Raw genomic sequence first — 144179 nt, forward strand, 5'->3', positions numbered from 1 at the left:
GTGTCATCCCGGGTCCTCTTCTCTCTCATCTGTATCTGGCTGAGGCATTCTGTGGGTGTGGATAGGGAACCCTTCAAGGCTGCAATGGCAGCAGCTGCAGATAAAACACACAGAGGCAGAGGTACCATTGTCAGTATAGTCACAATGGAAAGTGACAGTTAAGGTTCAGAACTCCCTTCCCTTGCTCCCCTGAACTTTTAAATAAGACATACCCATTGACATGTCTACTTTGGAGTCCTTGTGCCTGGCACCACTCAGCACCAGCCGTTACCTCTTCTAGTACCAGTAAATCAATGAAAAGTCAATAGCTGTGTCCTGTTAAATTGAAAGGCACCAGCAGTACATCACTGAAATGGGAAATACATTCACACATAGGTGGCGACTCACTGGGTACTCTGGGGCTGGAGCACCAACAGAAAAAATTAGCAGGTGCTTAGCACCCACTGGTAGCCCAGTTCTCCCCCCACCCAGAGCCTCTCACTTGATTGGCTGTTTGCCTCCCTGGCTTTTGGATAGGCCTGCTGCAGTTCCTTCACTTCCACGCACCGCTGCTGCTGGTTCCTGTCATAGCCCTTCTCCTGCAGCCCTCATGCAATCTGCTCATAGCAGTTAATGTTTCTGTGGCTGGTCTCTAGCACAGCATCTTCTCCTCAGAGGTCCAGGAGATCCAACATCTACTGTCTATTCCAGGACAGAGCATGTCTGGAGCGTGTAGCCAGCATGGTAATCTGGGTGGCTGCATAAAACATAGGAGAGCTGCTAGGTGTGCTTGCCACGCTGGACAATCAGGAAAAAGCATTAAAAAAATTCATGAGGTTTTAAAGTGTATGGGAGGAGCGGGCTTCTAATCTACATGAGCCCTGGGCAGTGGAGTTCACAGTTGTGACCAGAGTGGTCAGGGCCGGGCATTGTGAGAGAGCTGCTGGAGAACTGTTAGTGTCAACATAAGTAACACAATGTCTACACTCCTACTGCATCAACCTCAGAACATCGACCATGGGTCAATCCCACTCAGGGAATGGTGTTATTGTGTCTCTGTAAAGGGGCACTTACATTGGTGGGAGACACATGTAAGTGTAGACACATGCACAAGTAAGTTGGTGCACGGTAGCTTATGTTGATTTAACTTTGTAGTGTAGCCTGCTCTACCAAGTTAAGTGTAGAAACCAAAGGTGGTGGGTAGCATAGGCTGGGGAAGGCTGTGCCTCCCCAAGCAGCCTGGTGTGGCCCCGCCCACACTCTGCTTCTAGGCCACCTCCTGCCTGCTTCCAGTTTCCTTCCTGCTCTTCCATGGCGGAGAACCTGGGGCAGGCTAGGTTCGGGGCTGGGGCCATAGTGCTAGCCTGGCAGTGGGATTGAAGGTGCTGGGACTGTGCCTCCTGCCCAATGCTGGGGTTGGGGGGCACTCCAGCCACACTGCCCGCCCTGCACGCTGGGGCTGGGGGCACTCCAGGCCTGGGGTTGCAGATGCACGGTGGGGCCGGTGCTCACAGGGTGCGTGCTTGTGCTCTGGGCTCTGGCGTGGAGGGACGGGGTCTCTGGTGAGCCTCCTCCAATAGCTCATTCACTCACCACCCATAGTAGCAACATAAAAGTGCCAAGCACTTAAAACAAAGACATGATGGTTGTATTGCTGCATGTACAATGCTACTCTTTAAGCCCTAATATTTTCCCTCTTTCTTCCTTTTACAAGGAGATAATCTGACTCCCAAGTGGATACATGCTTATTTTCTGAAGAATTTGCACTTTTTACTGCTGGTAAAGGTAACCTCAGAGAAACGTGGGCAGGGGGCTTCCTGGTAAAGTGCCTTTAATCATCTCAACAGTCTATCAGCTTTGTCAGAAAATGTTTTATGGCCAGCACAGAACTGCTTAGCATGTTGGAACAGCATGAGCGGTACAGACGTACACTGTGAGAGTTCCTTTAAGTAAGTAAGTAAGTAAGTAAGAGAGTGTGTGTGTGCGCGCGCGCGTTGGGTACTGAAAATACTAGGCCCAATATTTATACCAACTTTGTTGTTCTGTAACTATTTAGGGGGTAGCCATAACTAGTTTGCTGCTGCTTTGGAGTGCTGTCAGTAATGTGATTTTTTTGTATGAGATTTTTTTAAAAAAAGATATTCTGACTAATATGATTATTGGTTGCAGCTCAGTAACTTGGCTGCCTAATTGTGTGTGTTTCTGTGGAAATAACTGGGTGGAGGCCTATGACATTTTGGATTCAAAGCTTAAAACAAAACCTCGGAGCAGGTGGCAATGTGGTGTTCGAATTCATTCTCTGGCCACTGTTCAGCCATCCACAGATAGGGCGCTCTGCCGGTAGCACTCGGCTTTTCTTTTTTTCCTCCATTGGCGACCCCCTCCCCCCTGCCATTTGTCCCAATATTTTCTTCCTCTCATTTGGTCACCCTACCCACAGAGAAGGATATTACTGGAGTACAAACTGGAGCTATGTCACATCTTTTGTTACTGCAGGTAACAATCTGGGAAAAAAACTCTGCTTTGCAACTGACCAGGGCTTTGGGACAACAGGAAAAGATCCTTCCCCATAGAATCCATCCTTGGTTTTCCTCACTGGGGCAGGACTAGTCTCTGGGAGTTCAGTGGGTGCCCATGCAGTGCAGACAGGAGCAATAAAGCTCCCCCATGATGGAGTCTGTCAGGGCCTGACAGTGGCTGTGTGTCCAACGGCCTGAATGGAATCTCACAGCAAAGGGAGCTCAGCGTGAACCAAGCCCGCCAGAGGCGGCTCTATGTTTTTTGCCACCCCAAGCTTGGCGGTTCTGCGGTTGATCTGCTGATCCCGCACCTTCAGCGTACCAGCCGCCGAATTGCCGCTGAAGCCGCGGGACCGGCAAACCTCCTGCAGGCGTGCCGCCAAAGGCTGCCTGACTGCCGCCCTCACACCGACCGGCAAACTGCCCCCCGTGGCTTGCTGCCCCAGGCACGTGCTTGCTGCACTGGTGCCTGGAGCTGCCCCTGAAGCCCACTAAGTGCCTTGCTGTAGGGAGCTCTCAGTGAGCTGGGACACTGCCCTGCACTGTGTTGGTCCCCCATAGCAAAAGGAGAGCTGAGTCCTGTTTGCCCTGGATGCTCCCCTAAGGAGGGGGAAGCTCTATTCTCTGCAGGTTGGCTCCTTGGGAGCCGCCATCTCCTCTCCCTGCTTTCAGCTGGGACTGAGTAATGAGTCCCAGACCCGCTTACAGCAGTGGTCCCCAAACTTTTGAGGGTCATGCCTCCCCTTACCTCTGTCCCCATCCTCCCAGAGCCACGGCTGGGAGCGGGGCCGCAGCTCCAGGGGTAGGGGAGGACTCAGACAGGGGTAAGGGGTCTGAGGCTGGGACTGCAGCTGGGGGTATGTCTGGGCAGGAGCGGTGATGAAGCTGTAGTCAGGGGCCAACGCTGGGGGCAGGAGCGGAGCCAGAGCTGGGGCCCTGGTCAGGTGTAGAGCTGTGCCAAGGCTGGGGACGGGGCCAGGATCAAGGCTGGGAGCTGGGGCCATGGCTGGGGATGGGGCCGGAGCTGGGTGTAACTCCCTCCACCTCCCCATGGGGGCTGGCCCAGGCCTGATGCATCCCCCCCCGAACGTTCCTTCATGCCCCAGCACACCTGATAGTTTGGGGACCTCTGATTTAGATGCAGTTCCCTGGCTCGAAGCGGATGGGGAGGAGGCAGCAGCAGCTCTGTGGGTGCTTCCCGAACCGGTGGGTTTGTGAGCAGCAGTGTGGTCACCTGGAGATGAGATGAGGTAGTGGGGACAGTTTCCAGCCCTGTTCTTAAATGGACGTTGACAGCAGATATTGGAGGGCCGGAGGAAAGGAAGAGGGAGGTGCAAGAGAAAATGGGCATAGGGAGAACTCAGGAGAGAAAGCAAGGGATGGAGATAGATGGAGAGAGAGAGAGGAAAAAGAAGAGGAAAGAGGCAAGAGAGAGCCTGATTTCCCTCTCACACTGGTTTTCCCCTGGTGTAAGTAAGTCCATCGACTTCCTCTTCACTTACACTGGTGTGAGTGAGAGAAGAGTGAGGCCCAGAGAGAGAAGAAAGCATGGAGGTAGGCTACAGGAGGGAAGCTGAAACACTAGGGAAGGCTCTCTGCTTTCATCACATGAGACACTTATAATCTGGCTCCAGACCCAGGTCTCTGAGCAGCAGGGAAGCTCTGGAGCTCTTTATAAAGTTTGTCTTCACCTCTTCAGCCTTGTATTGAACATCTCCCGGGGACTAGCGGAGCAAAGTGAGCCTGATTCTCCCCCATCTCGCGCCTTGTAGCCTCATTTCAATCTGTGCAAAATGGGTGGAAGGAACCCTGAGTCACTTACACCATGTGGTAGAGTTTTACATCCACTCCGCAGAGATGCCAGTGGTGACAGGTGGCAGGCAGGCCCAGCACCAGCAGTGGAACACTAGTTGCTTGTAGTATTAAGAGTAGCAAAGCTCTGTGCCAAGCTCTGTGTGCACAGAGAGCAATCTGCTCTCGCACCACATGCTACCTGTTGGCCCAGTTCTCCAACTTCTACAGCCTCAAGAAGCCAAGCTCCTGTGTGAGGATGGCTGTAGAGCTAGCATCCAGTAATAGCCAAAGCTAGCAGGAGACGGAAATAATTGTAGCGATTCTGGCCTAATTTCAGAGGGCTGTGGGAGTGGGCGGCAGGATCAGATACATTTCAGTCCAAGTGATTATTTCCAGAAATAAGTTCAGGCTTAATAACAAACCACGGAATCATTTCTTAGGTATGGTGTGTGCGGACAGTCAGCAAAGCACCCTGTACCCTGATTATGCATGACTGGCTGAGCAGCACAGCTCTGGTGAGCAAATCCTCAAGGGTGTCTTGAGTACTTTATCCAGACCTAAAGAAGGGACAGTTAAATCTCATGGCCGTCATCCCCAGAGACATCCCCCTGCACATCCAGATGGTTACTGAGTCTTAAATTACTAGATAAACCATATGTTCCAATGTGCTTCTCTCCCTTTCGTTTTGGAGCTGTCACTTAAATGGTTTGAGATCGCCCAGCATTTGGCTCGCTCAACCATTTCGATCCCTTCTCTTACATCCGTCCAAGATGAACTGCCAAAGCAAGAGCAGCGGGCTTGTGCCCTTTTTGCTTCTTTCTGATGGATAAAGAGGGCCTGACCAGCATGTTGGTGTTTCAAGATATTTTTTGCTTGTTTGCTACAGTGACAGTTCGATCTTGCCTAGCCCAGAAGTATCTATGGGAGAACCAGTGAAATGATGATGACAGAGTAAAAGTTGAATACCTGAGGAGGGATAGTTCTCTGAAAACATCTGCTCAATGTGCAGCAGCAGTCAAAAAAAGCCAACCGAAAGTTAGGAACCATTAGGAAAGGGATAGATAATAAGACCCTAAATATCCTAATGCCACTATGTAAATCCATGGTACGCCTACATCTTGAATACTGCATGTAGGTCTGGTTGCCTCACCTCAAAAAAGATATATTAGAACTGGAAAAGATACAGAAAGGGGCAACAAAATGTACTAAGGGCATGGAACAGTTTCCCTATGAGAAGAGAGTGATAAGCCTGGGACTGTTCAACTTGGAAAAGAGAAGATTAAGGGGGGATATGATAGAGGTCTATAAAATCGTGACTGGTGTGGAGAAAGTAAATAAGGAAGTGTTATTTATTCCGTCTCATAACACAAGAACCAAGGATCACCCAATGAAATTAATAGGTAGCAGGTTTAAAACAAACAAAAGAAATAACTTCTTCACACAACACACAGTCAGCCTGTGGAACTCCGTGCCAGGGATGCAGTGAAGACCAAGACTGTAACAGGGTTCAAAAAAGAACTAGATAAGTTCCTTAGCCAGGATGGACAGGGATGCAACCCCATGCTCTGGATGTCCCTAAGCCTCTGTTTGCCAGAAGCTGGGACTCTGGGAGTGGGCAGCAGGGGATGGATCACTTGATGATTTCCTGTTCTGTTCATTCCCTCCGGAGCACCTGGCACTGACCACTGTCAGAGGACAGGATACTGGGCTAGATGGATCATTGGTCTGACCCAGTATGGCCATTCTTATGCTCTTAAGTGACTATTAGTCAGAGGGTTTAAAACAATATAGGGAATTTCCTTGGGAATGGCTCTTCTGCACCAGTTACAGCTTGAGGTGTGGAGGGGGAGGGGCACATGACAGTGGCTTTAAAGCACTTTTATGTCTCCTCTATCTTGTGACTATCAGGCTGGTCCTTAGGTGCAATTTAGAGTAATTTCCGGGCTTCTCTAAGCCACACATGCTGGTAATGGCTCTTAAGAGACTGCTGCAGCAGCCAGGGCTTGGCAAGATGTGGTGGCCTTGTGGACACGTCCTTTCACCCTATATCTGGGGACAGAGAATGGGGTGGCATAGGAACAGTCATGCTGGCCCGATGCCACCTGGGAAGTCCCCCACTATCTTTGAATAGCAAGAAGGTAGTTTTGTAACTGCTTTGCACTGGTTGATGAACACAAAGTACCCATGGGGGTGGGGAAGTGTCAGGGGCTGGCCCTTCATTTCTATTTATTTTTATTACCATCTGTTTAATGTAAATGCCGAATCAACATTTTGGAGAAAGGGAAACTCTGCTAAGATGTGAGTGCTAACAAGTTGCATCCTGTGAGATAGCCAGCATTCAGAAAGACCAACATTAAAAAACATTGTTTTGCAGATCCCCTTTATAACTCATTGACTTTTTATTTTTAATTGACTCAGTGGCCCAAGAAAGAAGCTAGATTGACAGTCCTCAGGACTGAATTTGCTTCTTTCTTTCCTAGTGAGTATGGGCCAGATAGCAATGGATTAAATGCCAACACCCTCCCCCATCGTGCTGCTGTCACAATGGTGCCTCCGGACTAACAGAGAGGAACCAACTCGGGCGGTGGGAAGTTCAATCTCCAGGACTCATTCAGTCTCTGCTGAGACTGACAACAAAGAGGCCAACTAGGGCCAACTGTGGTGGCTTTTGGGAAGTGAGTCTCTGTGCTCTGGGAATGGGAGCAACACCAGGAATCTCATTTCCTGTAAGCCAAGAAGCCTTCGGTTTGTAATGACTGAGTGGGGTTGCATTCAAATCAGCGAACTAGAAGTAAAAGGCACCATCTCCCACCAATCACTGAGCACCCTTCCATGGTTATTGCTATTCATTAGCAAAGTTGAGTGGTAGCTGTTTAACACTTGACAAGTGGCTGTAAGATGTAGTAGTCATAGGACCCAAGAGACTATGGGCCACCTGTTGTAGCACAGAATGCCTCAATATCCCACCTCTTCAGGGGCAGCTCTAGATATTTTGCTGCCCCAAGCACGGCGGCATGTCATGGGGGGGGCGCTCTGCTGGTCTCCGGTCCCGCCGCTCCGGTGGACCTCCCGTAGGCATGCCTGCGGAGGGTCCGCTGGTCCCGCGGCTTCAGTGGAGCTGCAGGACCAGCGGACCCTCCGCAGGCATGCCTGTGGGAGGTCCACTGGAGCCACGGTACCAGCGGACTCTCCACAGGCATGCCGCCAAAGGCGGCCTGTCTGCCGCCCTCCCAGCGACTGGCAGAGCACTCCCCGGGGCATGCCGCCCCAAGCATGCGCTTGGCATGCTAAGGACTGGAGCCGCCCCTGCACCACTTGTAGCATAGAACATCCTATCATCCCAGCAATCACAGCATGGAGTACACCAACATCCCACCAGTCACAGCACAGAACCCCCAACATCCCACCAGTCACAGCACAGAACCCTCAACATCCCACCAATCACATCAGGGAGCATGTTAACATTCTCCAAAAGAGAGATTGCCTCATTCTGTAAAATCATAGCAGAAAGGGTACTGAAAAGAGACAGAAAACTACTGAGCATTTGGAACATTCCAAACGAATGAAAAAACATATTTGAATATGCTTTCCCCAGGAGTGGTGCCAGGATTTTTGGCGCCCTAGGTGCGGGGCCTGCTCGATGCTCCACCAGAGCCGCAGGACCAGCGGACCCTCCACAGGCACGCCTGTGGGAGGTCCACCGGAGCAATCTGCCGCCCTCCCAAATCCTGGTGCCCTAGGCGACCGCTAGATCGCCTAAGTGGAAGTGCTGGCCCTGGCTTTCCCTCCTGCTTTCTTCATTGCCAGAACTGCCTCCTTCTCCCTTCCCTTAAAATTTTACTTATTTTTTAAAAAGGCAAAAAACTGAAAAGAATTAAACATCGGTAGCTTTTTAATTAAGAGGTAAATTTAAAAAGATCCCAGATGATCTATGGATGAAGAGAAGCAGAGAAAGCCATGTTTGAAGAATGAGGATGGAGAAAGGATAGTACCAAAAGCAACTTCACAGGCCACAGGGATGACAGTTGCATATTTAACTTTTTATTTTATAATACAAAGAGAAGCTTTCTAGTCCAATTTATGAAGCACTGAAACCCCACAGCACAGGATACAACATCACCCACCAATTTCTGCATGGAACACATCCATGTTCTAAGTACCTCTTTTCCCAGTATAAATATTGCCTGACGCTTTAAAATGCCTTTTTGTATCAGTGTAGCCTTACCAATAGCGCTGCACCAGTGCAAGACACATGGTAGGTGGGGCTTGCACAAATGCAACTCACCCCATTTTACACTGGCACAGTGCATCTTTGGGAGAGATTTGCACCAGTGTAGCTAGTGATGCAAATATACCTAATCTAGCCAAGTCCTTAGAGCAGAAAAGGCACTGAAAAGAGGCATGCAGAAAGCTAGTGAGCATTTGGGATGTCCCATTAGTGATAATGACCAGGAAAGGATAAAATAACTAATTTGTTTTTCTTCATGTTCACATAAATTAATTATACTTTCAGATTACAAATCTGTGTCTGTTTCAGTGTCTACTCATGTTGGAATTATCCTTCCAGGAGCCAGTTCAGGCCAATTGAAGAACTGCTAAGCATATCTGATGTCATCCAAACAGCTCCTGAGAACGGGTCATAATTTCAAAGAGAGAGAAGCAGATCAGGAAATCATATAAATAACTAAAATGTGTTTTATAACATGGATTATAATGGGGGGTTGCAGCTCGTGTTTGGAATGGTGAGGACAAAAATGCACGGGGTCTTTATTCCCTTGTAATCTGCAAACCCTTCTGATTAGCCAGGAAGGGTGAAACCCTGCTTGCCTTACTCATGTGTGTAGCCCCAAGGTGAAGGCAAAGCCGGTAGTTTTCCCACATGAGGATACAAGCAGGATCTGTCCCCCTTAGTGGTGAACTGAGAAGAGAGACTGAAAAATGTTGGCTTTACCCTTTCCTGCACTTTACAATGCATAAAGATGGCCTCACACTTAAATAAAAATTCTGCTTGCTATTTTCATGAGGCATCCTGGGTCCTCACATCCCTCTCTGTGCTGGAGGATCTTAGGGTGACCAGACAGCAAATGTGAAAAATTGGGACAGGGGATGAGGGGGTAATAGGAGCCTATATAAGAAAAATACCCCAAAATCAGGACTGTCCGTATAAAGTTGGGACATCTGGTCACCCTAGAGAATCTTGGGCAGAACTCTGGAGAGCCTGAACTATAAGACCATTACTGGTGGTTGTAGACAGAGCTGTGACTCCCCCTCACCTCAATCAGTGGGAGAAGGGTTAAGAGCTAGCACCCCCTTTCCAGCAAGCAGTAAGAAAGCAGGAGACAGCTCACAGTACAGCCTAGAGTGACATCATCTTTCAAATCCTCCAAAGATCTCACCAAGTCTTCTAGAACAGAAAGGGAAGTGAGCGCTTGATTTCCAAATGTAAATACATAGAAAATCCCCCCCTCCCCCGGCACATATTTTAAACCAGGAAAGGGCAGGTTTCTAGCTATATGTAGATATAGATAGCACTATAAAATTTTACTTTGCCTCTGTCTAAGTGAACTGCAGTTTCTGGAGTGTAAACCTTAGCTCTTGTTGGGTTAGTTCACATTAATACAGTGACCTAATGAGTCCTGATTCTCATCTCATCTCTACCAGCTTTCCATCAGGGTTAAGTCAATTGACTTCAATAGTTACTTCTGACTTGCTCCAGTGTAAACAAGATCAAAGGCTGTGTATCTCTAGTAAGAGAGAAGAAACAGACCCTAACTAAGCTAATGAGGCAAGACAATTTGAAGATTAATTCCTACTGGTAAGAATGTCCTCAGATTGTCCTTCTGTTGCACTAAAACCTAATAAAGCAGGACAATTGAAATCTGCAGGTGAGGGAAATCCATGAGCCCTAAAAATGTCAAGTTGGTTTATGTATGGATTTCTCATGGGCGGCCCTGCATTCTGCAAGATCAAATTTCTGACCCCTATGGTGAGTGGCCCTATGACTGCAGATGAATGCTGTGATGTCCTTTAGAGTCTGCTGCCAAAAGAGGCTGCACCCTTAGTACTAAGGGATGTGTGAACATTTATGTAGAATATAACTTTCAAACCCAGTCCCACAACTACTTAAAAGCCAGACAATTTGATCCTTTCACTGATGGTTACTACACCAAAATTATTCATCCGACGAGCTTGTCTAGTGAAGCTAAACAGACCTGTCCCGACCTGGCAGTTTGTTCACTGGAAAAGAGGCGATGCAGGAACAAGGTTCAGGGGACTCTAGGGTTGTTCAGTCATGTGGAATGGGAGGGCTTTTGGGTGGATTACTATGAACGTTTCTTTTGATTTCCACATGTGGCGGGGTGTGCCCCGTATGTAATTTCAAGTTGTGTATTTCACATGTTGTCAATGCACAACGATAAATCAGCTAAGGATCCCTTAAAAGAAGAGATAGACCTAAGCCAGAGAGTTCAAATCCAGATTCAGATGTGGATGCAAACTTTCCCAAAATTCAGGTAGTTCGTATATGGTGCTCTGGTTCCGCCCATCAGACAGATGGATCAGAGTGGCAGAGTTCAGATCTGGATTATCTCAAAGCTCTGGGGTCAGGAATCAGTGTTTTTAATTTCAGTCCATTGGTTCTGAACCTCAGAGTTTGGATTCAGACCTTGATCTGAACTCCTCAAGATCTTTCAGACCTGATGTTCTGACCCATCCATATTTCTACGCTTTCACCAACCTTGCCTGAGTTTGGAGCCTGCAGTGACACACCAATCTAGGCAGGTTTCATGGGTTTGGGTGCAATTGTTTTGCAGAACTCTGCACCAAGGGAATATTCTTTCATTATATGGATAATTGAGATTTTAACTACCATCCATTTAAAAAGAAAAACAGATGGCATTTATGATGTCATCAGTGGAGAAGTAACAGACACCCAAAGCAGAGTTTGTGGGATATTGTGGTCTTTGCTGTGCTGTTTAGCTGAGCAGCTGTGAAGGATGTTTTGTTTAATGAGATGGGCAGTATTTTTCAGTGACCTTCCTGGTGTCTTACAATGAGATTAGGTCTTAAAATATAAGAGGCCGATTAGCATGGAAATAGAAATTAGCTCCCCACACCTTTTGGTAGCGTGGAGAAAGGCCCCCTATCATTTAACCACTACCAAGGAGTAACTCACAGAAACGTCAGGGGAAATTCCCTGCAGATTTCTGTTGTCTGTACTGGTGAGGCCTGATTTTCAGCGATGCTGAGCATCTGCAGCTGTTGTTGATTTCACTGAGAGCTGTGGGTGTTCAGAACCTCTGGAAACCAGGCCAAGGAGGTTTTTTGGTGTTGGGAGCAGGAGGGGTGGGAAAGGAGGAGGAGACGGGTATTCTGTGACCACTGGAAACAGTCTTCATAAGGCCAAGTAGGCAGGACAGCCATTTAGGAGGCACAGCAACCTGCCCCAAGTGAAAACGGCTCACTGTTCAGAAGACAAATTGTACAGAGTCAAATCTAATCATCGTCATCGTCGTCATTGTCATCATCATCATCGTCGTCGTCATCATCATTGTCATCATCATCATCTTCCGTGTTTATCTTCCCAGAAAGCACATCCTCTATCCAGTCTTCCAACTCCTCAGCTGTGGGCAGGTCATCATCATCCCTGATTTCCATCCAAATACTGTCTGCCTGAAGGAACAGATAACACAGCAAGAAATCAGAGCACTTCCCTACCAGGGGCTGGCTTAGGGTGACCAGACAGTCCCAATTTTTGGGTCTTTTTCTTATATAGGCACCTATTACCTCTCATCTCTATTTTTCACACTGGTTGTCTGGTCACCCTAGCTGGCTGGTGGTAGGATTACTTCACCTTTCCAAGGACGGAGTAGGATTAGCTTGTTTCTCTAACTAGGTGTGCTGGGATTAGCTCATATGTCAAGCAGGGGCTGGCAGGATTAGCCCCCCCTTTCTAACATGGGGACTCAGTGCTGTTTACTAAGGCCTGGGCAGCATTTAAAATTTAGGTCAGCATAGCTACATCACTCAAGGCTGTGACATATCCACCCGCCGTAACCTGGCCCCGGTGTAGATCCAGCGAGGGTGACAGAAGACCTAGCTACCATTGCTTAGATGGTACAAGCAATGGTACATTACAGAAAGACCCCCTACACGAACAGAAAGAGCCCTTCCATTGTTGTAGGATGCACCTATACTACTGGGTTATGATGGAAGAGTCCCTGTAGTGGAGACATGGCCAAAGATTGTAATAGATGTACTGCACGGAACTGATCATGTTCTTAAACTGACTGTTAGGAACTGGGCAGGTAATAGCATGCATTTTGATCACATTTTTCTCATTATTGGACCAGTTAGCTAATTATATTAGCCAATAATCCATAGAGACATAGCTCCACTGGTTTTAGCCCATTTCACGATGCAGTTTCATATTCCCCTCCTTGTCTCCAACTATCTCCATGGATTTGTTCCACTGGATTTTCCAGATCTCGTCATCTCTACTCATCTCCCTGATCCTTCCACTCTCCTCCTGCCAGCACTCTCTCCGGTCTATCACAGTCTGGAAGGACACTCTTGGGGTGACACCAGCTCTTGCCATCTGGAAGAGCCTTTTCCTAGAACACCTCTTGGCCTCACTGACTCCACAGTTCATTCCAAATCTGCAGAAAATACTGCCCATCCCCCTGGCCTGTATATCTTAAACTCGTCTCTCTCTCTCTGTTCATATCATTTAAAGCTGAAAACCGCTGTGGATTTCTGTCAGTATGAAAGACATTGTACAACATAAAGTTGTGAAGTAGTAAGAGGAGGCCTGGTCTAATGGAAGGGAACTCAGGTGACCTGGGCTCTAGTCCCTGTATGACCATGGAGTTTCTCTAGCTATAAAGCTGGGATAATGACACTGTTCGTTCATGCTTTGAAAGGCACTGGAGCAATGAAATCTCCAAAGCAAAGTCTTTCCTTGCCTGAGGGACCTAATTTGCGTGGGGTCCTGATGTACGTTTTCATAAAATGTCTGGTCACATTTCCGCCTCTAGGGAGGGCTTAGATCCCCAAGTATTTCCTTTATCAAACAGGAAGCTATCAAAAGAGACATAGAGCTTGATCCTGATGCCCTGCAAGTTGTCCCATTGAATTCAGTGGCACTATTTGGGTGAATGAGGGCTACTCCTGTGAGTAAAGACGGCTGAATCAGACTCATCCCTTGTGTGGAAAATATAGCTGCAGTATACTGCAGTGCACAGTGGCAGGACTTCTATACCGCCACAGTGAGAATAGGCAGTGGGAACCTGGAACAGAATGGTATTTTTATTGGTGGATTTCTAGAGAAGTGATGGGAAGAGAGGGGATACTCCCTCTGAAGCAGACGTGAAAGTAAGCTGGTCCGATCTGGTATGGTGTACCAGCAAGAGCCAGTACGCCGTACTGGACTGCATCGATTTCCACGGTGGGGATTTAAAGGGCTCTGCGGGGAGCCCTGATTCCTTTAAATCCCGGCCCGCAGCTCCGGCAGCCGGGCTGGGGCTGGCATTTAAAGAGCCCGGAGCTTCACAGTGGCTGGAGCCTCAGGCCCTTTATTTTGCCCCGGGGGCTACTAGCCACCTCTGCACCTGGGAGCCCCCTGGGTGATTTAAAGGCCCTGGCACTCCCAGCCGCAGCTGGTGCCCCAGGGCCTTTAAATCTTGAGGCCATGCCTCTTCTGGTTGAGGCCACGCCTCTTCGTGATGAGCCTCCCCCCCCCCCACCCCGCTGGACTCTGGTCATACTGGTAAGTCCCGTGAGTTACTTTCACCCCTGCTCTGAAGTCAATGGAAATGTTTCTTTGTATTCACTGAGACTGATTCACCACTGTGTTACTCTATTTCATATCAGTGCATCTGAGGAGATTTCAGTGGATTTACATCACTGTCAAACTGGAGCATTGCAGTGCTGAATGAAGCCCAATATTTTTCTTTTCTTATACCACACCAAAATGCACCTTCCTTAAAACTTCTAGATAAATGGAAAACATACTTAGGAGAATGAACTAAAATGCTTATAAACCCTATGGTCAACAATCTAGCCTGTTTACAAAGAAAACTGTAGCAAAGCTATGGTCAAATTATGGGATTCACCTCTTCTGCAAGATCTCTAGATACATAGGCATCGACGTCCTGCTTTTCCCTGGGTGCTTGACCCCCTTCTTCTGCTCCCGGCTCTGCCCCCACTCCACCCCTTCTATGAGGCTCCGCTCTTGCCCTGCCCCTTCCCACCCCTTCCCTGCCCCCATTCCAAACCCTCCCCAAAGTCCCTGCCTCAACTCTACCCCCTCCCTGCCCCTATTCCAACTCCTTCCCCAAAACCCTGCCCTGGCCCCGCCTCTTCTCAGGGCCGCCCAGAGGTGGGGCAAAAGGGGCAATTTGCCCTGGGCCCCACAAGGGCCTTGCGAGTCCTGGCTGAGAATCCCTTCCCTGGCTAGAGGTGGCGGCGGTCCGGGTCTTTGGCGGCACTTCGGTGGCAGGCCCTTCACTCACTTTGGGGTCTTTGGCAATACTTCGGCAGCAAGTCCTTCAGCGCTGCCGAAGATGCAGAGCGAGTGAAGGACCCGTCGCCATTGCAACCGCAGACTCGGAGCGCTGCCCCGTGAATACAGGTGCCGCAGCAGGTGGCGCCTTTTTTTATGTCCACTCCCCCGCTTTGCCTCAGGCCCCCTGAATCCTCTGGGTGGCCCTGCCTCTTCTCCTGAGCATGCCACATTCCTGCTCCTCCCCCCACAGCACGCCGCCAAACAGCTGTTTGATGGCAGCCAGGCAGGAAGTTCTGGGAAGTAGGCAGAGGAGCGGGGACATGGCGCACTCAGGAAGGGAGGAGGTGGGGCGGGGGGGAGGGGAGCTTGGCTGCCAGTGCGTTCAGAGCACCCACTAATTTTTCCCTGTGGGTGCTCCAGCCCTGGAGTGCCCATGGAGTCAGTGCCTATGTCTCCATAACCTCTGGATAGTAAATATGTTCCAATGGGTAACCGGCATTCATGACCAATATCTCATTACATGTCATGTTCTTGCTACCAACGGGTCTACTCCCATAAATTTCCATTGATGTCTATTTAATATAACTTTAAAATTACTTAAAAGGCAAACAACCGCAGCAAATTCATTAACAGGACACATCTGGGTCTAGTATCCAGGGCGCTGGATCCAGGGCACTGGGTTCTATTCCTGCGTGACCTAGTGGGCAATCTTATGTAAGACATTTCATCTCTCCATGCTTCTGGTTTCCTTCCTTCTCCTGTCTTGTTTATTTAGGCCTGGTCCACAGTAGAAAATTAGGTTGATTTAACTCCATCAGTCAGGGGTGTCTACCCACGCTTGTCTATGCTGAAGCACTACAGCGGCAAAGCTACAGCAGCACAGCGGGGCCACTGTGGTGCTTTAAGAATAGACAAGCCCTTAGTCTGTAAGCTCTTCAGGGCAGGGTCTGTCCCTTAATATGTGTACATACAGGGCCTAGCAAAACACAGCCCCAGTTTCTGATCAGGGCCTCTACCCACTGCTTTAATATTGTTAAATGGCTTGGATTAAACCTCATCTAAACTGTTGTGACCTCCACTCCTCATTTAAGGTAGCTCAGAGACAGATAAATAGCCCCATCTAAGACAAAGGGTACGCGAGCCCAGTCAGCGATTTGGATTTTGTGAGTGGAGAGCTCCATAAGGGATTGTTTGTGCATGTGTGTGAGGAGTCTACACTTAAAATGCTTCAGCAGCGCTGCTGCAGCGTTTCAGTGTAGACACAACATATGCTGACAGGAGGGATTCCCCTGTCCACGTAGGTAACCCACCTCCCTGTCAGAAAAAGTGTTCTGTTGACCTAGCACTGTCTACACTGGGGGTTAGGTCAGTATAGCTGGATCTTTTGGGGATGTGGATTTTTCACAACCCCAAGAAATGTAGATATAGCAATATAAATCCCTAGTGTAGGCCAGGCCTCTGTGAGGGTGGGTGGGTAGGTACAAAATGAACACAAGCCGAGAGACAACAACAGAAGATAGAGACAGAAGCAAGACAGAAGTGAGAAAGTCAAGCAGACACTGCCTGAAAGCACAGTAATGTGGCCCTGAAACAAATCTAAGGCCTGGTCCACACTACACAGTTAAATCGATTTAAACAGCGTTAAATCGATTTAACTCTGTACCCGTCCACACTACAAGGCACTTTAAATCGATTTTAAGGGCTCTTAAAATCGATTTCTGTACTCCTCCCCAACGAGAAGAGTAACCCTAAAATCGATATTACTATATCGATTTAGGGTTAGTGTGGACGGAAATCGAAGTTATTGGTCTCATTCCTTTAATGTAGCTACCCAGAGTGCACCGCTCCGGAAATCGATGGTAGCCTAGGACCATGGACGCACACCACCGAATTAATGTGCCCTAGTGTGGACGCATAAAATCGATTTTATAATATCGGTTTTATAAAACCGGTTTTAGTAATTTTGATTTTATGCTGTAGTGTAGACGTAGCCTAAGAGAAAAGCTTTTTGTACACAAGAGTTCTGGCTGGAAAGGCAGGCTTGGAACAGCGAACAAAGAAACTGTCTACTGCTATGTGATTCCTCCTGTGTTCTGAGAAACAGGACTTTGTCCATTCTTTGTAAATAAACAAGGCTGTGCCAAAGAAAACATCAGCCCCCATCACCAATTTCTACTTCTATGTGGAACATACACAGGCCTTCAAACTTTGTTTAGCCACTTGGGTCTGAAGGGGTAACAATATAAATAATCATAATAGTAATCAGCCACATCTGGTAAACTGTGTAGCTGCTTAATAACTTCTGACCCAAACTTTGCTGTTTTTCTACATTTCCAACTTTTCCACTGATTCCAGTAGGAGGAGGAGCAGGAGCAGGCCTGCAGTTACTTAATAATACTACTTGTTTGCCCTTCTATAGCGTCATCCATCCACAGATATCACAGCCCTTGTAAAATAGGAGCAAAGGAAATCTTGTAATATCGCTCCAGTACACATGGGTTTCATTATCCCTGTTGTAGAGAAGAGGAAACTGAAGAGTGAACAGATTTGCTCAAGGTCACAGAGGAAGTAGGTGTCAGAGCCAGGAACAGACCCCAAGGGTTGGACCCTTAGCTGGTATAAATGGTCATAGCCCATTGAAGTCTCTCTCGACTCTCCTCTGAGCTCATATTAACATTCTGATTTTTTATTAACAAAATTTCAAACACAAAAAGGGTCATTAAACCCAGACTCCATGTTATGAGTATTTACACAGGTGAGGGACTTCTGATTCCCAAGCTGCTGTTTCCAGCCAGCTCCTTTTTATGGTTATAAAAGGTTACATTTCACAGAATCCAGCCATGAAAAGAAGCCTGTAAATCTGGAGTATGTCTCAGACGTTCTCGGATAATCTGGACATTTCTGTCAGAATGAGGAAAAACCTTTTTTTCTCCATTGTCTTGCCATTTGGCACGTTATGTGCATTTTATTTTCCTGACAATTCCTCATGGTTAGTTGTTGCTTGGAAGCAGGACTGGGTCCCTCACCTGACTGTCAGTACATACACAGGGAGTTTGCAACCCGACATTAGTCCCACACAGGCCTGGTACAACACAATGGAAATAATAGCTTTTTAATGGCAAGATTTACTGCTCATAAAACCTAGGCAGGTAGCACAATGGCAAAGTCTGAGTCACCCAGGGCCTGATCCTGGGATGTGCTGAACACCCTGGACTCCAATGCGAGTTAGGACTCAGCACCTCTCAGCAACTGCACTGGTTACATGAGTATGTTTTGAGTTGATTTGCACTCTCCATGGTAACACAATAGCACGACTTAGAAACAGTTGCCAACCTGGGAGGAAAATTCCATGTGTTTGTGAAGCGCAATAGGACGGGGCTACTTAGCTTTTGTTTTGCTGTGCATGCACGTGAAACAGAGTAAGAGCTGAATTATACTCTCCAGATCGTGTGCCTGGGTGGGGAGGGACTCAGGGAGCCTCCCTCACTCCTCTGGTCTAGTGCACTCTCCCCAGGGCTAGGCTCGCTGTAGCTCTCCTCACTAGGGACCATGGAGCGGGGATGGCTGGTCAGTGCTGCGGCCAGCACTAGAGGCCCAGGCTGTGTTTCTGGGCAGGGTGAAGCCAGGGCTGTGTCTCTTCTGTGCTGGGATGGCTGCATGGTGGAAAGTATTGGATATACCTGTTGAACAGGTATGACACGGGCTTCCCTACCCTAGGCAGTGAGAAGAATTATGCCTTTCTTCCTCCCCTGCCCCACTGCAGCTTGAGCCATGCAGGAGCCCTCAGTGGTTTTGTGATCGAGCAGTGTTGTGGCTAGAAAACGGCCTTTGGTTTTAGACTACAGGGGGTGTGCAGTTGGGAAGGAACGTCTACACTCACAGTTTGCATAAGGCCTGTGGGAAAGTGAGGCTTAATTAAATTCCATTAAAAGAAATCAGAGAGACTATGATAGTGTGGTTATTGTCAGACAGGTGCCTATGTAAGAACGGCACCTGCTTATGGACCAGTTCTGCTCCTTCTGCATTAAACCCAGTGCTGTGGTCTAAGTACATGAGTTCACTCTCATCTGCTTCACGGTTATGGAGACTGATAAACATCCACTGACACTATGCTATGCCTGTGATCAAATTCTCCCTAGTGCCACTGAACACAACGTCCTCACAGTGGGCTGGAAGCCTAGAGGAAGCCCTGATATTCAATATTCTTTCCCACCATTGCCAATTTATATTGCATCCTTCTGGTTTCTTACTGTATTTTTAATCTGTGCAGCTGCTCACCGTTGTCTGTTAGTGACTGTCTTTCCTCACACAGTCAAACTGTGCCCTTCTGGTTTTACCATGCAACTACCCTCTTCCTTCTTTCAGTCCCTAGCCTATCTTTTGCTGCTCTGTTTCTCTGCTGAGACCTCCATGCAAATAAGACCCCACTGTGTGTGACTGACTAGGGAAGACCCCAGGGGAAGTGATGAAAACCTCATTGTATGAGTCATTTAAAATTAAACTGGATAAAACACTGGGGAGCAGTCTGTGGGGAGCAACTGTGCATTGGCCAGAGGTAGCCTACAAGTGACTCAGTAGTAGAACTGGGCCCAAACTGAAACTGGATCTGAACTTTCCTGCACTTTGAAGTGTAGAAAATCCAGATCTAAAGGGAAATGTAGAAGCTTAACATTTGCTCTGCTCACCAGGGGCGAAATTCTAGTCCCACTAATGGCAACAGCAAAACTTCTATTGACTTCATCGGGGCCAGGATTTTGCCCTAAGTCTTGTCCTTTTTAGCATCTCAGATTCTTACTGGATTTGCTGTGCTTGTCATACTCACATCTGTGACATTTACCACCCCGATCTGTGGCTTGAATAGGTCTATCTTGAAGATCTTCTCCCAATAGGTGATGAGCTGCAGCAATAGGGGGGGGAAAAAAGGAAGCTAAGACAAAGGTGTTTAAACAACCACTTCATATGAACACAGCCAGCTGGCTATTGAAGAGCAAGCCATCCAGTGATCAGTCTGGTCCTGGAAGTCAGAGATGGGCTGTCTTGTGTGGCAGTGTAAAGTGCTAACCAGTGGGCTGTCCCAAAAGGATCCATCTAATGGTGGAAACACCAGATCCGTTTCTTCTCAAGCACTGTCATGCAGATTTGATTGGGAGGTGTTTCCTGGCTGGTTAGTTCTCAGTTTGCCATGTTATGTCTCAGCTTCTCTCACATCTTCTGTTCTCTTCCTATACAGTGTGTGTGCGCTCTGGTGGGATGAGTGCACGCGCACGCGCACACACACACACACACACATGCACACACCAGCCAAGGAGGGAAATGATCCTCCACCACTCACCAGAGGAAAATCATCAGGATCGATCCACACAATGCTTAGGTCAGGATTGTCAGTGTTCTCCTTGGCGACTTCCTTCAGAATCTCCAGGAACTCAAAGCCATCTGAAATGATATATGTGAACCTCCTAGTCTCTCAGATAAGCACACTGATACACGCTCCTTGTTTTGTTGCAATGTCCAGGCTAAAGAGGGCGTACAAGGCTTCTTTTTTTTTAAAGTTTCTAACTAACCTCTGTTCCTTATGATGATGGCTGCTACATGACAATGCTTTGCACTTCTCTAGTAGCCTTCCTACGAGCATATCAAAATGAATGAAATATCAACTAAGCCTCGTAATTGCTCTGTGATGTGGGGGCATTTGCATTATCCCCATTTTACAGATGGGGAAACTGAGGCACAGAGCAAGTGAAGGGTGGGATTTTCACTAATGCCTGAGTGATTTAGGACCACAAATTCCATTGACTTGTGCTCTTAGATCACTAAGGCACTTTTGAAAATCTCATCCTAAGTGCTTCACCCAAGATCTCACAACAAGTCAGTGGCAGAATTGGGACAAAAATCTAACAGTCCTGAATCTTGTTCTCTGCTCATTCATCTTGTGCACTAGGACTCTAGGAACTACCATCTGAAACTAACTAATAGTTCATGCAGAATATTATTTTATCTCCAACAGCTGCCAGAGTCAAAAGCTTCTGAGGAAGATGCAAGCCCCTCATGAATCACTTGTCTGTGCCACATTGACCAGAGAGAGGGGTAAATTTCTTCCTGACCCCAGCTGGTGACCAATTTAAGCCCTGGAGCATGAGGATTGATAATCCTTGCAATTTAATCCTAACTGGTGTAGTTGCTGAAGCTATTCTTATTCACCGGCTAAAAGTTCACACAAGCATCCTGACTCCAGGTCCCTGTCTCTCTTTTCTTAGTTTGTGTATGGGGTTCTTGCTGCTCGATGGAGGTAGGCCCTGCTGAACTGGTCTGACAGGCTTGCCAATTGCCAGACTGCATTTGCTTTGGAAACTTTCTCATGTCAGGTAAGGTATGGTAGCTAAACTGCAAAGCAACAGACACACCTTCCTTCTGGGTGACGCTTCCTTGTGGCTGCACTTGTGAAGGGGAGAGAGACTTCCCTTTAGAATCAGCACAGATCCTCGGGTGCTCAGTGCAGGGATGGGGATTGGGAGGGGACTGGAAGAGGGAGAAGATGGCTCCAAGATGTGGAGTCAGTTTAACAGAGTGTAAGCTGGTGTAACTCACACACTATGGGGCTGGGAGGGAGGAGTCTTGCAGGAAAAGCAACTAGCAAGAAGGGGTGAGAAGGTGTAACTCCTTGGGGCTGAGAAGAAGGCCTATGTGTGAGGGTAATACCAGGCGACCATAATTCAAGTCAAAGCTGATCCTAGGTACAATAGAGTTGCAGCTAGGTGTGGGGAGAGACAGGAGTTATTGGGAGTGGGGAAGGGCCTCCTACCCGGGTCGTCTTCTTCAGCGAAGGCCACAATGTGGATTCCATCCAGGTCATCCTCCTGTGAACAAGAAAGCTGTTACTGACTGGTCAGGAGAAAGGAGGAAAGAGCATTGAGAGATGGAGGGGCAGCTCGAGAGTGGGTTGCTGTTGGAGATGAGGAAAAATGGGGTGCCATGAGGAGAAGTATCTGGATGAGGAAAAGAGGGGCACTGTTAAGAGCGGCTGAGACTGAGTCATGATGTGACATTAGAGGATGGGGCTTAGGTCGGGTGGAGATGTGGAGGTGATAGGTACCACAAAGAACAGTTTGGCTGGGGTTGCTGTGGAGTAAGGCACAGCAATGGATGGGATCTGCTGTGAAAGATGAGGAGGAGGCCACCACGCCAAGCGGTAGAAATGGAAGCGAGGAGAGAAGGAGGAGGAAGAGAAACTTTGCAAGGCTTGGACGCAGTTGCTAAGAGGGATAAGGATGCTCCTGCGGGCCTGGCAGTGGTGGAGAGGCATTGTTCCTGTAGAAGGCCTAGTGCCCCATGGGGTGTTGTAGAGAGCCAGCTGAGTACAGGGTCTTTCTACACCAGCTGGAGCCTGAACAATCCAAAATGCTTCCCTCCTGCTAGTGCTCTGTGAGCAGGGCCATGGCCATGCCCCACCCCCCACAGACATGCCCCTTCTGGGCTGGTGAGTGATGCCAATAGCATCAGCTGGTGTCCCTGCTCCTCCAATAATGGGAGCAATAAAGAGGTTCAAATGAGTCTCTGTAAGGGGTAAAGAGCACGAGGTTTTGGAGGGGCATCACTGTGAGTAGTGAGAGGATCAAATGGGGCGGGTGAGAGGTGACGGGGATCAGACGGGTGGGTGAGAGGGGAGGAGTTCAGATGGGATGAGTGAGAGGGGAGGGGGCTCAGACAGAGCGAGTGAGAGGTGACGGGGATCAGTTGGGGTGGGTGAGAGGAGAGGGGGATCAGACAGGATGGATGAGAGGGGAGGGGGCTCAGACTGGGCAGGTGAGAGAGGATGGGGTCAGACGGGGAGGGTGAGAGGTGAGGGGATCAGACGGGGTAGGTGAGAGGGGAGGGGACTCAGATGGGGTGGGTGTGAGGGCAGGGGATCAGATGGGGCAAGTGAGCGGGGAGGGGGCTCAGATGGGGTGGGTGAGCAGTGAGGGGATCAGATGGGGGGTGATAGGTGGGGGAATCAGATGGAGCAGGTGAGAGGGGAGGGGATCAGACGGGGTGGGGAGCAGTGAGGGGATCAGATGGGGCGGGTCAGAGGTGAGGGGCTCAGACAGGGTAGGTCAGAGGTGAGGGGCTCAGACGAGGTGGGTGAGAGGGGAGGGGGTCAGATGGGGCGGGTGAGAGGGGAGAGAGCTCAGATGGGGCAGTTGAGGGGGCTCAGATGGGTATCTTTGTGAGATCTGACAGACTTAGATGAGGCTGATGTGAGGGGCTTGTGTGATTTGCTCCATGAAAAGTTGTAGGGGTGCGGGTAGGGCTTGGCTAATGACATTGGCAAAAGTCAGTGTATCAGCCAGGCTGTTTTTTGTGCACCTGCTATGAAAGTCATCTTGGAATTATACCACGATAAAGCCTCAGTTTCTTCATCCTCTGTTGATCCCAGTTTCCATTTCAATTGATTTTAATGCAAGAAAAAATTCCCATCTAAATGCTAATTTCTTTTCCTCTTTGAGCCCAGAGGTGACAAAACCACTAACAAAAACTAAACACAACATCAACAAAATAAAACAAGCTAAAAGATTAAGTGGAAAACATTATCTTTAAAAACAAGAGTGGGTGTCGGGCCTGTCCTAGCTTCTTTATGGAATCCCGTTTTCACAGGGACACTTAGGGCAGATTTAATACAGAAATTAGACCACAAACAGATTGTGTAGCCTGCAGTTTTGTTTTTCCTTTACATTTGCCAGCAAGATCATTGCACAACAGACTAAAAAAAAAAGCTACATCTCCTTCGACAAATGGAGCCAGATTCTGATCTCAGCTGCACTTGTGTAAACCTGGAGTAATTCCAGTGATGTCACTGCGAATATTCTGAATTTACACCTGAGTAACTGAGATCAGAATCTAGCCCCTGATCTCTTGTGTGTAAAAATCTTCTTACCTTAATGGATCAAAACCCTGGGTTATTAGCAAACTTTCAAGCACTGATAATCCATGCTTTTTTCAAGACTATATTATGACGTATTTAATATTAAATCAAAATCACTATGAGTGAAATCCTGGTCCCATTAAAGTCAATGGTAAAACAAAATGACCATTAACATCACTGGAGCCAGGATTTAACCCAATATATCAAAACCATATTTAAAAAATAAATGAAAACCCTGAGTCCAACAAGACATAAAGACTAAACGACTCAGTCTTCAAGGCTTTGTTGCATCATTTCTTTCCTTATTGTCCCAAGGACTAATCCTGCAATCAATTCTTTTGAAAATCAGGCCCAAGGTGTCTCAAATTGGGCAGCCAAGCAGATGCTGTTGAAAATGTTGGCCCTGAGCTCTTTGGAGAAATAATTGTATCTTCTTCAATGTCTGTAAAGCACCATGGGTGGCAACACGATGAATGAATAATATTGAAGTGAATTTGTCAGAATGCTGGACCCAATTGGAGCTCCTGACTGGCTTTTAATGTCACACCCATGTCAATTAGAGCTGAGTCATTTGCAGCAAATAACTCATTCTATGAATGTCACCACTTTCCTCCTGTTCACAGAACACGGAATTCTTGCCTATGTTCTTACAGTTCAAATTTCTGGTGAATTTCTTCAGAATCTTTTAACTGCAGTTAATTCAAACTGTGGCTCTTACAATCAATGTACAATTTGTTCTGTAACTCATGTGACTGACCTAACAATCCCAGCCTAAATTTCGAATTGGATATCTATTGTAACATTCACAATTCAAGCTGTGTAAGTTCCATAAGTCATCCAGAAACAATACTACATGGCTGATCTATCTGATTAACCCTGTGAACACTACAGGTGAATGGATGATTCCTTACCCAAGGATGATGAATATGAGTATACTGTAGTCACTATTATAGACTCAATAAGAGTTACATCTTGAACCAGCTAGAGTGGTTACTTAACACTAAACTGAAAATATCTTCTCCTCTTCTGTACTCTAGACCCAGCTGTTCCAAGAAGCAATTATTTAAGGTGCTGGGACATTGCTTCTTTAAATCTTGACGCAGAGTGCCATTTGACCAGTTTATGTGAGGAGATGAATTGTTATAGTTATTATGTTTTGATTTTCCTCAGCACTGTGCATTCAACACCATTATCCCTGATTCTGGCCTTGATCCAGCAGTCTACCTCCAAACAGCAAACACTTAAGCATGTGATTTAACTGTACACTGGAAGCTATGGATGAAGCTTTCCCTGCTGCATAATCATTGGATGTGCTCGTAAAGCTACAGAGGCTTTGGGGGATAATGCTGCTGTCTAATCATCACATCTTGGAGCTATTTTGTAGCAATTCACAAGCCAGAGCAGATTTGTTTCTCATTCAAAGATTTCAGGGGACTAAAGGCTTCTCTCCCTTGCATGCTTACCCAGGTCTCAAACATGTCTTCTGGACGCAACTTCCTTAAGGTGGCTCTGAAAAGAAGAAAAGTACCTTCTCTTATGCCATTGTTTAAATCACTGATGAAGACATTGAACAGACCTGGACCCAGAACTGATCCCTGCGCGACCCCATTTGTTATGCCCTTCCATCATGATTGTGAAACACTGATGATTACTCTCTGGGAATGGTTTTCCAACCACTTATGCACCCGCCTTGTAGTATCTCCATCTAGGTTGTGTTTCCCTAATTTGTTTATGAGAAGGGCATGCAAGACAGACTCAAAATCCTTACTTAAATCAAGCTATACCACATCTACAGCTTCCCCCTATCCATAAGGCTTGTTACCCTGTTGAAGAAAGCTTTTACTCATAGACTCATAGACTTTAAGGTCAGAAGGGACCATTATGATCATCTAGTCTGACCTCCTCCACAATGCAGGCCACAGAATCTCACCCACCCACTCCTGTAACAAACCCCTAACTTATGTCTGAGTTATTGAAATCCTCAAATTGTCATTTGACATGATTTGTTCTTGACAAATCCATGCTGACAGTTATTTATCACCTTATTATCTTCTAGGTGTTTGCAAATTGATTGCTGAATTATTTGCTCCACTATCTTTCCAGGATGGTACTGACTGGTCTGTAACTCCCCAGATTGTCCTTATTTCCCTTTTTATAGATGGGTACTATATTTGCCATTTTTCAATCCTTTGGAATCTCTCTTGTCTTCCATGACTTTTCGAAGATAATTGCTAATGGCTCAGATATCTCCTCAGTCAGCTCTTTGAGTATTCTAGGATGCATTTCATCAGGCCCTGGAGACTTGAAGACATCTAACTATGCCTGTTGCCTGCAGCACGTGGATTCACTACAGACTCTCTCTGCTACTCCTTTCCCGCTCTTCTTTTGGATTTGAACCTCCACATCCCTGTTTCCGAGCCCACTTTCTCCTTTCTCTCACTGCTCGGGTGGAATCACAGCAGCATGCTCTGGGGTGATTCACCAACTCTTCACCACAGGGTGGAGTGTGTACCTAGTGAAAATGTGCTGCGAGGTGGAGGAAAGCCCTTGAAGAGTCATTATAGCACATGAGAGAGAGTGGTTGCTTCTGTACATTTGACAGCTTTCTACAATGCCATGGCACCAATACAAAACAGTGATTCCAGGACCTGGCTAGTTCCCGAGTGGAGAACTCCAGACAACAAAATGTCTGAGGGACTTGTAGATGTCAGGTAGGAGGCAACAGTGTAACATGTTCTTTCTGCATAAATATGCTGTCCTCACATATGACCCCTCTATCCATTGCCACATTCCCTTTCTGAGCTCTGTGCAACCTGCCTCTCTGTTGCTTGTTGCTGACTTGACCATTGAGAAATGAGTGAATGGCAGGTGGGTTGGATAGAAGGAGACATGCATAGGAGTTGAGCAGGGAAATGGCAGGAACATACACGAGGCAGTAGCTGGGAGAAGTAGGGAACCAGCAAAGAGGAGAAGAGGCCAGGTTGGGGTATGTCTGAGGGGTTGAGAGATGGCAAGCTGGAAGGAGTTAGAAATGAATCTTCAGCTGGGTGGGGTTGTATTCCATCTGTTGGCGAGGAAGTGGTATACTCCTCATCAGTTGTCTAAAGAGCTCAACTGGTGACTTAACCTCATGTTCCATACAGACCTGGTCATTTCCATTTCCAGCTAAATGCACCTCCCAGTTTTGGCTTATGTAACTGTATGGCCCAGGTCCAGAAGCAGGACAGGAAGAGCTTGTCTGTTGTGAGGGGCTCAAAATGAGCTGCCAGGAACATGTCCATAGGACCTGAAGGTTTTCCTCATGACACAATAAGCTCTTGATGGGCTGGATTTTCACAGATATATGATTTCATTAAACCCTTTTTACTCCCCCACCCCTCCCACCAAACCTCTGTATCATCTTGCAATCTGTGAGGCTCAGAGATTTTCCTTTGCCTTTTCATTGCTGATGGTTAACAGCAGATGGAGAACCTCAGGAGAACCTCAGGGCCTGGTGTTTGGCTGAGTGTTTAATCAGCCTCCTGTTCCTGCTGTTTGATGGAAAGAATGTGTTGAAAAAGACAGGAAGAGCTGAGGTCAAAGCTTCCCACATCAATCCAAGAAAAGCAGGACACTGATGATGGGGATGAGCCTAGTTAATGGACAGGAGCTCTCCTCAACATTCCAGAAGAAAGTGAAATCATTCCTGAGTTCTTTGTCCAAAGATCCAGGGGAAATTCCCTCCTGACTCTAAACCTCACAATGAGTTTAACCACATGTGCATGAGCAAAAATCACCAATCTAATCCCATTTACCACCCATGAGACGTTGGTGACCATGTTTTCCTTGAATCCTTTCTTGATCCTTGATATCCTATTGGATTAATTTGGATATGTATAACTACTGGGAAAAGCAATTTATATGTGCAGGGTGATGCCCTGTCTGAACTCCATTGTACTTTATTTTTAAAGGTGCATATTCACCTTGCCCCACAGGCAGGTGAATACATAGATTTAACCCCCGAGATGTGAATAACCTCATTAGTCATGTCCAGAATCTTAGGCTACCAGTTTTTTTTTAATTATTCCTAGTCAAATATAAAGCTGGTTTGGAGCATCCACAATTTGCATTGACGTGAGTGGAAACTTCTCCCGACCAGGCCTAGTATAACCACATATGAAGTAGCTTCCTTCATCAGCCCACATGCACAGTACAGTATTGTTCCTCTTATGCCACCTCAAATAATGCACTGTGTGGTCTTAGCTCAGTACACGTGCTGATGAGTGATTTCTATCATCAGGAGCAGAAGATAGTCAGAGGCGGGGGGGGGGGGGGTTGGACTGCATTTAGTTCTGCCTTGACAGCTTGGAGGAGGCCTTCTATTTCTCCACAAAGGAAGGAACTGCATGAGCAGTGCATGCTTTCCACACTCTGCTATCAGTGTGTCTCAGTCTGGACCTAGAGCAGTGGTTCTCAGCCTATTTCCCATTGTGGGCTGCATAGGCAGGTCTAAGTGTTATGTGGGCCACATCCACACAATATATATATATTACCTGTACATCTACATGGGTCGCAGCTGCATGGGTCACGGGTTGAGAACCACTGACCTAGAGGGACCACCTCTGTGAAGATGAGGAGAGTTCAATCTCCATTCAATCCTTAGTTCAGAGTGCCTGGTTGTGGGGCAATGTAACCTGCACACTAGGAATTAGGCACAGTTTCACAAAATTAATGTCACATAGGCCACTGGACAGCTAACAGAGATTAGTAACCTTCACTTACTATTGAAATGGTTTGGACTGGCACCAGCAACCCTGACATGATAGGCTTCCTAGGCAAGTCCCAACTGCCTGAGCCACCCAGTTCCTGAACAGCAGGCTATGTACCTTTTGTGCTCCTTCACAAACTCAACCAGCTCCTCTTCCGTGTAAGGCTTGTCGGGGATATGAACGGGCTCATCCATGAATGGCTCGTAGAAATCCACCTCATTGAGCTTCAGAGCTAGTTTCTTTGCAACCTGTGGCAATCACCAAAGTTACAAGTGAATATGTCTGACATACCCACCGGGGTTAGCAAATGTTTTCCCTATAGCAGAGGAATGGTGAGTGTGGTATCCTCTGAGCACACATTGTAAAGGGCATCTGTTGCACACATAGCCCAATCCTTCCCTTATCAATAATGCTTTCTACAGTAATGGCCTCAAACACTGTGTCAGAACTGGGCCCACGCATCTCACCCTTTGGTTTTCAAATCCAAACCAAGATCTGCATCTGAATTGCAGAAATGGCCTTTATCCTTATAATAGGGACAAATTAAAACCTGGAGTGATCAAAATCCTGATCTGGAACAAAATTTTAGATATGGGACCATCTCTAGATCTTAGAAGCACTATCGCAAGCTGTTGCGTTTGCAGTGATGAGTACTGAACAGGTTTTTGATAAGCAGAATGTTCATTTGTGGTTTATAACCCTTTCCCCATCCACACTTCTCTAAGTGTTGTTCAACCACCAATTTCTCCAAACACCCACTGGGAGGCAGATAACTTAATTATTACTATCTTCATTTTTCAGATGGAGACCTGCTGCACACAGAGATGAAGACACTTGCCTAAAATTTCATAGTGACTCATATGCTGTACTGCAGACAGAACATAGTAATCCTGATTCCCAGGTCTGTCTCTAGAGACTGCACTTCTCATTGCCAGCAGGTGCATGATCTGCCTATCCATGAGGACGCAAAATTTCCACGTGCTTCTCATCCTCTAGCTGATAAATGTTCCCCTTCTTGGGGTGGGCCTCTCCACAGCTGAGTCTGTTTTACCTGCCAACTTACTGTGTAACACTTTGCCCCGACACAAAGTGGCGGGACCTCCTGCCACCTCTCAAGTGTGAAGAGCCCCAGTTGGCCAGCCTATACTCTACCCTGGTCCCGAGGCCCACTGGGGATATCAGTTGGTGGCTCCTTCATGGGGCCGTGAGAAAGAGTGTGTATTTGGTGCAGTTTACCCCTGCCCCAGACACCTACCCCTTCTGCAGCGTGAGAGAGACCCTGGTGCACGTTTACTTAGAGTGAGCCAGATTGCAGCCCCTATACCGGCTCCTCTCCAATATACTGTTGCGTTTCTGGCTGCACTTTTCCCCTCACCTCCTTCTCTATGCGCTCCCTATCCCTGGCCCCACAAAGTCGCGGGACCTCCTGGTTAACCTCCTCCTCGCCCTGGCTAAAATGGCCATCTACACAACCAGGGAGAGGAGGTTGGCCAATGGAGACTCCTGTGACTGTGGGGCTTGTTTCGGCGTCCATTGGCTCCCTTGACGCCTTCAAGGAGCAGTGGGCGCTGTCTGGGGTTCTCTGCTCGGTGTCCCCATCAGGCTCCCTTCTTATGACCCTCTGACCACGCTCCCATTCCTGTTCTTTTATTAGTTGTCCCCAGAACTCAGTTAGGTTTTTTGAAATCCTGTAGATCCTCCCCTTAGGCTGGGGGAGATCCTTTAGCAGTGGGTGGGCTTCCACGCGTGCACTTCCCGGGAACCCAATAGGTACTGTGTAACACTTACTGCACCTTCTTGTCTCATATTGCTCCCCATGTGTGAGGCTATTCACAGTTGCTCCAGAGTCCTGTATTATCCCTCATCTGCCCCAGCCCATTAACTTGCTTCCCCTTTCAGCTTTTGTCCCTTTCCAAGCCTATTGTCTTCTGTCCCCGTCCCTCCTTCAGTTCTCACTCTACCCCCATCTCCCTTCATCCCTTGTTATGCTAGCCTGCCCCTGTACCACAACCTGTTCCTGCTAGAGAGGCACCGGGGTACGAGTGATCCCACTCACCCCCCTTCTGCTCCCTGTTACCAATGGATCCTCACTGGCTGGGAAAGGAGGAGGAGAGACAATCACCCTGTCCTCAGTGACAGCCTCAGGCTGACCCGGGGAAATGCCACTTGGTCCCTGCAGCTCTGTTGAATGGGGAAGATCATTTCAGCCAGGCTAAGGAAATGTATGACAGAGTGAGAGGGCCAGAGACATGTGTCATGTCCAATGTAAGGCACTTGACGGTGCTGAACAGAGGGAAATGGGGGTGTGGGTGCAAAGCCTCCACGTTTGCTGCCCCAATCACCCCAGGATACTGCTGCATGCAAGTCTGGAGTAGAAATTACTGAAGAATCAGGATGGTCTACTTTTTTCACATACACTAGAATTAACCCCCGAATTATAGCTAAAGTGTTCACTTTACACACACAACCCAGAATCAAGCTCCTCTCCTACCCCATGAGCAGGTTACACTTGTTTTATACACTCATTGAATGCCAAATTGGTTCCAGCTACATGACGTCACAGCTCTTTTCTGACTAATTGACATCTGATGTATAATGAATTTAGATCAGAGACTTCTAGCAGAATTGTCTCTTTGGAACAAATTCATCTCTGGTCTAACTCCACTGAAGCCAACAGTCTCTGGAACCTGGTGCTTTGTGTTTAGACAATGACCTAAATCAGAGCGGTCACTGCTTTGTTTGTCTGGGGATAGAAACCCCTCTTGTTTTCCAGTAAGAAGAGAATTTTCTTTGCCAACGCTGAGTAATGCATCAGGGCTCAGGACGGAATTTAGAGTCAGGTTGTCAAAACCCTGACTGAAAACTCCCGAACTGCTGAGCTTTGGGAAAGTCCTGATCTTAACTTCACTGATTTCAGTCATTGTTGATGACACTAAGTTGAATGCACTCTGGCTGTGCAGAAAGGAGACTGTGAACTCTCAGGAGGGTGTTTCCGGATGCTTACCCCTTTGTCAAAGGTGGCAAAGAATTTGATGGATGGTTGGAAGTGTTCCGCTGCCTCTTCAAATGCCTTGTAATCTGAAAGGAAAAAAGACAGAAAAGGGCATTAAAGAAAAGATTCCAAAGGTATCTGACCAAACTGTGCTCTACACAATCCCAGTGGAACTTGTCAGTCAGGACCCTGAGGGCTCAAGTTAATATGCAGCAGGGAAGAGAGGACTTTCTTATAGCTAAGGAATAGGCCTTGAGGTCAGGCTGCTGTGTGGCCTTACCCAAGTCAATTGACCTCTCTGTGCCTCAGTTTCTCCATCAATAAAATGGGGATAATAGTGCTTACCCACCCCTCAGGCAGGTTGTGAGGCTAATGCCATTGCTGTTTGTGAGGCATTTTGAGATCCTTGGGCAGAAGGAGCTAGGGCAATGCAAAGTTTTGCTATTATAACATGTTGAAGATAATAACAGTACTGAGCCTTTTAAATCTTTATTGGACTTACAAACAAGAACTATTTGGTGCTGATTTATAGTTTGTATAAAGGTTTGCAGGTTCCCAAGGTATCTTTGTAGAAAGGTAGCCCATGGAAACTACAGATCCCAGCAGGCAATGCTTTTGCTGTACAGTTTTTTGCGGTTTTATTTAACATGTGAATAAGCTCCAACAAAGAGAGCAGATTGAAATTTCCAGGTGCCCTCAGCCCACCTCCACCTGTTGGCAGAGATTTTGACCCTCTTTGGCACATCTTCCCCTCTTCAGATCCCTGATCAGGAATCCCCCACCTTGTCCCTAGAGCCCAACCAGACTAGAGCAAGGAACAGGTCAATCTCACGTTCAGAGTCTTCTCCTTTGAAGTAGCCAATGAGTTTGATCTCATCCTCAATGTGGTCGAAGGCCTGTAGCTCCAGCTTGCTGTTGATGATTTCCACTGGGTCCTCCAGCAACTGCCAGGACAAATGTATTTGATAAGCAATGCTACTTTTGCAGCACCAGCCTTCTACAGGCTGCTTTTACAGAGGGCCTAAAAGGGAGGTCTTAGCTTGCTTCCCTGCTGCCAGAAGCCTTACCCAATCCCCATGGCAGGTTCCCAACCCAGCCCTGAGGCAAGGAACCCGCAGAATCGAGTTGGCTGAGAGCACTCTCAGAGGGAGCTGTCAGTAAGGAAGGCTGGACCAGGGAAGTGAATGGTTGACAGAGAGGAGGTGGACAGGGAGAATTTGGGACCTGGCTACAGGATGGGGTATCTCCAGGGGGTTTGTATGAGGGTCAGATAGCTGGGTGAGGAACAGATCTGCTGCGGGAAGGCAGAAAAAGCAATCAGCAGCCAAAGGATCACAGAGAACCTGGTGGGGTGGGGGAATGAGTGTTAGGAGGCAGGATGGTGGGTGTCTTGTGTTGGGGGGGTTGGGGGGAATGAGTGATCAGCAGCTGAGAGAGGCTGGAGGGGTGGTTGGGAGAGTAGCTGCTGATGAGGTTGAGTGTTGACACTTAAGATAGGCCAAGAAAGATTTTAAGGTTTGCCTGGGAGCAAGACTCCCATAGTGCTTTGTAGTTAAGATAACGATATCTAACAAAGACTGGAATTTTACTGTGCAGTAACCCTTCGCTTATTTTGAATGCTATTTTTAAGATCTATTCTTACAGTGTGCTGGCCGCAAGATGTGTAACGGATGAAATTATCCAAAAAAGGGCATATTCACTGACTAGCCACCAGATGATGATACAGTTGAAAAGTTGCAATGGAACAGGGAACCTGGGAAATAAGGTGAGGAGATGTATGTTCCAGAAAGAGGAATTAGATAAAGACTAGAATGACACACAATAAGGGTAACAATGGTGTGATTGCTCCTAAATCAGAGGGGAAGTAAGATCATTGGCAGACTGGATTCAGCTGTTAGAAAGTACAGGGAAGGTCTTCCGCAGCTACTGGTAATTGTATGCCTCTCTGTGTATATACTGTTTTTCTTAACTGTTTGATTAATAAATACAATCAAAGCTGACTTATCAGAGGTCTGTTATTATTAAACTAATCTGATTGAAGAGAACACGTCTCACTAAATATATAATCACAGTTAAAATTCCTACCAATTATTGGTCATTGATTAGTGACAAACTATTGATTATTGATTATCAATATGAGGTTATTTAAATTTCTTTAGTGCAAATGGTTGAGGCTAAAGGGAGAAGACATTGTAAACAAATAAATGATGCTGGATGACAATGTAGTTTCAAAGGCATGTCAAAGACACTACCAGAGACTTCTGGAAAGTTTGAATCTGGATCTGAATTCTATGGCCGACCCTATCTGTGCAGTGGGTTATATCAAATCAAGTTCTGAGGGAAGGAGGGGTTCCAGACCTGTCTGCAGCTCAAACCCAAGTCTAGTGCAGACCTCAGCCTTTGCTTTCTTAAACTGCCACAGCAGGGCTGGCACAACTCATTAGGTGACCTAGGCGGTCACCGAGGGCGCTAACATTTGGGGAGCGGCAATCGCAGTGGCCGGATCTTATGCCGCCCCAGTCATCGGCAGTATTTCAGGGGTGGGACCTTCTGCCACCTCTGTTAGAGGCGGCATTTTGGGGATGGGACCTTCCGCCGCCTCTGATGGGGCAGCATTTCAGGGGCGGGACCTTCTGCTGCCTAGGGCGTTGAAAAAGCTGGAGGCACTCCTGTGCCACAGACACAGGAAAGGATTGGTCTGATTGCCCTCTCAGTGACACTGGTGTAAATCAGAAGTGACTGCACTGGAACCAGTGGACATAGACCAGTATAAAAGCAGTATGAGGGAGAATTGGGCCCATTTTCTTTAGAGACAGTTCTGTCATTCTTGTCCCTTGTTTGTTTGGGATTTTCTTTATTACAAAGCACCTCTTGAGAGAAAAGAAGATCTTTGTTCTCTTTCTTTTGTCACTGCATATGTTTTATATGCACATGTCAAAATACAGCAACATCACACCAAGCGACTTGTGCTGCATAATAAATGACGCTTGGGTGTACATCATCATGTGTGTTTGCTACCTCCTACTAGAAAGTAGATGGAAAACCAGAACAGCTCCAGTGTTTGTTACTATAGTGCCCTCTAGTGGTTGTCTGAGAGAGGCTATGAACCCTATAACAGCTATTGATGATAGCAAAGTGCTGGGGGTCCACAAAGTCGTTGCCATAGAATCATTATCACACCAAGGCAGAGATCCTATCCCTACCCTGAGCCCAGCCCCGGAGCAATATCAGAAGTAGCATCCTTCTGGTGGGAAGCCAATATGCAGCATTGTTCCCTGCACGTTTGTACTGATTAGGGTGACCGGACAGCAAATGTGAAAAATCGGGACGGGGGTGGGAAGTAATAGGAGCCTATAAAGAAAAAGACCCAAATATCAGGACTGTCCCTATAAAATCGGGACATCTTGTCACTCTAGTACTGACCCAGTAACCCAGCATAGTGCTGATGGATGTGCCATCCTCCAGATGAGAAGCTGAGGAAAAGTGGGATACAAACATTGTGAGCCTGATTCTTGTTTAATTTACTTAGTGTAAATTAAAAGGAGCTTCACTACCATCCATGCAGTAAACCAGGCCCTGCACCATATCTCTTGCCACCAACTTCTGGTCTCTTGTAACTTACCCTGGTTTTAGGCAGAGGTGGAGTTTTTCCTGCTATCCCAGAAAATTAGCTGCCAGCCCCCATTACAGTTTTATCTTTAAACAGGGCCTGCAGTTCAACCATTTCCCCAGCTGAGGTCAGGTCCCTCTTGTCTGTGACATACAAAAGGGTGTGGGGTAGTGAAGTCATGCAGAAAAGGAGTCTCACTTGAGGTGGGGATAAGCAGCAGGATTTGACAGCACCTCATGAGAAAACGAGTGGCCTAGTGGTTACAGCAATACACTGGGGGCTAGAGGTTTGGGCTACTGATGAGCTCAAGGCTGCTATGTCATCTTTCTTTGCCTTAGTTTCCCCATCTGCAAAATGTAGATAGTAATAATCACAAGCCTTGATAAAGGCCTTTGAGCTCTTCAGATTGAAGGGGCTATATAGAGCAGGACAACATTTTTCCTCTAGAGCAAATATCTTGTTTCCAAGCTGATGTCCTTCCTTGTAATAAAGAATAAGAGTAGAGAAATAGAGAACATCTGTCAGACCAGTAGCATTATTTCTGTGTTTTCAGCAGGCATGAGTACCTCTTTGTGCACTGGCAGAAACAGACGACATAACCTATAGGTCCAAGTTCTACCGATCAAATTCTCCTCTGACTTACACTGATGCAATTTCATTGTTTTCATATGTCTGATCATGTCTAGTGACGGGCACACTGGTCAGCAAATAATTTAACCACTGAACGGAGCTGGTTTTAGTACATTACCTATGAACACACTTGGATTATAACTAATTTGTTCTTTCTTCCAAATCAATGATCACTTTATTCAAAGCTAGTCCCATTTGCAAGTTATTCAGTATTTGTGGTGTCTGACTGGTCACCTAAATCACATGACATGTTTCTTGCTCCCTGATTGGATGACTGAACATCTTGTAAGCAGGAGGAGGGAAATCAAAGAGATTCCAGGATGGCCATGTGAACACTTTTGGTTTCAGCCTTGGTGGGGAGTATTTATGAAGTTTTCAAACAGAAAATCATATGCAAACATGTTCGCAGAAAACAGACAAGAAGGGGTTGCAAATAGGGCTGAAGCTCATTTGTGGCGAATATTTGCAAAAAACATTTTGGAAGTATTTGCCCAGTTCTGATCTTATCTGTGCTTACGTCCAGGAGGAATTCAACCAAGACATCTGCAGCCAGTTCCCCGTCAAATTCAATCATACGCTCCTCCTTGAAGATATAGAGGCTTCCTTCTTCGTCCAAGCCTGGAAGAAGGGGATGAAGAGACACAACATGGTCAGTATGCTACAGAAAGGGTTAACGGTGCATTCTGGGAAAATATGGTTAGCAGCCCAGCTGCCTGTGCCGACTTGCCAGTGAAAGTTCCCTGTGGGAAACAAATCTGATCTATCCGCTGAGAAACGTCACAACTAGGGACAGGCCCGATCTGGAACCCCGGATCAGTTTTCTCTCAAACTTTGAGAAAGTTCAGTTTCTGATTTGGATGTGAGCTTCATGACTTGGGCCTCTTTCGCTTTAAAGTGCAAGAATTTTGCTAAGCAAATAATACTAATAAATAATCTTGGGCTGTAACTGGTGTTCCAAAACCAAACACCCCAGAACTTTCAGAAAATTGGTTTGGATTCAGATCTGGGCTCTAGACTTCATGGTTGTGGCTGAATCCCTAGAGATGGTTGTGCCAAGTCTGTATAAAATAAGAACGGACCAGTAAGCCAAAGTGAGTCTCAAACTCTCTAAGACGCACCTAGGCCTAGCATATGTTTGTGTGGCACCATGTATATAGATGGATTCCAAAGTACTTCACAGACTAGATATAAAGATATCACCCATCCCTGAAATGCAGCCACTTCTGGGGTGGAACGGAGCTAACTTACACCTCTTATAGTAGGCCATCAGTTGGAATCCATTTTAGGGAGGGCAAGCCCCTGCTGTAGGGGTGATCACAAGTAGTCTACGGGGCAGGGGACAGAGGAGAACAATGGGGGTGGAGAAAGTAGCATGACTCCAGATCTACCATTCCCAATATAAATATGCTCCCACAACTATGAAGTAAAGCAATGACTGGCTTCTTGAGAGCCCGTCCTGTTCCCTCGCCTCCCATAGTAGCCCCTAATGTAGAGAACCACAGGAGTGCTCACTTGTATAGAGCTGCAGGCTCAAGAAGCAGTCTACAGAACCTAGCTATTCTCCTCTGCTCTTGTGGCATTCAACTGAGCTGCAACCTGCCACCAGTGAATGCTCCTATCCGAAGCAGTTTGTAGCCTTCTGCTAAATGGGGTGCAGGAAGGAGAGCCACAAAATGCCTCCTCAAAACACCACCATGCTCAGAGAAAGAGAAAAAGGAGTTTGAACAGAAAGAACAAGAGAGAGAAAATGGACAGAATGAAAAGGTCTAGTAACAGTGCCTGAGCATAGTCATAAGGGGATGCGTCAGGGAACTGGATGATTTCCTGAGGACTGGTGATATGCTATGGAAAGTTTCAGCTCTACATCACTGCTCCAAATCTGACTCAATGCAGGACAGACTGCACCACTGTGACATACCAGGGTATAGTCCGGATCAGTGGGGGGCTGTCACCCCTGCCCTGCAACCTTGGGTGCCTGACAATGCCTTGCTGAAGTAGCTCCCATCTGGGCTGCTCACAAACAGCCTTCCACATGTAAGCCACACCCTGGGTCTCACCAGCCTGGGTTATACTGCAGGGTGACCCCAACATACCCCAGTCCTGCATTTCCCCCCAGAAATGGATGTTCTGTACTGCCCAGTCCTCTCCTGGACAATACAAATATATTAAGTCCATTAGTTCTTTAAGGGAATTGGAGGGTTGTTACCCTCTGACAATGCTCTGATGGCCTCTGTTAAATGAATTGTGAGTCTCCATCCAGCCATCACAAATAGCAAGGACTGGCTTCTTTGTTGGAGTCTCAGCAAGGAAGCTAAAAGGGGGAAAGGGCCATGGATCCTGAACTCCCCTCTGGCCCTTAGACAGTGAATGATTCCCTTAGAGCTGGATGGGGCAGCATGCATGTGGAAAGCTGTCACTACCGTTCTGTCCTGTGGATAATGAGTTGGTTGCCCTCTCCAGGGCTGTCAGTGTGGTACCTTTCCCATGTGCTCTCTGTATGTTTTCAGAGATTTTAGAGATGAAACGTACCCAGCTTTTTGGCAAGTTTTGCATCTTTCTTGGAATCCACAAACCCGAAGCCGAAACCTTTAGTTTCCAGGACCTGGGCAGCCAGCTGTAGGAGAACCCAGACAGGAACATAAATGCCATGAACATAGGCCACCCAAATACCCCAAGAGAACCTACTTTAATACCAAAATAAACCCCCATCTGACCGCATAGCCCTAGCTGACACCTACCACACCACACTGGAACCCATAAGGGGTATCATCAAACAATTACAACCCATACTCGATGGGGACCCCATCCTGAAAGAAATCTTTCCTGAACCCCCTCTTCTGGCCTTCAAACTACCCCCCAACCTCGCCAAGCTCATCATCAGAAGCAAGCTCCCCACAGACCAGGACACATCAATTCAAAGCAGCACCAGACCCTGCCAGAAAACGGATACAAAACCTGCAGACATATCTCTGCTGTGTCTGCTACAATGATCAACACCCCCCACAACTCATCTTTCAAGCTCCAAGAGTCCTAGACATGTGGTTTACTTTATCCAGTGCACTAAATGTATGGTGACGAGATATCTCAATTTTATATGGACAGTCCTGATATTCAGAGCTTTGTCTTATATAGGCGCCTATTACCCCCCGCATCCTGTCCCAATTTTTCATCCTGGCCATCTGGTCACTCTAGCTAAATATCCAATAACAATTATGTGGGTGAAATGAGACAATACGCTCTTGATGAATTCACACAGGAAAATGCTAAAAGACAAAAATACCCTATCACCTGTGGGTGACCACTCTGTGTCTGACCTCTCAGGCCTAATCCTCAAAGGAAACCTGCACAGCACCTTCAAAAGATGAGCCTGTGAGCTTAAATTCATAACTCTGCTATATACTACAAATCATTGACTGAATAGAAATACTGGATTTATGGTTCATTACAACAATCTGTAGCCCACTAACTCCCCCTTTTTGTCCTATGACTATAGGGTTACTTCACCTTGAATGGTCCCTTAGAATATGTGCTAATTACTTATGCCAAGTAATTGGGGGGAGGGATAGCTCAGTGGTTTGAGCATTGGCCTACTAAACCTAGAGTTGTGAGCTCAATCCTTGAGGGGGCCACTTAGGAAACTGGGGTAAAAATCTGCCTGGCAATTGGTCCTGCTTTGAGCAGCAGTCTAGACTAGATGACCTCCTGAGGTCCCTTCCAACCTTGATATTCTATGATTCAAGCAGTCTTTTAAATTTTGTATTTAGCTGTGACAATCTAAGCACCTTTTCCAGGTGAGAGGAAGAGCTCTGTGTGGCTCAAAAGTTTGTCTGTCTCACCAACAGCAGCTGGTGTAATAAAAGATATTACCTCACTAATCTCATCTCTCAAATGAACACCACAAGACAATTAAAAGTCATCAGGACCAACCAGGGTGGCACCATAGTGACAGGTGATCCACATTCTGCTTTCTGGGCAGAATTGATGTTTGGATCATATCACATGCCATTTCTTGGCTGAGGTATGCTACCCATAGGTCACAGTGACTGGATCTCATCCCACTTGCTCACAGATCTGGGTTGGCTTAAGATAGTATCTGCTGCTAACTACTCTCAGATATTCAGGTGCTGGGAGAAGGCTCACAGCCCAAATCAGGGAGGCACTGTTGAAAAAGGTGTGGCAGGCACCAGTGAAAAAAGATCCATTTGCATTGATATAAAACACATAGTCCCTAGCCTATGGCACCATGCAGAAGGGAACCCACTTATTTTAACCCAGAGATTTCTACCCATGGTAAGCAGCAGATAACATCTGGAAACTCGGGGGCCAAGCTCACTGCAAAGACAAACTGTGCCCAAGTCATTGCTTTGCTCAGGAGACATGTAGAGAAAACAGAAATGCAGAGAGATGAAATGACTTGCCTAAGGTCACATAGTAGTCAGTGGCAGAGCTGGGGCATGGCTGAGTAGAACTCTGAAAGACAGACCAGTGCCTTATCTACTAGAGTAGCTTGTACATCTGTCTGCATCTGCCTTTCTTGCTGCTCCTCTTGGTCACTAGGGGGTTTTCTTTTTGTCTCCACTCTCTGCCCCCTTTGCCACTGTTGCTCCTGAATGAACCAGAAGCCCAGGAGTGTTCAATGCAAACATGCTCCAGCCATTTGGGAGAGAGATGGTGCTGTGGGAAGCAGAGAGCTATGACATCACTGGATCCAAATTAGCCAGTCAGACTGTTTCAATTAACTTCAGAGGCCAGCTGGATTCTGGCAACAAGACAAACAAAATCCCAATACAAATTGGCTGAGATAGCACAGGAAATGGCTTCTAATGCCTAATCACGGCCCGCTCCACTGCATGGCCACCTCCAGTCCCAACTCCCAAGTGACAAGCCTTTTTGACTGCCATACAGAATGCCCCAGATCCTACCGGTGCCGTAATGACACAAAGAAGCTGCAAAACGGCTGGAAAGCTCTGCCCCTAGAGACTACTTCTGGTGCACGGGCGTCTTTGCCTTCACAAGAGCTGCTGCTTCAGGGTGCTGCTGAGGGCAGATTGGGAGGTAGCAGAGGGCATGCCAGAGGAAGATAGGGTGGCCAGACAGCAAATGTGAAAAATCGGGACAGGGAGTGGGGGGGTAATAGGAGCCTATATAAGAAAAAGACCTAAAAATCGGGACTGTCGGACTGTCCCTATAAAATCGGGACATCTGGTCACCCTAGGGGAAGGAGGAGGCATGCCTGGGCATTCCTACAACTTGGCTGTCACAGGACAGCTCACCACTACAGACCCCCACGGCTCTTTTTTCTGCATACTGGTATCTGAGGAACATTCTGACCCAAGGAATGGAGCTTCATGGCTTGTGGGAAAGGGATGCCCCTATTAGGACCTGGCTGCTTTTGGATGCCACCATAAGACTAGACGGAGAAAGAAAACCTTCAGGCAGATTGTGGCATGATTTATGAGTGACGTAGGGCCCATTTCAGGGCCTAGCACTGTGGGCATCCTGTGTTCCACACACCCCGCCTCCCGGCTAGTTTGAATGTCACACAATAGCTCTGAGCTGCTGCCGCCCTTAGAAGTGCAGCATGCTAACCTCCCTTCTATAAATAGCCTGTGTCTGAACCCAAGGGTGACAGGAGATTAAGAAAGATAAATGCTGGCTACAGAACCCGAGTCTCTCATTAGGGATGAGTGGTTAAGTCATCACCATTCATTGGCTGCAGTTAAACCCTTTGCCAAAGTTTTAGGGCAAAATGAGGCACTTTAATGGCTAAGATGTTAGATGCTTTGCTTGGACAATGGGAAATAAAATTATTTGTGAAATGTTACTTCTCTTCTCCCCTTCCACAAAGTACCTGCTCCCATGCCTGCACCCCACTTCCTTATTCTTATGCTTTCCTTTCCCCCACAAAATATGCCCTCAACTACCACCCCACCCTTACAATCAGACTCCCCCTTGCTTCAAAGAACATCCCCTCCCCACACCCTGCCTTCTCACTCCCTTCACCCTAACAATGTGCCCCCAAGTCCATCTCCCCACCCCTCACAACTATGCTTCCCATTCCCTCAAAGGACATGTTCCCAGGCCTGCTCCAGTTTCTTCACCTAAGCCCCTAGTCCTCCCCTTTATAGTGTAGCTAGCCATATAACTATTTTGATTTTGTTTCCTCTCTACAACTTCCTGGGGTTTGCTGTTGGTGAAGGAAGCTGCCATTTTGTGAGGCAGAGTTGATGCAGCGTGATACAAAGAAAACACTCATGGGGCTCTCTTTCATGGAGACTTTATTTTTGTTCTTTCTTGTTTTGTTGTTTTCCTTATTTAAAACAGATGGCAGACTGAAAGTTTATGGTTACCATTTGTATACAGAAAAACATCAAGAATTTTGCCATAGTGGAGTATACCCTTAGGGCATTTCTTTCTTATTTCCCTTATTCTACCTCCCACTATACAGGCTCAGAACATTGGCCTCACTAGCCAGTTGCCCCACCTCCTACCCAACTGGTTCAGACCGTTTGTCCATGTAAACCAGCATTAGGCATCTGGTAGTAGCAACTGATGATTCAGAGGAAGATTAAATCCTCTTTTAGGGTACTTAGCCAGCTAAGCAGAGGTCTGTGGGGGGTGAAATTCCTTCCTGTTCCATGTTATGAGGGGCTGCCTATCCAGAGAACCTCTTTGCTGAACACAGGAATGGTGAGCACTGGAGTGTATGAGGTTCCTGAGCAATGCTCAGTATTGTAAGCAGATTGCCACAGTGAGGACGTTTGATAGACCAACAACAGTTTCCTCAGGCCCTGCATCCAGCACTCGAGCCCCTGCCTGCCCTGTGACCAGAGGAGAGCACTGAGGTAAAATATGTTCAGCCCAAGAAACTAAGACTATGGCTACTAGCAGCCAATCACTCCTTGGCCCCAAACCCTGGGATCTGGGCTGGTGTGTCTGAAGGCCTTTCACTGGGCGCTGAAATGTGTCTCCATCTTTTGAGCAGGAGCGGCTCCAGGCCCCAGCATGCCAAGCGCGTGCTTGGGGCGGCAAGCTGCGGGGAGCGCTCTGCCGGCACCACGAGGGCGGCAGGCAGGCTGCCTTCCGCAGCTTGCCTGTGGAGGGTCTGCTGGTCCCGCGGCTTCGGTGGACCTCCCACAGGCGTGCCTGCGGGAGGTCCGCCGAAGCCGCGGGACCAGCGGACCCTCCGTAGGCAAGCCGCGGAAGGCAGCCTGCCTGCCCTGCTTGGGGCGGCGAAGTTCCTAGATCCGCCCCTGCTTTTGAGGTTTAAACTCCAGCTATGTGCACATGGCCGGAGACGTGTGAGGAGGTGTAGGTGTTTGCATGATGGGATTGTGAATAGGCACGTGTGTCCATGAGCGTTTGGGTTTAAGAGTGGATGGGTGGATGGGGATGAGTTTTTGTGGGGGCATGGCGCGGGCAACGGGGTGAGTGTGTGACTGTGAGCATGGGTGGTTGGGGTAAGTGTGTGTAGAAGAGTGTGGGGGATGGGTTTAGAGCCTCTGTGGTAGGACAGTGTGTGTGTATGTGTGTGTGAGAGAGAAATAGTGTGTGCATATGACTTTGTGAGGGGGAAAGTATGGCTGGAGGTGTGTATGTGTGATAGGAATTCTGTGTGTGCATGTGCGTTTGGAGCTGGGTCTGTTAGGGTATGTGTTGTGTGGCGGGGAGTAGTTCTGGAAATGTCTCTCTCTGTGGGTATGTGTGTTTGGCAGTGTTTCTGTGAGGGTATGTATTAATATGCCAGTGTGCGAGCACTGAGCAGGGAGTTATGCAGGCAAGCAGACTGTTCTGCTGGAACAGTCACACTGAGATAACGTCAGGTATGCCGTACACCATGTGCCCATGTGCGGCACTCCAGAGTCCTGCACTGGGGAATCTCTCCATAATGCCAGCTACACAGGAACTGACCAGCCTGACTGCCCTTGCCCGAAACCCAGCTGGTTGGGGAAGTCTGATGCATTGCCTAGGTATGGCCTTCTCCGTGCCATGCATTTGATCCACCATCAAATATCAGAGCACAGAGAATGCCAGAGACACAGCACCTTGGCTGGCTGCCCCTGCTGTATACAGTATCTGGCATTTATGTATCCACTTACAGTATTTTCTGATTCCAATGGGATTTGAATACAGATAATGTTTCTAACCTCAACAATCCTTTTGCCTCAGGACCGTGGGAGGGAGGGGGCCGTAATGCATGAATACAGCCATCTCTGCCCTGCCTTTTAAAAGCAGATCCCTTAAAGGTTTGGCCCACCCAAGCCCTTGTCATGGTGTCTGCTTCAACAGCGAGAAATTTGACCAAAACAGCTGCATGGTGAGGGGGAGGAAAAAGGCTGTCTTGGAAGAACTGGACCTAACTGGTCATGCTAGATGGTCCTGAGGTGCAGCAGGAGTTCAAGGCAGGTGGGGTGGATTTGAGCATGAGCAAAGCGATTGGACTCTCAAGCCTCCACATTCCATGCACATTTGGCAATGCACAGCCCATCTCTCTCTCCTATCTGTACTGTGCCTTCATAATGTGTCCCTCCCCATAGGATCTAGGTGCTATATACAGCGTTCAGAATAGCAGCTTTGTGTCTGAGAGGACTCCTCTCTCCCTAGTATTACATTCCTCCCTTAAATGGGATGATCCTGTTATTTGTTTCCATGTCATTCTGCTCCCACTGTTGCTGTGGGAGAACCTTATGCAAAGAGATGAGTCCTACATTTTCCCCTGATGGTTGCAAAATTCAGGCTCATCCTGATTTACAGTGGTGGGGAGTTCCACAGCCAAGGGAGTTCCGCCATTAACTCCTTGCTCTGCCAATTAAGAGTCTCCGTCTTCTCTCAGTCAGGCAGAACAACCTGATGGATCCCAGCATCTGTAGTAGGCTGTGGGCGAAGAGATGGTCTCTGAGTTAGTCAGGGCACAGCCCATGCAGGCTGTCCAGGTAAGGGATGACTGAGGGTCAAAGGGTCAGGGGCAGCCCTGGATTAAGGGAAGATGATAGAAGGTGTTTTTAAGGCTACAGCTGCTATCTGAGTGTCTTGGACCACCCAGGAGTCCAGTACAACCCTGGCACACTGTCTTAACCCTGGGGGCTGATGTCTTCTGTGGAGCATAGAGTCATAGCTTCTTCCACTTCAATGCATTTTGTGTTCCTATCAGCATCACCTCCATCTTCCCTGGGGCTAGTCTGAACCAACTCCAACTTCCTGCACACTTTGGGACAACTAGAAGTCAGCATTGTTTGCATGGATGCAGAAGAGATGTGGAGCAGGGTTTCCTGGCACACTGATGGAAATGGAGCTCATGGTGCCTCACGAACTACTCTAGAGACCTTACACAGATAGTGAGTAAAGGGGCTGACAAGACAAAGACCTATGGAGCTGCACTGCTGAGAGCTCAGGGAGGAGGGACATTGCTCATCATGGGCCTTTGGCATCTGTTGGAGAGGAACTAGTGGAGTCAGCCCAAAGCAATTCCTTCTACACACCCTAGCTCTTATAGGCAAGTCAGCACGACCTCATGGCTGATGATGTCAGAGGTCACAGAATTCTTTTCCAGGTCTGCTGTGTCTGACGAAGTGGGTATTCCTCTGCAGCCTGGGGCATGAGTCATTCGATGGTTTAACTAGAGTAAATGGTGGATTCTCTGTAACTTGAAGTCTTTAAATAATGATTTGAGGATGTCAGTAACTCAGTCAGAAGTTAGGGATCTATTACAGGATTGAGAGGCATAGGCGCTGACTCCGTGGGTGCTCCGGAGCTGCACCCGTTGGCAGCTCCCAACCACCCCCACTTCCCCAGCTCACCTCAGCCTTTATTCCGCCTCCTCCCCTGAGTGCACTGCGTCTCTGCTTTTCCCCCTGGCTCCCAGCACTTGCGCCACGAAACAGCTGTTTCGCGTGGGAAACCCTGGGAGGTAGGGGGGAGGAGTGGGAAACACGGTGCGCTCGGGGAAGAGGCAGGGCCGGGGCAGGGATTTGGGGAAGGAGTCCAATAGGGGCAGGGAGGGTGCCGAGTTGGGGCAGGGACTTTGGGGAAGAGGTTGGAATGGGGGTGGGAGGGAGCAGGGCAGAGGTGGAGTCGGGGCAGGGCCAGGGGCGAGGGGGGCTTGAGCACTCACCGGTGCCGGGAAAAGTTGGCGCCTATATTGGGAGAGTGAAGTTCTGAGACCTGTGATGTGCAGGAGGCCAGACTGAGATGATCATGATGGTCCTTTCTGACTTTAAAGTCTATGACTCTGAGTCATTGACAGCTGGAATAACAGCAACATGAATCTCTGTCTCAAGCAGGGAGAGGAAATATCTCCTTTCCAGAGCTGTTGGGGCCTAAGGGACTGCTCTCTGTACCTACTTGGGCTTAGGCTTTGGAGCTCAAAGCTTTTGAGTGATTAATAAGGCCCTCAAGGCTATTTCCAAAATCTCAGGATGTATAACAGCAAAAGTGAGGTTGGATAGACTAGAGGAGGGACAGAGAGGCATCCTGTCTGGGCAGACTGTGAGGAAGGCAGTTCTTGAAATCTGCAGCCGACCAGTCTCCCTTCACTTCACAGAGAGGGATGATTATAATTCTGATGGAAATATTAAGGCTCATGCTGAGGCTTGTATTTTATGTCAGTTTTTTTCTCAAATGGCAGAGAAGCCAAGGGGATGTGGGGGAAGCCCTGGGGAAATCTCAGCTTTGTCTGCTTCCCATTGTAGGGTGGTAGCTTGTTTTGTGGCCTGAACTTCCCTTGGCCTCACCCGGCAGGGCCCCACTAACTGTAATGCTAGTGTTTTTCAGCTTCCCCGACCAGCAGGGACGGACAGGGGTGATGAAGTTGGATCTCCGGGGAAGTGTGATGGGCAGGGGCGGCTCTAGGTATTTTGCGGCCCCAAGCACAGCAGCCAGGCTGCCTTCGGCGGCTTGCCTGCGGGAGATCCCCGGTCCCACGGATTCGGTGGTGCATCTGCGGGAGATCCGCCGAAACCGTGGGACCAGCAGACCCTCCGCAGGCATGCCACTGAAGGCAACCTGCCTGCCGCCCTCGCGGCGACCGGCAGAGTGCCCCCCATGGCTTGCCGCCCCAGGCACGGGCTTGGCGTGCTGGTGCCTGGAACTGCCCCTGGTGATGGGGTGTTCACCCTACACTTATCCTGGAGGGGCTAATGGAGGCCAGATGGGCCAGTCAGCCTATTAGGCTGCAAGCTGGGAGATTGAAGGCTGAGAGGAAAGCCCTAATTAGGGGAAGCTCACCTGTGTGGGAATAGGCCTTGCTTTTATAAAGCCAGGGAACTGATAGCTGAGAAGCTGCAGGGAAGTGTCTGTAGTCACTCCCTGGGAGGAGGGAGGTATGTTTGATGCTGTAGAGGTAGTTAGCCTATGGTTACTCCCTGGGAGCAGGGAGTTGTGATGAGGCTGGTGAGCATAGGGAAGGGTGGAGAGGCAGAAGGTAAGGAAAGGCTCAGGGAAAAGGAAACAGACCTTGGCTGCCGACTCCAGGCTCCCTGAGCTGGAACCTGGAGTAGAGGGCCTGGGTTCCCCTGCCAGCCACGGGGGAAGTGGCAGTGTAGGGCAGTGAATGGGAAGACTGCTGGTAATAAAGATTTGGTACCCCAGAAGGTCAAGTCATGAAGGAGGAGCACCTGGAGTTGCAGAGAGAGTGGCAACAGAGAGCAGAAGGGGACCCCTGACCTGAAACAAGCGGACTCCCCAGAGTGGCCAGGAGGAGGTGCCGCATGTGCAGGGGCGGCTCCAGGCACCCGCACGCCAAGTGCATGCTTGGGGTGGCAAGCCACGGGGGGTGCTCTGCCAGTCGCCGCGAGGGCGGCAAAATGCCTAGAGCCGCCCCTGCACATGTGGTGAGTGGACCCTGTGAGAAGGAGTTGGCATTATTAGCTTCCTGCTAGGCAAGCAGTTTCTTTTCCAGTCTGTATAGCTGGAAGAATAAGAGACTGGAAAGGAAGGAGAGAGAATGAAGGGAAACCTCCCCAAGGTGCTGCATTCTCCCTTTTTCATTTCCCTGTTATTCCTGCCCTTCCGGTGGCTCCTCTATGCTAAGGTGACTTATCTAAGAGAATACAAATTTAAGGCAATGCTACTCAACTACCTCAGGTCCAATAACCTGAATCCTCTTCTCCCCCACTCCCACCCCCCATTTCTTTTCAAGACCTCTGTGCAGCTACAAGTGCATGCAGCCTCTGGGAGCAAAATCTACATCTCAGCCATGGGAGTCCACTGGAAGGCCCAGATGTGCTTCTAGCAGTGCACATTTGATAATAATGAGCTTTGGGATTGAGGCTGGTAGGATGTTTCCCATTTTTAGCCTTCAGCCCATTTTAGAGTGCAGGATTATTAAACAAAGTGATGCTTTGTCCTAAATGAATGGCTAGTGAGGAAATTCCATATTTTATTTTATTTTTTAGGCTAGAAGGGACCATTATGATCATCTAGTCCAGTGGTCACCTACAGGTTGATTGTGATTGACAGGCCGATCCTGGAGATCCTCCCAGTCGATCATGATCTCTAGCAGCGCAGCGGGGCTAAGGCAGGCTCCCTGCATGCCCTGGCCCCACGCCACTCCCAGAAGTAGCCAGCATGCCCCAGGGGAGGCAGGGGCCAGGGGTCTCAGCACATGCAAGCCTGCTTCTCCTGCCTGCAGGCAGTGCCCCTGTAACTCCCATTGGCTGAGAATGGGGAACTGTGGACAATGGGAGCTGTAGGGGCAGTGCCTGAAAAGAGGGGCAATGTACAGAGCCATGTGCCCCCCCAGGGGCTGCAGGGACATGTTGGCCCCCTTCCTGGAATGGGCCTTAGTCCCACTGTGTCGCTGACTGGGAGCTGCTTGAAGAAAGTGTTGCCTGGTGGGAGCCCACACCCCTCACCCCAACATCCAGCCCTGAGTTCCCCAACCCCCTGCCCCAGCCCTGAGTCCCTCCCACATCCAAAGTCCTTCCCAGACCCTTCACCCCCTCTTGCCCCCTGCACCCCAACATTGCCCCAGACAAGAGCCCTCTCCTGCACCCCTACCCCAAGCTCAGCCTGGAGCCCCCTCCCACACTGTGAACCCCTTAGCCCCAACCCAGAGCCTGCACCCCCTCCCAAACCCCGACTCCCTGCCCCAGCCTGGTGAAAGTGAGGGGAGATGGAGTGGGCAGGACTTTGGGGAAGGGGTGGGGCCTCAGGTAAGGGGGGGGTAGATCCTGGGTTGCCCTTAAATTCAAAAAGTGATCTTGAGTATAAAAAGGTTGGAGACCACTGCTCTATGTGAAAGCATATGTTGATTGTCAGGAGCTGGCTGTCAATGAGTGTTGAAAACGCTGGGAAACTGTTTGGAGCAGTGGCCAAAGACCTGGGTGTTTAGTCAAATGTTTTGAGTCCACGTGCAGCCTTGCAGGATAATAGACTGTCTCCCTACCTACGCCTCCACCCAGTGATTGGCTTCCCCTGCCTTCAGCACTAGAGGTGACCTGTTGGGCAGAAGGAGACCCTCTTTCCCCTTCCAGCTGCAGCAATAGCTGGTGGGGTGGTGCCCAGTTGCCTATCTATTGCATCTGTCACCATTGCTCTGGTAGTGGCGCTCTGGGGCTGTTGAGAAGTTGTGCAGAAGATAGCCCCACAGGCTTCTGAAATCTGAGTCTTGGAGTGTTGGTAGGGGTAAGCAGAGGTGGTGGGGCTCAGCTGAGTGGCTAATGGGGATCATACCCTCTGGCACTGGGACCAGAGGGGAGCCAAATTATCACCCAGTTGCCCCCTTTCTCCATTAGAACCAGATGGGGAGGCCACTCAGCACTGAGGCTCCCCTCCAGAAGGCTGCAGCTCCTCAAATCAGAAAGCAGGCCTTGAAAGACAAAACGCCCACACCGAAAAGTCACTGTCTGGCTGAGCCCCTTCTTTGGCTGCCCCCCTCCTCCCCCGGAAGGTGGATTTCTCAGCTAGCAGTCCTGGCATGCAGTTTTGTGGGCATTAATTACACGCCGTGGAGTATCTCTGCACAGTGGGAACTTAATATGCTCTTTGGGTGCCTCACAAAGGTTGAACATTGTTAGGTTTGTATTTTTATCTGAGCCAAGGCACAAGTCTCCAGCCATGAGCTAAAGGGACACTGATTGGGGTCCAGTCCTGTCTCAGCATGATTCCCCCACTGCTCCCTGGCACTTCATTTAACTACTGCTCAGTAGCATCACCAGGAAGGTTATTTTGCTGACTGAGCTGGGCCGCCAACACACTGAACATCCATGGGGAGCTGGGCATGTCATTTATCTATGCTGGCCTGCCGCTCTGTTTGCAGTATTTGAAACCACAATCGCCCTAACAACGTGCAACTGGCCCACAAAACTAAACTCCGCTCTGAAGAGAACTGAGGCAAGAAGGCACAGATGGGGGAGGGGGTTGAATTCAGTGGCAATGAGGCCATTTCTAAGCCCCGTTTTCTCTGCCCTGCTTTGTCTAAGTATGAGAGAGTCTCCTTTTCACTTCGGGCCCGATTCCATCATTAATGCACAGGTCCATGCTGAGGGCAGTGCAGTCGCCCTGGTTCAGTGGGAGCTCATGGAGTGCAATCCCTCCTCCAGCACTTCAGTGTCTAGGGGGCTGGTGCATAAAGCACCATCCCTTCTGTCAGTGCAGCTTATCCCCACTGTTGTCCATGCTTGCTGGTGCTGAGCAGGGCTCAGGGCTGTGACCCCATGTTGTTCCTGCCAGGTACAATTTGGGTTTTTATGTTGATACCTGAAATGGTTCTGAGGCAGACTCCTGGATCTGAAACTCCTGTAGACTTAGGAGAATTCACATCTGGATCTGAACTCTCCAGCTGCATCTGGCATTTCTTGCCCTATTTGGGGAGGCTTAGCCTCCCCAAACCTCTAATACCCACAGCCCATGCATGGCACAGATACAGGTTTGTCTTTAACCTGTACACCTCACCAGTGAAATTCATAAAATCAGAAAGGCTGAGCACTTAAAAACTGGATAGTAACTGACTGCAAATCCCAGTGATGATTGAACCTGGTGATCTTCTGAACAAAAGGAGCTCTCCACCATTATTATAGCTGTTTCCATTAGTTCACACTGACTCAACAGATGTTCTAGGCTTCATTGACACAATAACAATCCTCAAATCTTCTTGTATGGATGCTATAAGGGAGGACAGTAAAAAGATTAAGCAATCCATATGGCTTAATAGGCTTGCATGTCAGCCCCAGAGCATGCTTGCTATCCAGTTGGGCAAACCGCACAGCTGCCTACCCAGTGTTAGGATCACTTGGGGCTCCATAGCAGCCCTGGCTTTGCATAGTGTCTGGATACTAGCCCAAGCCCTTCTCCCTTAGGGCTCTGTAGTGTCTCCATGTAGCAGCTGCATAGTGTTGGTTATATCCTGCTGAATGTTGAACTTTCTTGGAGAGAAGAGCTCTAGAGGGCCTGGAGTTAGTAGTTCCCTGCTCCCAGAACAAACGGCTGTCATTGCTACTTTCATAATGCTTTAGCCAACAAGGAACTTTCACTGATGGCTTCTTGACATCTGGCCATGAACAGATGGAGTACCAGAGGGTGATCTTAGCACACATTCTCTCCCTTTCAAACACAGGAATGGGGGCAAAGCATGGAGTTTTGTATTACTAACCCCCCACACCTAGTCAAAACTCCCTGCTGAGACTTGGTAAGGGTGCTTTGCCTTTTAAAGAAGGAAAATAGTCAAGTAGGTAGGGCACAGACCAAGATGTGGTCAGACTTGCGTTCTATTCCTGACTCTGCCACTGACTTGCTGTGTGACCTTGGACAAGTCACTTGGCTGCTCTGGGCTTCATTTCACACAACTGCAAAATGGGGAGAATGATGCTTATCTGCCTTTTTTTTAAATAAAGTGCTTTGAGCTGTACAGACACACAGCTCTAGGTGTTATTACTGCGCATCAGTGCTCCTTCTCTGCTATGCAGTAGTTGGTGGATAGAGAGCAGCACATTTGGCCCACAGGGCCAGGATATTGGAGCCTGATCTCCCCTCTCCCCCCCCTTTTTTCATGAATTTAGTGCTGATGAAAGTTGCTGGACTGGCTGTCAGCCATGGACTCTGAAAGCTTCTCTTTATCCTCAGAACAGAGATGGCAAATGGAGCACTGCAAGCTTCTTCCATGCACCCTGCCCTATACATGTGCCTTATCTGTGCCATGGAGGAACTGTCCTTAGGAGTTAGAAGCATGTTCAATCTCTGTAGCCCATTAAGTCTTTGGCCTCTCTTGCTCATGCTGCAAGCAAGAGGGCCAATCAGTGCTAATTAACCTGGCTTGTGTACTGTGGATACTTGTCCACTGGGTACTGGACTGAGGTCCCCATCTCATGAGCATATTCATTGTCAGTGAAGAAGGATGATATCCTTTTCAGTCAATGAAGGAGACAGGACCAAATGTACAACATGGGTGCCTAGAGAGATTGGTTAATGTTATGTGCACTAATACTGGGCTACAGTTGTGCAAATCTAGATCCCCAAGCTCTAGTGCCTTTGAATATCCGGGGTGAATCAGATTCAAAGCTGAAGTCTCCCCTATAATTTCCATGTCAAAGCCAGAAGGCTTTTTTGGTGATCTGGGGAGTGTATGTACAACTTATGAATTCTGGTTAATTTTAGGAAATTGCTGTATTACTGAATGCCTCAATGTGTAGTGACTCAAATATGGGCCGACAGGGTCCCTGACACATCAGCATCATGACCGCTCCCTCATTTGGACAAAGCTACAGAACAACAAAAGAGGTTGTTAGGCTGAACAGTGGGTATACTGAGGAGGATATCAGACCACCTCCCAGCTCAGACCAGAGGTAGGTTTGGAGAGCGGAAAATCCCCAAACAGGCAAACAAAGAAACCAGGTGGCAGTGCTAGTTTTGAAAAACTCAGACTTCACAGAAAAGCTTAGGTGGGGGAGAGGAACAGAGGGTCCTTTCCAACTGCAGGACCAGCTGAGGAAGAAGGAAGCTGGCTGCAGAGGTTAGAGAGACTCCTTGATTTGGAGAAGCCATGTGCAGTCACAGGAGGGGAGGGCAGATTCTGGACTCCTCAGAGGACTTTGACCTGAGCCCAAAGAATGCTCAAGAATGGTTAGGAAATTGAAGCAGGGAAATGCTTCCAGGAGTTTATTAACTTGTCTAGATCTGTATATCTCTTGTGCTAGCTAATGTGGAGAATAATTGGTTTTGGAACCCTTTGCAAAGCCTCTATTATGTGCTTCCACGGTCACATGTCCCTGAAGAGCTGAACTGTAAAACCAGAGATGCCCATAAGGCTGGAGAGCAAACTCTGGGAATGCTTGGAGAGGATCAACACTAGTCCTGGGCGCCTATGGCAGCAGGGCTGCAGAACCGGTTTCCATGAAGGAGTAGCAGACAATCTGTGTCCAGGAAGTGTGCCAGAGGCCCAGGAAAGAAACAGAGCTGGAGCCTACCAAGACTCAGACGTGCTGAAAAGCTGACAAGTCCAGTGTATGAAGCCTGGTGAGCGTCTAGCAGTGGGAGCACAGCCAGGGCTATGACAGGCCCATTTTCTATTTCAGATACATCTGAGTTCTCGCACAAATCATCTGTTCTCAAGGGATTTCAGTCCAAGCTGGTGGTTCTATCCTGAGAATAGCTGATCTCACAAAATTTCCACTATCCTGGCCCCAAAACTCATGAGAACTGCTGGTGAGATTTCAGTGCCATCTAACCCAAACACAAAAACTCTTGTCCCATTTGGGCCTTAAACCTGACCCCTGGGACTCCCATGTTAATCCTAACCAGTGCTAGATGCAAAAACTGCCTTTTCATCTCTAAGAACATGGGTTCTTATGTGCTAGGAGACAGAGAATTAGATCTCAGGAGCTGACCTCCCCAGGTATGAAGGAGGAACAGCCCATTATCTGAAGTATTTCAGAACTGGCCAAGTATGTTGTGAGCACAGGCGTTCTAAAGCAGCGAGTGTTGGCTGTTGCGAGAGGCAGAATGCCAGTGTGTTGCTTGACCTGTTCTGGAATGGGAAGCACCAGCATGGTCCTCTTCTATTAACTTCAATAAGACTATTTGTGCTAGGGCAACGCTTCATGAAACTTCAGCCTGCGGATGCTGCTGCTGTGATAGTTAAAATGGTCAGGCTAGATCAGCCTCTTTTTATTAAGGATCTTGCACATGCCCACATGGCTAGGAACAAAGGAGGGGAGCAGGGGTGTAGGTCATGCCTGATTGCACGTTGCCTGGTTGGTATTTGAGAACCTGAATTCCTTTGCTAAAGCCCCCCATTTTAGAAGCAAAGCCCCTAATCCTACGGATGATTATTGTCCCTAGGGATGGATGCTGTCCCACTGGAAGAAGGAATGATTCAATTTACAATGTTTGCTGCAGAGATGGGTCCAGAGGCAGGTGTCTCACATGGGAGGGAGACTTTGAAAACACATAAGAGGAGGCAATGGGGAAGGAGAAACAGGAGGAAGTGAGGTTGGGATGCCAAGGAGAAGGAGTGGGAAGGAAGAGTGCTGAAGGAAAGGGAAGGACAGGGGATGTTTCTCCCCTCAGCTTCATTGTCTTGCACTTTGCCTGAGATCATCAGGGAACTTTTCTGCTGACTTATCTGTAAAACACCTAGTGTAACCCAGTGATCAATGTGTGTTGTGGCCCCAGGCCACAGAGGACAGGGGTCTGCTCTAGCCTTGCTCTTTCGCTTAGGCTGTAGACACTAATATTTTTAGCTCTGAAGGTCTCTGCTTCAATCCCCAGGATCAGCCATAATGGCAGCTCTTATAGGAGCACACTGTGGGTGCTGTACAATAACAATAATAATTAATATGGTGGCAGGGGGAAGGGGAGAGCAAGAGAGAAGAGCCCTTTAGCCAGGGCTTAGAAACAGCTGGCACACACCCCTACCCTCACCACTCTGTTGCCATTTTGCAACACCCCCTTGCAGCCCCTAGTGGCACCATTGACCCATCAGAGAGAGTGGCACAAATCGAAAGTGCAGCTGCCTGAGGCTGGCAGAAGATCCCCAGCTGCTGCTCCCCCACCAGGTGCCATACCAGCAGCCACTGCCATGGGGAAGCTGTGGGAGTCATAGTTCCTTCCCTGCCAGGCAGCAAATGCAAGAGCAGATCCAAAGAGCTACAGCTGCTGAGAAGTACCTCCTCCCTGCCTGCATCTGGAAGGAGTAGCAGTTGCCAGAGAACAGGAGTCCCCCCTTTGCAAGCCAGAGTAGGACTCCAGTCTCCAGTGCAGGATCCCAGACCCAGTGAGGAAGCCCAGCACATTCCAGACTCCAATGCGGGACCCCAGTGCACACCAGGGACCCCAAAGAGGGACCTGAAGCTACTATGAGCAATCCCCATGCACCATCACTGTCGGTTATGGCATTACTCTTCTTTGCTGTCTGACTGGTCATGGGCACAACTTAAACATGGTATCTGAGCTCAGGGGTTTTGAGTGGGCAGGGTTTTGGTGCTCTCAGCTCCACCCACTGCCGGTTTGACCCCTCCACTTCTAATAAAACAAAGGCAAACTGTGGAGGCTCCAATATACACTTATTGTCCTACTACAGGCTCTGTCAGCCTCTCGGTCACTTGGACCAGCGACAGTTACCTCCACACGGTCTACTCCAACAAGTCAATGGCTTGTTCACAAGGCACTTTTTCTCACCCCCCCCCACCCCCCCGAAAATGAATGTGTCAGAGCGGACATATGTGATCAGACTGTGCTGATGTCTTTGCAGGTACACATGAGGCTGCACTGGGGCTAGGGTGACCAGATGTCCTGATTTTATAGGGACAGTCCTCTTATTACCCCCCACCTCCTGTCCCAATTTTTCCATACTTGCTATCTGGTCACACTAGCTGTGGCTTTCTTGAAAATGTATTACTCTCCAGTCTGCTTAGTGTGGCCACATTTCAGCAAAGCACTTAAACCTGTACTTAACTTTAATCAGGTGCTTACTTCATTTTCTGAAGCAGAGTCTGTCTCTGCTCACCCCAGCCCTGTGACACTGTCTCATCGCCTTCCCTGTACACTTCTCCTCCACCACAATGTCGTACTAGAAGTTGCTCTCATTCCTCAGAGTGCCCCACAGCAGGGGCCGTTAGAGAACCATGTTTCCCCACTTCCCCCAACAAAGACCTGAGAACTAGCACAGGTTGAAACATGGATTTTCCATTTTACAAAAAAATTCGGCAATTTTTTTTTTAATCTTCAAGATGGACAAAAAGCCAACTTTTTTTGCACATTGAAATTCAGAGAGTGAGGGGGAATTATTTAGCCAAACTCAGAATGTTTCATTTGACTTCAACTCTTTATTTAAATCTATTATATAAAATGTTGAAACAAAAAGCCATTTAGAAATGGAAAAATTGAAACTTTCCATCCTGAAAAGGTCACAAGGGGAAGTGTTGACCTTTTCAAAACATTTTTTCCAATCTGTTTCCAAATGAAATTTTCCTGAAATTGAGCCAATTTCATGAAGAATTTCAGGTTAGTCAAATGGCATTTTCTGATGGAAAAATGTTGGAACAAAAACTTTCCCACCATCTCCACAGAGAAAGTCATGTCAGTGTGCTCCAAGCCCCCATCAACCTGTGGACACCAAAACATTCTATGAACAGACAAACTCCACCAACACACTTCTTTCAGGCCAACAGGCAGATTCTTAAGAGTACATTTTAAATGTTTTATTTTGGTAGCACTTTGAATAATAGTTCTATCCATCTTTGGTACTTCTATGGCCCCATCACAGTAGTGTCTGAGCACCTCACATGCGTTAATGTATTTATCGTCACAAAATCCCTGTGAAGTGCTATTATCTGTATATTACAGCTGGGGAACTGAGGCACAGAGACATTAAGTGACCAGCCCAAGGTCACACAGGAAGTCTGTGGCAGAGCTGGGAATTGAACCCAGGTCTCCAGAGTCCACAGCTAATCATATCCTAACCATTGGACTGTCCCTTGCCCCCCCCCCCCAAAATAAAAGTTCTCACATACACATTTAATAAGATAGCTAGTGACAGACTTTCATGGACAGATTTTTGGCAGGCAATAACACCTGGAATATATAATAGATACCTTCTGTCAAGCCTCCATAAATATGTATTTAGTAATCAATTGCCATTTATGTAGCACATAACTACCCTATTAAATAACAATGCAATTATAGCATCAGTACAAACATCTCAGCTAGAGATCTGCAGTTAAGTTACCCAGCTGATCACTCAGCTTTGCAGAGAACTCTACTTCCTCTTTCACCTAGGGCAAGTAATAGTTTTGATAGGTGAATAAAATCTCCTCAATTTTTCTGTCACCTTCATTGTTAAGTTGTATGGGTACATTCTGAAGCTGGATGAACATGCTGTCAGGATAGTGAACCCTCAGTGGGTTTCTATATTTTTCTAGCTTTCAAATGCCATGCTATTAGGATGCAACATATTTAAACCCCAGATGCGGAAAGCAAAGTGTAACTGTCCCTTCTTCACTCCTTACTTTTTCCGAGCTGAGATTGGGGGAGCCTCCTCAAGCAAGGTGGAAAATGAATATCTAAAGACACTTCCCCCCCCCTCCTTAAATTCAGGTGCCCCCCACCCCAATATGATCCAGTAGTTTACTGGCACCTTTATGAGCAGGAGCCAGTGCTACAAATCTACCATGTAATTTTTACCGCATTTCCCTTTACAAAGGATCAGTTAATTAGAACCTTTCCTTGCTGGGAAATTAATCACATATTCTTCAGCTCAGAAGTGGACAGTTATACTGAAGAAACTAACAAGAAGCTACAGAAAGACTCCAGGCAGACAACTGAATGTCAGGGGAGCACAAAGGATTAAGCATTGGCAAGGACTGAGAGCTTTTTTAAAAAGTCAGCCAAGTATTGTCTTTGCAGCACTGTCTAGTAAGGGCTGCTCTGCTGAGCCCTCCTAGTGGGCTAGAAAATGGGGTTCAAGTCCAAAATATGGCCAGGCAAAACAGCTTGGATAAAATATGAAGTGACCTGAAAATTTGCCCAGTATTCAAACTGGAGCCTCAACTCTTTCCAGAGAGTTGAGAAAGCTCAATCATCTTGTTTTCTGTTGTTTCTGTAGAAAAATGTTTCTTGCTTTTGGATGGATGCAGAAATTCTAACAGCAGCACTGGAAAACCTATTCTCATGAGATTTCCAGACCCAAGGATTTCAGCTGAATTCAAAACCCAATACTTTGGGGATCTGTCCCACCTGAACCTTTTGAGTCCTTTCCCCTGGCTAGTCCAGATTGCCCCAAACTGCACTGCAGTAGTAAACCCTGGCTGAAATACCTATGCAGCCAGACATGCACCAGCACTTACCTCCAGTACCATCTCTGTCATCTGGAACTGCTTCTGAGAGACTTTATCTGAGCCCACAGGCTCATGGAAGAGCAGGCAGAGCACATCGTACTTCTTCAGGGCCTGCTTGTAGTTCTTCTCGTTCAGGTCAAACACCCGATCCTTCCCATCGTAGGTGGGGAAGTCCAGGCCCTCTTCAGCCCTGCAGCAGAAGAACAGGTAAAAACCTGCCAGTAGCCAGCAAGCTATCTTCATTGGGAGACAGTGTGGGGTGTCTTTTCTTATGTCTCTGTGAAGGGAAGGGAAAGGAGCCAGCAGAAACTAACGTCTCAGGGTGAAGTTTGAACTGAGAGTAAGTTTCCTCTGCCTTCCTAATGATCGATCCACTCCAGTGGGAAGCAGCAAACTTTGCAGTCCTGGGCTGAAGACAAAGAGACAGACAGGAGAAGCTGCGAGGCCAAGCCCTGGATACCTTACATAGCTCTGCCCAGCTCCTGTGTCATTAGGAACTCCATTTTTAGGAAGCAGTTGTTTCAGGCTAAAAATAAACCCTGCAATGAATAAAAAGGACAGATATGACACCATTGAGGGACTTGCTGGCACTCCGCATCATCTGAGCAAGGGAGAGGGAGTGGAGGAGATTGAGATTAGGAACAGGAAGGCTTTATCAGGGGAAAGGGTACAGTTATATGGGGCATCAAGGCACAATCCACCTTATTAGGACTTTAAAAATAGACAGTTGATGGGACACTAAGGGGTTTCTTTCCTTCTCAGTACTGTGGGGTTCATGCCTAGATATCACAGTAGTTAGGGATTGATCAATCAGTCTTGGAATATAAATGTGATTAAATGTTTCGTGATAGTGATTCTCATTCAGGCTGCAAGGGAGAATTCCGTCTCCTCAGTCTCCAGGGAGTAGAGACAAGCAAGGACCTTGGGAGTTTTCTCCTCCTTCTGGGGATTAAGCAAGGATCATCACTGAGATTCAGATAGGCCACACACCGGACTTGTTTAGTTTCCTCCAATCTCCACAGAGATCCATGGTCATTGGTAGAGCTTGGTCCTTCCTGTCTCTATGCACCTGTGATCCTGGAACAAATGGAAACTGACCTTGCCATTTCTGACACCCAGAGTAGTTAACATGCATCCAGACCAGGCATTAGTGAGATGTGGCTAAAGCATTCCAATGTCGAACGATATAAGCGGCAGGTCTTATTGCCCCCCTTTATGTCCAGCAGTTGGGAGCTTTGGGCAGAGGTCAGTGAACTCGTCAGGACATTGGACAGAGGCCGGATGTCTTTGCTGATCCTCCTCAACTTCTGGGAGGCTGTTGATCACCAGGTGTTGCTCACACAGCTACACAATCCATCAAGGGTGGGTGGAATCACTGTAGAGTGGTTCCCCTCTTCCCTTTCTCTTCCTTGCCAGCAGGTGAAGCTGGCTGTCTGCTCCTTCTCCCCAGAGACTCTCAGTTGTGGGGTCCCTCAGGGCTTAGTCCTGGTACCTCTTTTCTCTTCCAGCTACATGAAGCTACTGAGAGAGACAGAGTGAGAGGCTGTGGGTTGCTAATGCCCCCCTCTTTGTGTCTTCCTCTCCTCTGAACCAGACAGCACTGCTGACACACTCCCCCCCAGTGCCTGGCAGTAATTAGAAGCTGGAATAAAGCCAGCTGGCTGCAGCTCAACCCTGACAAGATGGTAGTGATGCTGATCTGCAGGGAGAAGTGTTTTAAGGGCCTGGCAAAATACAGTTCAACTGGGCATCAGAGGGGGGTTTACAACCCTTGTTCTTACTAGACTCACCACTGCTCCTAGGCTCTTAGACTAACAGATTGATTCAGTCACCCACACAGCACTCCTTCCCCTAGAGTGGTAGAGACTGTGTCCCTTCCTATTAGATACAGATCTTACCTCAACCATCCATGCCTTCCTAGCGTCTTGGCTACTTTACAGCAAAAGGGTCCACATGAGGGTCAGCGTGGAATTCACCTAGAAGCTTCATCTGGTGAGCTTCCTCTCTTCTGAGTGACCCAGGATACTCTCCCTGCATTGGCTCCGTAATGCCTGTCAGGAGAAATTCAAGGTGCTGCTTACCAAATGCGAAGACCTAGAAAGTAGAGGCCCATGTTATCTTAAAAGCCTCCTTGCTAGTTCCTACCCCCCATACACCAAAATTCACCTGGAACTTGACATCCCAACCCTGAAACTTGAGGGAGCTGAATACAAGGTGTTCTTTGTGACAGGCCTGCACCTCTGACATCACCTTCCTACTGAACCATATACGAGCACGAACCTGGCCGTTTTTAGAAGGAGCTGTAAGACTCCTCTCCTAGCTAATGAAACTTCTAACTGAGTGGACCCATTAAAGTGATCATTCACTGGATATTAGGCAGTAAAATTAGAACTTGGTTTGTCAGCTCCTCAGGGTATGAGACAGGTTGTTTATTTGTCTTTAACAAACCATATCCATTTCTGTTGCTGTGTAAACCCCCATCAGTAACAGCATGTGTTTTAAAGCTCACATAAACCAAACTGCATCATAAAATGAAACATTTGCTGGAATTAGTGTGCCTTGACTTGCCAAAATCAGGTTCCCAAAGCCTGCCCTCCTTATATTTCAGTAGGTCACAGATCTTTAGAGAGTAGTCCACTTTCAGATTTCTTAAGCTATTTTTAAGTTGTTTCTCTTCTAGAACAATTTTCTGAGCTGTTTAAAAATAGACACAACCCCATTCTTTTTTACATTTTTAAATGACTTTAGTTCTGGTGAAAGGTGCTGGTTTATTAGCTCTGGAGAATGAACACCTCTGTTTATCTTCAGTGTGTATGTGTGTATATATAATGTATAATACACATACACAGAGCATGGGTAGCAGCAGGGCAAGCTTCTCTCATTAGTGTGCCTCCATGGAGGGACCTTCTGTAGGAGTGCTATTGTCAATAGTCCATTCACTCCTTAACCTTTCCACTGAGCATGTCAGAGAGGCCTTGGGGCCATTTAGTGCCATTTGTGATGGTCATTTTTTGAGATTCTTTTTAAAATGTGCCCAGTTAAAACTCTGGACACCTATCCACTAGTTCAGATTGGTGAAATCAATGTGTCTCTTTGGAGGTGGAGTTTGTGAATTACAACTAGCAAGGAGTGGATCTCCAGAATGTTTGGAAGTTCAGATAAGCTCCCCAAATTCTTAATGATTGTCTGAACAATCTGACTCCCATGAGTCTACAGAGATGGGATGGAAATGTCAGCAGAACAGACTTTTCCTTGATATTTTGTAGAGCTGGGCCGGTACCAAAACCCTGGATTCCAACACCGCTGAACTTTTGTGGAAGTTTGGCTCTAGTCTTTGTCTCTACATTGAGTCAAATAAAAAATCCTGTGACCTTTGGGATATTCACAATCTCTGTGAAATTTTGTAATTTGACCTGACCTCTATTATTTTAACTCTTCTACTTCCCAGCTGGAAACAGGACAAAGAGAGCAAGGCAAAAATGAAAAAGTTAAGCCAACTGGTTGAACTTCCAAAAAGGATTGTTTCAGGTAAGCTGGATGGCTCAGGGTATTGGTAAAGCAATACACACAGAAGCAGAAGCTAGTCCAATGTCTAGGTCACATAGGCTGTCTCTCTGTTCCCCATCTGTACAATGGGGATAACAGTACAGCCCTGCCTCAGCAAGTCCCCAGACTGCGAAGTTCTCAGATACTATGGTATTTTAAGTCGTATAAGTACTTGGTGCCATCATTTTACATGCTGCGTTACAGAGATTAAACCACCATCCTTGCCCTGCTAACCGTCACACCAGCCTTCCACCTGAAGGCTGTCCAGGGCAGGGAACCATGTAAAATGAGGTGCTAAGTCTCTGGTCCAGGTCCTTCTGAACAGGTGTCACCATCACTAAAACCACCATTGTAACTGGCACCAAATCTTCATGGAACAATTCACAAAAGAAGACAGAGACCTGAGGGAGGAGAGAGGTGGGGGAATAAGAGTGTTTGCTGGGCCCCAGCCCACCAGAGTGTTTTTTGGTGTAGTTTAGAGTATGTTCTCTGGGTGAAATACTCTTTTGGTTGAAGTCAATGGCAAAGCCCCCATGGATTTCTTCCTATGTCTTTTCTTTAGTTATGTTGCTCTAGAATCTAAAGAGGCCAGCCTTCTCATCCCCCCTGCCCCAAGCCCTGCAGACATATACAAGGCAGGGTGTCTGCTGGGAAAGTGTAATACATAAACACAAGTTGTGTTTCTTCTTACCATGTGGCTATTAGGAAGGAGTTTGGAATGTAAATTCTCTCAGGGTACATCTACACTATGGGATTATTCCGATTTTACATAAACCGGTTTTGTAAAACAGATTGTATAAAGTCAAGTGCATGTGGCCACACTAAGCACATTAATTCGGTGGTGTGCGTCCATGTACCGAGGCTAGCGTCGATTTCTGGAGCATTGCACCGTGGGTAGCTATCCCGTAGCTATCCCATAGTTCCCGCAGTCTCCCCCACCCATTGGAATTCTGGGTTGAAATCCCAATGCATGATGGTGCAAAAATAGTGTAGTGGGTGATTCTGGGTAAATGTCATCACTCATTCCTTCCTCCGTGAAAGCAACAGCAGACAATCATTTCACGCCCTTTTTCCCTGGATTGGTCTGGCAGATGCCATAGCATGGCAACCATGGAGCCCGTTTTGCCTTTTGTCACTGTCACCGTATGTGTACTGGATGCCGCTGACAGAGTCGGTGCTGCAGCGCTACACAGCAGCATTCATTTGCCTTTGCAAGATAGCAGAGACGGTTATCAGTTGTTCTGTACCGTCTGCCATGCCATTGTAAATTGGTGATGAGATGATGGTTATCAGTTGTTCTGTACCATCTGCTGCTTTCATGGGTGCTCCTGGCTGAGGTCGGCCGGGGGTGCAAAGACAAAAATGGGAATGACCTCCTTGGGTCATTCCCTCCTTTATGTTGTATCTAAAAATAAAGTCAATCCTGCCTAGAATATGGGGCAAATGTGCTAGAGAACCAGTGTACTAGACAGCACAGCCGCTCAGTGTCAGATCCTGCAGAAATGATGAGCTGCATGCCATTCTAGGGGGTGCCCCTGCAACAACCCCACCCATTGCTTCCCGGCTCCCCCAACCCTCCTGGGCTACCATTGCAGTGTCCCCCCCCATTTGTGTGATGAAGTAATAAAGAATGCAGGAATAAGAAACACTGACTTGTTAGTGAGATAAAATGAGGGGGAGGCAGCCTCCAGCTGCTATGATAGTCCAGGCAGGACTTTAAATGGTGCAGGGGAGAGGAGCCCAGCATCCCGCTGCTATGATAGTCCAGGCAGTACAGAATCTTTTCTTTAGACATGAAAGGAGAGGGCTGATGGAGTTCAGCCCCCAGTTGCTATGATGAAGACGGTTACCAGCCGTTCTGTACCATCTACTGGGAATGACCGGAAGTCATTCCTATTTTTACCCAGGCGCCCCCGGCCGACCTCACCTGAGGCCAACCAGGAGCACTCACAGGCTGATGATGACGATGGATAGCAGTCATATTGGACCGTCTGCCACTGGGGAGGGGAGGGGAAAGGGTGCTGCTGTTCAGTGCCGCAGCATCGCGTCTACCAGCAGCATGCAATAGACATAGGGTGACATATAAAAAAGTCAAGAAACAATTTTTTTCCCTTTTCTTTCACGAGGGGAGAGGGGTAAATTGACGAGCTATACCCTGAACCACCCCGGACAATGTGTTTGACCCTACAGGCATTTGGAGCTCAGCCAATAATGCAAATGCTTTTCGGAAACTGCGGGGACTGTGGGATAGCTGGAGTCCTCAGTACCCCCTCCCTCCCTCCATGAGCGTCCATTTGATTCTTTGGCTTTCCGTTATCCTTGTCACTCTGCACTATGCTGAGTCCCTGCTGTGGCCTCTGTCTGGAGATTTTTTTCAAATGCTTTGGCATTTCATCTTCTGGAACAGAGCTCTGGTAGAACAGATTTGCCTCCCCATACAGTGATCAGATCCAGTATCTCCCGTACGGTCCATGCTGGAGCTCTTTTTGGATTTGGGACTGCATCGCCACCCGTGCTGATCAGAGCTCCACGCTGGGCAAACAGGAAATGCAATTCAAAAGTTCGTGGGGCTTTTCCTGTCTACCTGGCCAGTGCATCCGAGTTCAGATTGCTCTCCAGAGCGGTCACAATGGTGCACTGTGGGATACCGCCCGGAGGCCAATACCGTTGATTTGCGGCCACACTAACCCTAATCCGACATGGCAATACCGATTTCACCGCTACTCCTCTAGTCAGGGAGGAGTACAGAAACCAGTTTAAAGAGCCCTTTATATCAATATAAAGGGCCTCGTTGTGTGGACGGGTGCAGCGTTAAATCGGTTTAACGCTGCTAAAATTGGTATAAATGTGTAGTGTAGACCAGGCCTCAGCTTCCCCCCACTTCACACTGACATTATTGTTTTCTTTTCCCTGGCTGCTCAGTACTGCAAATGAGCTGTCCAGCTAATATATGGAGGTATACCTATCTCATAGAGCTGGAAGGGGCCCTGAAAGGTCATTGAGTCCAACCCCCTGCCTTTACTAGCAGGACCAAGTACTAGATTTTCCCCCTGATCCCTAAGGGGCCCCCTCAAGGATTGAACTCACAGGCCTGGCTTTAGCAGGCTAATGTGCAAACCACTGAGCTATCCCTCCCCCTCTATGCCATGTACAAATGGCTCCAATGAATCTGGCTGGCTTTTTTCCGAGGCTTCGGGATTTAAAGTTCTGCCTTAGATAATCTTGTTACAAGCCTCTAAGACCTTGTATGTTTTCTAAGATAGGAGTATTCAGAAAATGTGCCTTTTGCCACAAGCTGGCCTCATTGCAGGGATGCTAGATAGTCAAGGAAGGTCACACTTTGTAATAACTCACAGAATATTACTATTATTAGCACAGAATCCTTAGAGAACCATTGAGACCTTATGGGAAACAGAAAAACATTCTCATTTCAAAGGCAATTTTGCAGCTTGAGCTCCACTGTCTTGCACCTTCCCTTGTGTCATTTAGCCCTGCTCAAGCTGAACGTTAAAGGCTCCCTGTCAGAGCACTCTGCACTGGTGTCAGTGATGACAAGTGCAAGGCAGCGAAGAATCAGGCCCCTCGTATTTGCTGTTATATAGGGCTTGAGATATTTGCAACTTCCATCTGGCATCTAGAGGCACTTCGTAAACTTAAATTATTTAAGCTTCACAACATCTGCTGGCTCCCATTTACTAATAGGGAAACTGATGCACAGAAAAGGGAAGAGACTTGACCAGAGTTGCACAAAAATTGTGGCAGGAGAGTCAAGAAGAAAAGCTGTGTGAATAACTGTTGTCTCAGTTCACTGGCTGAATTAAACATTTAAATAAATGTATTTGGGGCAGACCCAAAACTGAAAAATTCTGATTTTTTTCAGTGAACTGAAGAAGTAGGGGGAGAAAAAATCATTTGTTTGACCCAAAATGAAACAATTTCATTTAGTTTTTCACTATTTTTGCCCTTTAGAAAAAATGAATAAGATGGAAGTAAATTTTGAAATGCTCAGTCATTCCAAATCAAAACCCTGAACCTGAGGACGGTAGAGGATAATGTAAGGGCCGGATCAGATGATAAACAGTCACATAAAAAAGAATCTGGCACATTAGAAAAGGACAGACAAATAAACAGGGACAAGGTTTTAAAGTGTTTGTACTCAAATGCTAGAAGTCTAAATAATAAGATGGGTGAACTAGAGTGCCTTGTGATAAAGGAGGATATTGATATAATAGGCATCACAGAAACCTGGTGGACTGAGAGCAATCAATGGGACACAATCATTCCGGGGTACAAAATATATCGGAAGGACAGAACAGGTCGTGCAGGGGGAGGAGTGGCGCTATATGTGAAAGAAAATGTAGATTCAAATGAAGTAAAAATCTTAAGCGAATCCACATGTTCCATAGAATCGCTATGGATAGAAATTTCATGCTCTAATAAAAATATAACATTAGGGATCTATTATCCACCAGCTGACCAGGACAGTAATAGTGATGATGAAATGCTAAGGGAAATTAGAGATGCTATCAAAATTTAGAACCTAATAATAGTGGGGGATTTCAATTATCCCCATATTGACTGGGAACATTTCACTTCAGGACGAAATGCAGAGATAAAATTTCTCAATACTTTAAATGACTGCTTCATGGAGCAGCTGGTAGGGGAACCCACAAGGGGAGAGGCAACTCTAGACTTAATCCTGAGTGGAGCGCAGGAGCTGGTCCAAGAGGTAACTATAGCAGGACTGCTTGGAAATAGTGACCATAATACAATAGCATTCAAAATCCCTGTGGGGGGAAGAACACCTCAACAGCCCAGCACTGTGGCATTTAATTTCAAAAGAGGGAACTATATAAAAATGAGGGGGTTATTAAACAAAAGTTAAAAGGAACAGTGACTAAAGTGAAATCCCTGCAAGCTGCATGGGCGCTTTTTAAAGACACCATAATAGAGGCCCAACTTCAATGTATACCCCAAATTAAGAAACAGAGTTAAAAAAACTAAAAAAGAGCCACTGTGGCTTAACAAGCATGTAAAAGAAGCAGTGAGCGATAAAAAGACTTCCTTTAAAAAGTGGAAGTCAAATCCTAGTGAGGCAAATAGAAAGGAGCACAAACACTGCCAACTTAAGTGCAAGAGTGTAATAAGAAAAGCCAAAGAGCAGCTGGGCAGCATGGGCCCCCTGCTCAGGGAGAACAGGTAGAGGAGGTGGGCACGGGACAGGCTTTGTGGGCTGTTACCCTTCTCCCAAATCTCCCCATTACACCCCAGCTCCCGCTTTCCCCCCACCCTGCTGGTTCTCAGCTGCCCCAGGGCTCCTCATTCCCCCCTACATCTTTTGTAGTGACCTTTGCTACTTGGTGGGTAACTTGGGTTGGCTTACCTGCCAAGTAACAGCGGTCACTACAAAAGGTATACATGGCTTCTGTACCCAATGACTGGAAGTTAGTTAATGTAACGCCAATATTTAAAAAGGGCTCTAGAGGTGATCCCGGCAATTACAGACCAGTAAGTCTAACATCGGTACCGGGCAAATTAGTCGAAACAATAGTTAAGAATAAAATTGTCAGACACATAGAAAAACATAAACTGTTGAGCAATAGTCAACATGGTTTCTGTAAGGGAAATCGTGTCTTACTAATCTATTAGAGTTCTTTGAAGGGGTCAACAAACATGTGGACAAGGGGGATCCAGTGACATAGTGTACTTAGATTTCCAGAAAGCCTTTGGCAAGGTCCCTCACCAAAGGCTCTTACATAAATTAAGCTGTCATGGGATAAAAGGGAAGGTCCTTTCATGGATTGAAAACTGGTTAAAAGACAGGGAACAAAGAGTAGGAATTAGTGGTAAGTTCTCAGAATGGAGAGGGGTAACTAGTGGTTTTCCCCATGGGTCAGTCCTAGGACCAATCCTATTCAATTTATTCATAAATGATCTGGAGAAAGGGGTAAACAGTGAGGTGGCAAAGTTTGCAGATGATACTAAACTACTCAAGATAGTTCAGACCAAAGCAGATTGTGAAGAACTTCAAAAAGATCTCACAAAACTAAGTGATTGGGCAACAAAATGGCAAATGAAATTTAATGTGGATAAAGGTAAAGTAATGCGCATTGGAAAAAATAACCCCAACTATACATACAATATGATGGGGGCTAATTTAGCTACAACAAGTCAGGAAAAAGATCTTGGCGTCATCGTGGATAATTCTCTGAAGATGTCTAGACAGTGTGCAGAGGCGGTCAAAAAAGCAAACAGGATGTTAGGAATCATTAAAAAGGGGATAGAGAATAAGACTGAGAATATATTATTGCCCTTATATAAATCCATGGTACGCCCACATCTCGAATACTGTGTACAGATGTGGTCTCCTCACCTCAAAAAAAGATATTCTAGCACTAGAAAAGGTTCAGAAAAGGGCATCTAAAATTATTAGGGGTTTGGAGAGGGTCTCATACGAGGAAAGATTAAAGAGGCTAGGCCTCTTCAGCTTGGAAAAGAGGAGACTAAGGGGGGATGTGATAAAGGTATATAAAATCATGAGTGATGTGGAGAAAGTGGATAAGGAAAAGTTATTTACTTATTCCCATAATACAAGAACTAGGGGTCACCAAATGAAATTAATAGGTAGCAGGTTTAAAACAAAAAAAGGAAGTTCTTCTTCACACAGCGCAGTCAACTTGTGGAACTCCTTACCTGAGGAGGTTGTGAAGGCTGGGACTATAACAATGTTTAAAAGGGAACTGCATAAATTCATGGTGGTTAAGTCCATAAATGGCTATTAGCCAGGAAGGGTAAAGAATGGTGTCCTTAGCCTCTGTTCATCAGAGGATGGAGATGGATGGCAGGAGAGAGATCACTTGATTATTGCCTGTTAGCTTCACTCCCACTGGGGCACCTGGCATTGGCCACTGTCGGTAGACAAATACTGGGCTAGATGCCGGGCTGGCTCCAGGCCCCAGCGCACCAAGCGCGTGCTTGGGGCGGCATGCTGCAGGGGGTGCTCTGCCGGTTGCCGGTAGGGCGGCAGGCGGCTCCGGTGGACCTCTCACAGGCATCCCTGCGGAGGGTCCGCTGGTCCCGTGGCTCCGGTGGAGCATCTGCAGGCATGCCTGTGGGAGGTCCACCGGAGCCACGGGACCAGCGGACCCTCTTCAGGCACACCTGCGGGAGGTCCACCGGAGCCAAGGGACCGGCAAGCGGCAGAGCGCCCCCCGCAGCATGCCACTGTGCTGGGGGCAGCAAAATGGCTAGAGCCGGCCCTGGCTAGATGGACCTTTGGTCTGACCCAGTATGGCCGTTCTTATGTTCTTATATTATGTTCTTAACCATTCCACTTGAAAATGTCAAAATGAAACCTCTTTGTTTTTTTCTGATTTTTTTTTTTAACTGAGACAATTTGGCAAATTTAGCATGGAGTCATGAAGTGTTTTGGTTAACCTGACTGCATTTTTTTTTTTTTTTTGCAAAACAAAGTTTTGTCAGAAAAATTTCACCCAGCTCTACCCAGAAACCCTCACTGCCTCTCTCTTGCTCTATGCATTAGATCAGATAGGGTCCTTACTGCACAGGCATTTAATAAGCAAAATTGTTACTTTAGAAATCTTGCCCTCCAGAGCTGTCAACATGTCACATGATTGAGGTGGCTGCATCTGCTTATCCTAAGCAGATACTCTGGGATTGTTTCAATGTCCCACCCAAATGGGATATACTTCAAGGGACATCCTTCAAAACTGGAGGTGTCCCACTAGGGCAGGGTACTACCTACCCCTAAGTCAGGACAGGGTGGCTACCCCAAAAAAACCTTCAGTGGCAGCACTGCTCCCTGCTGCGGTGCTGAGATGATGCTCTGTACTTTGTCATTGCTCAGTCACTATCACTGGATCCCTGACACAGAAATACTTCCACCTTCACACAGTATGATGAAAATCTTAACTGGGACTCATGTTTTGCGTTTTGGGGAGCTGAGAGCAAGAGGAGGCAATTCGTTTATTTAGGGTTGCTAACATCTGGCTCTGAAAAAACTGTTCATCCCATGAAAACCCTTCTGGGTTGCTTCTTGCTATATCCAGGAGTGCACAATTTACTTCTTTGATTTACTTTGTTCTGTTCACAATCACCTTCCTCCTCCCCCATTTAAATTACCTGGCAGTAGTGAAAGTGTCGTGTGATTTAACCATCAAGTCATGCTGCTTTGGCTCATCATTTTACACATGGGCACTGGCCAAAGGGCCAGAGTCTCTGTTGATGAAAATTAGCACAGCTCCGTTGACTTCAATGGAATTGCACCAATAGCCACCAGCAGAGGTAACATGTTTCAGCGCCTAGTATTTAGGAGATTGGGTTCAAGCCCCTGCTTTGCCACACGCTTTCTGGCTGACCTTCTCTGTGCCTCAGTTCCTTTAATAGCACTGTCCTGTCTCCCAGGGGTGCTGTGAGGATAAATACATTAACGACTGTTAGGTGCTCAGATACTTGACAGTAATGGAGGCCATATAAGCAACTTAGATAGATAGAGAAATCTGGATCCAGATTTCAAAATCCCTGAAAGAGGTGAGTGTTTGGAGCTAGAGTTTTGGTTTCGCCTATTACAGAGCTAGTGGGGACAGCCACTGGTGGCCAAACTTTCCAAAGAGCAGTTTTCAAAACCTGGTCAGGAGTGTCCCAGTAGTCGATGCTGAGCTCGGTTGAAAATCTGGTCCCAATGCTGAGGGCTGAGCACTCAAAAAAAAAAAAAAAAAAAGAAGGGGACAGAGCTCTCTTCAAAATGTAATGCTAAACTTGTCTCCTCAAAGCAGGGAGTGGGCTGGGTTTAAGGTTTTGACTTGGCCCAGAGTCCCAAGGAACTTTTACAACTAGACTGGACCAAACTCTAGGAACTAAACTGCATGGAACAATCCTGCACTGACAGGATTTGAGATGGACTGGATGATCTAATGGGTCATCCCCATCCCTAGTTTCTGTGACCAGCATTATCTAACTGGCATGTTCATTTGCAATGAAAACTCCAGGGTAAGTCACAGGGTTCTGAAATCAGGGGTGCCGGAACAATGTGTACAGTGGGGGTGCTGAGAGGCATGAACCCACCTGTAAACCCTCTATATGATGGAAGCCATTTCAAGCCAGGGGTTGCAGCAGCAACCCCATCACCCCACGTTCTGATTTTTATCTGAATGTATGGTTTTAAGTTAGTGATGTCAATCAGCGTAGCTCTTTAATGGGAGCTTTGCTGAATTACACCAGCTGCAGATCTGACCCTAGCAACTGCAATATTGGCATCACTGGGCTGCTTTTCTCCTCTCGCTTCCTTTCCCCTCCCAGTGCGTTGGCTTCTGGGCTGCCTTTTGAAATTGACATTGTGCCGTTTCTTGAGCAGCCCAGGAACATGTTGTTGGTTGAATGCACCGGGTACATTTTGGCAAGCACAGCGAAGTGTTGGAGTGAACTCATTCATCAAAGGGCATTTCATTCCATTTTGCTGATTATCTGCACACGCTTAGAACTCTTCTTCACTTTACAAGGGGAACAAAAAGGATTTTCTGCTCTTGAGTTTCCCTTCTCTGTTAACCTTTCTCTCCCTCCTTCGCCCGGACTTCTAAAAAAATCATGATTTTTGTCCATTATTTTTGAGCGTTTGGTGCTGGCAAGACTGGGGCCATTTTTCCTCTGGGGGTGTGCTGGCTTTGGGGCTGCTTTGTACCGTTGGAGCAGCCCCACTGCAGCATATATAAGAGGCTGGGCTGGACGCAAAAACCTGCTCAACACTTCACATGATAAGATCTTGTTTACAGCTGTTTATAACTTTGCCAAACTGTTTCTGCTGAAATTTTCCATGCTGGGTGTCTGCCTCAGGCTGAATGGGTTTGGAAAATTTCAGCCAAAATGGTTCAGCTTTTCTGAGAAAGAGCCTAGGGGAAAATATGTCGTTTTTGTCTCTATTAAAAAATTATTGAGACTTCTTTTTAAAATGTTCTTCCTCCCTACCCCCCCCCCCAACCCTGCTTTGAAATTTGGCAGTGGCGTGGCAGATGCACAAAGCAGCTGAGTTAAGATTGCACAGGCAACCATCATTCTGGCATTTCCTAGCTTTTGAGTGCTTGACTTTGCAGTCTTAACTATGTTCTTTTAGTGGGTTTGGGTGTAGTATCATTGAAACCAAAATCTGATTTCCAGCTCAGTTCATACTGAATCAGTGCAGCGTGACCTGTAACCTCTGATCCTGGTGCAGTTCACCTAAATTCGATCAGAGAGGTTACAATGTAAAGGAGTGAGAAGAGCGACTAGGTTCAATATTCACAGGTCCTTAGTCTCCTCTGTCGTACACCTTGTATTACTGTTTATACATAGGGTAACCAGATGTCCCGATTTTTGAGTCTTTTTCTTATATATGCTCCTATTACCCCCCACCCCCGTCCTGATTTTTCATATTTGCTGTCTGGTCACCCTATTTATACATGTACAATGTGAGTGCAAGGTGAACATAAAACATTACCAGTCAGAATTCTCCACTCGCTCAGAGCAGTGGTCTTGTTTTACACTCATTTCCTTGAATAGGAGGAAATGACTAACCATAGTGCAAAAGCAGGAAAGAATCAGGCTGTAAGGGCCAGAGGCTGGGGTAGGGGTGAACAACACAGAGCAGAGCCAATGGGATGGAGTGGAAAGGTGGCTTAAAGCTCACGTGTGCTTTCCTCCTATCTTGCTGTGGCTTCTGTGCAGGGTTGGTGGCCCCCTTCCTGACCGTTGCTCTATCTTATGCTGGTTACAAAGGAGCTGAAGCTGGCTGCAAGGAGCTGAAGCCACAGCCAAAAACTGGTATGGCTTGGGGGCATCTTAGCTGTGGCCTCTTTCCTCTGACCACACTTCCTTCTCCTGCAATACTGTCAGCAGAGATGGGTTATGCATAACAGACTGTACAGCAGCACAATGTCACCGCAGAATCACCTGTGCACTGAAGTGATCCTCCAAGGCAGTTAAACCAGCTATTGAGCCTAAGGCTGCAAATTTTGGTTGGCTGTATTCTTAGAGATTTCCTCACATGACATAATCTTTAATTAAAAAATAATCATTAATTCCTGGAGACTCCAGGCCACTCCTGGAGGGTTGGCCACTCTAATTGAGCTGGATTGCACAGCCGCTGATGGTGTAAAGGAGACACACCTCACCAGTGATCCTGGCCCTGCTTTTTGCTAAGCAAGTCTTAAGAGAAAATAAAAAAGGGAAAAATAAATAGAAGAAAGTGAAAGCATAATAGCAGCTAACATGAGAACTCATGCTGTGCAGTAACTGATGCTCATTGCTGTAGCATAGTAAGCAGTCCTTTCTGTGACTGCAAAATCCAGGCCAGGATTTAGGTGCTCCTGAAAGCACACGTGTGTTAGTCTGTTTTGGAGACAAGAGTGCTAGAGAGACCCATAGGATCTGCCTGCCTCCAGCAGTCTCCATTCCCTTTATGTTCACTGCAACCCAGTCCTGTGGCTTCTCTACCCAGGGAATGCTGCCAGAGATAGTAGGAGAGAGGGGGATATTAAACTGTAATATATATTTGTTTTTCTTTCCAATGAGACACCTGTCACTAAACAGCACATCAAGGTTGCAGGCTTTTTGAGGCTTCCATAAAGGGTTCCTTGGTTTGTTGGTATTTATAACACTTGCCTCCCTTGCACCATGCCAGCTTGGAGAGGTCAGCTATCTGCTGAACAAAGGGAAACAATGCCACTGGAAGGACAGGGTGTTCTGCTCTTTCAATTTACATGTTGCAAGTGGCCTCCCAGCTGTCAACAGATCTGCCAATAGATCACTTGTGTCTGGAGGGCTCTGAAGAATTGTGAGGGAATGCCCAGGACAGCAGGCATCAGGCAAGTGAGGCTGTAACTTGTAGTGCACACTCTGTGAAGTCACACCTCTTTCTAGCAGTACAGGCTAAACTTCGATTTACTGAAGCTCCTGTTCTCCAATCTCTAAGCTATTAACCAGTTCTCTTCCCTGGAGTTACTCACAGAACTCCTAAGTAGAACTGTCCAGGAGGTTAGGATACTTTGGGGGGGAGGGGGGAATAAAAGTCGGGGCAGGGTGATGGGTTTGGGGCACCACTCATCGCTGGCTCAGACTCCTCTGTTCCACAGCACATACCTAGAGTCTCACAGTCGAGCTCTGCAAATCCAGCTGTTCCATCTGCCTTCAGAGCATATGTCTTAGCTGGGTGGAGCTTCTAAGCTCTGCAGGACTGAAACAAAGCTCCTGTGGTGCTCTTAAAACTTTGCAGGAGTGGGACCGCAGAGGAGCTATGAATCAATTTGCCCTTAAGTGAAAATTCTCTCAAGCAAACTCATAGACTCAAAGGCCAGAAGGGACCAGTATGATCATCTAGTCCAGGGGTCTCAAACATGCGGCTCCACATGTGGACTGTGGAGTTCTTCCCTGCGGCCCACCAAGCTCCCTCCCTTGGAAGCATTTTCAGTTGCTCTTGATGAGAGTACAAATGTATCAGATACCGCACAGTGTGCAGTGTTCATTAGCGGTGTGGAGTGCAATTTGAATATAATTGAAGAATTGCTAGACTTAATGCCACTGAAGGGTACGACAACGGGACGTGACATATTTCAAGGACTGGAAGAGTGCATTGAAAAAGCTGCACTGCCATGGAACAAACTCTTATCTTTGGCTACGGATGGCGCGCCATCAACGTGCTCTGAAAATGTTGGCGTGGTTGGATTATTGAAGACCAAACTGAACAGCCTCAATATACCAGAAATTAGTTTAATCAGTATACATTGTATTTTGCACCAAAAAGCCCTGTGTAGTAAAAGTCTACAAATGAAGGAAGTTATAGATGTAATTAAAACTGTTAATTTTATATGTGCACGAGGGCTGAATCACAGACAGTTCACTTCTTTTCTAGCAAGTATGGACAGCGAATATGGGGAACTTCTGAGCTGCGTCGTGGAAATATTTTGAAGCTTTTTTTTGCATTTAGGGAGGAGATTGATTCCTTCATAAAAATGAAAAACAAGGAGGTTCCACAGCTTGCTGATTCCACTTTTATCTGCAACCTTGCTTTTCTAACAGATGAACTGATCACCTAAATGCACTGAACTTGAAACTTCAAGGTAGAAAACAGGTGATAACACAGATGTATGACAGTGTTAAGTCATCCAAAGTCAAGCTTACTTTGTGGGGGAAACAGCTGACTGCTGGCAATCTGGTTCATTTCTCAACTCTGAATTCCTTAGGAAAAGTTGAACTCAAATCCTTGAAAGAATATGCAGAGATCATTTCTATCTTACACAAACAGTTTGTGCGCTTTAAAGATTTCAAGGCACTTGAACCACATTTTCAACTTTTTTCCACCCCATTTGCTGTTGAAATTGACTGTGTTGCAGAGGAAATGCAGATGGAGTTAGTGGAGCTTCAGTGTGGCACCATTTTGAAGCAGAAGTCTACAGATGTTGGAATTCCAGAATTCTACAGGTTTCTTTCACAAGGAAGATTTCCCATGTTGTTCTCTGCTTCTGCAAGGATAATGGCAATGTTTGGAAGTACACATAAATGTGAACAGTTTTTCTCTTCCAGGAAGATTAAACAAATCTGTGTTAAGGTCAAGGCTCACTGATGAACATTTGAAAGCAACACTGAGATTGGTTTCATCTCAGGATATCAAACCTAATATTGATGCTCTGATTAATGCAAAACGCTGCCTGCTAAGTGGCCAAAAATGAAATGACTGTCAAAATTAGCACTGACATTTCACATGACAGTTAAAGAAGGTAATAAAAAAGTTAATCAATTGACTTTTAATAGCATATTATATTTTAAAACTATACTACTATATTACTCTTTTTCTTTCTGCCTACCTCCAGGCGCTTCCCATATCACATTGACGGCTCATAGACATCCTATAATCAACCAATACTCTGAGGTCCTTTTCCTGCTCTGTTACTTCCAACTGATGTGTTCCCAATTTATAACTAAAATTCTTGTTATTAATCCCTAAATGCATAACCTTGCACTTTTCACTATTAAATTTCATCCTATTACTATTACTCCAGTTTACAAGATCATCCAGATCTTCCTGTATGATATCCCGGTCCTTATCTGCATTAGCAATACCTCCCAGCTTTATGTCATCTGCAAACTTTATAGCACATTCCCACTTTTTGTGCCAAGGTCAGTAATAAAAAGATTAAATAAGATTGGTCCCAAAACCGATCCCCGAGGAACTCCACTAGTAACCTCCTTCCAGCCTGACAGTTCACCTTTCAGTATGACCCATTGTAGTCTCCCCTTTAACCAGTTCCTTATCCACCTTTTAATTTTCATATCGATCCCCATCTTTGCCAATTTAGCTAATAATTCACCATGGGGAACCGTATCAAATGCCTTACTGAAATCGAGGTAAATTAGATCCACTGCGTTTTCTTTGTCTAAAAAATCTGTTACCTTCTCAAAGAAGGAGAGCAGGTTGGTTTGTCATGATCTACCTTTTGTAAAACCATGTTGTATTTTGTCCTAATTACCATTGACCTCAGTATCCTTAACTACTTTCTCCTTCAAATTTTTTTCCAAGACCTTGCATACTACAGATGTCAAACTAACAGGCCTATAGTTACTCGGATCACTTTTTTCCCCTTTCTTAAAAACAGGAACTATGTTAGCAATTCTCCAGTCGTATGGTAGAGCCCCTGAGTTTACTGATTCCTTAAAAATTCTTGCTAATGGGCTCAAAGAAGAAGGTGGGTTGAGGATCTCAGATGAGCTGAAAAATGTAGGTGCTAGGGAACCAGTTTGTACTGAGTTCTTATTATTAGCGGGAGGAGAAATAGATCATTTTGTTTTGCTAAACATAATTGAATCCCATTCTCCCTATGTCTGTTTTTTGCTTTCTTTTCCATTTTGGTCTAATATAGGAGGAAAGATTCCAGGGGAATTATGCAGTTTTTCTGTTATCGTAATATCTAGGACATTTTGAATAACCTATATTCAGTGCCTAGTTTGCTCTGAAGTGATCTGTTGGTCTTTTTATATTACATTAGTAAATAGTTGTGGACTTATATGAGCACAAACAATCAATTTTTCAGATGCATTTAAATAGTGGCTGATTTATAGGTGTAATAGTATACTTAGGCGTCTAAGGGCTAGGTTTTTAAACACATTGACATTTCTTTTTGACTCTCAGCTATTTTCAGGCACAGTTTAGGTTATATAAGTACCAGATTGTGTCCGCAAATTAGGCACTTCAAACAACAAAAGGACTTGGGCCCTAATTCAGCAAAACACTTAAGCACGTGCTTAACTTTAAGGATATACCTTAAGTCCCATCGAAGTCAATGGGACTTAAGCACATGCATTAAGTGTTTTGTTGAATCAAGACTCAAACTGCATCTGCAATTATATGTACCTGAGAAATTGCACTTATAAATATTTTTGTTTGCAAAATTATTAGAAAAAGGGAAGCCTAGTTAAGGTTCACCTCTGATCAGAGCCAAAATAACCTAAACTGTGCCTGCAAATAATTGCAGGTGCAAAACTGTCCTTGCAATTATTTGTACCGTCAAATTGTGGCGGGGAGACCACTTTTGAATAATCTGTTCCTGAAAATCTAAATTCCTTGGGGAAGTTAGTGGTGGAAACTGAATTAACCCAGATCTCAGTGAAAAGAAAGGTCAGTGGTCCAGAAGTCTTAGCACTCTGATGTTCTGAGGGACTTCCCCTAAGTGGACCCTTCTGTACCAAATGCTATTCTCTGCCTTTGTATCAGGGACCAACTGCTCCTCTGTGGCTATCCAATGACAGAACCCTGACTTGGGCTGCAAGAATATGAGTGAGCACAGGTGGAGAGTTTAATATAAGAAAAAAATCTAGAAGCAACACCTTGCCTTTCTCCACCCTGTTTTGCAGCAGATACAAACGCATTGTAGGATATTGGCCTTCTAATAGGTATTGGCTTGTAAGGCCCCAATCCATCAAAATGCTTAAATATATGCTTAACTTAGAGTCCCATTGGACTGCTCATGTACTGAATGTTAAGCACATGTTTAAGTGCTTTGCTGGATCAGGGATCAGCTTCTGAAAGTCCTTCAAGAATATACCAGATAGAGTCGGTCAAAATTATTTATTTCAATTAATACTTGTGAATTCACCCTTTTTTAAATTAGCAACTGATTCATGAACTGATCCTGACTCATGCCAATGTTTAGAAATATTTATCCAATAGTTAATGATGGCACAAATTGCCCTTTCCCCATGAACAATTCAATTAAGTTCAAGAGACCAGGTGGATTTTAACCATTTATTGAAAACCACAATAGAACCCAAAGGAATGAACCTAGGCTACAGTACAGCATGTAAAATAAGCAATCTCATTCCCTGATGGGTGGTCCGGTGAGGCATAGCAGTTGCGGGCAGATGCAGTGGTGCTGGAACAATGGTTATAGTGGGGGTGCTGCAGGCGGAAACCATGTATTTGGATTGTTGTTACTTCTTCAAGCCAGCGGGTATGGCAGCACCCCCAGCACCCTTAGTTACAGTATCTATGGCATATGAACCTTCCTCTCTGTCCCGTATCTGTCATCTTTCCACGAGATGCTCTTAAACCCTCCCCCTTATATGTTGTTACATATGCGCTTTGTGATGGTGACATGTCACATACACAGCTTGCCTAGACATCTCTAAGCACAGCTTTTCCTGATGCTAAACTCAAATATGTATTATGACATTAAGCAAAACGCATGCTACAATGGTGATGAGGTGAACATTAAAACAAGACGGGGGAAAGTGTCACAGCCCCAGGATAGAGGAATGTCTAAGGATGCGGCCTTACGCAGTACTACTAGCTATTTGTAATGAATCAAGTCCGATCTGGGGTGCCATTTTGTAACAAATTATGGCTGCATCCTCTTACAGACACCAAGGGCACCAGTGGAGATCCAGCTCAGGACCTTCAACACCAAAAGTGTAAGCCTTTAAAGCAACTAGCCCACCTGTGAGTAATTAGAAAGCTGTTATCGCTGCTGGGGCCAGCCACTAGAGGGAGCCATGATCAGACAGAGAAGGCTAGCCTACTGTATATTTGTAGCGTGTGATTGGTCTCCTTAAGTCATGTGGTATTGTTTCTGCTGCTTGAATAGATGACTGAAACTTTAAAATTATATTATATTATATTATATTATATTATATTATATTATATTATATTATATTATATTATATTATATTATATTATATTGCCCAGGACCCCATTTTGCCAGGAGCTGTACAAACACAGAACAAAAAGTCAGTCCCTCCCCCAGTGAGCTCATAATCTAAGTAAATGGTAGAAAATGAACAGGGAATCACAAATAATGCACTTCCTGGTATGAATAATCATTGGTGCACATCTGTGGTGCTTTAAAAGTGCATGCACATTTTCACAAACTCTCAACAGCAACCCAAATTCTCATGAATTACAAACAATGAGACCACAAATAATACCAAATCAAACTTGCTATATTTATCCAGACACAAAAAGCTACAGATACTTCCAGTCTGAATTTCCTTTAGTTTAGATTTGGAGACCCACAAAACTAAAAAAAAGAGTAAAGTCTCTACAAGAGAGACTGTATGTTTTTCCTTTGACAGTCTGCACAGGATTTATCACAAAACGGCTGTCTGTCTCTGCAGATAACTTAGTACTTAAAGTACATATAGTACCTAAAGATATAAAGGTGCAGTACACAAAGAATAAAGTTACGTGGATAAAGGCACCACAGAGCTCACTGCTTTTTTCAAGGTTGTATCATTTTTTTATGTTGTTGCTCCTGATGCCATTGTCCTTTACTCACACCAATGTCATATCAAAGCCAGGTAGTAGCAGACATAGGGGGCCTTGCAAGTTGGCTTCCTAGTGCAGGAGATATCAGTGACACAGTGTCTGGGTATATTCCATGTATGCTGACCAGAAAGCAAATGTGAAAAATCAAGATAGGGTGGGGGGGAATAGAAGCCTATATAAGAAAAAGACCCCAAAATTGGGACTGACCCTATAAAATCGGGACATCTGGTCACCCTAATTCCATGCGCTACTTGCTTTATTTACATACATACACCAGTCCTGGGACAGAGGTGGTCACAAACAACATGCAGGGCAATCTCTTCTTCCAGGAATCCCAGTCCAACACCAATGCCCAGTTCCCAGGAAGTCTCAGGTATTGACACTAATGAGCAACCAAACAGGGCCGGCTCCAGGGGTTTTCGGCCCCAAGCAGCCCAAAAAAAAAAAACGCGATCGCGATCTGTGACAATTCAGTGGGAGGTCCTTCGCTCCGAGTGGGAGTGAGGGACCCTCTGCTGAATTGCCACCAAATCCTTGAAAGTGCTGCCCCACTCCTGAGTTGCCACCCCAAGCACCTTCTTGATAAACTGGTGTCTGGAGCCAGCCCTGCAACCAACATGAGAGAAGATTCTCCTGCTGCCCACACAGCTCCCTCTACACAGAACCTTTTATAACCAAAAACTAACAACACAAACATTCCTTCTAAGACCAAGAAGTTAGAAGACAATGTGTAACAGCGTGGCCTGGCAGAGCTGGGTCTACGGGCAGGTGAGCATGGCAGTTTCCCTGGGCACAAACTTCCAAGAGGCACTCTACCACTGGGCTACTTGGCTTTTGCATGGATGCACACACTCTGCTGATTGACCAGCAGAGGGGTTTTGTTTTGTTTTTTGCTCAGCTGCTCAGAGTGGGACAAAATGGCTATGACTGCTCCTGCCCCCTCTTGACATCTGCCATAACATAGTATTTAATCAGCCATCTGAGAAAAAGAGATGGGCCAGAACAAAACCCTGGATCCAGATATCTCCAAACATGGGTGCTAGAACTAGGGGTGCTGCTGCAACCCCCTAGCTTGAAGTGGTTTCCATTATATACAGGGTTTACAGGTTGGTTCAATGGCTCTCAGCACTCCCCCATACCAATTGTTCCAGCACTCCTGCCTCCAAACTTTAGAAAAACGTGTCTCAGATATGAAACTTCTCCCTCTGCAGTAGAAAACCCATCACTTTGATGATGACACACATTGTTTGTTTGGCATGTAGAAAACAGGTACCCTTTTTGTGTGTATAGGGGTGAGGGACAGAGAGAAGGACCCTTTTTGTGTGTGTAGGGGCGAGGGACAGAGAGAAGGACCCGTTTTGTGTGTGTAGGGGTGAGGGACAGAGAGAAGGACCCGTTTTGTGTGTGTAGGGGCGAGGGACAGAGAGAAGAAAGTACAACTAAAGCATTGGGGAAGAAGGATAGGTAGGTCCCTGTCCAATGACATCTTTTTCTTCAGATGCTGGTTCTAACTGTGAGGGAAAATATCCTGTTCTGAGTTTACTGGTCATTAATTTTACTGAATCGCCTGATGTTATGGGACAATGTACAAACAGGGACCCATCAGTTTTCACTGTGACCTTCAGAATCTTTCATACTTTGACCAAGTCCTTGCTAGCTGTGCCCTTTGCTAAACGAAACAAACCTACACAGCACACACAGCTCTTGCTCCTGGAAACTGTTCTTTTCTTTAGCTATTGGTCTCTAGCTGGTGGACAAAGGAGAAAACTGCTTTACAAGCTGCAGACAAGCTTGCCGAGAGCGAAGCCTTGGAGGTGCAGTGTGCTGTTGGCAGGGGGAAAAGGGAGCCTTTCCTATGGAGCTGCTTCTGCTTGTCACTAGATGGCGATAATGCACAATAATCTGAATACAAATACTCTGCTGAGCTACTAGACCCCAGCCAAAATAATTAACATTAAAAAAAAAAGCATCTATTAATAAGTTAGGAAGAATTTAATGGGGGCCAATGGGTGCGCAACAGTTTTGGAAATCAGACTCACTTACATGCTCATATAGAGACTTAGGGGCCTAACTTTAGGCACCTACTTGTGAAAGTCTTGACCAGCATGTGAATGGACCCTTGTGTTATGCTTTAGTATTAGGATCAGTAAGATCTTCAAGGGAAGAGCACCCCCTGCTGAGTTACTAACACTATTTCATTCAGCACTTGCATTTTCATAGGAAGTCTCCCATTCAAATAATGGTCAGACGCCACATCTGCTTAACATATATAATACTTGAAAAGATCACGGTCCAAGGTAGTGAGGATACAGCCCTAAGATGCTCTTTGGCCAGGTTTAAAGTTATTTCTCCTGCATTTCCCATGTTGTTGTTCTGTGCAGTGTAGATATAATAATACTTTGTCCTTCTCCATCTCAAAGCACTTTACAAACATTAATGAATTTAGACTAAAAACATCCCTGGAAGTTTCTGTGGATAAGACTATCCAGAGTTACAATAGTTCATGATAACAAAAAGTATTCAGTGTGCCTAACTCTTGCAATTTTATCATGAGTCTCAATAGTCTCAATAGTCTCTGTTTTTCTTAAAGCCCCAGCTCTTGGACTCGTGATTTGTGAGACTCTCAGCTTTCCATTTTAAAAAATGATGATTCTAGCCCTTGTGGTTTCAGAGAAAAGTTGAAAACATGACCCAAGTGCACCTTAAGGGCTCAGAAACCAGAAGGCAAAGAAAAGAAAGCCCAAATTTATTATTTTGTAAAAAATCTCTAACCTTAAAAAAAAATTATGCCCTTAGCTCTGATGGTGTAAACTGAGAGTAAAGCCGGGCAAGTAAGTCTGAATTTGTAACTGAGAGCAGAATCTGGCACCTCGCACACCAGTCTCTGGCTATTTAAATAACAATAGTGTTTGTGCTGGTGTAGGTGCTGCAATGCTGCCCTGTGAATCCACTGCTACTAGCAGCTGCTGTCTCCCCCTATCAATATCCTTTCCCCTGAGCTGGAAGGACGAAGGGATAATTTAGTCTTTATGCTAGTTTGGACTTTTGCTGATTACCAGCTGAGCCTGATTACACAGTCCATGTGGTCCTTCTGGGGTACGGACTAGGCAGCACTGAGGAGACGCTGCGACTGCTGCTGAGACCATTTATTTCATTTTGGATTCTAAGATGAATCATTCTTTATCTCCCGTCCTCCCATGCACCCAGCCTCAAATGGTTAAGGGCCTTGGTTCTCATGAGTACTCTAAATTGGATTCTTGCAAGGCTGAAATGCAAAATTGCTGGCACAGATGTGACAGATCTGAACTCCTGTGACATCTGTGCCTTGGCACTTCACTTAAGTGAGGTGAAGAACTTACTTTCAGACAGAGTTGGGCACAAGTGGCAAAGTCTAGATCCTAACTTTAGGGTGCTTGAATCAGGAAGACACAAAATTCAGGTCTGGCTCTAGATTGGCACTTCCATGGAGTTCAGTTGCTTTGGCTTTGGGCTCATGGAAAGTTTAAAGTCTAAAGCCATGTCTATACTACGCATCTTTTAGCAACACAGCTGTGCCGCTACAGCTGTGCCATTAAAAGGTGCACAGTGTAGCCACTGTTTGTCAGCGGGAGAGAGCTCTCCTGCTGACAAAATAAATCCACCTCCAATGAGAGGCGGTAGCTTTGTTGGCAGGAGAGCTCTTCGCCAACAAAGCTCTGTCCACAACAGCAGTTTTTGTTGGTAAAACTTTTGTCATTTGGGAGGGGGGGTTTCACACCCCGAACTACAAAAGTTTTACCAACGAAAGTGCAGTGTAGACAAAGCCTAATTGACAAATGATGTTCTCCCTCCTGTCTAGAGCCCCTTTGTTGTATGTTTCTAGTATGCCCAGCCAGCCAGGAGTGTGGACAGTGCTCCAGCTGCTGTACATCAGGAACCAGGGTGAGAGCAGGGATATAAAGTTTAAACCATAATGTGACACTCTACTTTGGGGGAGCACCCTGTAACCCTCATATTCCTCATCTATATATAATTGTGATATTGCATATACAGCATGCCATGTGAGGTATCGGGAAAGTTATGATCAGCTGAAACTGACTGTTCTATCTAAATATATATATATCATTAATACATATGAAGTTATGAGAATTGTGTTGTATGTTCCTCACTAAAACATGCTGTGGGTTTGGGAAGCACCCAGATACTGCTCCCCAAAGACAATAACCAGGGGGATAACCAATGCCTGGGCAGGTGTCAAACAACCATCAACAACCATTATCCAACAAGGGAGCTACGCAACAATGCAATGACTCACTTGCCCAAGGCCATTGTGAGAGACAGCCGAGGCTGGAGAGTTAAGGGGGCACAGTGGTCCCACAGTCCCAGGCTGCACCCCAGGGATCCTGTTACACACAGTTCTCTTTCTTAGATAGTGTGACAGGATCTCTGGAGTGCAGACTGAGACTGTGGGACCACTGTGCCCCCTTAACTCTCTCTAGCCTGGGCTGTCTCTCCCAGTGCCTTGCTAGTGACCAGCAGAAAGCCCCTCAGGCGCTATCACTCAGCACAACCACATGTGGAGCCCCACATCCATCTAGATGGCATGAATGCTGCCAGAGCCACTCATGAATCACACAGAGAAAGGCACCAGACAAATCCCCCCCAGCTCCCAGCCTTGTACCTCAGGAATATACCGTCCTGCACTGCTCAAAATAGGCAGTGCAAATTTATCAATTGTTTCACCACTTCATCAATGGAAAGTGGTTATACACCAGCCTTTGCAATACCTGAAATTTGCCACACACTTTATACAAACTCACTGGTAAAGATAAACAGTTAAACAACTGTACTGATTTTAAAAAGTAGATTTTAAGTGATATGAAGTGATAGGCAAAAAGTCAGAGTTAGTTACCAAAATAAAATAAAATATAAGCATGCAGTCTAAACTCTCAATCCTATTGGGGCAACATCTAGATTAAGCAGTTTCTCACCCCATTGGATATTGCAGTTCTTAATATACAGGTTTATTCCTTAAACCTAAGCCAATCTCCTCTGCTGGAGTCTTGTCTTCTTCTCAGTATCTTAGTTGCTTTCAGCATAGGTGGTGGGAGGAGAAAAGGCCTAGTATGTGTCTACTCTGTCTGTTTTATACCCTCAGCCCATGACTTGGAAAACATGAGTCCAGGCATGTCTGGGGCATTGCTGAGTCTCCCAGCAAGATTGAGCAATTCCCCTGGTCTGGCTTCATGCAGCTGAGTCATTGCATTGTAGCTCTCTTGCTGGACAGTGGTTGTTGATGGGTTGATTGATACCCTGCCCAGGTGTTGGTTACTTTCCTTGCTGTTATCTCTGGGGAGTTAATATTTGGCTGATTCCCCCAACTTACAGCATGTTTTAATGACCACCATACAACACAATTCTCATAACTTCATATGCCTTAATGATACACATATATGGATAGAGAAATGTCTTTCAGCAGACCATAACCTTTCCCCTGATACCTTACAAGGTATGCTTTATATGTAAGATCGTGCTTCTATGAAAATGAGGAATATGGGGGTTACAGCATGCTCCCTCAGGTATAGAATGTCACAGATAGGGCAAGGGTTTTTTATAGCATGGCTTCAGCATTGTCTCATAAATGAAATTCTGTCCTTACAAACTCACTGAACCCAGTCAGTTGAGCACAAATATCAGATAAGTAAAGTGGCCATGAGCTGCCATCCAAGCTCATGGGCAACTCGCCTGAGTGAAGGGACAGGAAGATTTGCTTGTCTGCTTGGAATTCTTTCAGATGGATCAAGGCTCCCTCATAAAAGCTAATTAACTTTGTGTGAAGGAGAAGAATGTCTGCTGTAGCAAGAGGCAGCTTAGAAATATGCAGGGCACAAATAAATAGATAAATAGATAGATCTCGGGGGTGCTCCCTGTAGTAAATAGTGCCACCCCATGCAGCACCTTTAGGTCCATTGTTTTAAATGAATGGTTTATATATGATTGGGTTCTACTCCATGGGGGTGGGCTACCACAGCTCCTCCAGAAACTAAAACCAGTGTGTGGTGATTAAGGAAAATCAGCCAGCTTGTAACCCCCATAAGGAGGTAGTCTCATTCCTGATAAGGGTCACTTATACTAGTTCAAAACAGATTCTCCAGAGACCAGTAAAGAAAGAACTTTTGAATAAATATCCTGAGTTTAAACTGACTCCAGGCCTTCTTATGGATCCAGCAAAAGGACAGGACCTTCTCTCCAACGGGGGGTCCCCAATCTTAGTGGCAGGGTTGATAATACTTGACCTATTAGGGCCCCATAAGTCTGATGGGTGATCCCTGGTGAGCTGTTAGCATGCATATAGGAACTTTATTGGTTTTAATATGTTTCTTTTTCTGTATCGCTTTCATCTTTAGAATAAAGGTGCTTGCTTAGAAAGGTCTGTGTGGTAACTTGTAACTTTTGGCAATTACTCTGTTCATAGTCCTTGTAGGGGAAGCAAAGTACAGGTGCTGGCCTGTTTAGGCAGTCTGGCTTGCTGGGAATATCACAGTGTAGACAGGGAATTGTGTCACCTGGAAAAACCCTGGTCAGGAGGGAGAGAGACATGGGTCTCCATCCAAGAGAGATGATGGCTGAAAGCCAGAAACCTTGAAGGTGGTGCCCTTGGTGGACCATGGAGGGGGAACACAGGGGCAGTTATCTTGAAACTGTGACACTTCCTACCAGTTTCATCACATATTGCCCCCGAAGTAAATTCACAGTGTGAGCTTTGACCACATTAAGTATCTTTGTAGCAGCATCAGTAACTGTGTTGGGATTTTATTTGTAGATAGGGTTTCCTTGTGCATACTGCCATGAGCCTGGGTAGCTGTTGGCATAAAAGAGTGAATACATGTCTTTGGAGATGAGCTAGAACAAGAAACCCAAATCTGAACCGCCCTCCTGCTAAACTTTGGGGAAGTTCAGCTTTGTACTTTGCAGTTTGGATCCATCTCTCTGTTGAACCAGCCTCCTGTGCCTCCTGATTATTGCTCATGCTCCATTCATGCTTATTCCAGCACAACCATTATCAGCCCATCACAGTCACAGTAAAATGGGGTCCCCTGGGGTAAGAAGTTTAGCATTGTATGTTGCTAGCACTTGTATATGTAGTGGAGTGTATTGTGGGAAGGGTTGAAGTTGTGAATGTTGAGTGAGAGGTTCCTTTGCAGGTTATGAAGGCCTTAGAGGGAGGAAGGGAGAAAGGAACAGGTTAACTCCATGCTCCAGCTAGGTCTGAAGATAAGAAGCTAACTTCAGCCACCCAAGGCCAATGCATGCGAACAGACTCTCTAATGCCAAAAAGCCGGGAGCTCATATCTCAATCCTGACCAGCCATGAAAAAAGAAAAAGAATTGAGCTGAACAAAATTGCAGGGGCTGCAAGCTGGTGAGATGCGAAGGTCAGTGAGTTGGAAAACAACAGTTTCGTGTCCCTGAAGCTGGTGTGTTTTGGGAAAGTTGAGGAAGTCACAGAAAGCTGGTTAGAGTTAGTACAAAGAGCACGGGGGACAGAGGTCCCTGAACGAAAAACCCCTGAAGAGCCCAGGGTTTAAAACCCTACTGAGAGCTGAAGCAAGTTGGAGATCAACAGCAGACCCTCTACAGCCTGTGCACAGGACAGAACTCTTGTCCGTCCTTCCCCTCTTCTTCTTATGTTACACCCAGCCTTGGCCAGCCTTGTGCATGTGTGAGTGTGAAAGTGGGTTAGGGCATGGGCACTAATGCTTTCTTTCTTCCCCCGAGTGACATGGGGAGCACCCAGCACTCACTGCTGTTATTTTATTAATAAAGCGTTAACATTTAGTCACTTGGTGTGCTCCTTCATCTCCTCCCTTAATGACCCTGCGGCCTCAGCCTGATCACCTGATGCCTCAGGCAGATTGGAAACAGAAATCTGTTACAAGCTAACTCCACAAATCTATCTACTCTTTGAGAAATAGCCTATGTAGCCATGGAGGTTGGCAAAGCCTGTGAAGAACAGAACTCTTCTCTTTGCCATTGGCTTCACCTCCAACATACAGGAGGTGCTTTGCAGTGGAAGCCACATTGGTAGATGCATCAAACTGAATTGCAAAGAAACAGCTGCTGTGAACTAGAGTCATGGTCGGTTCTTATACTTCCGCAGTCCTGGCAGAGATTATTCTTGATACTGTGTCATTTGGGAAAAGTACCAAGTCCAGCTGCCTTCTTTTCTTGTCACCAAACTGCTCTCAAACCATTTCATAGGCTGCTGGAAGATCTAACCTTTCCCATCATTATGAGCTTTTTCTAGTCTTTTCAATGCACAGACACACAATAAGACACCTCAAAAGCTTTTGTGTTAAGGGCTGAGACTGACTGCGTGTTCTTTTTGTTGCCTCAAGCTTGCATGACAAAAAATCTACAAGACTTGTGTTTTAAATCAACGTTTTCTATCTCCAGATGTTGCTGAAGATTTGCTAGTTTGAAGTTTTCATTGCCCAGTGCTTTATAACAGATGACTCCATGGAGGAGAGGCTTATTTGGGGAATCAAACCATGGAAAAGACATTTCTATATGCGTTGACTCACAAAACTGGGCAAAAATTTTCTGATGAAACATTTTTTCCATAGGAAAATGCCATTTCATCTAAATAAAAACTTTTCATGGGAAAACATGTTGTAGCGTATTGAAGACTGTGCTGGAATTGCAAACTATCAATTTAAGAGTGACGGGGAGGGAGAGGAGTTCTTATACCTGCTTGCAGGCTAGGGGGTGCTGTAGCAAAACATGTGATCAGAGTCATTCAGGAAAGAACCAGCCTTGAAAATGGCGGGCTGAGTTGTGCCTCTCTGCCTTAAAAAGCAGCCTGCTTTGTCTCTGTGTTTGGGGGTTCTTGTGTGTTATCGTTCTGAATTCTAAGCAATAAAGTAGAGTTAAATTGCAGTCTTCCAGCACGAGTATTTATGTTGTTATGTAACTACTCTGTGTCTATGCCAGGAACATAACAGGTGTAAATTTTCAAAACATTTTTCTGAAAAAAAATCAAAATGAAGCATTTTGATAATGTCAAAATGGAATGTTCCATTTCAAATGACTTTTCATTTTGAAATGTATTCTGTTACTGTGACACTCTACACCCCAGGGGAGTGCCTTGTAACCGCCATATTCATCATTTGGATATAATTGTGATATTTCATATAAAGCATGCCATGTGAGGTATCGGGAAAGGTTATGATCTGCTGAAAGCAATTGTTTTATCTAAATATGTCTATCATTAGTGCATATGAAGTTATGAGATTTTGTTCTATAGCTGTCAGTAAAATATGCTGTGAGTCATGGAATTGCCCAGATATTAGATACAGACAAAGACAAGGTAGCTAACCAATGCCCAGGCCAGTGTCAAGCAGCTATCAACAGCCATTGTCCAGCAAGGGAGCTACAATTCATTGACTCACTTGCACAAGGCCAAACCAGGGGAATTGCTTCACCTTGCCTGGTGGTGACTCAGCAATGCCAACAGGCACGCCTGGAATTATGTTCTCCAAGCACATGGGACTAAGGGTATAAAACTTAAGATGGGGCTCCATGCTTTGCCTTTGTTCCTCCCCCGTCCTATGCTGCAAGTAACAAGGACACTCAGGAGACGGAAGACTCCAACAGAGGAGACTGGCCCAGGTTTCAAGGGTGAAACCCATGTACTATGAATTGCAATATCCAGTGGGGTGAGAAAAACTGCCTAATCTAGATGTGGCCCAGTCTAACAGGGTTGAGAGTTTAGACCGCATGCTTATATTTTATTTTCTTTTGGTAATGAACTCTGACTTTTTGCCTATCACTTAAAATCTATCTTTTGTAATCAGTAACTTTGTTTAACTGTTTATCTTTACCAGTGAGTTTGTATAAAGTGTATGGCAAATCTCAGGTTTTGCAAAGGCTGGTGTATAACCACTTTCCATTGATGAACCAATTAATAAACTTGCACTGTTCATCTTGAGCAGTCAAGATGGTGTATTCCTGAGATACAAGGCTGGGAGCTGGGGAATTTGGCTGCTACCTTTCTCTGTGTGATTCATGAGTGGCTCTGGGAACATTCATGCAATCTAGCTGGGTGTGGGGCTCCACATGCGGTTGTGCTGAGTAATTACAGCACCTGGAGGAGTTTGCTGCTTGTCACTAGCAAAGCATTGTGAGAGACAGCCCAGGCTGGAGAGTTAAGGGGACACAGCGGTCTCACAGTCCCAGGCTGCACCCTGGGGATCCTGTCAGAGTTACATTACAAATTATAATATAAAAACTTTAAAAAGTTGAAATTGAAGCTAAGTGTTTCCATTGACCCAAAATGAATTTTTTCACCCAAAATTTCATTTCTTTTCAGAAATTTTGAAATTTAATGTTTTGTTCTAATTTGGCATGGAAATAAAATTTGAAACTAGGGAATGCCCAACGAAATGGAAATGTGGGTTCCCACACAGCTCTGTTGACTTACTTTTTAACTATTCCTTTTTTTAGTCTATTTTTCCCATGTAACTAGATTCTGTTGTTCTGGTAGTGTGTAAGTGAAACATTGCCCTTTGTGGGATGGAATCAGAACTGCTCAGCTGTTCTTCATATGCCCTCTACTGCTAACAGCTAAAGGAACTCTTCCTTTCAAATGTTTGGCGTCTGTGCTGTTTTTGAAGAAAAATCTGAGTTCTAGTCTGGCTTCCATCTACAATTGTTAATGGTCAACGTGTGCAATATAGCAGTGACTGTGGACCTGTTACAGCCTACTAGAAAAGCTAATTTGTGACTTGATTGTTTAATTTAGCTAACTGTGTGCATGTAATGTTTGTAGAGTGTTGTGCATTTAAACTATGTGTTACAGCTCCCTCTAATGGCTAGTCTACATAGAAGATACCTATAACCTACTACTGCTGTCTGCTAATGAGGTACCCCTTTAACTCAAGGCAGTGATAGAGGTCTGCGCTTTGGTAGTGAAAGCCCTAGGTTCTGATTCAAACCCAGCTGTTGACCACTGGGGGAGAGGGTTGTTACATTTGCTAACTAGGTGCATGTGCAAGTGAGGGAACTTTGCACACGTATTAGATGTGCAGTTTTGAAACCGTCTCTGTATGCCTGGAAAGTGCTCAGCAAGCTGTGAGCAGAGGCAGTGCTTCTTCTCCAGGCAGAAGTGCTCCCCTACACACCTGGATTCTTGCTTTGAACATCTCCCCTCCCCGGCAAAACATTTCACTTTTTATTCTGCATTCCCTACACTCAGAATACCTGGGAAAGAAAAAGTTACATATAGGTCCAGCATTTTGAATGCATGAGGCTGTGAGGAAATATAGCTCTACTTGCTGCTGGACACAGCTCTCAGGTTTTTTTCCTACGCACCTTGGACAAAAGCTTAGAATGTTGAAGGTTCGCAGTGGCATTTAGAACCTGAGGAAGAGCTATTTTCTGGCTTAGCTCACCTTTTCCCTCATACAGGTATTGTATTCACTAGGGTAGACTGAGACTTCCAGGGATTTATGATCAAATGAAGTGATCATTCATGGACCTTAATCAAGAGCACTGTCTGAAGGATCAGTTCCTGATTCCATTGATCTGCAGCTGCTGTTAATATTTCAGATCTGCCAAGTGCTGCCCTCATGCCTCATTTTGGGATTCATTTTTAGGCAGTTTTGAAAGTCTCTCCGGCTCATTCGTCTCTCAGTTGTGGTCCCATTAAATTTAGCAGGGCTGGGTGGATGTAACTGGGTCCAGAAATAGACCTTACTCTTAAGACAAAGAAAGTTGCCTTGAGACCTACAAAATGATACTTGGAATTGTCTGAAACCTCTTTCAATGATACAGATAATGAGAACATCCAGCATGGCAGTAGCAAGAGGTGCATATCCTGGGTGCCTCACCCTGTTCTGTGGCCACAGCACAAGCAGTCTGAATCTGAATCACATGGCAGCCCTTTTAAATACAAGAAGCAGGGGACGTTTGGTAAAACTGAGAGGTGGTAAAGCTGAACCTGACAAAAGGAAAGACTTTTTCACACAGTGCACAATTAGTCTGTGGCACTCAGTGCCACCAGATATCACTGAACCAAGAGTTTAATTGCAGGAGTCCAATAGGGATTAGACATTTGTGTAGCTAGCAACATCCAGAATTCTATTAGTATATATTAAAAATAAACAAAAGTTTTGGTAGGGACATAAACCCATATGCCTCAGGCTTAAATTGGCCACTCACCAGTGGGATTAAGAGGAGACTTTCCCTAAGGGCAGTTTATCCCATAGCTGCCTTTTGCAGGGTTTCTAGTACCCTTCCTCTGAAGCATCTGGTACTGGACACTCTCTGAGACTGGATACTGGACTAGGTGAATCACTGGTCTGATCTGGGCTGGCAATCCCCATGTTCCTTGTTCCTTCTGGCACATCCTGAGTCAGCTCTGAATATTTGAAAAATAAGAGTAGAATCCTGGAAATCTTTATAGAGTTCATGCTTTGTACTGATTTGTTTTTGTTCATTTGAGACTTGACTCAACTCAGACTTCTTGTTGGCATTTTTAAACCAAAGAGCTGAATGAAAATGAAATAATGTTTTTATTACTAAAAGAATAAACCAAAATAGAGATGTGGGGGAGTCTTCTTAGGTAGATGTCAAATCGATGTGTATATATGTGCAAGAGGGTCAAAAAAAGCCACCAGGGCTAAACAACAGAGTAAAAGGGGAGGTTAGAAACAAAATAACATCTTTTAAAAATTGGAAGTCAGATTCTAGCGAGGAAAACAGGAAGAAGCGTAAACGCTGGCAAGACACGTGTAAAAATAGAATTTGGCAGGCCAGTAAAGAATGTGAAGAGCAACTACCAAAGGACACAAAAACTAACAGCTAATTTCTTATAAGTACATCAGAAGCAGGAAGCCTTCTCAGCAATCAGTGAGGTCACTGAGCAATGAAGGTGCTAAAGGGGAGCACTCAAGGGAAACAAGGCCTTTGTAGGGAAGCTAGATGAATTATTTGCACTAGTGTTCACTGCAGACGATGTGAGGAAGGTTTCCACTCCTGAGCCATTCTTTTTAGGTGACAAATCTGAATAAGTGCCCCTGATTGAGGAAGTTTTGGAACAAACTGATAAATCAAACAGTAATAAGTCACCATGACCAGGTGGTATTCACCCAACAGTTCTGAAGGAACTCAGATATGAAATTGCAGAACTACTAACAGTGCTGCGTAATCTATCACTTAAATCAGCCTCTGTACTAGATGACTGGAGAGTAGCTGATGTAACACGAATTTTGTTTAAAAGATGCAAAAGGTGGTCCTGGCAATTACAGGCTAGTAAGACTATCTTCAGTACCAGGCAAATTGGTTGAAACTATAGTAAAAAACAGAGTTATCAGACACATAGATGAACGTGATTTGTTGGGGAAGAGTCAACATGGCTTTTGTAAATGGAAATCATGCCTCACCAATCTATTAGAATTCTTTGAGGGGGTCAACAAACATGTGGGCAAGGGTGATCCAGTAGATATAGTGTATATGGACTTTCAGAAAGCTTTTGACAAGGATCCATAAACTCTTAAACTAAGCCATCATGGGATAAGAGGGAAGGTCCTCTCGTGGATCAGTAATTGATTAAAAGACAGGAAACAAAGGAATAAATGGTCATTTTTCACAGTGGCAAGAGATAAATAGCAGGTCCCCCAAAGATCTGTGCTGGGACCAGTGCTGTTCAACGTATTCATAAATGATCTGGAAAAAGGGGTAAACAGTCAGGTGGCAAATTTTGAAAAGGATGCAAAATTACTCAAGATAGCTAAGTCCAAAGCTGATTGTGACGAGTTACAAAAGGATCTCACACAGGGATCTCACAAAACTGGGTGAGTGGGCAATGAAATGGCAGATGAAATTCAATGTTAATAAATGAAAAGTAATGCACATTGGAAGACAAAATTCCAACTACGTGTATAAAATGATGGGATCTAAATTAGCTATTACCACTCAAGAAAGAGATCTTGGATTTATTGTGGATAGTTCTTTGAAAACATCTTCTCAATGTACAGCCGTAGTCAAAAAGCTGACAATGTTAGGAACTCATAGACTCATAGGTCAGAAGGGACCAATATGATCATCTAGTCTGACCTCCTGCACAAGGCAGGCCACAGAACCCTACCCATCCACTTTTATAAAAACCCCTAACCCAGGACTGAGTTATTGAAATCCTCAAAATTGGTTTGAAGACCTCAAGCTGCAGAGAATCCACCAGCAAGCGACCCGTGCCCCATGCTGCAGGGGAAGGCGAAAAACCTCCAGGGCCCCTGCCAATCCGCCCTGGAGGAAAATTCCTTCCCAATCCCAAATATGGCGATCAGCTAAACCCTGAGCATGTGGGCAAGGCTCACCAGCCAGCACCCAAGAAGGAATTCTCTGCAGTAACTCAGTTCCCATCCCATCCAACATCTCCCCGCAGACCACTGAGCAGACCCATCTGGTGATAATCCAAGATCAATTGTCCAAATTAAACTATCCTATCATAACATCCCCTCCATATATTTATCAAGCTTAGTCTTAAAGCCAGAAAAGTCTTTTGCCCCCACTGCTTCCCTCGGAAGGCTGTTCCAGAACTTCACTCCCCTAATGGTTAGAAACCTTCGTCTAATTTCAAGTCTGAACTTCCTTATATCCAGTTTGTACCCATTCGTCCTCGTGCCTACATTAGTACTAAACTTAAATAATTCCTCTCCCTCCCTAATGTTGACCCCCCTGATATATTTATATAGAGCAAGCATATCCCCCCGCAGCCTTCTTTTGGCCAGGCTAAACAAGCCAAGCTCTTTGAGTCTCCTTTCATAAGGCAGGTTTTCCATTCCTCGGATCATCCTAGTAGCCCGTCTCTGGACCTGTTCCAGTTTGAATTCATCCTTCTTGAACATGGGACACCAGAACTGCACACAATATTCCAGATGGGGTCTCACCAGCGCCTTATATAATGGTACTAACACCTCCTTATCCTTGCTGGAAATACCTCGCCTGATGCATCCTAAAATCGCATTTGCTTTTTTAACAGCTGTATCACATTGGCGGCTCATAGTCATCCTGTTATCAACCAATACCCCAAGGTCCTTCTCCTCCTCTGTCGCTTCCAACTGATGCGCCCCCAACGTATATCTAAAATTCTTATTATTAATCCTTAAGTGCATGACCTTGCACTTTTCACTATTGTATTTCATCCTATTACTATTACTCCAGTTTACCAGGTGGTCCAGATCTTCCTGAATAGTATCCCTGTCCTTCTCCATGTTAGCAATACCCCCCAGCTTCGTGTCATCCGCAAACTTTATTAGCACATTTCCGCTCTTTGTGCCAAGGTCAGTAATAAAAAGGTTAAATAAGATCGGTCCCAAAACCGATCCTTGAGGGACCCCACTAGTGACCTCCTTCCAGCCTGACAGTTCACCCTTCAATACGACCCTCTGGAGTCTCCCCTTTAACCAGTTCCTTATCCACCTTACAACTATTCATATTCATCCCCATCTTTTCCAATTTAACTAACAGTTCCCCATGTGGAACCGTGTCAAACGCCTTACTAAAATCTAGGTAAATTATATCTACCGCATTTCCTTTATCTAAGTAATCCGTCACCTTCTCAAAGAAGGAGATCAGATTGGTTTGGCACGATCTACCTTTAGTAAATCCATGTTGCAATTCGTCCCAATTACCATTGACCTCTATGTCCTTAACTACTTTCTCCCTTAAAATTTTTTCCAAGACCTTACATACTACAGACGTCGAGCTAACAGGCCTATAATTACCCGGATCACTTTTATTCCCTTTCTTAAAAATAGGAACTACGTTAGCAATCCTCCAGTCATACGGCACAACCCCCGAGTTTATCGATTGCTTGAAAATGCTCGCTAACGGGCTCGCAATTTCACGCGCCAGTTCCTTTAATATCCTCGGATGGAGATTGTCCGGGCCCTCCGATTTTGTCCCATTAAGCTGTTCAAGTTTGGCCTCTACCTCAATTGCGGTAATATCCACCTCCATATCCACATTCCCGCTTATCATCCCTCCATCATCACTAAACTCCTCACTAGTCTTAGTAAAAACTGAGGCAAAGTACTTATTTAGATATTGGGCCATGCCTAGGTTATCCTTAACCTCCATTCCATCCTCAGTGTATAGCGACCTCACTTCTTCTTTCTTTGTTTTCTTCTTATTTATGTGGCTGTAGAACCTTTTACTACTGGTTTTGATTCCTTTTGCAAGGTCCAGTTCAATGCGGCTTTTAGCCTTCCTCACTTTATCCCTACATGTTCTGACCTCACCAAGGTAGCTTCCCTTGCTAATCCTGCCTTTCTTCCACTCCCTGTAAGCTTTCTGCTTTTTTCTAATCCCCTCTCTGAGTTGCTTGCTCATCCAGCTTGGCCTACAACTCCTGCCCATGGTTTTTTCCCCTTTCTTGGGATGCAGGCTTCCGACAATTTCCGCAGCTGCAACTTAAAGTAATTCCAGGCCTCCTCCGCATTTAAACCTTCTAGTTCCTCCGTCCAATCCAGTTCTCTAACTAATTTCCTTAACTCTTTAAAATTAGCCCTCGAGAAGTCGAAAACCCTAATCCCAGATCTACATTTGTTTATCCTTCCATCTAGTTTGAACTGAATCAGCTCATGATCACTCGAACCAAGGTTATCCCCTACCACCATTTCTTCTATAAGGTCCTCACTGCTCACCAAAACCAAATCTAAAATGGCATCCCCTCTCGTAGGTACTTCAACTACTTGATGAAGAAATCCATCCGCTATCACATCCAGAAAAATCTGACCCCTATTATTCTTGCAAGCACTCGTCCTCCAGTCTATATCCGGGAAGTTGAAGTCTCCCATAATCACACATTTCCCCTTCGTGTTTACTTCATTAAAGACATTAAAGAGGTCTCTATCCATATCCCAATCAGATCCCGGCGGTCTATAGCACACCCCAAGCACTATCTCAGGGGAAGCTCTAGTTGCTTTTTTACCCAGTGTGATTTTTACCCAGACAGACTCTGTCTTATCCATTCCATCACTTCTTATTTCATTACAGTTAATCTCATCATTGATGTACAAGGCTACTCCACCACCTTTGCCTTTCTTCCTGTCTTTTCTAAACAGCACATAGCCTTCAATACCTGTACTCCAGTCATGAGTACTATTCCACCAGGTTTCAGTTATTCCTATAATATCCGGTTTCATTTCCTGCACCAGTAGCTCCAGTTCCTCCATCTTGTTACCTAGGCTCCTCGCATTAGTGTACAGACATTTTAATTTTTGGCGTTTGGCGTCAGTGACATTCTTTCCCCCGTCGTGCACAGACCTTCTACCACCAGCAGCACCTGTTATTCTGGTTTCTACTCCACTATTCCTCCTTGGATCAATCCTTTGGTCCGCAAGGGTATCCCCTCTCACTTTGTTTACTTCCCTCTCCAGGTTTTAACTATTAGGAAAGGGATAGATAATATGCCAGAAAATATCATAATGCCACAACATAAATATGTGATATGCCCACACCTTTAATACCACGTGGAGTTCTGGTTGCCCTATTTAAAAAAAGATATTGTAGAATTGGAAAACATACGGAGAAGGGCAACAAAAATTATTAGAGGTATGGAACAACTTCCATATGAGGAGAGATTAAAAAGGCTGGGACTGTGCAGCTTAAAAAAGAGATGACTAAGGGGGAATATGATAGAGGTCTATAAGATCATGACTGGTGTGGAAAAAGTGTATAAGGAAGAGTTATTTACCCCTTCACATAACACAAGAACCAGGAGTCACCCAATGAAATAAATAATAAGTTTAAAACAAACAAAAGGAAGTATTTCTTCACACAACACACAGTCTACCTGTAGGCCTCATTGCCAGGGGATGTTGTAAAGGCCAAAAGTATAATTGAGTTCGAAGAAGAATTAGATACGTTCAAGGAAGATAGGTCTGTCAATGACAATGAGCCAAGCTGGTCAGGGAGCCAACCCCATGCTTTGAGGTCTCTAAACCTGTGACTGCTAGAAGCTGGGACTGGACAACATGGGATGGATCATTCAATAAATTGTCCTGTTCTGTTCATTCCCTCTGAAATGGCTGGCACTAGCCACTTTTGGAGTACAGGATACTGGGCTAGATGGACTATTGGTCTGACCCAGTATGGCCATTCTTATGTTTTTATATTCTGTCTTTGTATCTCAATACATGGTCTCAATGGATATGGAGTGGAAGCGGTCCTATTTTGAAGGTCCCCAGTGCTCAGGTTTGCGTTTGTGTACTGGGAGAATTAATGAGAACAGACTGCCTTTCTTTCCCTCCACTCCCCAATCCCATCTGTTCAAACAAAAGGCTGAAAGGGAGAGAGAGCTGAGACCCTGCTGGTCAAGAGGAGAGGGATAATAACACATATCCTTGGGCTACATTTCAGCACATGCAACCTTTTCATGCTGTGCTAAAGCTTTTATTCAGGCAAGAGAAAGGACGGCTAATGCAGAGTACGTTGTGTTTTTGTTTCGTTTTGTTTCGGGTTTTTTTTTGTAAAGGATGCATCGGGCCTGGGAAGATGCTACATTCCTTTCCATTCACATAACATTTATCAAGCTGGAATATCAAGCAAGAAGTCTAAAACATCATTATTATAGAGAGAGCCATTGGGGTAGAATGGGCAGCATATGCAGGAGGGACAGGGATGGCTTAGAAAGTCAATTTTCACTGTGTTTGCACATGGTAACAGTTCCAGAGCCATGTAATTAACAACATATCAAAAGGGTGTGAAGGAAGACATATTCCTCCCTACCTTGGGGATTCAGTGGGTACTTTGCAATTCATCGTAACCCCCATTCACATATTTATCATCACGGTCATGCCAAACAACTCATTTGAAGATCAAAACAGCTTTCCCTGGGACTGTTACAGCAAGAGCAACGAGAGAGATGGCACCTAGAATCCCAAAGCGGAGATAGTGTGCAATAGAAGGAAATAATGCTGGGAGGGTTAGCTGGCTCTCTGCTCTACGCCAGCAGTTACAGAGAAATCGTAATGGTTTACGGGAGAAAAATGGTCTCAAATGCCATTAGTTTAATGCTTCATAATCATAATGTTGTCGTATCTGTTTTAAATGCAATCACAGAACTCAGGGGACACCAAGGATTAAAATAAAAGAGAAGGAAAAGAGTTTCCAGAAATGTAATGATGGAGAGGGAGACTGGGGATCTTTGTAGGATGGGGAAATGAGATTCAGTTATTTCTTTTGTTGAGTATGCAGCATACAAGAAATTAACTAATGACAGTGAAGGGACACTTGCTGGAAAAACAATTACTCCCTGGTTGTAATAAATAAATAAAAATAATAAAGCCAGAGTGGGATGGAGGAGGTGGAGATTTACAAAACATAAGGCCTAATCCTGCTCCTGTTAGAGGCCAAGAATTCAAAAAATAGGAGCCTAAAGCTAGACTCCTCAGTCCACGTTTATGCATCTGCCACATTTTCATTTGTTGAGCACCCAACTGCTCTCACTGAAGTTAAAGGGAGCTGTTGGGTGCTCAGTGCTTTTAAAATCAAGCAGATGCATAAATATTAAAGTTGGGCTCCTGTTTGTGAAATCTTGGCCACAGTCAATTGCCACTCTCCCACTGATTTTAATGGGAGCAGGGCTGGAGTCCTAGAAGTCAAAGAAATGTTTTCACAAAATTATTTTAGAGAATATAAATGAGAGCTGGTGGTTGCTTTGTTTGTTTCAGCTAGAGAAGCAGAGAGATTCAGAAAGTGAAAATGACCAGAAACAGCAAATGAAATTGTTGAGGTTGACCTGTCCATGCCAAGTAATGTGCAAAAAGCAAACAAGCAACAGAAATGGTGAAATGCAAATGAGAGATTTAGAATTTATTTTTAACCAATCTCAGGAGTTATTAACAACACAGGTGTAGGAATCTGCAATACAGGAAATTCTCCACTGCCTGGCATCTTGTGTTGTCATTTACACCCGTGCTGAGTGACCGCAAAGTGGGTGTAAAATGCTGCCAGACCAGAATTGTTCATTCACCGTGTTATACCTCGAATTTTTCACAGCTATAAATAATTAAACAATGTGTGAGGCAATGGGAGAAACAGGCCTACCATACTTATCTTGACCACGCTCCTTTCATTTTCATCCTAATGCAAGAGAGTAACTATAGTTCCTTCAGATTGCAGAGGCTAATCTAATACAGGAGATTTGTTTTACCAAATGCCTCCTCCTCCCTCTCTCCAAACATAATCAGATGGAGGATCCATCTAATATGGAAAGTGCACAGGATGCCACTTGTCTTGTGTATCATTCAAATGCAGACCCCATGAGTCTAGGCTTACCATGTGTGTGATTGATATATTATCCCTACATGCCTTAGCTGAATTCATCTGTCAAGCAACCAGGAGAGGTGATTTCTGGGGATTAATGATCTGGTGGGTGATGTGTGGGGGTTGGAAGAAGAAGGGATGAAAGTGGTGATGGTGGCAGTGAGGAGTGCACTGAAGGGTTAGAGGCCTGAATATTATGGTGAATTGCAATACCGGTGGATGGATATGCTAAAAAATTCTCTATTGGCTTTCCACAACAGCTGCTTTTATAAAATAGTAGTATAGAATTACAGGCGGTGCAGGTAGCGATGCCTATAGTTACAGCTGCCTGATATTCCCCACTATTAAACCCTGTTTCCAGTTGGCTATCACTGTACCAGACTTTAACAGTTTGAGTTGAAATTTTCCATGCCTGGTGATATTCTTGTTTAAAGTTTTAGGTAAAATTGTTCAGCCATTTCTCAGAACAAGATTAGGGGGGAAAATACCTTGTTTTGCCCATGTTAAAAATTCCTTAAAATTGTTTTGTTGAACTTTACTGGGTTGGGTTGCCAATTTTGGCTGGACATATTCCTGGAGGTTTCATCATATGACATAATATTTAATTAAAGATTGGGTTTTGATTCCTGGAGACTCCAGGGCAGTCCTGGAGGGTTGGCAACTTGTGGCTGGGGGAGGGAGCGGGAGATGGAAGGAGATTACCCTGGTATTAGGGATGTGATTTTCACTTAGAACTATGAGCCACTGAAAATCTCAGCTTGCACGTGCTTAGTGGAGACTTGTTAGCACTTGGCGCCTAAATTCTCCAAAGATTCTGTCCACACTGAGCATGCTGCATCACCTCACAGCTCCTTTCGACCAGCTGTATGGTGTATGTGCCACCCCACACAGAAGAATTGAGCATACGCCTGCCCAGGGCTGCAGGAATGGAGTAGGACTGTACTGGCTGCTCAAGGCAGGTGAGGGGCTGCTGTGGCTCCAGGCACTGGGACAGAGAGCATAGGAGAATGTCTACTCTGTGCTCTCAGTGCTCCCCTAATGGCGTCTAGGCAATGTGGAGGGAAAAGACTTCACAAGTGGCCGCTAACTGTAGGTTCCTCATTTTCTGGATGCCTGACTTGCGACACGGGGATCTGAATGGCAGAACTGTAGCCGAGGTCAGTGGGAACTCTGCTCTGAACATATAAAGCGATGTAAACATTAAAGGTATGACTACACTGCACAGAAAAACCCGTGGCACTGAGCTGCAGAGCCTGGGTCAATTGACTCAGACTTATGGGACTAAAACTAGCCGTGTAGACATTCCCACTCAGGCTGGAGCCTGGGCTCTGAGACCCTCCCTCCTCCCCAGGTTTCAGAGCCCAGGCTCCAGCCTGAGCAGGAATGTCTACACTACTATTTTCAGTCCTGCAGCCCAAGCCCTGTGAGCCCGAGTCAACTGACTCAGGCTCTGAGACATGCCGCCGTGAGTTTTTCTTGGCTGTATGGGCACACCCTGATACTCTGAAAAGTCAGGCCCGAAGTTGCTCAGATTGGGCACCTCAAATTCGTGGACCCTTTTGACAATTTTGGCTTTTATCTCTACACCTCAGTTCCCTTTCTGTAAAACTTGGATAATAATAGCACTTCACTGCACCAGGGTGTTGTCGAAATCAGTTAATTAATGGCTGTAAATAACGAAGATGCAACAATGAGAGCACCATAGAAAAAGAAAGGAATAATTCCATATTCAGAAAAGGGGGTGGATTTCAGCGCTTCATTTGTAATGAAAGAGGTGCCAGGGCTCAAGCAATTCTTTTACTTTCTCAACTGATACAGCAAGCCCAGAGCACAAATTCAGCACTGGTTGGATGGTAGGCTGTAAGTAATGCAAGGGGTGACATGCCCCAAATATGTGGATCACAAGAAATATTGAGTAGTTCCCCATTCAGTGACTGTGATGTCTGGCTCACTGTGTTATATGGCTCTGCTTTGTTTTCTGTCTCTCACTGTGGAGAGTCTCTCTAAGTGGGAAGATTCCCTACTGCCCATCTCACGTCTTCCTCTTTCCATTACTGCCTATTGTGCTAGGCACACACAGACACAGAAAAGACAGTGGTTGCCCCAAAGAGTGTATAGTTTAACAAATTGGAGGGTGGAATTAGGGAAGGATTATTAGGCCCATGTTAAAGATGGTGAACTGAGACATGGCAATGCTCCCCATTGGCTGCAGGACCAAGGGGAGCTAAGGCTTGTTTGTGTTAGTAAACTCAGAAGATGCAACTCAGAGACACACTGGGAGCAACAGTGCATAGTCGGGCTGTTCGTACATAGACACTTCCCTGATTGTAACAGTGTTATAACTTTAACTTGGCAGAAATTCCCCTGCTGAAGGCACGGTTGTTTTCAATGCAATTATCTTTTACAAGGTTCTTCTAGTCCACCTAACCATCCTTATCTTAACGGGCCTTTCCTTTTAGAAGAAGCATTTCCATATTATTGCATAAACTCCGTTTCCGTTCAGTTTGTTTCATATGTATCAGCATCCAGATTACTGCGACTTGAAAGTACAGTAATTAAATGAGCTTCATCTGAGCAGGAAGGAGATGGATGCTATTAACAACTTGTTTATGCTAAAATGGAGGGCAGATTTCCCTAGGCTGCTTCACCAACCTGCCTTAACCCTGCCCTGGAGTGACTATATCTGAAGGGAAATGGGGACGCTCCACCATGCATTTAGTGCTTGGTGTGTCTGCTGAGATTCCTAGTTAGTGCCAATTGTAAAGGTGGTTTTTATGCTGTGGACACCTGTCTCACTAGGAACTATAGTGAGCCCCACTGACTCATTCCATGCAGGCCATCGAGCATACTTCTGAGGTAATGCATTTCAGACAAGACTAACCAGGGCTGGATTTGAACTAGTTCCACCTGTAGCTTCTTCTGCCTTTCAGTGCTTGAGTGTTGTGCTCTGCTGTAATAACCGCATGGCTGGTAGGACATGGCCCTTGGATCCAAACTGTAAGTGCTTTGGCCTCTCATAATGCTACTTTATTAAATGTGGTCCCTTTAAATACTGTGTTTTCCATTTTAATATGGTGCTGCTACAGTGTGGATGTTTTTTACTGATTCATAGATTCAAGGCCAGAAGGGACCATTGTGATTATCTCACCTCCTGCACAGCTAGGGCCCTACCAAATTCACGGTCCATTTTGGTAAATTTCACCGTCACAGCATTTAAAAAATCTTGAATTTCACATTTTTAGATATTTAAATCTGAAATTTCACAGCATTGTAATCGTGGGAATCCCTATCCAAAAGAGGGTCACATGGGCATCACAGTACTACCACCCATACTTCCACACTGCCTTCGGAGCTGGATGGCCAGAGAGTGGTGGCTTCTGGCCAGGAACCCAGCTCTTAAGGCAGTGCTGCTGCCAGCAGCAGCAGAGAAGTAAAGATGGCAATAACATACCATGCCACCCTTACTTCTGCACTGCTGCTGGCAGTGGTGCTGCCTTCAGAGCTGGGTAGCTGGAGAGCTAAGGCTACTGGCTGGGTGCTTGGCTCTGAAGGCAGTGCCGTCAGCAGCAGCAGTGCAGAAGTATGGGTGGAAATACCATACTATGCCACCCTTACTTATGCACTGTTGCTGGCAGTGGCACTGCCTTCTGGGCTGGGTGCCTGGCCAACAGCCACCAATCTCTGGGTGCCCAGTTCTGAAGGCAGCACAGAGGTAAGGGTGGCAGTATCATGGCACTGCTACAATAGCTAGATTTCATGAGGGAGACCAGATTTCATGGTCCGTGATGTGTTTTTCATGGCCGTGAATTTGGCAGGGCCATATGCATAACACAAGCCACAGAAATTCCCCAAAATAATTCCTGTTTGAACTACAGCTGATCTTTTAGAAAAAACATCCAATCTTGATTTAAAATTGCTAGTGATGGAGAATCCACCATCACCGTTGGTAAATTATTCCAATGGTTAATTACCCTCACTGTTAAAAATGTGCGCCTTATTTTCAGTCTGAATTTGTATAGCTTCAACTTCCAGCCATTGGATCATATTATACCTTTCTTGCTGGATTGAAGAGCCCATTATTAAATATTTATTCCCTGTGTAGGTACTTTTAGATGTGATCAAATTACCCCTTAACCTTCTCTTTATTAAGCTAAATAGACTGAGCGCCTTGATTTCATTACTACAAGGTATATTTAATACTTTAATCATTCTCCTGGCTCTTCTCTGAACCCTCTTCAATATCTTGCATTATGGACACCAGAACTGAACACAGTATTCCAGCAGCAGTCCTAGCAATGCCAACTATGCAAGTAAAATAACCTCTCTACTCCTATTCAAAATTCCCCTTTTTATACATCCCAGAGTCACATTAGCACTTTTGGCCACAGCATCAGATTGAGAGCTCATGTTTAGCTGATTGTCCACCACAACCCCAAATCTTTTTCAGAGTCCCTGCTTTCCAGGATACAGTCCCCTATCCTGCAAGTATGGCCTACATTCTTTGTCCTTAGATTTATAACTTTATATTTGGCTGTAATAAAATGAATATTGGTTGCTTGTGCCCAGCTAATCAAGCAGGTAAATTATTAACAAATATGTTACTGACAGGCAGGTAGGCAGAGTTTGTGTCTCAAAATCACACAGAAAGGAGATTATGAGTGTTTGAAGATCAAGATGAATTGCAGTTCAGCTGTTCATTGGTGCTTTAGTGGTAACACAGAAGACGATCCAGTGGGATAAGATTACCTCCAGAGATCTGGGTTCAAACCCTAGGTTTTGTCACAAGGGAAACTGAGTTGGGAAGTCCTGTACCAGTCTGCTGTGTAAATGTCACAAAAACATCATACAGTTCAACATATTTTCCTAGGAAAGACCTAGGAACTGAATTAGTAAGGGGACTGAAGGTCTGGATGTGGTGCCTTGGCAGAGCAGTGTGAGGAACTGAGGCACTGCAGGGCAGAAATGAAGTGCATCAGCAGAGCTATGTGAGGGACTCCAGGAATGGAATATCGGGGGAAGGTACTGTACCAAGTCCCCAGTATAAAGCTGAATAGCAAAGAGTAGGCTTTGAGGAAGAGGGTCTGATGTCCATGTATAGGATGGTGATTTTTGCCTCCTAAGTTTATCTCTGAACTAGTGGGCCCAGCTATTTTCTTTGTCTCCTTGTCAGGAAAGAACCTCCCCAAATCTGCTCTTGGATGGACAACACATAACTGTGCAGCAATGGCTGGCTCACCTTAGAGATGGACCCTGGCCAGAAAGCTTGGGCCTGGATTCCCAAAGCCTGGAGTATTCATACTGGGGAGTTCAGTTTAGGCCCAGGTCAGGCTAAGGTTAGCCTCCTGCAATGTCATCCTGACAGGTGCTCATCTCTCCAGTGAGGCTACCACCAAATAAAAGGAAAACATAAGGCAACCCCAATCTGAGCAGTTTGGAACATTGGGCAGGCTCAGGAGGGACAATTCAGTCCTCTCCACAGCCTGGTGATAGGTCATTTGGCCTGTTCCCTTTCTCACATCTTTTCTTTCACTCACATCTTCTCTTTTCCTTTCTCCATCTTGAGTTCAGTTTGGGGCAAAAGTTTGGTAGGTTCCTATTAGGAGGAGGCTAAATTAAAACCCTGGATCACCTCCCAACTCTGGAGAGTTCAAAATCCAGCTGAGAATTTTTTAACTTGAGCCTATCTCTAGTTTTTTTAATCTGAATCAGTTTACCTGACCCTAGTTTTGTTTTGGGCAGTTCAGACAAGGTCAGAAACTGTGACAGTAAAAAATAGAATCTAGCCCTATAGAATGTAAGGTCCACTGGGAGTTCTGCCTGAGGAAAGACTCAGTAAGAATGTCGGAACTGGATATTTAGGACCAGATTCTGATGAGGGCCCAATCATGATTGGGGCCTTAGGGTGCTATTGCATCATTCTCCTCCTCTCAATTACTCTGTTGTAAATCCTCTGTGCTTTGAGCATTGGCCTGCTAAACTTAGGGTTGTGAGCTCAATCCTTGAGGGGGCCATTTGGGGATTTAGTAGGGGGTTGGACTAGATGATCTTCTAAGGTCCCTTCCAACCCTAATAATCTATGAAATCGCAAGTAACTCTGATGACATCAGTAGAGCTGCTTCAGATTTACACCTATGTAAGTGATATCTGAACCTTAGTCTTTAGGGGAATAAACCAGTGTTCCCTTGGTCTACATTTAATTAATTCAATTGATTAATGTTTGCTTTAGCCCCCATTGCTGGATGATGGCAGCAAAGTCCCCAGATCTGAAAAGTAAGGTCACATTTGGCTTGCTGCATTGATTCCAATGGGAACGCCTCATGCTGAGAGCTTTCACACTTAGGCCTTGAGACTGCAGCTTGAGGGAAACCACCGTCTGCCAAGGACACCATTTCTGCTATGTCCAGTACAGATTTGTGGCTATTCCTGTAGGAATTGATTCTTGGAAAATTTTGAAGCTTGTGTTTAAAACAGGGTTGGATCCTGAAGTCCTTTACCTGGCAAAAATCAGATTGATGTCTATGGGAGTTTAGCTTGAGTAGGCAGTGAAAGCGTGGTCTTTTCCCACTGTGTCTGCACAAGGAAATCCCTCCAAACTCAGCTCTTCCCAAGGTCATAGATCTATAGCCCATCTCTGCTCTTTCTTTCTTTCTTTCTTTCCTTCTCCAAACATCACTAAGCCAGATTGTTGATCTGGTTCATAAACCTTTGTTGTCCTTTGGCCCCCGAGGCTGCAGTCTTTCACCACTTGTACGTGCAGGAGGATTTAGAAAGAGAAACAGACCGACAGCTCATGGAAAGAGTAAACTGGGGGTAAAATCAAATCCCTTGTCCTTTGTACTCAGACAGAATGTCCCTCTCTATATGGACACCATTAATATTGCCATCCACTCCTTTCAGCAGTCTTTAATGTCTAATTAATGACTCCCTGTGGCTCCATCCTACATGGCATCAATCTCCTCCTGATTTGAATTTCCTATAATGACTACTTGTAATTCCCAAGATGGCTGTTATCTGTGGCCATCCTGAGCATCTTCTCTCCTCTCTCATATACCCCCATCAAGACCCATCCACTCAAACTCTTCCCCTTCCTTATGCTTCACACTACTTTCCCTTCCAGTCTTCATCTCCTGCCCTCTCATATACTTACTCCCACTCACACACCTTCCTCCCTACATCCCTCCCTTCAGGTACACATACCTCCCTCCTCACACATCCCCCACCTCGCACTCATATACCTCCCTCCCTTTTGCCTATGAATCCCTCCCTTCGTATACACATTCCCCTTCCCCTCACACACTGCATCACTCACTCACACACTTGCCCTGCCACCCCCTTTACCCCTCCCTTCACATACATGTCTTCTCCCCCTCATACACCTGCCACCCCTACATCCCTCCGTTCACATACACATGCCTCTCCCCCTCATACATCCCCCACCCTATACTTCCCCCCCTCCTGTACATCCCTCCCTTCACATACACATATATATATACACACACCTCTTCCTCTCACACATACTCCATCTCTCATTTTATAGAATGGGACACTGACTGGGTTAAATGACTTGCCCAGGCCCACATAGGAGGTCAGTGGCAGAGCCAGGAAGAGCATCCAGGAACCTTGATGCCCAGGCATGCCTTCTCACCACAGGACAACACTATTCAAATAAAACACCCAATCTATATCCACTTCATTTCGTCCTGGGATGAGCCCTGTCTCTGCAGAGCTTCTCCCACAGGGTATCAGCCCAAAGGTGGATTAAGACAGGGTATTTGAATCCTGGGGCTCCAGTCCCAGTGTTCTGAGGGGAACCAGATATCAACAAGACCTTCCCCAAACTAGTTCCTGGAGAGAAAATTGTGGGGAAGTCACTAGGAAGAAGAGCCTATCTTATGGAGGGCTGAGTGAAAGTTCAAAGAGGTGGGGAGCTGAGAGAAGGGCCTGTTGAGTGGCCCAGTTTTGTTTTGTTTTGGGTTTTTCTTGGGGCGGGAGGGTGTGAAAGTTTGGCGGATGTGAGCCCTGTTCAATTTTAAGCCTGTGCTGTTCAAGCTCAGTATCTGAGTTCATTTCTGTCTCTAATACTGACATTTCTCTCTCAGGTGGCTGCTGCTGCCTATTTTAGGGTGGGGCTGAGGGCTGGTGTGACTCATGTTTTCAGGCTCTTATCGGCATCAGGATAATGTTCTGCCTTTCTTTTCTGTCATGTGGCATCCTGCCTCCCTCCCCTCCTTCCCTCCCTCCGCCATCTCCCAGAGGAGGCGACAGACGGTCCTGTAATTTGGTTCCATTCGCTCGACTGGAGCAACACCTGCCCCCCTCCCAGGAGACGGGAGGGTCTCATCCCAAACCATACAAGAAGCCAAAGACAAATCTGAGGCCCACATGCAAATAAAACACAGTACAAAACAGCAGGGCCATCTTGGACAGAAAGGAGAAATCCAGCATCGGGAAAGAGGCAGGGGAAACAAAATCACCTTGGTAGGAAGAAACAAAAACTGCAGGAGAGTGCCTTTTACTTTGGGGGTGATTGTGATTGTGGTTACTGAATTTTCCTCCCTTAGAGAATAAAACAAGAGCATTGAAAAATAATGGCTGATATTAGATTATATCTATCCACACTAAAAAGGCTAGGTTACTTGGGTTACTAGATAGATAGATAGATTCCAAGGCCAGAAGGGACCATTGCGATCATCTAGTCTGACCCACTCTATGATACAGGCCATAGAACTTCCCCCAAATAATTCCCAGAGCAGATCATTTAGAAAAAGATCCAATCTTGATTTAAAAATGGTCAGTGATGGAGAATCCAACAGTATCCTTGATAAGTTGACCCATGGTTAATAACTCTTTCTGTTAAAAATGTATGCCTTATTTCAAATATGACATAGATAGATAGATAGACAGGCTTAGGAATTTCTTCATAACAATACACTGAAAAAGTGTCATTTCTTTGTTGAAGCTCACACACACAAAATAGAAAATCATTTCCTTCCTCCTTTTGTAGAAATAATGCAAGATATCAAATCACTTCAAACACCTCCACGATTTCCCCCATTCTGAACACTGGCTATAAAATATTATCCAACCTGAAGGAGCTATTTCTTGGTCAGTAACTAAGCAATTTATGAATAAACATAGCATGTACCATGCTTAAAGGTTAGAGGCATGTTTCATGTCTGGAAATAGTTTGCCTCATGTACGCCTGTCTGTTAGCAGCATAACTCATGTCTGCATGTTTTGTAGAATGTTCTATGCTCCTGACCTTGTAATCTCTTATGCACATGAGCATTATACATTGCACAGTGCATACGTAAGGAGCCCTTACTCATGCAGATTGGCCCTTTGATGTCAAGAAGCTTACCTGTGTAAGTGACACTTGTGGATAAAGTGGTATAGATTTGTGCCCTGTATCTTTATGTTAGTCCAGTGTCTGTGTGCAGTAATTTGATCTCTTGTCATTATGTTAGTAGCAGGATCCATTTCTGTGTTTCAGCAGAATGCCTTGTGTTTGGTGTTTGTTGCATGCTTCATGTCTGATGTTGTTCATGTGCACTTGTCAATATATTAGCGCAGCATTCTTTGTCATATATTGGAAGTACCATGCTCTGTTGCTATATGTCATATTTCTTTATATTAATGGCATGCTGGATATCTGTTAGTGGAATGCCTCAGGTCTGTACATTGGAGGCATTTCCCATGTATGTATGTTAGTGGTATTTTCCAGGTCTCTGTCTTATACTTTATGTCAGTATTAATTAGAGAAGGACCTGAGCCATGTTGTTCTGGCCCAGATTTAGGTCTGGATTCAGAACTAAACTTTCCCGAGTTTTGAGCATGTTCATATCCATGGTTGCAGCATGAGATCATGTCTAACATTAAAAGCAAAAACAAACAAACACATTAGTGCAACATTAAGGTTACAGGTTTAAATATTAAAAAGTCAGCGATATTCATTTTAAGTTTGCACTCTGCCTGCTGGTGGGGTTGCACAAAATGATATAGTCCTTAACATGTGATCACATCCTGTAAGTCAAATAATAATACATTTTGCTACTAACTTAGGTACAGTGTATCCAAGATCACCTCTGAGCTGAGGATGGTATCTGTCTCATAACACATAAGCACAAGGGGGTAGAGTTAAGGTTGTTTATTTGATCTTCATTTTGGCATTTCCTGGCTTTTGCATGCTTAACCATGCAGACTTCACATTGCACTAACTTTGTTTCTTGTGTTTATTTCCTCAGCGATGATGATTTTTATTTTTAAGAAAAAGAAAAAGTGGGGAACAAAAGACTTAGTTGTTTATAATTAACTGGCATCAGCCAGCAAATGACAACTGGAATTTGCCAATGTCAGTAGAAAAAGTCACACTTAGGATTTGATCCTGTTACTACCCCTCACCCCTCATTGACTTCAGTTAAAGCAGAAACTGGTCCACTTAGAGGCACCAGTCAGCCAAGGATTAATTTCTGTATGTTAGTACTGCAGCCTATTTACATTGGTGGGCTTACTACTGGTTTATACCTGTGTAACTGAGAGTAGAATCTGGCCCTAATGTGCATTTCCACACTTGTATACGGACCTTGTAAGTATGTGTGAATTAAGGCAGTGCCAGGGCTTGCTGAATGTAAATGTTCATAACTTCAAATCTGCTCAGTCAGTTGTTATCACACTTGGCATAATGTATAAATCTCTGTTTGGCCTACATGAAAGATTTGAAGAAAACTGGAGCACACATTTTAAAATTACATGATCGTTTAAAGTTGTAACATTCTGAAAAGGGTGCAGCTGGCTGCTGTATCTGTATATGCTGCACAGTGCGTATGAAAATATGCACCTTTAGAGTTATCTTCTACAGTACCTTCTCAGTGTACAGTTTTTCAGCTGGTCAGGACTGTGGCTAATCAAATCTTTTTTTTTTCTTTTTTCAAACTAAGCAAAGCCTCTATTCATCAGTGAAGATTGTGGGCCTGATGATGGACATCATTACTACGGTGAAGGTTAAAGATGTGTCCTATAGTCAATGGGACTACTCATAGCGTAAAGCACTGTAGGTAAATTCACCCCATGCAGAGGAGCCAGACAAGAGCTTAATTGTCAGTGAAGTGGTGCTTAGGCCTTGTCTGGTCCTCTGCACGGTGTGATTTTCACACTGGTAATATACCTTTACAGAATCAGGTCTACATTAATGCCACGTTTCAAATGTCAGTCATTTTAGCTGTACCCTGTCCAAATAAGTGGGGTTGGAGTTTTTATAAACAAGAAAAGTCTATTTTTATTTCATGGAACCCAAATCAGAAGTGTGAGAAGGGATTTTAATTAAACTTAAACTAAACATCTCTCATTCAGACAGGGACAAAGCATGTGAAATGCCAGCCTCATAGATGAATGCGTCAGAAACAATTTGTAAAAACAGGTAGTTCTAAAGGTTTGATTTGACTTCACAGCCTGAACTTTAAAGTGTGCTTCCAGATGCCCAGTGGAATGAGCAGGGGATGAAAGAAATGTCCTGCAGCTCATACACAGGCCCCGATCCTGCAACTGAATCTTTTGAGCTCAATTGTAGAATAGGGCCTTATTTGAGGGATTTCTTTATTATCAGATAAATTATTATCTTTAGTATCAGACAGAAACTGTCCCTTTTTGTGCAACCTGTTGAGACTCTTTCATAGACAACTTCAGAAGATCTCATGCAAATACTGGCTTTGCATCCTTTCTAATTTCCACCTTTGGAAAAAACAAAAAAAAATAATTAGGAAAAACCAGCTTTATTTGATACTTTTATTTATATGCAAAACAGCGCACCATTCATGAGAGATATGAAAAAAGCGTCAGATAGAAACCAGATTTATCTATTTTCACTACAAAATATTGCATTATATAAAGCAACAGAGACACACAAAAAAAACCCTGAAAAAGGTTAAAATCTTTGGATCGCAGACTTCTTTTTTTTTTTTGTCTCTAAAATGCGCTCCTTGTTTTGAGAGATTCACAGCAGAGAACATGAAACATTTTCAGGTTATAGAATTTTTTTGGTTGTTACAAAGGAAAGTAGTCCTGGATTTTTTTTTTATTTTTATTTTTATTTTTTAGGAAAAAAGCCATTTCCTAAAAAAATACCACACACATACATACACACGCACGCACGCACACACACACGCGCACACACACAGACAAAAAACTACTTCCCTTATAAACTGTTTGCAAAGTACTTTTCAGACATAACTATAGTTCAGAATAACAAGTATTTGAAAAAAAAAACCCTACAGAAGTGCTAGTGTTGATCTCACACAAAAAAGAAAGATCGTTCAAGAACAAATGTCTTAATATATAAAATATACTTAGAAACAGGGCGGAAGGGAAGGTTGTCATATACAAGTGCAATATAATTGGAGCAAAAAACAAATAACCACTGTATTGATCCCAACAAACACTTGAAAAGTTAGACATAATATTCCACAGGAGAAAGTGTAAACACTCGACTATATAAACCAATTGGCACAAAGTATCCAAAGTAAAATTGCCACCACTCAGAAAAATAAATAGGTCTTGAAAAAAATAAATTGTCTACTCCTTCTAACTTAAATAAAAAATAGTTATTTTTAACTGCACCCATGGGTCACATGTTTAAGGTCACAAGTAGATGTTTTTGGATATATAAAGGGGCACTTGACAGCCTGAAAAACAATCTGATTTTACATTTTCCTTCTTAAACCTGGACTTTCTATATTTGTGTCACCAAACTGCTCTTCCATCTTGCGGTATAGATGGGAAATTATTTTTTAAAAGAAAACCTTGCAAAATATTCAGTATATTTTTATAAACCCCCAGAAGACTTTGGAAATGCATCTGCCCTTTCGCTTTTTATGTTCTTTATAGCTTCCTTTTACCTTCTGAGTCGTTAATGTCCTCATTCAGCAAAGCACTTAAGCTTGCAGAACTTAGGCCAGTTTTAAAGTCCCCTTGACCTGGCAAGTGCTTAAGTGCTTTGCTGAATTGGAGGCTAATTGTAAAAGTTCTCTTGTGAAAAACAAACTCGTCTCTTGCATTTTGTGTAGGGCACCGTGAGATTTTCATGGAGGAGAAATAAAAAAAGTCTCGAATTTCGGAGCTTTTGTCCCCTAAAGCCATCACAGCTCTGAGCTCTCCTTCAGTAAGAAAGGGAGGACAATGAAATGTTACCTGCGAAGTCTGGAGTGATTTCCAAAGGAGCTAGCCCTGCAGGAGACAGCGAGTTGGTCTATTGATATGAATGATCTTGGCTGGTTATCACGCCCTACAGTTGTCTTGGAAAACGCAGATGCATCTGCAATGTCTGACTCGAAGGACTCTGGAACCCCCCAAAGCTGACCCCAAAGATTCAGGTACACCCCCGGGTCTGCCAGGAAGGGCCCAGAGGGCCCCCAGGATGCCCCCTCCCATCCCCAGGTGGAATATGTTGCAAGTGTCTCCCCTTGTCAGTATCATCTCCCGGCAGTGCGCGTCGCCTCCTTCCCCTCCATCAGTGCTTCCGCGGTCCCTCTCTCGCGGCCCAGCCCCTACACGTCCAGCACGTGGTTGAGATAGGAGATGTAGCAGATGGCCAGGCGCAGGATCTCGATCTTGGAGAGTTTTTTGTCCGGGGGCAGGGTGGGCAGCAGTTTGCGCAGTTCGGCAAAGGCCAGGTTGAAGGCTTCCACCCGGATCCGCTCACGGGTGGCGTGGGCCGAGCGGTACTTGGCCGTGGCCCTCCTCCGGCGCCGCTTCTCCTCGCGGGTCAGCTGCTGGGTGTGCAGGGCAGCCCGGCCGCCCCCTTTGCCTTCCCCGCCGCCCTCCTCCACCGGCTCCGGGTCCGAGACGCAGCAGCCTAGCAGCCCCTTGGCGTCGGGCCCCGCCAGGGACTCCGGGTCCGAGGGAGCCGAGGAGGGGTGATCGGAATCCGCCGCTTGGTCCGGGCTGAGCATCATTTTGGTGGGGTGGGGAAATGACCCTTCAGTGACACGGACAGGGGAAGGGAAGGAGGAAGGCACAAAACAGACAAGTCCACACTGTTACTGTGCAAGCCGACCGGCAAAGCCCCATTCCCCGACCCAGTCCCTCCCCGCTCGCGGAGCTCACCAGTCAATACCAATCCGGGCTGGAATGAAACTCCCTGGCCTTGAAAATGCCAGGGACGGTGCCCCTCCGCTATTGGGAGAGCAAGCCGGTGATCGCCTCCTAGGTCAGGACACAGGGCCGCATTGTGCTCCTGACACGCGCTGGTGTAACCCTGCTGGAGTCGATCTAGCCAAGGCAAGGGAGTGACTCCAGACTGACACCGTTGCAAGGGAGAACAATTTGGCCCAAGGAGAAAGAGACACCAGATCAAACCAGGAGACCTGCTAGAGATAGAGCCTGTTGATAACAACGAGACGACAATGTGTTTGGGCACAAAGGCCGGTTGGGTATAAGCAGACTAGACTGGGGTTTGTTTCTGCTCTCACTTGTGTCAGTTTTAGCTTTGTGTCATTGACTTCAGGGGAGTTACTCCGGAGCAGAACCATGCCCTCTAGCCTCTGATTATATCTCCCTTTACCTGGCTTTGAAAAACATTACATAATTATAATAAATAATTATAAATATTAATTACTTAATAATAATTACCAATGTCCTTCTCCGTGCCTGAGCCACCTCCCTACTTCTCCCAAGGGTTTGTAAATCCCAACTAACTGGTTCTGAACAAAACAACTCCCATCTTGGTAAAATAGGAACGATACAAAAGATAAACGTTATATCTTTCCTAGGTTATAACAGGGAGATTTCTAGAGAGGAAGCTCAAATCCATTTTTTTTATTAAGTGGAAAGGGTTACTGCCAGTGATCACAGGAATAATAGTAACAACAATAAACCATACTGTATAATTTACAATCTAACAGCTGTCAACAGCGTTTACAGAATATTCTTCCTCTGATCATTTTCCTCGTTTGTTTGCTTGTGGAAACAGGCCCAGGGAGCAATAACAAAACAAAATAATAATAAAACAATAATTCAGCTACCCTCCAAATATTAAATAGCTTTTTCATTTCTAAATACAGTATTTCCCCTCTGCCAATGGCCTGTTAAACTTTTTTTTCTTAACAGGGAAATGGAATCCAATATGGATTTGATGGCTTAAAATAGAAAGAAATATAACTCAAGACTCCTTAACCACAACAAGGCCGGTGTGGAAGTGTGGGGGAGATACACTCAGACCTATAGGATCTAATGTATCTCCTCTATTCTATTCTTCCTACAATGCGGGGCTGCTTTCTCATGCTAATTTTCTTGAATCTATAGCGTCGGAGTAACTGATTGGATGGGGATATTTCTGGGTTCCAGGTTATTAACACGGTTTTTAAAAAAAAAACAAAAACTTTCACATTTCTTTTCATTCCCTCTCTCCCTCCTTCTAAAATATATAAATAAATGAATGAATTTAGACGTGCCTTTCAAAAGAAAATTGAATCGTATCTTCTTGCAGCTTCACAGAACACCATCTGTCATGTAGACAGCATTACAAATCCAGGAACTCATATGGACATGCCGGCATGTAATAAAACAATACATCAGGCAACGAGAGAATAACCTTGGACACAAATGTAGCGTGGGGGAGGGAGGAGGAAATACTTTATCCTACCACAAAAATTAGGATTACGAAGTATTTCAATGTAAAGTTTGTGATCTTAACTACTGTGGGCATTTAATAATTTATTATTATTATTATTTATTTTATTATTTTATTTATTACTCAGAACGAGTTTGCAAAAAAACTTCAAAACGAAAGACTGCCTGATTCAGAGCGCATTAAAGATTTGAAATAAAATAACCACGATAATTAATAATAGAGGGTGAAGTGCCAGGTAAGCTTTCAGCCTGTTGGAAATGCTTTTCACATCGAGGAGCTTCGTTTGAGGGAAGCTGAGTGGGAATTCGGAGTCTAAAATACAGATCTCTCTGTAGCTACTTGTTTTGTTACAGCACCTCCACACGGATTAAAAGTCTATCAATATGCCAGAGAATGTGTCGAGAAAACAAACAGTGGAGCTGCAGGAAGCTGTGTAGAGAGCAAAGGAAACAAACATGAAACAATTACAAAACAGAAAACCGGGGGAAAGGAAAACAGCGCTATTTCTTCATTTAGAAGAGACTCGGAGTCACTAGAACGTTTCGAATTGCTTATTGCCATTTTAAAATGCTGATTATTTTACTAATGAGGTTCTGAAAGCAAGAATACAAAACAAAATAGCAAGCCACTACGCAGGTTAAATATCAGAGCTCTTCTGAAAAATATTAATAGCGCCTTGCAGCTGAGAGGTTGATTGGAAAGAAGGGATAGATAAATAGCTTTAGAAATGTACAGCGTGGCAACATATAAAACGGGGAATTATAGCGTTAGTTATAGGAGAAAGTTGCTGTAAGGTTTGTCCATACAGCGTGTTGAATTCCCTTTCTTTACGATTTGGGTTGATCTCAAACAATATCCAGCGTCTATGTTGGCAATCCGAACAAAGAGAGATTTGAAATAAAACGATTCCAATTTCACCTGCAAAAGAATACTAGTTCAAGAGAGCTTACCTTGCCTGAGTCTTTGCAACAGTCTTCCTTAAAGCCCCCTGTCCCCCACCCTGATGCTTTTACAGTTCGAAACTCCAGGAGAGGAACATTAAAAAGAAAAACCAAAATCAGAATAAAAAATAAATTAAAAGCAGCGAGTTGTTCTATCTGAACTGGAAAAGGCAGATCGCATTCCTTGTGATGGCCTCGCAGGTCCAGAAATAGAAGATGTTATCTAATTTTTGGAGAGTATAAATAACAACGTAGGTAATTTAAGACGTATTAGAAATACATTTCCCCGGCAGAGTCTTTTTTTCTTCCAGAGATCTATAATATATCTGTAGCCGGTGTGTTTCGGGGCAGGGGGAGGGAATGTGTTGAAAAGTGCTGTTTTCCCCTTCTCTTCCTCCTCCCAGGTTTCGATAAATAACAAAAGAGATGCAGAGATAAACACGATCAAGATATTCCCCCCCTCTCCTTCCTAATAGCACAATCGAGAAAGATGATAGTCGGGATAAGATTTAATTTATGTTGTACTCCTTGGCTTACCCCTGTAAAGAGAAAATGATAGGCAGGTCCCTGATATGATCTGGCTCAGAAGTGAGATTGTTTGGTAGAGATAGGCTTTGTTCAGCTGATGTCTCTTCTAGTCCCAGGCACACAGTACTGTAAATCAGGAATAATGATGCTTCCCCTTCTTCTCTTTATGTATGTATTTATTTACTGGGGTAGAGGGAAATAAATGTTTAGTTTTCTTCAGTCCTTGAAGATCAGATTTTAAATATATGTCGTATCCTTCTGTCCCAACTCCTTCTTTATCTCTTTTATTTATAAATATATATATAAACCATTGCCAGTGGCTTGGAAATGCTGCAAGAGATGATGTTGGTGAAAAAGTGCAAGTCCCCCTTGTAGTGACAGCGAAGCAAAGAAAAGCTGAGAAAGGTGACAGAAGGAGAGAAACAGAGAGATGCTGTGGATTCTCTCCTGGTACCAAAGGGTTGAGCCTGGAGATGGTGGAAGAGATAAAGGCATAGGGAAAGAGGGATGGCATTCCCCCCCCCTCCTTAAATTGATATTTAATGGGAAATCCTATTGGACAGAAACCTGGACACGAGTTGCTTAATTGGACTTGACATCTGTCACAGTGTGGGAGTTTTCACAGCCCAAATATTTTCAGCAGAGCAGATTCTCACTGAATCCGTGCCACAAATTATAACAGTTGAAAGCAGCCCATGCTAGAAACCTTAGCCTCTGGATATGCAGGCTCTGGCCATGTTTACTCCCTCGCTCCCAAAATATTGGCTACCCACTCATCTAGAAAAACATCACTGGCATTTTGCATGGAAGTTAATAAAGAAGCTTTAGACACCAATCTGCACCATATACATTATATACTAAGCTCACTGAGACTCCTCAGCCTGTTCTCCAGCACATCTCTTTAGTGCTAGCCCAAATGTCCAATACACCTGGAGGCGCACCTAGCCTGGCTGGAGTAGGGGAGGAAGGGGCATGGTGGCCCCAGGGTTGTTCAACAAAGCAGCTAATAGCCTGGGACAGCGGTTTGCAACCTTTTTTCATTTGCAGAGCCCTGAACAATTTCGAATGGAGGTGGGGACCCCCTGCACACAGATGTAGTGTGCAGCCCCCCAGGGATCTGCAGACCACAGGTTGAAAACCACTGGTCTGGGAGTACACTTAGCCCCCCAACCAGGCGAGACAATGGGATGCAGGGCACAGGGTTCTATGCTGGGCCAACAGTTTTTTTTTTGGCATTGAAATGAGCCACAACTTGGTTTTAGAGAGGTGCATGGCATTGCCTGGCACCAGGGAAGACCCTCCCCCCACAGCAGTACCACTGGTACATTTTCTACTGCCAGCATCTTGGGATGAATCTATTGCCAAGAAGCGTTTCTCTAGTGGGAAGGGGAAGGCTCTGTGATCGTGGAGCCAGACCTTCTGAAGTCTGCCCCGTCTCTGCTGTTGACTGGGTGGGTGGCCTTGGGCAAAGCACTTCCCCTCTCTGGCCTGGGGATTCTGTAACTGTGCAAGGGGGAGACTGTTGCATGGGGGTATTGAGGGCCCCAAGTAGTTATGCACTTGCCCAATACCCTGGGATTAATTCAGGACCCATGTAAAGTTCTTTGAGATCTTTGCATGGAGGACACCGGCACAAGGCAAAGCCTAGGTAAAGGTTTTTAAATAATAATAACATTATGTTGACTGGGACTGAATAATATACCTGCTCTGTGGGGTTTCTAAGAATAAGAAATAGTCCTACAATAAATGCAGTGCCTCAGTCACCGTGGGTGTACATTGGCACAGAGCCATTCCAGTCAATGTGGGAGGACATCTCTGCAAGGTGCATCCTTTGGAAAGGGGCATTGCTCCCTGTGATGGAGTGGACTGGGTCTGGAAGCCCCCTGCTGGAGGCCTTGCAGCCCTGCCTCACCCCACCCCACAAAAGGGCAGAAGAAAGATCCTCCAAGCTGCCTAGAGCAGCTATGTGAGAAGCAGCCAATCAGGGCCCAGCAGGCTAGTATAAGAGGAGCTGCAGGGCTAGCATGAGTTTAGTTCCTTGTTAGAGCTAGAGGAGAAAGGATGGTGTTGCTGGGACCCCATCAGGACAAGGCCTTGAGACAAGTGTGAAGAATGAACAGAGGATGTGAGGAAGTGGTTCTGGGAATTGTAGAAGTGATACAGTTTATTTAAAGGGATGTGGTGGTCTGCTGGACTGGTTAAGGAGTGAGCTCAGAAATAGAGCTGCAGATAGAGATATTACTGAGGGCTTTGAGATAGGCCTGGTTGCACTTGTGTCCTGGAAGGGGTTTGATTGTGGTTAAAATAAGAATGGCTATATTGGGTCAGACCAAAGGTCCATCCAACCCAGTATCCTGTCTACCAACACTGGCCAAAGCCAGGTGTCCCAGAGGGAGTGAACCTAACCGGTAATGATCAAGTGATCTCTCTCCTGCCATCCATCTCCGCCCTCTGACAAACAGAGGCTAGGGACACCATTCCTTACCCATCCTTGCTAATAGCCATTAATGGACTTAACCTCCATGAATTTACCTAGTTCTCTTTTAAACACTGTTATAGTCCTAGCTTTCACAACCTCCTCAGGCAAAGAGTTCCACAGGTCAACTGTGCGCTGCATGAAGAAGAACTTCCTTTTATTTGTTTTAAACCTGCTGCCTATTAATTTCAGTTGGTGCCCCCTAGTTCTTAAATTATGGGAACAAGTAAATAACTTTTCCTTATTCACTTTGTCCACACCACTCATGATTTTATATACCTCTATCATATCCCCCCTTAGTCTCCTCTTTTCCAAGCTGAAAAGTCCTAGCTTCTTTAATCTCTCCTCATATGGGACCTGTTCCAACCCCAATCATTTTAGCTTCCCTTCTCTGAACCTTTTCTAATGCCAGTATATCTTTTTCGAGATGAGGAGACCACATCTGTACGAAGTATTCAAGATGTGGGCATACCATGGATTTATATAAGGGAAATAAGATATTCCCCATCTTATTCTCTATCCCTTTCTTAATGATTCCTAACATCCTGTTTGCTTTTTTGACTGCCGCTGCACACTGCGCGGACATCTTCAGAGAACTATCCATGATAACTCCAAGATCTTTCCAGATTAATTATAGCTAAATTAGCCCCCATCATATTGTATGTATAGTTGGGGTTATTTTTTCCAATGTGCATTACTTTACATTTATCCACATTAAATATCATTTGCCATTGTGTTGCCCAATCGCTTAATTTTGTGAGATCTTTTTGAAATTCTTCAGTCTGCTTTGGTCTTAACTATCTTGAGCAGGTTAGTATCATCTGCAAACTTTGCCACCTCACTGTTTACCCCTTTCTCCAGATCATTTATGAATAAGTTGAATAGGATTGGTCCTAGGACTGACCTTTGGGGAACACCACTATTTATCCCTCTCCATTCTGAAAATTTATCATTTATTCCTACCCTTTGTTCTGTCTTTTTAACCAGTTCTCAATGCATGAAAGGATCTTCCCTCTTATGCGAGGACAACTTAATTTAGGTAAGACCCTTTGGTGAGGGACCTTGTCAAAGGCTTTCTGGAAATCTAAGTACATTATGTCTACTGGATCCCCCTTCTCCACATGTGTGACCCCTTCAAAGAACTCTAATAGATCAGTAAGACATGATTTCTCTTTACAGAAACCATGCTGACTTTTGCCCAACAATTTATGTTGTTCTATGTGTCTGACAATTTTATTCTTATTGTTTCAACTAATTTGCCCAGTACTGACATTAGACTTACCGGTTTGTAATTGCTGGGATCACCTCTAGAGCCCATTTTAAATATTGGTGTTACATTAGCTATCTTCCAGTCATTGGGTACAGAAGCTGATTTAAAGGACAGGTTACAAACCATACTTAATAATTCTGTAATTTCACATTTGAGTTCTTTCAGAACTCTTGGGTGAATGCCATCTGGTCTTGGTGACTTGTTACTGTTAAGTTTATTAATTAATTCCAAAGCTTCCTCTAGCGACACTTCAGTCTGACAATTCCTCAGATTTGTCACCTACAAAGGACAGCTCAGGTTTGGGAATTTCCCAAACATCCTCAGCCGTGAAGACTGAAGCAAAGAATTCATTTAGTTTCTCCTCAATGACTTTATCATCTTTAAGTGCTCCTTTTTCATCTTGATCATCCAGGGGCCCCACTGGTGCTTTAGCAGGCTTCCTGCTTCTGATTTACTTAAAACATTTTATCACCTCTTGTTTTTGGCTAGCTGTTCTTCAAACTCCTTTTTGGCTTTTCTTACTACATTTGTACACTTAATTTGGCAGTGTTTATGCTCCTTTCTATTTACATCACTAGGATTTGACTTCTACTTTTTAAAAGATGCCTTTATCTCTCACAGTTTCTTTTTGTTTGTTTATCTCATGTACTAACTGTGTGACTTGGCTGGAACACTGAGTCACTGAAGACTCACCACAATCTAAGAGACAGGAGGCATGTGCACTGAGATAGGGGAACTTGTGGGAGGTGAGTGCACCCCATTACACTCCCTCTCCCATATTGAGTCATGAGGTATCAGCAGGCAGCCAGGGTCTTCTGTTTTGGTGCTCTGACTGTCCATAACAGCTCTGAATTCCTGGAGTTTCTCTTTGGCCTCACAGTTCCAATGGAGCCACATTGCTAGAACCCCCTGGTGGTGGCTGCCCTTAAAGGGAAATCCTCACTCTAGAAGGGAGGCTGCAGAAATGCAATATAGCCTCTGGCTGGGAATCTCTAAAATGTATGTCCCTTTATCCTGACCCACTCACTCACAGGCACTGACTTTTGTTTTTGCCGGTGGATGCTCCTCTCTGCCCCCTCCCCTCTGTGTGACGGGTGGCCAGGACCTTGGGGGAAGAGGCTGGACAGGGCTTTAGGGTGGAGTACAGGTGGGACAGGGCCACAATCCAGGCACTGGGGCCCACAAAAGATTAATCTGTCCTTGTGGGTGCTGGGCACTCACTATTTTTTTGGGTGGATACTTGGGCCCTGGAGTATCCACAGAGTTGACGCCTGTACATTCACTCCTTTCTTGGCCCTCTAATTGCCAATCCCACCACACAGAACCTTGGGTCTATAGACAGCCCTCTGAAGAATCTGAGGAAAGGCAAAACTGTTGCTGTGAAGACCATTTTCTTCATATGCAGAAGAGATACCTGTACAGATCTCAGGGGCATGGTTGAGCTCCAAAATATTAGGACTGGATCATGCTTTTTGCGTCTGCAAGCAGAGAGAACCAACATTCTCCCTCAGGAGGGCATGGAACTGTGTAGCTGCATCTATGTAGTAACATTCCCCCATTCCTCACAGCTTGGAGATGCTCCTCCACAGGGGTTCTGTAAAGATCAGGCTCCACATGTGTGGACGATCCAAGGTGACTCTCCATGGCTTTGCCTCCTTCCAATGCAGCCAGACGTCCCAGTGCACATTAATGCAGATCCAATCACGTATTCCTGTTTGCCCCAGGGATTTGGAGGGTAAAGAGTATCTGGCATAGTGTGGCCAGTCCTTTCTCCCCAGATCACATACCTTACCTATCCTCTGCTCACCTGTTATCTGGCTCCTCCTGCCCAGGGACTTCTAATGGGGGCAGAAGAGCACATGCTGTGGAGTCAGCTTTCCCAAACTACAGTTCCTTCCTGGCTAATATCTGGGAGGAGGGGAGGTTGCATTGCTGTGTTCGTGGAAATGTTGGAGAGTCCCTATAACCTGGAGAAGGGGACAATAGAGAAGGAAGCAGGAGGCAGGTGGTTTCCACAGGCTATGTCCATGAAGCTAGCCACTTGCACAGTGCATCCATTGTGGAAGTGCTGATCTTTGATGCTGACACTGTCACTTCAAAATAGGTTTTATTTTAAATTTTTTCTTTTTCCTTAATTTGGTGCAGGAGGGTGGCTCAGCCACTTCATCACATGGGTCACTCAGCTAGCAGACAAATTCTGACTCCACATAAAATGCTGTTTATTACTATTTGATTACACCCTCAATATATCCTCCTCCATAAAAAAATCCAGAGAGCCCGGCTTCATGGAGATTATAGACTAACAGTCCAGTCGTGCAGCTCCTAACCCAACTGAACAGCCCCACCTGAAGTCAGTGAAACTCATCACATCAGTAAGGGCTGAATGGTCTGACCCTAGGTATTTTCAGATTTAAGGAATTGGACCAATCTCATTGGAGGCTAAAGTTCTGCTTATTCTCAGAACAGATACAGCAGCAAGGCAAGCTTCCCTTCCACGCACCCTGGCAATGTACCTTGATCCTGCCAGGAAAGAAGCCAGTTCTAGAAATGGATGGGGAATCTTGGTGACCCTTCACTCCTTGACCTTTCTGCCAAGGTGGCAAACATGGGTACCAATTTTAGGACTATTTATGATGGCAGGTTTTGTAACACTTTTCTACAGGGAAATGGGCTGACAGCCAACAACACATTCACTTTTTATTTGTTTCATTTGCTTAGTTGTGTTTTTGCTTTAGATTCTGTGTGCCCATCAATCTCTGGTGGCAACAGCAGTATTAATACCCTTGTTAAAAAAAGACATTGGGATAGAGTGACAAGGTGGGAGAGAATATATTTTATTGGCTCAACTTCTGTTGGTGAGAAAGAGATGCTTTTGAGTTTACGCAGAGCTCTCTTTCAGGTCTGGGAAAGGTACTCCCAGCATCACAGCTAAATGTAAGGTGGAACAGATTGTTTAGCATAAGTAGCTAGCACATATTGTAAGGGACCATTCAAGGTTGTGTGGCCTGTTAACACCTCTCAAGTCATAACATGAAAACAGGGAGTTAGTAGGTCACAGGTTGTTGTAATGAGCCATAAATCCATTATCTTGATTGAGACCATGATTTTTAGTGTCTAGCAAAGTTGAGAATTTAAGCTCCCAGGCTTGTCTTTTGAAGGTTTTGGGAACGTTTCCTTTGAGGATGAGGACTGATAGGTCAGATGCAGAGTGGTTGCTTTGTGAAAAGTGTTCAGCCACAGGTGATAGCGTGTTTTTGTCTTATTTTCTTCTTCATTCAAAAACACAGTGATTGTTTGCTTTCACCCCAATAGTTGTTGGGGCATTTAGTGCACTGAAGAAGGTACACCACATGTTGTGATAGGCATGTGTAGGCAGTAGTTTCCCCAGGAATTGAAATGGGGGGGCGGTGTTTGAATTTACGGGGTGTGTGTGTCAGGGCCAATGAGGGGTGAGACTGAAGGTAAAGGTGGACTGTCTGGCACCATAGTAAAAATTGAAAAATGTTTCATGACCATTTTATTAGATTTAACTCATGTTTTGAAATCATCACACAACTTTAAGTTGGCTACTCAAGCCTTCTATGAAGCACGACGTCTACATCCTTCTTAGTTTCTTGTTATAATTTTGCACAACTCTTTAATGAACTTCTTGAATGCAACACGTCCATCTTTGGTAGCTTCTCATGTGTCCGGTATGTCCATTCCTTCAATTGATATGCTCATTAGTTCATTCACATGATCAGGCAGAAGGCGACTTCTTTCAGAACACAAAATTCTATTCAATGATGAAAAAGAACACTCAGCTGTAACTGTTGTGACTGGGAGTAGCAAGAGATGATTTCCTACTTCTTTCATCCCAGGAAACAGAACACAATGATCGGGTTGAGCCACTAGTGATGATAAAAAAAAGTTGAAGTCAAAATCTTCATTCATTTGTTGTACGATATTCCACTCTGTGTTCAAATTCTCTATTCTGTCCTGATCACATGGCAGCCCCATTGTTGGTAGTGCCTCACTCCACTCAACTCAGGGGTGGCTCTAGGCACCAGCAAAACAAGCACCTGCTTCGGGCAGCCCATTTGCAGGGGTGGCATGGGAGCTGAGAACCAACAGGGGGCCCTGGGAGCTGTAGTTTCTTGGTTAGCTCCCTGCCTATAGAGTCAGCTCTGGAGCAGGGAAAGAACTACATTTCCCAGCATTCCCTTGGCCACTACCAACAGGAAAGGAAGGAGGGGGACCTGATGCAGCAGCATGCTGTGAGTGGAGAGTTGCACTGTGAATGGTAGGGATACCATATTTTAACATTCAAAAAACAGGACACTCCACGGGGAGGGAAGCCCCACCCTGCCACCATCCACTCCCTCTGACTGCCCCCCACAGAAACCCCAACCCATCCAACCCTCCCCCCTGCTCCCTGTCCCCTGATCACCCCCTCCTGGGACCCCTGCCCCTAACTGCCCCTTGGGACCCCACCCTATCTAAGCGCCGCTGGTCCTTGTCCCCTGATTGCCCCCTCCTGAGACCCCCCCATCTTTCCCCCCTAGAACCCCACCCCCTACCTGTCCCCTGACAAACCCCTGGGACTCCCATGCCTATCCAACCGCTGCCTGTCCCCTGACTGCCCCTGAGAACCCCTGACCCATCTAACCCCCTTTCTTCATGCCCCTGACTGCCGTCCTGAACCTCCGCCCCATCCAACCCCCCTGGTCCCTGTCCTTTGACTGCCCCCCCAGAACCTCTTACTCCTTCTCCACCCCCTCAGCCCCCTTACCGTGCCACTCAGACCAGCATGTTTGGCTCTGTGCAGCGCCAGACACGCTGCTGCATACATGCTGCCATGCTCCCCCGTGGAGCCCACAACCCCCCTCCAACACACATACACCCAGCACCTGCCTTCCAGATTTGAGCACCTCAAAATTCAGGAGTGCTCAAGCTCAGATTGGGCAGGTGTTACCTCATTTCTCCCAAATCAAATATACTGATCCACTGTAACTTGCTGTAGAAAAAGTAGGATAAAATTGAGCAAGAAATGCTTCCCGGTGGTTATTAGGACTGGAATTGCTATTTTCAACAGCCATTGCCTTTTTTTTTTGTTTGTTTAAAAGGAAGACAGTGATATTGCATTGGCAAATTCCCCATAGAAACAAAGAGTGGAACAAAAGAATAATAAAGGCACCTCAACTTTTCCTCATTTATGGAGGACAGTCTTATAATATGCATCCAGATATCCTCCAATCACACAAGCTGAAAATTGTTCCACTTTACTGCAGCTCTGTAACTGTATGGGACCCAATCCTGTCTGTGTTTTGTGCACATCCAAAATTCCTGCTGAATGACCCACCCTAGGATCAAGTTACCAGTGACCCAGGGCTGGGGCAGAAGGAGGGTGCAGGTGGGGGGTGGGGGAGAGCCCAGGGCTGGGGCGGCAGAGGGGTGGGGGGAGGGCAATGGTCGGGGGGGAAGGGGGAAGCCCAGCACTGGGGCGGCAGAGGGTGTGTGGCAAGGGAGAGCCCAGAGCTGGGGCAGCAGGTGGGGGGTGGGCCCAGGGCTGGGATGGGGGCAGCCAAATTTTTTTTGCTTGGGGCAGCAAAAAACCTGGAGCCGGCCCTGACTCAACTGTTGGTGTTTTATAGGACAGGGATCTGTAAAAGCTATGAAGAGGTTGAGCAGAATCTGGAAGTCTGTTGTAGGCCATGGCTACCCTGGCGCTTTACGGCGCTGCAACTTTCGCGCTCAGGGGTGTGAAAAAACACCCCCCTGAGCGCTGCAAGATACAGCGCTGTAAAGCCTCAGTGTAATCAGTTCCGCAGTGCTGGGAGCACGGCTCCCAGCGCTGCAAGCTACACCCGTAAGGGATGTGGTTTACGTGCAGCGCTGGGAGAGCTCTCTCCCAGCGCTGGCGCTGCGACCACACTCACACTTCAAAGCGCTGCTGCAGCGCTGCCCTGGCAGCGCTTTGAAGTTTCAAGTATAGCCATACCCATAGATTTTTAAGAATCAAGACTAAGCACTTAGACCTGATTATCAGTGATTTCAGCTGCAGTGGTCACTTAACAAAACAAAAGACTATCTATGGAGCCTAATCAGCTCTGTCTTTAAACAGGGGAGAGGGACAGGTCCCCGCCCTCTCTCGATGCCCTCAACCAACACAGGCTAAGTACAGTTCTCCTGCCCTTTACTCATACAATAAAAACATTTAATTTTCTCCCCCATACACACATTCAAGTAATTTGTAACCCAACCCCAGTCAAAATCTATCACTTGGGCAACCCAGCTCTGTTTGCTGGATACCTAGGTAGATTAGGTGTGACTGTAAATACAATCTGGTCTTGAAGCCTTTCCCCCCAGCCCCAGCTCATGACTAGCTGTCAGGGAGAGCTCATTTAGACTTTGCTTACAAATCATCATTTGAAATTATTAGGTTGGCCAACATCACCAAAATGAATGCACTGACATTGTCATAAAAAACAGCTGTATAAGGAAGCTAGTCTATGTTCATACTTTTCAAATCTATTATACTTTCAGATACACACATTTTTTATCAGACACTGTATATGCTTTTAAAGTGTATTAATGTTTCAATTTCAATTCAAATTTCCAAATAGTCACTAAATTGGCATGTAACTAGTTCACAAAACTGGAGGCGGGTGTTGGGGAAGTTCAGGAGGGGTGTAGGGAAATCACTGTGTGTAGGATCCTTGGATCTTGAAAGGTTTGTTGTGGGGAGTGTTGATTATTGTAGCAGTAGAGATGTCTGCAGGTTTTGCATCTGTTCTGGCAGGGTCTGGTGCTGCTTTGAGCTAGTGTGTCCTGGTCTGAGGGAACTTGCTTCTGATGAGCTTGGCAAGGCTGGGGGGTTGTCTGAAGGCCAGAAGAGAGGGTTCAGGAAAGATTTCTTTCAGGATGGGGTTTCCACTGAGTATGGGTTGTACTTGTTTGATACCCTGTGTGGGTTCCAGTGTGAGATGGTAGATGACAACTAAGGGTGTGCAGTCAGAGGGGGTTTTATTTCTGTATTGAAGTGGGTTATCTTAGCCCATTCCATGATGTCTATCCAAATACCCCATCTCAGACAGGTGGTGAAAGGGTTCATGTGGGCCCAAGAGGCCCATTAACACACCTGGTTACAACCTGAGGGGGACCAGACCTAATTAAAGATGAAAGCCAGCTGGGTGGTACTATAAAGAGGAAAACTGGAGAGGGAAGAATTCTAAGTCATTTGCTTGGTAGTAGAGACCTGAGGGGAACCAGGCAAGGAGGAAGCTTGGAGTAGGGTGGTAAGGGAAGATGTCTGAAAGACCTAGGATTGAAGCAAGCTCCTGTGGTTGACCCTGACACAAGGGAAGCAACCAGACCTCTGGGGAGAAGTCTTGGGAGGTGCTGATAATTACACAGAGCCCAGGAAGGGGGTTGGGGAGGGGGGAAAGGCCTGAAAGTAGGAAGAAGTCTGTGGACGCAGTGGCAAGGTTTCTGATGGAGCAGACCTTGGCTGTTCATCCTAGGATCCCTGGACTCTGGAGATGATATCCCTATCTTATGGGTTTAGACCAGTGGCTCTCAACCTTTCCAGGCCACTGTATCCCTTTCAAGAGCCTGAGGGTATGTCTGTACTACCTGCCAGATCGGGAGTAATGTTCAATGTATCGGGGATCGATTTATCGTGTCTTATCTGGATGCGATAAATTGATCTGCGAATCAACGCCCATACTCCACCTCAGCAGGAAGAGTAAGCAGAGTCAATGGGGGAGCTGCGGCAATCGACTCACCGCCATGAGGACAGCCAGGTAAGTCGAACTAAGATACTTTGACTTCAGCTACGCGAATAGCGTAGCTGAAGTTGCGTATCTTAGTTCGAAACATCCCCCCATCCCCTGCTAGTATAGCCCAGGCCTGATTTGTCTTGTGTACCGCCAAGTTACACCTCACTTAAACTACTTGCTTACACAATCAGACACAAAAATTCAGATGTATCACAGCACACTATTACTGAAAACTTGCTTCCTTTCTCATTTCTACCATATAATAAAATAAATGGATTGGAATATAAATATTGTACTTGCATTTCAGTGTATATAGATCGTATAAACAAGTCATTGTATGAAATTTTAGTTTGTGCTGACTTTGATAGGGCTTTTTATGTAGCCTGTTGTAAAACTAGGCAAATATCTAGAGGAGTTGATGTGCCTCCTGGAAGACCTCTGTGTGCATGTACCCCTGGTTGAGAACCACTGGTTTAGACCATGGATCCTCACCATAGTATCTGAACACCTTCCATGTACAATCAATAGAGCAGTGCCCAGAAAGTCTCTGTCACTTCTCCTTTCTTGAAGCCAAAACTCTGCTTGTTTTTTTTAAATTTGGAATTGTTAGACATTGTTAGTTTAGTTCTTGCTGTTTAGGCTGATTGTGTATCTGTCTCTCTTGACATTTAAACACCTCCTTCCAGACTCTTTGATCCAATCAGGAAAGAGAAATTTCTGTTCCATGGAAACTTTCAAGGTTTTGAATGATCATCCAGTCAGTTCTAGAAGTGACTGAAAACCAAGTGCCCTCTATTGATGATAATTGGACATGCCACTCCCAAGAGTTCATTTCTAGGGACTGCTAGCCAGTAAGCCACTTGATCTCAACTGCTTGCCTAATCCATAATGAAGAGTTGTCTGCCTTAGAAGTCAAGAGCCAAAGCATATACAGTGGTATAGATCAAAACGAACATTATGAATCATACCCAGCAATTGACAGTGTAATCTACAGAGTACAGTTCTTCTATGCTCCATTAGGCAAGCAGACTGCCATATTCTGCAATAGCAGAAGGTTCCAAATTGCCTTTAAGGTTAGCCAAATAAACTCACAATTCCTCCACTGCCACCCACAACAATTACATGGGAAAGTGCAATGCATGTGCATTGGAGATTCATAATCCCAAGCACTGTGGGAACACGTTTTGGCAAGGTGTAAGAAAATTCATTAAACAGAATGTTCTGTAGCACTCATTGAGAACAGGTGAGAGACAAAGGTGCCATCTGTGAAGTTGTTTTTTTGATGTGGACACCTGTCACACTGGGAACTGGATCCAGACTCAAGCTCATTTCACACAGGCCATCTGCAATCTCTTTCAGTATTACTGCCCTGAGTTATCTTTGAACTGTCAAATGTGAGGGTGCAGGGTATAAGTGAGGGCAGAAATTTGCCTGTGGAAACTTCCTTGTGGATGATAAGGCAAAAGAATGAAAGAACCCAGCTTGACTCTCAGATTCCAGGTCAGCCATTAGAGAGGAGAAGGGGAAAAAAACAACTACCACCCAACCCACCAGTTTTTACTTGCACCATGAGCTAAACTGATCTGGACTAATGGAGAGATTGAACATGGAAACCCATAGTGCCACTTTTATGGCATCACTTTGTAAGAAAAGAGCCACATTTTAAGACTTTCCTCACCAACACATTCTTTATATGTTGAAAGGGAGCTTACGATGTCTTGGAATGTTCCCTCTTTTATAGCATGTGCCATTCAAGTTGGTGGCATATTCTACTCATTGAAATAGATGGAGTTTGTCTCTCTTGGATGTGTTCTTTGGAAAATAAATGGTCAAGCATATTAAAACCCTGAGCCATGAAAATCAGAGTTGTTTGAAAAATATCGGCCATGGACATATTCCAGTGGCTGTGGTTTACTGAAGTTTGGGTGACTTTTTTTTCTACTTCTCACAGGTCTCTGGTCATAGGGAACAAGGTTATTTTTATAATTACCCATGTGTATTTGGGCTGCGTACAGGAGACCCCTGAAATAGTAGAAAGGAAAAAATAAATAAATCTTTTCCCTAAGTCAGAAGAGTAGAGCCAGCAATCAGTCACACTTCTAGCAGCCACTGCAAAGTGCCAGGGCAGTGCAGTCATAACGATTAATATTAGTTCTTATATTGCTCTTTACATCCTCAAAAACCCCTACAAACAAGAATTCACTAAGCCCCACAACAGTCCTGTAGGTGAAGTATCCTAGGAGGTAGATGACTGTTGCAGATTTATCCCTTTTGATGGGAGGATAGATTAACTAGCTCCTCTGCCCCCAAAGGACCAAAGTTAAGCCTTGGCTTCAAGCTGCTTCTGGTCTAACCAGGACAAAGGTATAATTGTCACCCTTCCCCTCCCCAATCCTAGTCCAAAAATGAGATTTGGAGTATGCCCACCTACATGCGTGGCACCTTTAAATGAGTTTGGTGATTGTCGTGGTGGCCACAAGGTCCTACTGCAGCTTGGATGCTCACATTAGGAATCTAGAGTGAGAGCTATTTCAATTGGGCAAATGCACAAAAGCCGACTTATTAATATGTTTGCAGATGAAACTGGCAAGATCACTGGGCTGCTCTTTGTGGGGTCTGTAGTTCATCAGCATTTGGTTGGGTGATGTTTGTGATGGGTTGCCCACAGGGCACCACCTGATGTATGGGGATACCACTCAGCCTGCCTGTTCCACCAGCCTGGGCTCCCTCACCCTGTCCTAAGCCTGGCCCTGAAGCCTCTTCTGGCACATACACAGGTATGGCCACACCCAATTGCAGAAAGACAGACACTGAGATCAGCGCTGCGTGGGAACACTCAGCTTGGGGATTGGCCAGCACTCAAGTACACACCCCCTCTGGAATGTAAACCCATAATTATATTGTCTTGCACTGTATAGAAATCTGTATAGCATAAGCTCATGAAAATCACCTCCTCACTCAATGTGGAAGAAGATAGGCACAGTTTTTGCCGCCCAGTTATGAACTGCACAAACTGGTTTATAGAAAACAAACAAGTTTATTAACTACAAAGGATAGATTTTAAGTGATTAGAAGGGACAGCAAGCAGATTACTGAGCAAATAAAGCAAACATGCAAATTAAACTTAATACACTAAAGAAACTGGCTACAAGTAGCAATTTATCACCCTAAATGTTGTTTAAAGTGGGTTGCAGAGATTCTTGAAGAATAACTGCTCTTATGTGCAGCTTAGAACTCCAGATATTCTTTTCACAGGCCAGACACCACCTAGCCTGGGTCCAGTCCTTTCTTCCCCAGGTCAGCCTTAGGTGTTTTCAGCAATCATCTTGGGCGGTGATTCAGTGAAGAACCAACCTAGATTAACTGACTTCCCTGCCTTAAATAGGATTTACATAGGGCGGGAATCCTCTGTTTCCCAGTTTGGTCCCTCCGTCCCTCTTAGTGGAAAAATACTAGTAGGCCAAGATGGGGTCCAGTACCATGTGACATGATCACATAACCCTGAGGTGTCAAAGCAGCATCCCAGAAAGCTTCTCAGGAAGATGGGAGATTAGCCTTTTCAGAGTCCTATTGTTCTCCCTAATGGCCTATCCAGGCTGATTGCCTACTGTCTAGTGGGTGTTCCTCAGGTGCAAACCCAATTGTAATTGTTATAGTCAATATTCCTAACTTCAGATACAGACAGGATACATGCATACAAAAAAGATAATCATAGTCACTGCATCATAACCTTTCCAATGACACCTCACATGATCCATCTTGCATAAAACGTATCTTAGATATGCCATATTGAGATATTGTTATATCTATGAAGAACATGGGGCATAGTCTCAATGTTTTCATCTGCAAAAATATTTATGAACAATTAGTGTTGTCACCATCAATGAGTGCAAGTGGTGGAAAGCACAGATAACCTGTAAAATATTTAGAGAAAGATGAGAGCACAATTAAGCCATGCTAAGGCAGCCTCGAGAACCCAAAGCCAGAGGCCTGATTCATTAAGTCCAGCTAATAAACTAGACTGATAGGGCCCTTGGACTGCACCCTCTACAGATAGTCCTTACATTGCACACACGTTTACTAAGCAGTTTGGGTGACTGACAGTGGTGGTGAAGAAAGTTGTATAGAACAGGCACTGACAGGGTTAATGCAATGAGCTAGAAAAAGGTACGCAAATGTAACCTTTGCAAAGAGCATTAGCTTATAGCAAACAGTTCATATAAACAGTGTGAATAACTAGTGAATGGTTGGTATATGGAGCACGACAAACAGTGGAAGTCAGTGGATTTCAATCCATGCACTTGGCAGATAGATGAAATAGTACTTGCTGGCACATGTGGCTCCCAAACGCTCATGTCTTGAGGCCTGGCACTCAGGCACTTCGATGGGCCACAGGTGATCTGCCTATAATCTTTGTAACTAGGAACAGGCAAAGACACACATATGCAATTATGTGGTGTCAGTGTGACAAAGAAAATTGAATGTACAAGTCTTCTAGGCAGCCATAAATTTGCCTTCTGTCTGTCACTCCCCCACAGTCGGGATGGAACATGGCTATTTTTAAATCCGAGGTCTCTGTATATGTAGCCAAGTGGAATGCTCACTCTCTTTTTTTTTTCTGTGCAAAAGAGTAAGAAAACATCTAAAATGTTCTTCAATTCCCTAAGCAGCCATTTCTTTCTATTGCTCCTGCTCCTTGAAACGCATCCTTCCCTGTCACAGTGAAGAAATCAAGGCCACAGTGAAAAGCACTACACCTGTTTTACCAAGCTTTGGTCATCCAGTCAGAAACCATACTATGACTTAATGACATAAGAATTTCCATACTGGATGAAACTAGTGCTCCATCTCATCCAGCATTCGGTCTCCAACAATGATCTGTGCTAGATGCTTCACAGGTAGGTGCAAAAAACCTCACACGAGGCAGTCTTGGCAGGGCTAGTATGTAGTCTTAAGTGAAAATCTATATAATATTCCAAGATTGGCACCTGTCTGTGTGTCACTTTGAAGTCCAGAGTGACTGAGTCAGTGTGAAGCAATGGAAAGAACTACAAGTGGGGCTGAGAACTTTTTTTTTTGATTGTTTTTGTTTTTATTTTGTTTTGTTCAGAATATCACCAGGTTCAATCAGCGCTGGGATTCATGGTCTGTTACCATCCAATTTTTAAGTTCTCAGCAATTTTTACTTAATGAATTACACCCGTGTGACAGCAAGGCAAGTATCTCTGCCATGCCCAGAGTCCTAGACCATTGTGACATCAGAGATAACTCAACCAATCACCACCCTTACTCTACAGCTAATTTAAATGCAACCATTTCTTTGGTTATCTGAGGCAGACTACACACATGGTGGATTACTTGATTCAACTGCCACGGTTTCTCAAAACCACAAGCATATACAATAAAACCCCAAGCACACATAGCCCCCCTGTACAGCACAAACCCCTATTCACCCTCCGCACAATCCATACAACTCTCCCACACATCCTTTCTCCCAGGCACAAATCAGTACAACCACCCACATGACAGCACAACCACCCACACAATAACACAGCCAACACACACACAAATCTCCCAACACAGCCAGACAACCAGCACATACAACAACCCCAAACACATATAGCCACCTGTCATAAACAGATAGCTAAGGGTTAATGTCTCTTTCACCTGAAAAGGGGTAACAAAAAACACCTGACCAGAGGACCAATCAGGAAACAAGACTTTTTCAAATCTGGGTGGAGGGAACTTTTGGGTGTGAGTTCTTTGTTCTTTGTCTTGGTTCAGTGACCCTCTCAGCTCTGAGAGTGATTTTTCTATCTCCAGGCTTTCTAATCTTCTGTTTCCAAGTTGTAAGTACAAGGATAGTAAGACAATAGGTTTATATTGTTTTTTTGTATTTGCATGTGTGTAGTTGCTGGAATGTGTTAAATTGTATTCTTTTTGGATAAGGCTGTTTATTCATTTTTTCCTTTAAGCAATTGACCCTGTATATTGTCACCTTAATACATAGACCATTTTATGTCCTTTTTCTTTCTTTTTATATAAAGCTTTCTTTTTAAGACCTGTTGGAGTTTTTCTTTAGTGGAGACTCCAGGGAATTGAGTCTGCAGCTCACCAGGGAATTGGTGGGAGGAAGAAGTCAGGGGAAAAATCTCTTTGTGTTAGATTTACTAAGCCTGACTTTGCATATCCTGTGGATGAGGGGAGAGGGAGATTTGATCTCTCAGTATTTGTGTTTCAAGGACTTGAAGCAGGGAATCTCCTAGGATAGTCCAGGGAGGGGAGCCTGGGAGGAAGTAACAAGGAAACAAGGGGAGGGGGTTATTTCCCTTTGTTGTAAGACTCAAGGCATCTGAGTCTAGGGGTCCCCAGGGAAGGTTTTGGGGAGACCACAGTGAGCTAGGCACTGTATAATTCCTGGCTGGTGGCAGTGACATCAGATCTAAGTTGGTAATTAAGCTTGGAGGTTTTCATGCTAACACCCATATTTTGGACGCTAAGGTCCAGATCTGGGAAGAAATGTTACAGCACAAACCCCTATTCACCCTCCGCACAATCCATACAACTCTCCCACACATCCTTTCTCCCAGGCACAAATCAGTACAACCACCCACATGACAGCACAACCACCCACACAGTAACACAGCCAACACACACACAAATCTCCCAACACAGCCAGACAACCAGCACATACAACAACCCCAAACACATATAGCCACTTCATTCACCATCTGCACAAATCAACACAGTCTCCCAGCACCATACCCACCCTCATTCATAGGGGCCGACTCCGTGGGTGCTTTGGGGTTCAAGCACCCATGGGGACGGGAAATAGTGGGTTGTCGGCATCTACCAGCCACAGCTGATGGGTGCCGCCCTCCAATGAGCTGATCAGGGAGGCACTGCTGATCGGCTGTTTGGCAGCTGTGGGAGATGTGTGGGGAAGGGCGGAGAGCGGTGAGTGGGGGCAGGAAGAGGCAGAGCAAGAGTGGGGGTCTCATGGGAGGGGGCAGAGCGGGGACAGGGTCTCAGAGCAAAGCCGGGATGCAGCACCTATCAGAGACAAATTAAAGTTGGCATCTATGCTCATACTTCACATAAAACCACAAACTTAAGCCACAAGGTTGTGGGTCATCACTAGTAGTGAATAACCATATAAGACAAAGAAATCCTAGATAATACTATGTTTGCATAAAGGAGTCAGTGATCACCTAGCAATAGATACATTCATAAACATCCTGGCCATGGATATGTCACAGAAAAAATGGCCTAAGTAATTGCATAACCTAGTTGTTATGAATGTTTTAATCAGCTGTGACGGACAGAGAGATGGCTAGTCAGAAGGGAGATCGCTGCTTGCCACATTCTGCTCCCAAGGTGATCGCGTTTTCAGTCTGCTGCCTATATCTACTATCTGTAGGGCACTCTGCGTGAAAGGTGGGTGTGTGGTTCAGTGGCTAGAATGGAGGGGGGGAGACAGTGAATCAAGAACGTGTGTGTTCTATACCTGGCTGTAATACAGACGCAGAGTTTGGCCTTGGGCAATTTATTTCACCTGTCTGAATCTCAGCTGCGTCCTCTGTAAAATGGTGATAATGCCCACCTACCTTCCAGGAGGTAATGTGAGGCTGATGTCCCTAAAGCTCTTTGAGAACCATGGATGTAAGCCGCTCTAGAAGCACAACTGATGATTTATTAGTATTATTCCTAATTAAGTGACTGTAAAGGAAGTTTTAATTCTCCTCCCCTCAGTGCTCCCTCGCTTGCAGTACTTCCATCCTTGCTGCCTGTGATTCACTTGCAGACAGACGACTAAAACTAATTACTTGATTAATAATTAAAGAGCATATAAAAATCCAAACCATTTTAATACATCTCAAGAGCAGGCTGAGTTTTGCTGCAGCACAGAGCATAAGGGGCCCGGACTGACCAATTTATTTCCACTTGTTTAGGTCTGACCAGATGTAATTGGCTTTGCTCTGCCTCTTGCAGGTTCTCTGGTCACTCTTGATAGGCGCAGATAAACTGTTTTGCAGCCGCTGCGCTGCTCACAATTACCTTTGTTGTAATGCACAGATGTCTCATAAGCATAATGAGGACATGCATGTTTCTTCGCCCTCTCTGTAGCATGCAAGGGAAGAACAAAGGAGAGTCCAGTCCATTCCTCCATCCAGGAACATTGCCCACAAGTTACTGTGTTAGGGGGCTGCTGGCAGCAGCTAGTCTGTTCTTGCCTATGTAGGAAGTAGCTTATACCTCCAGAATCACTTTCTTCACCCTATCCTCCAAGAAACTCTTCCAGCTGTCTGAAAAGCCACGCCCCTCTGATATGGCTTCCCACCATTGCCTTGACTCCATCTCTGGTAAAATCTTTGTCCAGGCCTTAATTGCCTCAGCTACTGCAACTCCATCTTCCTCGTTCTCCCCAGACTCCACCTTTCCAGCTTCCAGCATGGGCAGAAGGCAACTGTCCACATTTCTTACCTCCTCTGGCATCTCCACAGGCTGTCCATCCATGTTGTGGCCTAAGTCAAAGGGCCCCCAAGCCAAAGGCTCATCAGGCTGACGTGGTTAAGACACACCCGTTTCATAGCCAATGGTACCCAAGGGAATAATGTGGCCTATATTACCTCTGCTCACATTTGGCTGCCCTAATCCAGTAGCTCCCATATCCATTTTTGCAGGTAAGTGAATGAGAGTCAGTTGTTCAGCATGAGATTGAGCATGACTCAACCTCACAGCCTTCAGGAGTGTCTTCAAGTACCTTCACCGCTCAGCCACTGCACTTGTGTGTCACAGGCTAATGCAAAATTGCCCTCCTGGTTTTTAAGAGTCTCTTTGGACTTAATCTAGCCAGTGTCATGGATATTTTTCCCTTTGCACTCCCTCTGTTTGTACAGCAACAGCTTCTTCTCTGCCTCTGCACATCATTTCTTCACTACGGGCTCCAGAGCTACCGCCTCCTTCCCACAGATCCATTCCTTCTGGAATCATTGCTGGCTCATCAACTTTCCGTCGTATTTGAAACCTCAGTGTGACGAACTGGGAAAGTTCTTAATGTTTTCTCTGAGTACTGTGTTGGTGCCTCAGTGTCCCCATGGCAGTTCTTAAGTATCTGGCAGAGCAAAGGGCCAGTGCCCCTAAATGCCTGACACTCTGTCTCCTAGCAACTGATGGCCTGGGCCCCTCCCCTGCAAAGGTGCCAGCTGAAGGTGTTGGAGACAAAGGGATCAGGTGACCTCCTGGCCCGGGAAAGGGGCTGAGGAGAGAGGAGGGGCTGGGAGGGGTTGTTAGTCTGGAGCTGGCTGGGGTCAAGGGTGGAGGGCAGACCTGGGGGTCTGGCTAACTGCCCCCCAGAATGGACCCGGCCGAGGGGTCCGGTTCGCTGTATCTACAAGCTCTGTTTTAGACCCTGTTCCTGTCATCAAATAAACCTCTGTTTTACTGGCTGGCTGAGAGTCACGTCTGACTGCAAAGTGGGGGTGCAGAACCCGGTGGCTTCCCCAGGACCCCGCTGGGGTGGACTCGCTGTGGGAAGCGCACGGAGGGGCAGAGGATGCTGAATGCTCCAAGGAGAGACCCAGGAGGTGAAGCTGTGTGAGCTTCTTGCCCTAAACAAGTCTGCTCCAAGGGAGAGGAGGCTCCCCAAAGTCGTGACTGGCTTGGTGGGGAGCAGTTCCAGAGCATCGCCCGGGGACTCCGTGACACTCAGTTCTAAATATCCATCTTCCTTCTTGCTTGTACCTCTTAAATAAGAGCGTCGGGATGGGGAGAGAGTGCTACTGATAATTGAGAAACACTCAATTAGTTCCATAACTTTTTCGGGTAGGCCTCCCTTTATTTGCAGCCAAAACTTTTCACGACCCCCTTCTTACATCGACTACAAATGCAGAAGCAAACCTGTGAATGATAACAATGGTAAGCCTATATAATTTAGTTGTCTTTTTTCTAGAGGCTGACAAAGAATACTTGACCTTGAAGAATGAGGAGACAAGGGGGTTGGGGAAATGAGCTTTTGATTTGGTTTTGACTGCAATGACATTTACAACACCCCATGGCCCCATTGATTGCCTTTTGTGACCCCACTGTGGGTCATGATACACCAGTTGAGTGACACTGAACTAATGAATTCAGCTTAATAATATGCTTACATGGGTGCTTTTCATCCATAGGTCTCAAAACTTTTTCAAAAGGTGAATAAGTAGTATTAGTTTCACTTGACAGATGGGGAAAATGGGGTACTCTGTGCCCTCAGGCAAGCCAGTTAAGTCTGACACAGTAGGAATGGGAATGTGACTTTCTTTTACCCCCACCCAGCACCCCCAGTACTTGGATAACAGGAATCACTCATGCTGTGTTGGGAGGCTCCCAGCTCCCCCCAGCAGGCAGGGTGGGATAGAGTTGTTAGGATGGATGTTGTACAAAATACAGTTGTTTGACTACTGGGCCCCTTGGTGCAGCCACTGATTGGCCCCTGTGGCTAGGGAATGTTCTCATGGGATTTCAGGCCCAATCATGTGCAGTGCTGGTGGCATTCTTCACAGGATGGACACCTGTCCCACTGAGCCTGCAGCCGCAGCTCAGAAAAAGTCAGACCCTTCCCCAAGAAACCTGCTGAGCAATCTCTAGATTAACAACCTTGACTTAACTGCTGGCCAATGCTTGATTTGAACCAGTGCTCTAGTAACAAGAGGCAGGGCACGGGGCTAGCTGAAGTTGCCACAGTCACTCTGCTTCCTTTTTTAGATGTGTTTTCCCTCCCCATGTTTCTCCTCCCTGTCATTCATTTAAAATGTGTACATTGACCTCTGCGCTGCAGTGCTCCATGCACTGGTTGCCAGCTCCCTGACAACCACCCCTCCACAGTATCCAGGGGAGTATAATGTGGCCTAGTTCTCTGCTCACTTAAACCCAGAAAAGTCAGGAGTACATCTGTGGGGTTGTGCCGATGAAAAATCCATGTGCCTGAGAAGGAATCCAGCTCACAGAGTATAGATGTGGCCACACAATACAATGACCTTTAAGATCTAATGAGAACTCCCTGCTCTCTTGATGGATTTAGCTTTTCATGCCCATCTCCATACTTTATACATTGTAAGTGAAACATGCATCTGTTTTTCATTCGTAGCTTTTCATCTCAAGGAAAATTACAGGATGGGTTACAGCAGCAGGGAGAGTGTGGGCTGCAGCTAATAAATGGCCGTTTGTTAGTGTTGTATAGACTTGAGGGGATAGAGGGATCTATTCCAAGGCTGTAATTTTACTGCAGGATTAACATAATCACATAACATTTGACATGTTTTCTTCTTCGTTTCCCCACACAAGCCCTTGGAGATACAAGCAATATCCTCCTTTGTCTAGGGGGGCTGAGTATGGGCTAGTGAGAGATGGAAAGGGGAGGATGAGAGGAGAGGCAAAGTGACAAGACAAGATAGAATGGCTGTGGAGAGTGAGAGAAGAAAGGAGGGAAGGCAGAAGGGAGGTGATGAGATGAAGAAAGAGAGGCTGAAAAAGCAAGAGATGCAGCAATAGATGGGGCAGGGAGAAAGAGGAGTCCTTGAATCACAGAATGATGGAAGGACTCTGGGATACCTCTAGGGTGGCCAGACAGCAAATGTGAAAAATCGGGATGGGGGTGGGGGCTAATAGGAGTATGTATAACAAAAAGACCCAAAAATTGGGACTGTACCTATAAAATCAGGACATCTGTTCACCCTAGGTACCTCTCTCTCCTATTAGTTAATGTTTTTGGTATTTAAATGTTAAAATGAACTTCCATTTATAAGGCAATTTTTATCTTGGAGGCTAACACTTTTTGACTAACGGACTCGACAAGCTTCCCAGTAGGAATAAATTTATCCACTGCTGAAATGCAGCTACCTCTAGGGTGGAGCACAGTAGCTGTTTAACAGCACACAGCAACATCACACACCAGCTTAGTACAGGGATTGATGTAAACACCATATCCAGCTGAAAGTGAAATTTATGGAAGCAGAATGTAATTACCCAAAAGGAATTTGGCCAGGACCCTGAAGTTAAGAAGCCTGCTCTCATGAAAAGTGCCAGGGGATCTTTAATGACCACAAATGGTCAAGGCCTTAGTGGCATGCCTCACCCAAAAGCTGGTGAAGCCATTAGGAAAACCATCTATGCTGGTGAATAGATGAAGTGCGTAAGTGACTTAGGAGCACAAGTCTCATTGAGAGCCAGGGAGGCCATGTCTACATGACAAAATTCAGTCAACCTAACTTAGGACAGCATACAGTAACTTAGGACAGCATACAGTAATCACATCGCTTGTGCATGTCTATGCTTTGCTCCCAGTGTCGGCGGTGTGGGTCCTCGCCAGGAGCGCTCATATCGATTGTACTGTCAGGATAGAGCATTGTGGGACAGCTCCTGAAAGCCAGTAACAGTCAATGTAAGCAATGCAGTATCATTAGTGACACTACATTGACCTTGACTCTATGCCACTTGTGGAGGTGAAGTTAAGGCGGTGTCACGGGGAGTTATGTCAGCAGGAATGAAATGTAAGTGTAAACACTTCCATTGTTAGGTGAATGCAAGGCAGTTTACGTTAATCTAACTCTGTAGTACAGATCAGGCCTGAGACTTTTGCTCTCAACTCACTTAGGTGAGTTTGAAAATCTCACCCAAAAAACTGGTGTGTGGCCTTCAGTATGGCAGCCAGGGTGCCATGGTCTCATAGGCCTGCTTGGGGCTTCCTCGTACTGCTGTTCAGAAGCCATTCCTGTGGTGTAGTCCTGCAAACGACAAAGGGGAATTCAGTCCAGCTGTGCTGAGATGCCTCACCCCCTCTGCTTCCACAAGGCACAAAGGAACCACAGGAGAGGCTGCCATTGTAGGACAGCACTGGGATCAGCCTGTGTCTAGGAGGCTTATGCATTTGTAACAGCCATAGCACTCATCCAGCAGCCAGGAAAAGCAATCGCTGGCAAATGTAATGACATAATGTCAGGCAAACTATGTAAATATGGTTTGGGCTACATTCATAATCCCGCACCACAAGCTGCATTTTTCATGGGAGCTGCAGCCAGGTCTCCTGGATAATCGTAATCGTTTCTGACACGAAAGCATCTTCTCCTGTTTCATGACTTATTTCCCCTGTATCATTTAAATGTATTAAAACACTGTTAGTGCAGAAAGAAGGCATCATGTTAGCATAATATCTAATCAGAACTAGCCTGCCTGGCCCCGCAGGGTTTATTTATTTATTTTGTGTCTGTTCACTCTGTTTTCTTGTTAAATTGGAGGGCCCTTCTTTGACATACTCATTTGTTCTGCTGTGTAATGGAATAGGATCTTTCAGAGCTGCTGACATCTGCTTCGTTCCTGAGATCTGCAGAAGCCAGCCGGCAAAGCAATAATAATCATGCTAGGAAGCAAGAGAACAAAGTTAAACATGAGGAGGAGGAGAGTAAAGAAAAAAAATGTAGGAAATTGGCTGTCAAACCGTGTTGTGATCCGTTGCATGTGTGTGTCAGATGTGTTTTGTCTGGGCTTGATTCTCTTAGTCACACCTTCTTTACAACGGTGCAGCTCTATTGCCATCAATTAATGTACTCCCGATTTACACTTGTATAATGTAAGTGAGAAGAGACTCGTGCAATGTGTGTCTGTACAGTAGGGGGATTGCATTCTGTTCTCACTGAAATGCATTTTTCTGGGCCTGATTCAGCACGGGGTTTTCCAACTTTATCCTGGTGGGTCTCCATTGAAATAAATGGAGCTGCACTGATGTAAAACTGAAGTGATGCAATGGTGAATCAGCCCCATTGACTTCACTGGAGTTGTGCCATAGTCGCACTAGTATAATGCTGAGGAAAAATCATGCCCTGTGTGTGAATAATAACAAACCCTTGCATTTCTATAGCACCTTTAATCTGTAAAATAGGGACAATTCTTCCCACGGCTCAGGGGTGTTGTCAGGGGAAATTCATTAATGTTGTGATACTTCATGGATGGGGCCATATAAGTGCCTAGATAGAGCAAATGGTGGGTAGCAGTAACCTTATTTTACAGATGGGGAAGCTGGGGCTCAGAGCCGGGAATTGACCTGCCCGTGACCACACAATGAGAAAGCTGGAGAATATGACTAGAACCCAGGAATCCTGCCTGGCTCCTGGTCTAACCGCTAGATGGGCGTGGGAGGGGTGTAATGACATTGGTCTGGTAGGGTTAGAGAAGGTAGGGTTAGATTTTGCAAGGAAAAGACCTGTTTGTTGCGGGAAAGGCTCTGGGATAAAAATGTAGATTTTTAGAGCCTGTTGTGGAAAAGAGAAAAGATGACTATGCTCAGTCATAAGAGCAGTGAGTCCGATCCTGACCCCCTAAGAAAACATAAGAACGGCCATAATGGGTCAGACCATGGTCCATCTAGCCCAGTATCCTGTCTTCCAATTCTGAAGCCAATGCCAGGTGCTTCAGAGGGAATGAACAGAACAGGGCAAGTATTGAGTCATCCATCTCCTGTCATCCACTCTCAACTTCTGGCAGTTAGAGGCTTAGGACATGTACAACATGGGGTTGGATCCCTGACCATTTTGGCTAATAGCCATTAATGGATCTATCCTTCATGAACTGAGCTACTACTTTTTTGAACAAAGTTATGCTTTTGGCCTTCACAACATCCCTGGCAATGAGTTCCTCAGGTTGACTGTGCATTGTGTGAAATCCTTCCTTAGGTTTGTTTTCAACCTGCTGCCTATTTCATTGGGTGACCCCTGGTTCTTGTGTTATGTGATGGGGTACATAACACATTCTTATTTACTTTTTCCACACTAGTCATGATTTTATAGACTTCTATCATATCCCCTCTTAGTCTTCCTTTCCATGCTAAGAAGTCCCAGTCTTTTTAATCTCTCCTCATATGGAAGCTGCTCTGTACCCCTAATCATTTTTGTTGCCCTTCTCTGTACCTTTTCCACTTCTAATATCTCTTTTGAGATGTGGGTGACCAGAACTGTACGTGGTATTCCAGGTGTGGGTTTACACTGTGGCATTATGATATTTTGTCTTATCTATCCTTTTCCTAACATTCTGTTCGCTTTTTTGACTGCTGCTACACATGGAGTGGATATTTTCAGAGAACTATCCCTATTGATCCCAAGACCTCTTTCTTGAGTGGCAACAGCTAAGTTAGACCCCATCATTTTGTATGTAGACATGGGATTATGTTTTCCAGTGCGCATTACTTTGCATTTATCAAAACTGAATTTCATCTAGACACCCAGTTTTGTGAGATCCGTTTGTAACTCTCCTTGCAGTCAGCTTTATACTTCACTATCTTGAGTATTGTTGGCAAATTTTGCCACCCCACTGTTTACCAGTTCTGTTGGCATGGCTCTGTCAGGGGTTGTTTGAGCTGTGATTTTTTTTTGACCAACAGAGCTGTTCTGGTAGAAGCCCCTAGTGTAGACACAATTATACTGGCAAAATTGTGGTGTTTTGTTTTCCAGTGTAGCTTATTTAGCTCAGCAGGGCTGGAATGAGCTATACCAGCAAAAGTGCCATTTTTGCTGGTATGAGTTGTGGCTGCCACACTAGGTGAGCTTTGCTTGTATAACATACAGGTATAGCTATACTAGTGAAGCACTCATAGTGTAAACCTGGCCTAAGGATCCTGATCAGAACTTCACAGCTGGCTTGAATGTCTAGGGTCATAAAGAAAACTCTAGGTTAAAACTGTTGATCTTGGAGAAAGTGGGGGGAAATACTGGTCCTTCTAATCTTTATCCTCTGTCTCAGGAGAAGAGAGTAGAAGTGAGACCAAAGAAAGAGGTTTTTCAGGGGTGACATTGATTTTTAAGGCCACGTACTACACAGATACATGGCAGACAGGTGAAAATACACATCTTCTGGGAAGTGAAACCTGGGCTTTAGCTGCTGAATGGCATCTGGGAGGAAAGCATGATGCTGAGTGTTGGGGTGGTGCACATGCAGGATCAGCTTCACGTC

General features: G+C 45.6%; 2 protein-coding genes across 2 annotated transcripts; both read right to left on the reverse strand.

Annotated features, from left to right (window-relative positions):
- Positions 1 to 8166: 8166 nt before the first annotated feature.
- CASQ2 (calsequestrin 2) lies at positions 8167 to 58398 on the reverse strand. The gene is made up of 11 exons (XM_030533780.1): positions 57953 to 58398; positions 38205 to 38289; positions 36193 to 36293; positions 32268 to 32379; positions 31448 to 31521; positions 28561 to 28691; positions 25159 to 25204; positions 21596 to 21650; positions 20129 to 20229; positions 19619 to 19693; positions 8167 to 11963 (listed from the first exon to the last, which is right to left on the reverse strand). Exons 1-11 carry the CDS (start codon positions 58184 to 58186, stop codon positions 11787 to 11789), a joined length of 1191 nt encoding a protein of 396 aa, XP_030389640.1. The 5' UTR covers positions 58187 to 58398; the 3' UTR covers positions 8167 to 11786.
- Positions 58399 to 113063: 54665 nt separating this feature from the next.
- On the reverse strand, positions 113064 to 116975 carry NHLH2 (nescient helix-loop-helix 2). The gene is made up of 2 exons (XM_030552702.1): positions 116177 to 116975; positions 113064 to 113573 (listed from the first exon to the last, which is right to left on the reverse strand). The coding sequence occupies exon 2, from the start codon at positions 113548 to 113550 to the stop codon at positions 113143 to 113145; it is 408 nt and encodes a 135-aa protein (XP_030408562.1). The 5' UTR covers positions 113551 to 113573; positions 116177 to 116975; the 3' UTR covers positions 113064 to 113142.
- Positions 116976 to 144179: the final 27204 nt, after the last annotated feature.

The sequence above is a fragment of the Gopherus evgoodei genome, chromosome 1, assembly GCF_007399415.2.
Source record: "Gopherus evgoodei ecotype Sinaloan lineage chromosome 1, rGopEvg1_v1.p, whole genome shotgun sequence".
In the NCBI taxonomy this organism is placed as follows: Eukaryota; Metazoa; Chordata; order Testudines; family Testudinidae; genus Gopherus; species Gopherus evgoodei.

What these genes read in the sequence shown, in the direction of transcription:
- CASQ2 (XM_030533780.1), bottom strand. Translation starts at nt 58,186, where the DNA reads ATGAAGATAGCTTGCTGGCTACTGGCAGGTTTTTACCTGTTCTTCTGC. An exon ending in CAAAGGAGAAGACTCTGAAC is followed by an intron (nt 31,522 to 32,267) that starts GTGAGATTGACC and finishes TTTTCCTTTCAG; the next exon opens with ATTACAAGGCATTTGAAGAG. An exon ending in TTTGTGAAGGAGCACAAAAG is followed by an intron (nt 25,205 to 28,560) that starts GTACATAGCCTG and finishes TCTTCTTTTCAG; the next exon opens with AGCCACCTTAAGGAAGTTGC.
- NHLH2 (XM_030552702.1), bottom strand. Translation starts at nt 113,550, where the DNA reads ATGATGCTCAGCCCGGACCAAGCGGCGGATTCCGATCACCCCTCCTCG.